The sequence below is a fragment of the Onychomys torridus genome, chromosome 3, assembly GCF_903995425.1.
Source record: "Onychomys torridus chromosome 3, mOncTor1.1, whole genome shotgun sequence".
NCBI lineage: Eukaryota > Metazoa > Chordata > Mammalia > Rodentia > Cricetidae > Onychomys > Onychomys torridus.
The window spans coordinates 53519881-53664059 of NC_050445.1; the positions used below are offsets into that span (position 1 = coordinate 53519881).

General features: G+C 38.7%; 1 protein-coding gene across 3 annotated transcripts; it reads right to left on the reverse strand.

Moving 5' to 3' along the window:
* Positions 1–38493: 38493 nt before the first annotated feature.
* Mdfic (MyoD family inhibitor domain containing) lies at positions 38494–120181 on the reverse strand. Of its 3 annotated transcripts, none has more exons than XM_036181742.1 (5): positions 119942–120181; positions 119500–119685; positions 99537–99659; positions 69148–69426; positions 38494–40285 (listed from the first exon to the last, which is right to left on the reverse strand). In XM_036181742.1, the coding sequence occupies exons 2-5, from the start codon at positions 119591–119593 to the stop codon at positions 40038–40040; spliced, it is 744 nt and encodes a 247-aa protein (XP_036037635.1). In that variant the 5' UTR covers positions 119594–119685; positions 119942–120181; the 3' UTR covers positions 38494–40037. The 3 variants fall into 3 exon arrangements, with proteins under 3 accessions (XP_036037635.1, XP_036037634.1, XP_036037636.1); XM_036181741.1 differs by having other exon boundaries at positions 119500–119688; XM_036181743.1 differs by lacking the exon at positions 119942–120181 and having other exon boundaries at positions 119500–119726.
* Positions 120182–144179: the final 23998 nt, after the last annotated feature.

Here is a 144179-nt window from a genome sequence, read left to right on the forward strand (position 1 = left end):
TCACAGTCCACGAGATAACACATACCAATAAATCAGTAACAGACACTTCAGTTATATATGCTACTCTCTAAAGACATGCCCTACATTTCTTTTATTGTTATAAAATGAGACCAGAATCAACTAGTGTGAAAATAATAACTTCTAAATTAAGGTAACAGCCTTATTGGCAGGGGATACATGCACAGACCACTACTAGGAGTTTGAGACCATGAGTATATAAATATGATGATTTTCTGTATATGTACAAGCTTATAGTAAAATGGTTTTGTTTTGTTTTGTGTGTGTTTTATTAACCAAAGGAGTGGAAATTTCCTGTGGAATTGTGTCTTCTAGAAATATCAGAAGCTAGACCTGCGAAGACTCACCAACATGGCTACCTAACCCTGAATAAAAGTGACAACCAATGAGCATGCTAACATACAAGGGAAGAAGCTCATGAGGCCTCAACACTAGACAAAGAACTACAAGTATCTAAGGAAGGCTGGGAGTAGGAGAAACAGTCTTCCCCGGGGAAGAGGACACCAGTTGGTTAGTCAATACCAATGGTCAGTCATGAACACATGTGCACAAGTAAAGTTTAGTTTATGTATTAGGAACAGAAAGAAGTTAATAACCATAATTAATAGTAAAACATAATTATTCCAACAATATGTTATAATAAACATTACATTAATGTGTTCTCCATCTCATATTATTTTATTGTAATGTATTCACACCTCTGTATTTGAGATGTGATGCAATACAAGGCAGTAAATGTAGAGAAGTGGAAAAACAGGAGAAACCAAAGGTAAGGGGAAATTACTGAACTCTTTTCTACCCACTGTAAGGTTTTTCATGTTGCATCAATTATTTGTCCACAAATTTCTTTTGTCATTTGTAATCTTTTTGTTAACATGTATTCTCTCCTGGCTTTTAATGTTCTTAAATTAGAGCTCATAAATTAAACTTTCAGCTTCAAATTATAGGATTTAAGTTTATACTAAGTGCTGTTGATGTAAAGAATTAACCTAGCTATTTCCATCATGTTGCATTTACAGATGAGGAAATGTGGTTTAGTTATGTTATTTGATGTAGTGGAGACAATGCTTTTGTTTAATGGCAAAAAAAAAAAAAAAGTGAGTACTTAGCCTCCTCACTCTTAGGAGTTGTTACTTCCCTTGTATGACAATTTGATTCTTTTAGTACGTTAAAAATGTGGTTCTCAGCCTTAAGTGCACATTAGCACTACCTGAGAAAAGGTATGAAGCCCCAATACCCAGGTCACATGCTTCATCAATTATTCATAATCAGTCTACTTCGAATTATCTAACATATTCTAAAGTGCACAAAATTGAGAACTTCTGTACGTGTCTGTTCATACATATGTGAAATACAGGTGTGCAAGGGAAGGTCCAGAATTTGTGCCTCAGTTAGGAGTAAGTGAAAAATCAGGCCACATTTTAGAAGGTTGATTTGCAATAGGGTGGTTTTATGCATAGAATGTCAACAGTGGATTGCTTGGTGGCTTGTATAGTTCATGAACTAAGAGAGGATAGAGACCTGGATTCAGGTGGCAGCAGTCACACTATTCGGGGAACATGGAGACTATCTGAGAAGCTTCTGGAAACAGTTCTACAAGACTTGGAAACACTGTATGTGAAGGCTACAGGGGAGAACAGTTCCAGAGCCTTCAGAATTGTGCCTAACCCAAATCTGGGAGTAATTTGTTGCCCACATGTGGTAAATTAACACTTTGAATGACAGTGTACCAATTTGCAAATTACTTCTTTCAGGGCATTAATGACTACAGAGTATAATCACCATGGCATTATTTTATTGGCATTAGCATTAATAAATATTTCATGAACCACCAAAAATTATAGTCCCAACATTTTGAAGAACAGACATTGTTCCAAAATATGAAATCCCAACTTTAGACTCTCACCAGTGACAACACTTTCTTTAAATATTTATAAATAAAATAACAATTCATTTGAGTAGCAGATTAATTGAGATGAGTTTCAATTATACTTAGTGTTAAGTAGTTTTGTTTATGCAATTACGGTTTGAAGGGCTTGAGGAATCAAGCAGCATGATTTTTACAGCAATTTAATTGTAACATTAGGGGTTTCAAAGACTTTCTTGGTCTCAGTTACTTTATCTATAAATCAAATAAAATGCTTTATATATATGACAACAATAGTCTGATGAAGGCATCCCATTTAAGGTTGAGTACTACAAAGTCTTACCTTTGTACATTGTTCAGGTGTGTGTCTCTTTGTTAATTACTACATACTGCAATAAAACGCTTCTCTGATAAGGAATGGGTGATGTAATGAAATATAGGTATAGCAGTGTGTGTGTGTGTGTGTGTGTGTGTGTGTATCTAATTAGGAGTCATTTTGTTGCTATCATCCTTTAGCAGAATAACAACATTAGGTTTTCCCCTAGGCCTATTACCTATCTAGTTTCAGGTTCTTAGTAACCTTGGCAATGTTGTGTATGGTTTCCATCTCACAAAGTGGGCCTTAAATCAAATCAACAAGTGGCTGGTTACCCCCATAACCCCTGTGCCACTATTGCACCAATGTATCTTGCAGGCAGGTCCCTGTTCTTGGTCACAGGTTCTATAGCTCAGTGAAATTGGGATTACTTTTTTCCTCCTACAATGTGCAAAGTACCTTCCAGCTCCATAAATGGTGGTCAATGGGGGTCAAGCTGTGAACTGACTCCAAGGAAAGAGCATTAATGAAAGATACAATAGCATCAATGCATCTCTGAACTCACGGAAACTGACCACACTCACAACACCCAGAGGGCTTCAAAACAGACAAAATCCCAGCACTGAAAAGTGGAAGCGGACACAGTGTCCCACCCACAATCAAGAAGCTATTTGCCACCGATTCCTGCTAGGAACGAGAAAAGCAGTTTTCTCCCATTGACTGTCACTGCTATATTAAGCACACTACAGGGCAGGCCTTATGACCTAGAAGGAGTTAGCTAACATAACTAGTTTGTGTACCTTTTGTGTCATTTTATTTTCACATTTTTTTGTCTTACTGATTTTTTTGTTTTGTTTTGTTTTCTTTGGTTTATCTGTTTTAATCTTTTTATGTGTTTAATTTTGTGGGTTTTTTTTTTGAGAGAGAGAGTGCATGAAAGTAGGTGGGTAGGGAGGTGTAGAAGATCCAGGAGAATTTGGGTTTGGGGAAAAGAATATGATAAAATTATATAAAAAATTAAAAATTAGAAAAAAAGTAGTCTGAATCGATACTTTCCCATATTATGTTTTGTTTTGTTTGTTTGTTTTTTCTGTTCCCTTGCACTGCTGTGATTTTACTTTTTCCTCTTTTTAAAACTGGAAATACATTTTTCCCTCAAACAATATATCTTGATTATGTTTTCCCTCCCTCTACTCCTCCCTCCTTCCCCTCCCATCATATCCACTTCCATTCTGTCTCTCCTTAGAAAGTATGGATTTCTAAGATATAACACCAACATGAAGGACAAAGAAAAACATAATAAGATGAAGCAAAAACTTTTATTTCAAAGTTAAACCCCACAAAGCAAAAGGAAGAAACGAGTCCAGAGAACAGGCAAAGGAGTCAGAGACTCAGGTGTTCTCATAGTCAGGAGTCCAATAAAAATACTAAGCTAGTAGCTATAGCTATACTATATACGCAGAGGACCTGGTACAGACCCCTGTGGGCCCTGTGATTGCTGTATCAATCTCTGTGAGCTCGTATCTGCCTTATTAGTTGATTTAGAAGGCTTTGTTCTCCTGTTCTCCTGGTGTCCTCCATCCCCTCTGATTCTTACAATCATTCTGCATCCTCTTCTGCAAGATTCCCTAAACTCTGAAGGGAGGAATTTGATTGAGACTTCCAATTTAGATCTCTCTCTCTCTCTCTCTCTCTCTCTCTCTCTCTCTATATATATATATATATATATATATATATATATATATATATATATATATCTGGCTGTGGGTCTCTACATCAGTCCCTAGTTGCTTCCAGATGAAGCCCCTCTGATGATGACTTGAGAAAGTGTTGATCTATAAGTAGAGCAGACTATCATTGTGAATCATTTTATTGATTAAAAAAAAAAAAAACAGTTGTGTTTGGTTTTACCCAAGGTCTCTGGGCTACCCAATCTCTGGTTCTTGGTTACCCAAGCACTGTTAGATATGAGTTCCTACTTGTGAAGTGAGCCTCATGTCAAATGAGACATTGATTGGCTATTCCCACAAGTTCTTTATCACCATTGCCCTAGCGTATTTTACAGGCAGGATGGATTTAGGCCGCATGTTTTATGGCTAGGCTGTTATCCACTTTTCTCTTTCAGTAGCATTCAGAGTACCTTCATGCACTGAAGGGATTAGAACATAGTACTGGTGATGGCTCCATGTAGGCACCAGCTTGGCTTCTCCATGTTCAATGAATTGTGTAGACATTGCTGAAATTTTGGGAAGAGCAACCCTTTGTCTTAGCATCAGCCTGGGATGTTTGGGAATTTCCCCTTGGCCAACAACTCAACCAAATGCAATCCAGTTCTGCCACCAGAAGCCTTGCCTGGCTACAAGAAATGGCCAGGTGAGACTACATATCTCCCATTACTAGGAGTCCTCATGGAATATAAAACTTTCAAGAAGGAATATATTACAAGGTATTAGAGAAAATCAACATACTGAATTTCCAGCAAGTTGAGAAGACTGCTGCCTGGGTCTAAGATAAAAGGAAAACAATCATAAAACTACCCTTGAGTTTTCTTCATCCACAGTTGTATAAAAGCCCCTGGCAGGCTGTACTCTTTCCCTAATACTTTTAGAGTATTCTTTAATATATATGATTTTGTTCCCATTTTCTTTTTTTTTCCTGTTTCTTTCTTTCTTTTTTTTGAGAATAGATTCTTCTCTTATATAATATCCCAACCACAGTAGTTACCCCCCACTCTCCACTCCTCCCAGCTCTCCTCTCCCTCCACTAGATCCACTCCCTTCTGTTTGCTTTCAGAAAAGAGCAGGACTCCAAGAGACAACAACTAAACATGATAAACACAAGATATAGTATGACAAGAAGAAAGCCCTGATATGAGGCTGGACAAGGTAACCCAATAGGAAGAAAAGAGACCCAAGAGCAGGCAAAAGAGTCAGAGACACACCTGTTCCCACTGTTAATAGTCCCACCAAAACACCAAGCTAACAGCCATAACATACACACAGAGGCCCTGGTGCAGACCCACACAGGCCTTGTGCTTGCCACTTCAGTCTCTGTGAGCTCATATATCAGCTCTGCTTTTCCATTTTCATATTTAGAGAGCAGACTTTCCTTTGATAGATTATTAAAGAGAATTTACAAAAGAAGTTGGATGCTTCACACAAATGTGAGGCATGCGATACTAAAAGCGGTACTTTCTTTTTGGCATTTTTTTCAGATATCTGTTCCACAGTGGCTATGTATGCATGAGAGTAAAATGAATGAATGATTAGGCAAGATTGGCTTGATGAGGTGCAGCAATAAAGGCCAGCAAGAATGAGAGTGATTCACCCTTTTATCTTAAGCTTCTCTGATGCTATAATACCAGAGAAATAGTCACAGTATGAATAAGCCCACAGCCAGCACCTCTTGCCACTGGAAAAGATTCTGCCAGATTTCTTAAGGAATTATTAAGTGAATCTGACAAAATAAGCCAACCTATCAAACATCAGCAAGACAGGTCTGAGTGGCCGGTGAGCACCATTTCATAGATACCTGCCATTGAGATAAGCAAGTGGAGAGATTGTGTAAGATATAAGTGCAAATAATAAAATCTCTGTGTCATGAGATTTAAGAACACTTTTTAGGGAACAACTAGATAAAAACAAACAAACAAACAAACAAAAACCTAGATTGTTAAAGGTATGATACTGAGGTCTGGTTTTTAAAAAATTGCAAAATTATCAGAAATAGTAAGAATAACTCCAGTCATTTGACTTGTGGGAAATAAATTATTTGAGCCCCAATTTGCTTTGATAGAACTTACATCTTAAAACAAAAAAAGGAAAATACAGTGAACAAAATATATGAGCTACTATGTACTGTGTTGAAAAGGAATACGTGATGGATAATGGAGAAATAAAGAGTCTAAGGTTTTAGGTTTATTGAGAGGATAAAATAGAATAGTCAGGTTAAGCCTCATCTAAATGTGATGTGTGAACCAAGACTGGAGAAATCGGAGGGCATCTGCCCAGGGAACATGAAGAGGCAGAGAGCCAAAGTTGTGCAGTCAGATGAGTGATTCCCTGGGAATGGCAAGGAATGTGGTGTAGAGGAGGGACTAAGAAGCACTGAGTAGAAGAATGTAAGTCAACCATGAAGGTCAGAATATGGCACAGGTGTAAATAAGTCACGTGATCAAATCAGGACTAGAAGCCATCTTGAAGACTTCGCCTTTGCCTCTCATGGTCAAGAAATTACATTATTGCCACAAAGCAGCCCAATCTTCTGTGTTGAAAGCAGTCTACAGTGGCTAGAGAAACACTCATGGATTAAGAGCTTATGTTGCTCTCGTAGAGGAGCGGAGTTGGGTTCCCAGCACGCATGTCAGACAGCTTACAGCTGCTTATTACTGTAGTTCCAGAAATCTGTTGCCCCTCTCTGGGTTCCTCAGGTACCTGCACTCACATCTGCCCATATCCTCCTCCCACATATACATATAATTGAATTAAAACAAATAGACTGGAAATTTAAAAGGCTAACCTTGTAGGAGGCTGTATATACTGCAGAAAGAGAAAGCAGCACCGCTGTGATATAAACACAATTGTCATGGAATGTGCTCTGAGCTTGCTACATCTGAAGTGGGGGAGGGATTCTGGTATGTTTCTTAAACTCCCTCCACCCCAGGTTAATGTGAGTCGTCCAAGAGCACATAAAATATGGTACATCTTTTGGAAGAGGAAAAAAGAGTTATCCAAACTCAGAGGTTCACTTCCACTCTCTTGAAGTATCTCTTTCTTAGAATCACAGTATTTTCAATTATTTTTCTTTAAATTCAGGCTCTTGTTTTTCTCTCTGAATTTAAAGCCATATCAATATTACTTACTCTAACCTGGGATATAATTTCTTGCTTCAAAATACCTGCCAGTTTCCACTTGGTCATATGTTATTTCCTCAAATCAGTGTTTCCTATATTTAACCTGTCAACACCGAATTTAATTGTCTCAGTCAAAGAGTCCACAAGTCTGTTAGCTGCTCTGGTCTGAAATCAGAAGCCTCTTTGAGTCATAGCCCTTTATTTCATCTGCCTTGGCTGTCTTTGAAAGGTTTTAATAATTACTCCAAAGCATCTCTTGTGTGAATTATATCTTCTGTTTTTCGGCATCTATCACCTACAACACATCCCACTCCTGTGCTGCTGAGGGAGCTTCCCAACAGTTACCACACCCATATTGTTCCATCCTAACTAAAGCTAATAAACATTTTTGTTGGCATATAAACGTACACAATATAAGCTGTCATTTAGAGAGAAGAAATCAAAAGTTTGTAAATATTATTTAAAAGTGTCAGAGAAAAATATCAACACTTTTGGTCTGGTGAAAACTGAAATTATGGTTTTTAGAAAATGTAGATGTATAAAAATATTAACAAGCCAGAAGAATGAAAATTACCCAATTTTTATATGGGTCACAAGTTTGAAGTGATTTTCTTCGGGACAAAATTGAAATGATAGTAAGACCACATCCTGTTTTGGACCCACTGAAGGAAGAATATGGTCCTTTTCCGGATCCCTAGGACATCTATACATTTAGCTCATGCATTCCTTCCATCTTCCAAGACAACAATGGACTGTGTAGTCTTCGTAACATTTTCTACCCATGTACTCACCCTTTTGACCCTTTATTCCACATTTAATTGGTCTTTTTATTCCACCAAGAATACAAAGTTATTTCAGGATTCCAGAACAGAAACCTTATTATTTCCAGATTACCTGGAAATAGCAATGGTACCTGTATCCCATTTCCTCTTAGCATGCAATATGTTACTTAGTAACATATATCACAATGTGTTCCTAGGTTTTAGGGATTATGGTATAGATGTATCTAGGCGCCCATCATCTTATCTACCATAATATATTTCAAATTATTTAAACATATACACACTTTTATACATACAAAACTATTCAAAGTATCTAATCCATGGGTTTGAATAAAACATACTTTTTTCATACAATATTTCATATCTTCTGACTCTCAGCATTGACCATAAAGATCAGGAAAGAAGAACTATTTTAGTGACTCTAATTTTGCTGTTATAACCATCTGAACCTCTTTCTATGACTTTTAATGTTAATATTTCCCGAGTTGATAAATCAGATCTTCACTTATGTGTTTTTACTTCTGGTTTTCTCTTGCTGGTTTTCTTTTACATGGCTTTCCTTTCACAGATGCCCAGCCATCCTTCAAAATGAAGAGTTTTAACTTCAAAGCTTCCTTAGATCAGCACAGCATCCCCTCATCTAAAGTTCTATAATAGAGCTTATACCATGAAATTCAACCAAGTGCTAACCATTGAGGTTTGGAATGTAGTATCTGGCCCTACCAATGAGATGGGAAATGTAGATGCTCGGTATTGACAAAATACCCCCAAATTGTTCTCCAAAATGTCACTTGAAACCTGATGGCAATGTAGTGCACACTTAAAAACATTTGTCAAATATGCTTCGAAGGGTTTTTTTGTTTGTTTGTTTGTTTTTTTAGGTTTTTTTATTTGAGTGATGTTTTTGGATTGAAGTCTTTTTGACTCATTTTTAGCCTTTGTTTCATTTTCTCAGTGAATCCCATTTTGTACATGAAAACAAATTCCATTGTCTTTATCTCTTTGCCACTAAATCCTGAAAGTCATCACACTGTCTACCTATCAAATCTCTCTTCCCTGTTTCCTGATCCTCTTTCCTGATCTATAAATGTGATTGTCACCTGAAATTAAATAAAACTTTCTGCAGCTCTATATTCCCTTGCATTGACTTCTTTCTCTTGACCCATTAGCAGGCAAGTCCTTTAAAACCCATGTTCCCTGTTTTAATTCTCAGAGCTGCCTCTCAAATTATCTTTAGATCTCTACCACAACACTGGCACTCCTCTGACAGGTAACCAATAATGTTTGATAGACAATGGACTGCTTGTTTGCCTTTTGCTTTGTTCATTTTGTTTACTTTGTTGTTGACTTTTGATTTTCACAGGGTCTCATAGCCCAAGCTTAAGTGGAACTCTATATAACCAGTGCTTCAAATTGTAACCTTTGTGCCCCATTTTTCCAAAAGCTAGAGTTAAAGATGTGTGATATCAGATTCTTGCAAATGAACTATTTTTATTTATTTATTAAAATTCAATATAAAATTTAGAAGTATTTATTGTATTATTTTATGTGCATGAATGTTTTGGCTTCATGTATGTCTATATGTATGTCTTTGAAACCTGTGTATCTGGTATCCCTGAAGTTCAGGATATCACCTATGACTGGAGTTACAGACAGCTATGAGAAACCTTGTAGGCACTGGGAATCAAATCAGGATCTTTGCAATAGTAACAGATGCTCTTAACCACCGACTGAGCCAAATGTCAAGCCTTGCGAACTAGTTTTAGTTTCTGACTCACTTAGTTACTTAACAGAACTTGATACTGGTGACCATCATCTGCCTCTTGACACTCTTCCTTGACTTCTAAAATTTCCTAAGTGGGCTCAGGTCTTGTTCCTAAATGGTCATCTGATGCATCCTCCATGCTTGCTACTTGAATGGTCAAAAAGAAAATCATTCTTAATGGTACTCTTTTTGATAACGGGAAGGTCTCATATTCTGACAACTAGATCCTTGTAATTTTTAGGAACATATACCATGTCTATTTGAGTGGAGAAAGTGAAGTGTTGACTATATTTAATTTTAACAAATTTCAGCTTAAGCAGCAGTACATGGCAGCAGCTCAGTATTAGCAATCATAGTTCTTAAGTCTTTTTTGGCAAGAACTTCTCAAACAAACCCAAAGAACACCTGATAGTTAAAACTACCAACACCAGGGTTTTATTTTGTGTGTTCATTTAAAATAGCAAGAGCCCACTCAGTTGACAGGCTCTTTATTACAGGCACTGAATGGGCTTGAAGAGATGGTGATATTTCTTCTTTATTCTTACAAAGAGATAGACTCAAAAAGAGGGCACCATGAGACTTGAAGTAGGTTGAGAGGACTGCTCAATGCTCAACATATCTAACTCCCATTGCCAGAAACAATACACTTAAACCAGTTTAGTAGGTCAAATGTTCGGGGGCATGACCGAAGAATGAGAGTTTTGAATTTTAGGTGATTCCCATGGTATCTGTGCTTTAAATTTAAAGCAGAAGTTATTTGGTCATGTTTTAAAAGTTTTTCATGCCATGGTGTTTCCATTTCTTTGGTTTCGTCTTACATATCACTACTTTCCTCTTATCATTATATTTTATCCTTTTAGAGAAGTCACAATAAACTACTTGTATATAGGAATTCCTGTTTATTAATAGTTTATGTGCCAGATACCTGTGATACATGTGTTCTTTTCACTTTTGTATGATTTTTATAAGGTGAAAACATCACTTACTTTTTTACAGACTAAGAATCTGAGCCTTAGTTTAAATAATTTCATTATTTTTGTTTTACCAATAATTAGCATTTCAGTAGGAAATATTAACTGTACAGGTGCAACATCAATAGATCTTCAAAACTTGATCAGATCAGATAAACACATAGGTAATATAGTAGATGATGCCATACATACAAAACTTCATTAGGATTCATTTAGCAGAATTCATGTGAAGATGATTGGTTGGAAAAGGAGGAGAATGGAATGTGTGAATGAAAGAAAATGGATACACAAAATTTAAAATGATTATAATATGGCATAGCTTAGTGATGGGAAAAAAGAGAGATTGAGAGAGAGAGAGAGATAATTCCACTAGCATTAGACTACGTTAATAAGAGCAACTGTGAACACCCCCTCTGTTGTTTTACATACAAAGCTAAACCAGTTTCTGTGAAGAAACAACAGAAACACTAGTTGTCAAAAGTGGGAATAACAGTGGCATCCTTAGTGTTGTCCATAATGTGCTCAGGTTACAGTAAAGGGCAGGGGCAGTAGGGACTTTTGCCAGCTCTATTTTGCTCAGTATTTATGTCTATCTCTCTACTCCATGTTTATTTTCAAGCATTGTTTCCTCATAAAACCAAAATCTATAAAAACAGAAAATAGTTTGTAGTTAATTTTCTTGATATAGTCTTTAATTTGTTCTTGTGACAAAATCCTATCTGTAGCTTTGTCTTTTAAATGTGTATGTCAGAAATTGTGTTCAGTTCTCTAATAAGCATAAACTCTTTCTGATGGGTATGAAGTATATGACTTTCTTAATGTCTGGTTGTTTACCGTCAAAGCTTATCCTGGGTCCTGCTGAATTTAGTCCTGATGTCTAGAACAATCAAATATGTGTTAGCACATATGGATCATTTCAATGATGTTAAATTAAACCACGAATGTTTTCACCAAAGCTCTGGAAGTCAGAAAGTGAAAGAAGAATGATGCTCTCTGCAAGACACTTGATATGTATCAAATTATTTTTCAATATTTTTATCAATATTTTGTTTTTCTTGATGTTTATCTGATTTACATTTCTCACCGAAATGACTGGCCTAAGGACAAAAGTGATATCAAGTGCAAAAAAATTTGAACATTATTTTTCTTTGTTGTTGTTGATTAAATCTGGTTCTAATACTGAGAAGAATTTCAAAATATGACCCTCGAGCAAGGCAGAAAGCAAAAGTCAACATGTTTCCCAAGGTATTAAAGCTATCAGAAGGAAGTTCTAGTATTTCCTTATATACACACAACGTAAAATGAATCAAGATATGATGTCATGCTTTATAGCAATCTTTATTTTCATTACAATTCACATAGTTCGTCAAGGTCAAAATGACATTAGTCTTACAAAAAATGTGGGATTTGAGTTACACCAATCATTTCTCACTCTTTAGAAAACAAACCATGAATTTTCACAAATTTAGGGCAAAATTCTAGGGAACAGATGGTCTCAAAATTCAAACATAAGTGGCAATATTTCTCTTTTTTAAAGCTTCATTGGAAAAAGTTAACTTTTGTAGTTACGTTGAAAAAAAAAAATGCAAAGACCTGGGCAGACAGTCCTTTTTTCTTTAGAAGTTGTAGAAGCCTTTTTTTCAGCAGTGTGATTCCCTGACATCCCCCCACTCTGCCATTCTACTAAATTTCCTCTCACATCTTCTATACAGCCCCCTCCCACATACACAGGACAGAAGCCGAACAAGTGGAGAAGAAAATGATGAGAGTAATGCCGAGGGAAGACAGCGGCGTGGTTAACATCACAAGATCAGAGGGAGCCCAGAAGCAGAACCCAGAAAAATCCTTTCACAGCATGCAATATAGAACAAAAATCCCCAGAAAACTCAAATACTACTATTATCATGTTTCAAAACAAGAAAGCTAAGAAAGGTGACAAAAGGACCCAAGAAAGGATTGGACATACTTTCAGTCACCTGTGTGTCGGGGGGAAGTTTTCATCAGATCCCTTTAATTCTTTCCTTTGATGTATGAGCCCAATCAAGACAATAATATGTCCTTGAACCAAAATGAATCTCCTGGGATAGGCTATCACTCTGCGTGATAAACAAAGCATTTAAAGACATAAACTAGCTCTGTAGGTGGCCTTCACTTACTCCAAGAAAAGCTTTTGATTAAAATAAAAATGTATGTAGGCATAAAGTTGAAGGAAGTCACCCACAAAGTTTTATTTCATTTGGAAGACATAAACACGGGAACGGGACCTCTTTACCATCTCCACAAAGGTGGACAGATTGATCAAACCAGTCAGGGAATAAAAAGGAAAAATTTCCCTTCAAGTGCCTCCGTGTTTTTCAGTTCTAGGAGAGTACCATCAAGTGTCCAAGAGCCTCTGCATAATTCTTTTCTGCAGTGGTCCCAAACTTGTTCCACAGCAAACAGGAGCCTCTCTCTGTTCAATGGGCTTAGTAAGAAAGCTGAAAGGCAAGCTTGACTTGAAGGAAGTCTGTGACTTCTGACCTAAATGCAATCTATTTTGAGGCAGCCTTCTCAGATCAAGAGTTGAATACTGGGGAAAGCCAAGTGAAAGCCACCAAGGAGCAGGCAAGAGAAGGAAGAACAATGGGAAGAGTAGCGAAGAAATTGGGGCCAGATTTCAGCACGAAGAAGAGAAGTTCTGACGGGGAGGAATTTCTTCTCACACATATCTGTAGACAGTGCCCATAAACCCAGAATTGCTTGCTGTCCAGTATGAATGAAAAATATGGAGACGTTACTTACTGCTCAATGTTTAAACAAAGCCAATATAACTGTTGTAGAGGGGACCATCTTAGACAGAGTCCCCTTAGATCTCTGATGGAAAAAAACAAAAAACAAAAAAAAAAAAAACCAAGTCTAAAAACAACTGGAGACAGAGGTACAACCACCAGCAGTATATCACTTCCTGAGATTTCTCAGCCCAGCTCTTTTGGTAAGAGAAATCCAAAACTGAGGGTACTGGTATCAGACTCTCCATTCAATTTATCAGTGTGTCAGAATGATTCGAGGAGGCACAGAACAATGTCCAACAAAAACATTTCCTCAAGATCTTCTTAGACAGCTACAAGTGAGAGGGGAGCACAAAGTTACTGAAATTTCTGTGAGAACGGTCTCTTATTATATATTAATATTATTATATTAATTATATTATATATATATTAATATATTATATCTATATTTTATTATGAGGAAACCTCATAAAAAATGTAAACCATGAACAGATGAACATTTTCAATCTGCCACTTTATTTTGCAGGTGGGTTTGGTGGTATGTAGGGAAAAAATGTTGCAAAAATTTTTTTTATAAAATGCCTTATTTTTTCCTTCAAAACTTATATATTAAAATTTTGAACATCAGAAATTAAAGACACGATGGGTGTAAATTCTGTCCTCCTGCAGAATCTAAAAATTAAATATTACCTTCTCATTTAGTGCATTGCACTGAAATAAAAGTGAACATAATTAGAAAATTGAACTCAAATTCTTCTGTGGTTCTAATTATCAGGCCAATCCTGCCAATTGTGTGCAATCAGAAATTAATAATTCTTTATTTGTCTTAATAATAGAGGACTAGGGTGGCAAGAACAACTTAAATCAATATGAATTACCCAAATCTATTTAAATCAATGCTTTCCATTTTTTCACTTATCAAATAATTCTTATTTTAAAAAATTAAGTTTTGATAAGCACAGACACCTATAAATATGCTAACAGCCATAACTGTGTGTTTCTAAATGTTATATAAAATATATTTGAAGTGTGAAAAAAGTGTTAAGTGCTTGGAGGAAGTATCAAAGACATTTACAGTTAATTTGACCATATCAATTTAAAACTTTAAACATATTTTACCTATAAACATTTTGGCAAGCTTTTCCTGACACAAAATATAGAACCTAGAAATATAGAACAAAGCACTAACAATATCCTAAACTCACCAACTGGATCAAAAATACACTTCAGTATTAACATGTTTTTGGGAAAAAGAGACAAGGAATGAGAGAGCAAGTCAGAGGAGAGAGAGACGGACAGAGAGACAGAGACAGAGAGACAGGGGATGACTATGGAAACAATCTATAGTTAAGAAATATTTTATGAAAATGAATATTAACCTTTTTATATAAAGCAATTATTTCTTATATGAAGGACACATTTTGGCTCATAATACTTATTGTAACATTTTTCCAGTTAGCCACTTTCTCAATAATTTAGTGGGTTTTGTGTGTTTTGCATTCAGCTGTTAAAGTTTCTGAGAACATAAATTACTTTTTCTTAATGATTACTTCCATTGGGTTTAAACCTACAATATCAGTAATGACTTGTATCAAAGGCATCTGTGTAGATGTGATCTTTGAAGTAATAATTCTTAAGTATTTAACTTCAAATTTTCTTTATCCTGTAAAATTATTAAGAACTCCAAAAATCTTAGATTTTTGACACAGCATAGTTTTTAATAAGCTGAAAGATTACAAAAACAATGTTTCTGTGAGTGTCTTATACAACTGCCTTCACAGTTAACTTCTTACATGATGAATTAATCAAAACCAAATAACCAACCTTGGTACGTTGTTGTTCATCACATTCTAGACTCTGGTCGGATTTTGCCAACTTCTCCACTAAAATTTTTCCACTCAAATTAAATTCATGGTATGAATGCCGGCAGCTGAACTAGAAGCACAGCAACTGCTTTTCACCACTGAGACATCTATACTGACATCATCATTTCAAAAGGCTATTATAATGTTCCTTCATTTTCCATAAATAAACACATGAAGCTGCATTTTTTTCCTTCTATACTCCAACTAAAACACCATGTTGCAACAAATTTAAACCATGGGCAGACATTAGACTGACTCCTTTATTGAGCTAGCCAGTTTTTGAAAGTGTAAAACAGTGAAATCTTTCTTTTTTTATTAGGAATTTTTTTTACTCATTTTACATATCAATCACAGATCTCCCTCTCTTCCCTCCTCCTGGCTCCCCAGTCTTGTCCCCCAACCCACTCCACCTTCCCTCCCCCAAAAGGTAAGGCCTCGCATAGGAAGTCAGCAGTCTGGTACATTCAGTTGAGGCAGGTCCAAGCCCCTCCCCCTGCATCAAGGCTGTGCAAGGTGTCCACCATAAGTAATGAGCTCCAAAAAGCCAGCTCACACACCAGGGATGGATCCTGATCCTATTTCCAGGGGGTCCTTTAAGCAGACCAAGCTACATAACTGTCTCATTTATACAGAGAGGCTAGTCCAGTCCCATGGAGGCTCCACAGCTGTTGGTCTAAAGTTCATGAGTTCCCACTAGCTTGGTTCAGTTGTCTCTGTAGGTTTCCCCATCATAATTTTGATGCCCCTTGCTCATAGAATCCATCTTTCCTCTCTTTGACTGGACTCCTGGAACTCAGCCTGGTACACAGCCTTGTCTGTGGGTTTCTTCATCTGCTTCCATCAGTTATTGGATGAAGGCTCTATGATGACATTTAGGGTATTCACCGATCTGATTCCTGGGGTAAGCCAGCTCAGGCACCCTCCCCATTATTCATAGTAGTCTAAGCTGAGATCATCCTTGTGGATTCCTGGGAACTTCCCTAGCAGCCGGTGTCTCACTATCCCCATGATGTCTCCCTCCCTCTGTCAAGGTATCCCTCTCATTGCTCTCCCACTTCATCCCTGTTCCAGCTCAACCATCCTGTTCCATCATGTCCTCATCCGCCACCCCCACTCTCTATTGCTCCTCCTCACAGCCAGTTTATTCATCTATTTCCCATTCCCAGGGTGATTAATGTGTCCCTCTTAGGGTCCACCTTCTCTGGAGCTGTGGGTTGTAGTCTAGCTACCCTTTGCTTTACATCTAGTATCCACTTATGAGTGAGTACACACCATGTTTGTCTATCTGAGTCTGGGTTACTTCACTCAGGATGACATTTTTCTCGTTCTATTCATTTGCCTGCAAATTTTATGATGTCATTGTTTCTAACTGCTGAGTGGTACTTCATTGTGTGTATGTACCATATTTTCTTTATCCATTCTTCAGTGGAGGGGCATCTAGGTTGTTTCCAGGTTCTGACTATTATGAACAATGCTGCTATGAACATAGCTGAGTATGTGTCCTTGTGGTATGATTGAGCATTCCTTGGTTATGTGCCCAAGAGTATTGCTGAGGTAGATTGACTCCCAATTTTCTGAGAAACTGCCATACTGATTTCCACAATGGCTGTACAAGTTTGCAGCCCCACCAACAGTGGATGAGTGTTCCCCTTACTCCACATCCCGTCTAACATAAGCTGTCATCAGTGTTTGTGATTTAGTCATTCTGACAGGTGTAAGATGGTATCTCAGAGTCATTTTTATTTGCAGTGAAAGCTTTCTTGAAGTGTTTTGTTTAGGATATATTGCTTGTGATCAAATAATAAGATTTCTTAGGAATTTGTTCTTGATATTTTAGCATGAGTCAATTAACTAGATTTTCAAATTTTATTGTAAATATCTAATGGGGAAACTATGGAACGTTATAACATCAAAAAATTTTTTTGCCCTGGCTTTGCTGAAGCCATTTAAGGATCTACACTATTTTTGAACCATCTTAACCATTTGTCTGTTTCCAGGCCTTTGCTTTTGCTTTCCCTCTGGAAGGAACATTTAGTAGAATGCATCTTTCCCTCACTTCTTTCAAGTTTACCCCACCAGAAATGCCTTCTTTGACTATTGTGAAAAGAAAGAAAGAAAGAAAGAAAGAAAGAAAGAAAGAAAGAAAGAAAGAAAGGAGAAAGAAAGAAAGAAAGAAAAGAGAAAGAAAGATAATTATAACCCATTCCACTACAACAGTCTTTATTCCATTAAGAAAGAAAGAAAGAAAGAAAGAAAGAGAGAGAGAGAGAGAGAGAGAGAGAGAGAGAAAGAAGAAAGAAAGAAAGAAAGAAAGAAAGAAAGAAAGAAAGAAAGAAAGAAAGAAAGAAAGAAAGAAAGAGGGAGGGCAGAAGGGAAGGGAGGGAGGGAGGGAGGAAGGGAGGAAGAAAAATAAAGACAACCTGTTCCACTATAGCAGTCTTTATTCCATTCATTATGCTTAATTAAAATATTAATTATGTGCATTTATGTGTGCCTGTAGAGGAGTATGTGCATGTCATTGCAAGTGTCCTCAGATGCCAGAACAGGGTGTTGGATCCTCTAGAGCTGGAGTTATAGGTGGCTGTGAACTGTCTGTCTTGAACACTAGGAACTGAACCCCAGGTCTCTACAAGAGTTGTATATGCTTTTAAATCCCTTCAGCCTAGTTCCTTGTTTTGTTGAGTGTGCCCTTTTGTTTTCACCGTTGGGCTGACTTTTGTGGTTGTTGTTATTTTTTTACTTATTTGCCATCACATGCTAATATGTCTACATGTGTATTGTCTCTTTCTCCTACAGTATAATCCTCTAACAACAGAATTTTATTGAAAGTATTTTAACATAACATTATATCTTTTGTAAAATTTTTATGTAGTTATGGTAGAGTATACCTAACTATTGTACCTTTGTTGGGACACGTAAGGATCACAATTCTTCAAACAATTCTTTTTTTGTTATTTGATATTTACTAAAATCAGCAGGATTTTGAAAGCTGTATTTTTTTCCCAAGAAGAAAAATAGACTCAGAATATAAAATATTAGTTTAGGTCACACAATCTCAGAAAGAAAAATGCTGCATGCTCTCTTTTAAATGATGAATCTACCAATAATATATGAATATATGTGAACAATGGCACATGTGGATACAATATAATACATAGAAAATACAAGAAAGGATAACTATTAGGGGATGTGGAAGGACTTATGCAGGCAATGGACATGAGTTGTGAAAGAGTGCATAAAACCAATTGGTTTTGAAGTTGGAACTATCATGGAGTTCTCATTTGGGGTGGTGGATAAGTGCAAACAGAAATATTTAATAGTGTAAGTGTAACAACCAATGTGAACTTCACAGCTTTAAAATGACTATTCTAACTGTATAGAAGTTCACTGAGACTTGTAGAATGTGAATCCGATTAATTTTTGTGTGTGATGTCTATTTCATTTGCAAGGTTTTTAAATAATATAATTTTGCAAAATAGTTTGAAAATACTGTTTATCTTCAAAATTATTGTATGGAGGAGGGTAAAAGTAGGGAAAGTACACAGTATACTTGTTGAAAGTGACAATTTTACATGGCATCCAATTAATAAACACCAATAAAAGTAAATAATTTAAAAATAAAATTTGAAAATGTTTCTAGGACTGCTGGTCGGAGAAATCTAAAAGTAGAATCTTCAATATCTGAACCATAGACAGGTCTAGAAAAATGAATTATTAGAATGGCAATGCCTTTCAAAGATTACAACCACTAATGTGTTTTATTGGAATAAAAGAGCGGCTTGAGTGGTAGGTCTTAAAAAATCTTATATTTCTGTTAATGTTTGTCCAGGATCTCAGGTTGAAAAGAACCTGTCCACTGACCTCATCTTCATAAGGGTGCTGTTTTTATGCACATGATGTACACCACCAGAGAGGTCTGGGAAGAGATTCTTGGCTTTTTCCTTGGGGAAAAGATTTGAAGGATGTATTTTTGATGTTTTTTTAATTTATCCCTAACTTGCTATGTAGGTCTAATATATATAGCTTATTATAATTAACATTACAAATAAGTGACAATTGGGGAGAAAAGCACACAGTATTAGAAAAGAAAGTCCTTCAAGGTCTGATTGCATTGTCCTTCACTAATTGTGCTTAACAATTCATTCAAACTTTGAAACCTTTTTAAAAATTCTGCTTTACATCATTTACAAATAGCAATAGAAAATTAAAGGCTATATGTTATATTTTGAGTTACTGCACTCCTTAAAATAAAATTTTCTTATAATGCTTGCAATGTTATCATCAATAATAAAAGAATGTTTATTGGATTCTAACTGTATTATTTCTTACCTTTAAAAGTACTATATCTTTGATGGCTTTGGTTATCTCAAATAGAAATAATATTTTACTTTTAGTATTGAAAGAGCTGAAGTACTTTAAAACTAAGCTTGCTGACGACCTATGCCTCCTGCCTCTAATATGTCCATCCTCCCTTTCCCTGAACCCCCTCTTGTCTCCTGCTCTAGAGAAGTTTGGATTTTGGGTAATTATGGCCTATATATCAGACAACAATATTTGATACATGGCAAGAATATGTGTTCTAAGTTCACTGAATTATTGGGGCATGAAAGAAAGTTCTGAGGTTGGCTATATAACCAATAGTGTCATAAAATCAATAAATTTGCTATCTTAATAGAAATGAAGATCTCATAATGAATTCTAAAATCTAGGTGTCTTGTATAGCTTTGCAGATGAATCATACTCCATATAATTTCCGTGCTTATATTTAAGTTTGCTTTTATTATGATACCCTTGCATATTCTTAATGTAGTCTTTTAAGCTAATTATTCCTCTACTCCAAACACATAGCAATGTGGAAAACCACATATAGAGGGAGAAGTGGGGTGCAGGAGGAAAAGAACAGAGAGAGAGGGGGAGGAGAGGGGAGGGGAGAGGAGAGGAGAGAAGAGGAGGGAAGGGAAGGGAAGGGAAGGGAAGGGAAGAGAAGAGAAGAGAAGAGAAGAGAAGAGAAGAGAAGAGAAGAGAAGAGAAGAGAAGAGAAGAGAAGAGAAGATGAGGAAAGTCATTTACAAAGCTGGAGTAGGAAGGTTATGAATTTGAGGCCAGCCTGGGTTGCATAGTGAGATCCAAGTCATTAAGACTTTGTCTCAGAAAATCCTAAGCCAAACACCAAAATAACAAGTTAAATCAGAGCAACAGTAACAAACACCAAGCTATGTGACTCTGCAGAAGGAAACTGAATGAGTATACCACACTGAAAACCAATGTAGGTTTACATTCTTCTGATGGAGGCAAGCAGAGCAGAAATATCATTTACATATATGAAAAGAAGATTCCACATAATGTAGAGAACTTACCAGAACATCCTTGTTTCCTAACACACATTTCTGGATTTTTTAAAATATGCTCTGCTCCAACTGTGCACTTGGGACCACGATTGGCTCAAAGACACATACTTTGAGAGGTAGAAGGAAGCCAAGAACAAATCTTATCCAGTTATTGACTTCCCTAGACTTCGTGGTATACAAGAATGTTTACATAATGAGCATTACTGGAGAGAGATGACATCTCCTTCTGGATCACAGATCATGCTTGTTTATTCTCCAATAAGTCAGTTATCTCCAGTCAGCACAGAAGTGAATTGCAGCTGTAGACAACTCATACAGGAATTGATTGTTTGTCTTTGTATGAAATCTGAGGTCAGGGAACTGGTACAAATTCTCATACTCTAGATCAGTGGTTCTCAACCTCCTTAATACTGAAATCCTTTAATATGTTTTCCTCATGTTGTGATGACCCCAACCATAAAATTATTTTTTTTGTTACTTCATAAATGTAATTTTGCTACTGTTTTAGGTGACACCTGTGACAGAGTTGTTGTCCCCCACAGGAGTCAAGAGCCACAGGTTTGAGAACCACTGTTCTAAACACTCCTACTATTGTTAGTAGTAACTCTTTTTGTCCAAAACTCTGAGACTTTTGTCTTCTGCTAGTATCCATGACTAACATTTAATGGAAAATATGCTCCTACATCCTTCACAGTTGACACTGTGAAAACATTGAAGGTGAATGTACAAGAATTATGTGGATAAACCTCTTATAAATATTATTATGAGAAGAAAGACTCAAAACTATGTATGTATGCATGAATAATACACAAGACTCAACATGTTTATATACATTCACGTGTATATTTATGAATATACACAAAGTATAGACCCATTTTGAAGCCAATATATACAAATAAACACATATAGATTCAAAGAAAGCTATGGGAGGTTATACACCAAACAATAATAGAGAATTACTAACCTCTTTGAAAAGAAGGTGATCAATTGGGCTAGTGGCTGGGAAGCAATGAATGTGGAAGGGAAAGAATTCCTGCAGTTGAACTGAGGTTTGTTCAGAATCTGGATGAAACCAACCAGGTAAATATAAGTAAATAGTAAATAAACACAAGTAAGTTGGTCAAATCTCTTTGCCAAATGGATTTCCATATCAATAGACTAATAGTATTTGCTGGGAGAAAGGGACCTTATGCACAGAATTCCCTAAGTGGGATTATTCCCATGTGAAAGGATTCATCATTCTAAACAGAACTGAGATATATGAGTTTGTGAGGAATCATTCTTTGAAGAGTGCAGTGTCAATCACTGCACATTCCTTGGTCTAAGTGGAGATGTGTCACAGTCTAAGCTCTACTTTTGTAAAAGTCACTTTTGAAGTCCTATTTGGGAGCATCTAGCCAACTATTTCATCCTGATTTTTTCTTAAAAGCAGTACAATTTTAATAACTACTTCAATATATCCTGAGTAACTATTAATTAGAATTGTCGTTTGATTCTGTCTACAGTTCTTTTATCTTGGACTCTATTAAGCTGCTGCTTCTTGGGTATGATGTATTTCCCTAACAAATCTTCATTTATTGAGCATTTATTGGCTGATTTGCACATTTCCTATTTTATACTCATGCCATACCACCGTTTGACACTATCTCCTGCTCCCTGCTTCCCCAGTTCATCACAGTATACCTGTCATAACAACTAAATGCAAGTTCTTGTTTAACACTCTTCTTTAATAGCAGCATTATCCAATGCTAAAATAATCTTCAAATATCTCAAATCGGATTTTCTTGCTCTGGCCTTTCACTTACCCCTCACCCCACCACAAGCCCATACTGCATATCAAAGTGGTACTAAAGTGGCCATTCTTGCATTTGTTTAGGATGTTATGTGCCTGTAGTAGCCTGAGGTCAACTTTGGACATCTTCCTCTTTCATTCATTGTCTGTCTTTCCAGATAGGATCTTTCAATGAATGTAGGGCTCACCAGTTGCCCAGGCTGCCTTTTCACAAAGCTCTGGGGATCCACACTGCACCTAGATTTTTTATGGATGCTAGGAATTTCAACTTCGGGCCTCATGCACTTTACCTACTGAACCATCTCTTCCAGTCCTATGCAGCTGGTCATTTTTAGCACTGTTTATTTTACTGATATTCATTATCTTGTCTGATACTATTATCATAAGAGAGATCTCTAAGATAAAAAATAACAAGAAACAAAAATCAACTTGGGTAAACTTTTGACTCTTTCAGTTTTTCTTATGAAATCCCTTCCCTTAGACCTTAGCTTATCTAGGGTTTGTCTCCTCCTACCCATTACTTCTGTCTGTATGACAGTCTTTCCTCTCTTGTTTCATCTCAAATCATTTGAAGACTCACTTAGATGGCATTTCCATCTCAAATTCTTGTTTTATCCAACCCTTAGCTTGCTGCAATCATAAACAGTTTTCAAGTTCCTCCAAGTAATCTCACCAAATCTCTTAAAGGTATATTCATGTGTGCTGGAGAGATGGCTCAGAGGTTAAGAACACTTGCTGTTCTTGCAGAAGACCCACTGAATTCCCAGTACCCACCTGGTGGTTGACAGCCACCCATAACTCTGATTAGAGAATCTGATGTCCTCTTCTGACTTTTTGGGGCACCAAGATCACACATGATCAAAATATGCATGTGAAATAAAATGAGTAAATATAATACAAGCTTCAAAAAGATTTATTCAGCATTTATTTTCTTCAGTCTACAGTGTCTTAAGTGCTAGAGCCAAATGTAGCTTTTCTTGTCTCCCAAATGACTCGAAGGAAACAGCCTCTTAAAAGATGTGTGTCAAACTGAATTAAGGTGTCCTGAGGATGTCCAGGTCGTAGATGCTGGACACAAGTGTAGAAAAGACAGCAATGGAGTGAGGAGACCATATTTAGGTAATTTTGTAGAAGTAAAAAGAGATTTGTGAAAATAGGTTTTTAAGACATAAGAAAAGCCAGAAATTATGAAATAAAAATGTCCATGAACAGAATGCAAAAGAAGAGCCAACCCAGATGACACAGGGGTCCAAGTTCAGGCATGTCACTAGAGTGAAAAGAGAAAATGTCCCATGAGTGAATGGTGCTAAATTTCCCAAGAACCAACATGGTTAGACCTTTGTATTTTCAAAGTTAATTTCACCATTCCAAACTATTCTTTCAGAATTATTGAACACATAAAGGTAACAAGTACCTATGAATGTCAGGTAATTTACATGTCACTCTCTGTTAGAAATGTTTTATGAACTGTCACTTGCTGTGGATATCGCTCTATGTAAATAAAGTTCTTATTGGCCAGTGGCCAGGCAGGAAGTATAGGCGGGACAAGAGAGAAGAGAATTCTGGGAAGTAGAAGGCTGGGGGGAGACTCCGCCAGCTGCCGCCATGAGAAGCAACATGTAAAGACACTGGTAAGCCACAAGCCATGTGACAAAGTATAGATAAGCAGAAATGGGTTAATTTAAGATAGAAAAAAGTAGATAACAAGAAGCCTGCCACAGCCATACAGTTTGTAAACAATGTAAGTTTCTGTGTGCTTTCTTGGTTGGGTCTGAACGACTAGGGGACTGGAGGGTAAGAGAGATTTGTCCTGACTGGGCCAGGCAGGAAAACTCTAACTACAAATGGCGCCCAACGTGGGGCAAGAGTTTCCACCTAAAACCTGAAAAAAAAAAGATTCTAAAACGGAGCTAAAAACGGCTTCCTAGTTGTCTCTCTCAAGTTAGTGGCAGCCTGCCGGTTTGAGCTACTGTGGTGGGTTCCTGGCTTGTGTGTCTGACCTGCAGTGTGGCGGGAATGAGGAGTCTACAAGCAGCACTTTACTCTGCTGCATGGTGGATTTAGCCTTTGCGAGTTAAAAAAAAAGGGGGGGGGGTTTCTGGGCTATGCACTGCTTTGATAGAACTGCTTCTGATAGTTGATGGTACACATGGCTTCAGACCCAGAGCTGGTGGTAAACTGTACCACAGCCACTTTGGGAAGCTGACGTGGGCGGAACCAGCAGCCACAGCGGTGTTTCAGTCTTACAAAGATAGATATTACACAGAGATTCTGGTTTATGCTGTCTTTGGGATTTTTAACTACAAAAAATGATTTGATCGTAAAAGCTGTTGAGTTAAATAAATATATAAATTTTAAAGGTACCTTGACTTCAAAATTTGGATATAAGGATATGTTGCTTTGGAAGAGAGTCTCTGCTTTTGTTTCCACAGAAAGCCAGAGGCTGTGGATTTGTTCCAGACTAAGATACATCAGGTTTGATCAGCCAAGACCACCTAAAAGGTCTCTGATGACACCATGGCCCAGATGATCTGACATCCAGAATGGTTTCAAGGCAACTGGCTCAGAGGTTCACCCTAATGGACTACTCCATAATCCTAAAATTTCTTTGTGTCCCCATAAGATACAGCGCCCCCCTCCAGCAGTAAGTAGTAAGAAAAACTACGCCCACATTCCCCAAATTATCAAGCTGGTTTTGGAGATGGAATTGGCTCACTCCTTCTCTAAACCCAGACATATTGCTAAAAAAAAAAAAGGTTAAGAGATTCTTCTGTCATAAATCAGAAGAGCCCTCTGTTGTGGGACAGAGAAAAACCAATATTTTTATTTAAAGCAGTTTGATTATAAATGAGATCTCTAGCCTTGTGGGCTGAAGACAAATGCCCCAACTTTGCAAAGGAACATTAGGTGACTGTCCAGACTGCCAGCTGTAGAAAAAATAGATAACAAGAAGCCTCCAACAGCCATACAGTTTGTAAACATTGTAAGTTGCTTGCATCCTTCTCCCGGTTCTCAGGTAATATTAGATCCTTCTGAGGTCTTTGATGTGGTTGAAGACTAGATAGTTATAATTTCCTCAGTTATGATAAAAGATAAGTTAGATATAAAACCTTAGACTCACAAATATAAGATAGATAGGATATCTTCTTTAATATTGTAACTGTAATTCTTGCTTGATAATTGTTTTGTTGTATGTAATTGTACTATATAAAAGTTAAAACCTTCCTTAAAAAAAAAAAAAAAGAAAAGGGGAAGTGCTGTGGATATCGCTCTATGTAAATAAAGTTCTGATTGGCCAGTGGCCAGGCAGGAAGTATAGGCGGGACAAGAGAGAAGAGAATTCTGGGAAGTAGAAGGCTGGGGGGAGACTCCACCAGCTGCCGCCATGAGAAGCAACATGTAAAGACACTGGTAAGCCACAAGCCATGTGACAAAGTATAGATAAGCAGAAATGGGTTAATTTAAGATAGAAAAAAGTAGATAACAAGAAGCCTGCCACAGCCATACAGTTTGTAAACAATGTAAGTTTCTGTGTGCTTTCTTGGTTGGGTCTGAAAAACTAGAGGACTGGAGGGTAAGAGAGATTTGTCCTGACTGGGCCAGGCAAGAAAACTCTAACTACAGTCCCTCCTCTTGGAGAACCTTGGTGTTCTGGGTTTGTTACTCAAGAAAGCTGTTGAGCGTTGGGATTTTTAGCTTCTCATATTTTACCTGATTGGAAAGCCAGAATTCAATGAGTAGTGGTATTAAGCTGCCAAAAGTCTTGAAACCTTTCACAAATAAGAAAATCAACATACTCCCTCACTCAGGCTTCTTCAGAGGGAACAGTTTTGATTTAAACCGCTAATTCCTTTTGCCAGACAGTAGTAGGCAAAAGGAGATGATTTGAAATCCTTCCTCATCTTAATAAAGAGGATATGTTGGAGAGATAGCAGACTGTTTTATGAATTCCTAAGAAAAGGGATCTGTCTTAACTCTTATTAATAAAAGCCTGTTTTCCTCCTGAGTGTAGTGTATTTTTGCTGTTGCCTCATAGCACTTGCTAGTATATTGTGCTACAATTTGTTGTTCTGTGGATTTCTTTTCCCCAATACACTACCAATGTCCTCTGACTATGTTTGCTGAGCACAGTATAAACATTTTAAATCTATTTTCTATCTGTCCATGTTCTATGTATAACTGATCTGTTTTAACATAGATTTCATATCTTGAGAAGAAAGAACAAAATTTCTCACACCAATATTATGCTCACATATTTCAGCGGAAATATCAGCAAGCTTTCTTCATATCTGTTATCCAAGGAAGGTCCTGGGTGATACAGGTGATTACAATGAAACAAAGATCTACACATAGATGTGTCACACACACACACACACACACACACACACACACACACACACACACTCTTAGCTTACCTGAGAGTGAGGGAATTTTGCCTAGTTAAATGGAAAAGATTCAGAATTCAAGTTAGTAAATGTTAGAAGCATAACTTTTAAAGTATGTGAATAATATTGACATATTGCAAACATAAACTTGGATAGCATGCTTTTTAGTCTTCTCTCTTGATGAAGTTTAGTGTAAGATATTAATATTTCATATTTACATGTATATGCTCACACATATACAAGTTTCTCCCATTACCTTGTAGGAATTCCTGAACCATAAACTATCCCTGAGAATTGATTCCACACTCCCTCAAATATGACTTTTTATAAGCCAAATCCTTTAAAAATATAACATTTCATATATTTCCCAGACTACCCATCAAATCTGTTGCATGCAAACATAATACTTTTTACTACTTTCTTAACACATGATGTGGAGAGGGAAAATTTTAATATATCTGTGTGATATCTACATTAATGCAATGGTGGAATATTGAAACCACTTTTATCTGCCATGTTTCTCAAATGAAAGTGGCAGCTAATTTTTATGGTAGTTAAACTGTGAACCTGGCTCACAATCTTGCCTCTATGGCTGTGCCCCTATGGTATTATTAAGGGCATCGTCTTTGTTCTTCATCTTAGACTTTCAAAGTTGCTATGGATATAGGAAGCCTATCATGTGGCCATTTCTGTACCAGAAAATGTGTGCAGCAAATTCTTAATAGAATTCACAGGCCTTTCAAGAGATTGCAGTAAAATGTCCTGGCATTTCCAAGGCATGCTTCAGTGAGTTTGCCACTCTACCTGTTGCGTGTCTGGTTTTCTGTCCATCTTATAACTTCATACTTCACACACCCATGTGTGAATTTGCTTGTGGTGAATAAAGGCTGTCATTCAAAATTTGAAGTAAACATGGCAACTGTTAGCAGCAGTAACTTTCTATGAAAAAAGGCTCTGCTGATAAGCAAACTTCTCTTGTGAATGCTTGAGTGGCTTGGAAAGAGATCATGCTCAAATATCCTTATGCTTTGATGTGAAATGAGCATGCCAGATTCCTTGCTGCAATGCTGATAAACTCTTGTAGCACTCCCAGTCAACAATATCTTTTCTTTAGCTATCCTGATTCAATGAGTGACATTCAGTGTTGGTAAATCCCTCTCAGAGTAACTGGAGCTTACATGTGCCATGCCACTATGCCAGTAATGACAAGATCCTGAGGGGATTTGAAACCCTACCTCAACAAATTTATTTCTGTTTTTCAACATATATTCAAAGCAACACTTTGGCATTGTAATGTGATTCTTGACAGGGTAAGGTAAATTCATCATGCTAAACTGAAATGTTTCTGGCAGATGTCTACCCTGTAACAATCAAATTGAGTATACTGTAATATTTGACAACCAGTGTGCTACCTTTAGTTGTAAAACTTACAAGTATAATACTTTATTAATGCAAACCTGGAATACAATTACACAATGCATTATCCCAACATGTTTTTTTCATTTAGAAAACTTTTTGCAGACAGTGTGCCAACTTATAAACAATGGAAAATTTTTAAATGGATATAGGGCAGAAAGAAACTGTAACCTTTACATTTCAAAGATATTCAGGCATTTTGATACATTTCAAAATCACATGCCTACTGAAATTTAAGAAAGCATAAAAGTGAAATGTTTTCTCTTATTAAAAATTAACTTCTGGACTCCATGGGAAAAGTCATTTGTCCCAGATGAATGCTCTTCTTTAGAAAAGAAATGATTAAAATGCCAACACTAAGCAGTGAGCTCTTAAAAGTGGATAGTTTTTGTAATACCCTAAATATGGACACCATCTATAATTTATATACTTCAACATAATAGATTGTATTTTAGCTCCAAGCACCTAAAACATATTTTGTTTGAAAAAAAAAAATGTCATCCAAATGAATGGTACCCTTTTGACTTCCTGATAAATTCAAAAGCTCTGGTGTATGGCATATTTGCTCAAAACAAAAGCACTCACAAGATCAAAACACAAAACCTTTTAAGTGTCTGCCACATGTAGCTTTCTGTGTTACAGTTTTCAGATATCAACAACTCTTGTTGCCTTGCTTCCTATACTTTCCCAAAACATTTCAAAATATGTATTTGCATGAACAGATAAGCTAACAGCTCCCATTTGATGACCCAGGTGCCAGAGATAAATTGAGTTTCTGCCAGGGGGTCTGCATTCTGACCCTCTTTAAGTATCTACCTTTCTTTGTAGAAACAACTCTTGACATGGCCCTTCCTCAGAGACTCCAAGTGGCATTCTCTTGCTCTGGTAGCTCTCTGTCTTCTGCCCTCATTATTTGTGTTCTCCAAAAACTTCCTTAGAAGTTCTTAGATATTTGCAACTCAAATTTATGTATTTACATTTGAAGTTAATTATTAAAAAGAAAGCACAGCGATTCATTCAATGCCTCTTTTATACTTTAGTGTGAAAATTGAATAGTTAAGACAGATTTGGTCATTTTATTAGAATTAGGACAAATAAGATATGACACCTAGAACTCAAGGCAAGTTAGGTAACCTTTCCAGGGCAGTAAACAGTCCCTCAGACCAACACAAAATTGGAACATCTCCAATTGGGAATTTGAGTCAGGTGGTGTAAAAAGACAAAGATTGGCAAGAACGTGGCTTTGGAACCTTTATTCACTAATTTTACTGCTGCTGGAGGCCAAGTAGAGATTTGAGTCATCAAGTCTAAGAGTGGTCCCTGGGACTGGACTTCCTCAATGCACTAGTTACAAAATTATTCACTTAGTCCACTGACCAGTTACCAGTAAATAAATGGTTAGTGATTGGCTAATTTAGTTTCCAAAGGTCAGGCTAGAGGTGTGAATAATGCAGTACATAATAATGTCCTGTTAATATGCATCCCTCTTGTTGTTTAGTCCGTGTCTGATTTTGAACATTTAAGTTTCCACAGTGTACATCTAAACACCAAGAGCAGATCCTTGAGCATCTCTTCTCTGCCAGGCCCTCTGGATGTCTTAGTCCATGTCACCTGCTCCCTTTATGCCTTTCACTTCTCTCACACTCACCCCATCTCGATGCATTTCACCCAGAATTCACCCTATCCCTAAACTCCCCACCCCTGCACTTTGGCTTACAGGGAACGTTACTAGATGAGAGAATTGGGACATTTCATTCCAATTTGTCTCTTAAGATCAACTGCCAGACCACCACATATACAGCCATGGTTACCATTCAAACCTATAGAAATTTTGGTAAAAGTTCCTAATATTGGTGAGGCTGCTTTAAGCAACTTCAAATCCAACATTGTGTTGAGGGAAACATGGCTTTCATGTCTTGAAACATAAATGTTCTTCCAAACTTTGATGAACTTTACTTATTTCATATTCATACAGTTCTTATGAGAATATAGGACATACTTAAATCCATTTACCTAGGTCATGCTTTCAATTATCATGATGTTCAGATGGGCTTAATTAAAGTCCCCATGTCCTGCACACATCAATGCAAAGACTTAGTACTTGTCTGCACCATCATTTGGATAAGTGAAGCAATGCACAATCTTTCCAAGTTGTGCTTTATCACCTCCAGTCCACTGCCCATATTGCTTACTTGATAAAATGCAGCAAAATATGATATAATTATCTCCACTTTGGCAAACGATCTAGGTTATCAGAAGGAGCCTACCACTCTCATCCCTCTGCTCTTGTGGACATTCTGCCCATCTCTATATTAATGTCCATTCACTACCTCTAAACTCAGAACTTGTTGACAAACACCATAATCACAGGGTTGTATGTGCATTTGTGTATGGAGGCAAAGTACAAACTCTGCTATCATTTCTCAGGCCCAATCCACAGTGTTTTTGAGACAGGGTCTCTTATTGGCATAGAACTTTCCAAATAGGTTAGGCTTGATAGGCAATGACTCAGGGAGTCACCTGTCTTTGCCTCCCCAGCACAAATGTTTGGTGCCATTATGTCACTTTCTGCTTCAAAGGGACTTGTGAAGATGATCACACTAACTTTTTTAATAACTGAGATGGCAATCAATCTGTTAAATTTACCTGTCTAGAAGTGAACTGATACCTAAGCCTGTTACTAGACCTATTTAGTTTTTTAGTTCAAAAGTGATATAATCACTGAAGGTAAACACAAATAAATTATTTTATTATCATTGGTAAGTTTATTTAAATGCCCTCAAAAGTACACTTCTGGTATGATTCACTTCTCGACTAGGATTTCTGCTATAAATCTGCTTACATGTGCTGATGCAGAATGATTTCAGGTGGTGAGGGGAAAGTAAAACTCCATTATAGCTTGGGATCTTACAACTTTCTTTGTAAACACAGATGTAAACTGGGACATTCTGAGGATGATGGTCTCCTTTTGCTGTTCCTAACAAATTTATAATAGTATCAAGTGATAGTGTGAAAGATGGATTATGATTAAAACAACATTGTTGAGGGGCTATCTGTCCAATGCCACACTTGTTCTAGAATATTTGAATAGCTGTCCATGATGAAGGACACACAAACACCCAAGGGATTCTCAGTATTTATGTTTTGAAAGAAACTTAGAAATACATGATAAAATGGCTGGATTCAGGCATGTGCTTTTGCATACACACAAACTTACAACCTCATTAGTCAGGACACTGGCAGGAAATAGATGGCTCACTCAGAGGGCTTCAGCAAAGGAAGTTTTGTTAAAAAAAAAAAAATGTTTGCAGAAGAACAATCAGTCATAAGAACATGAGCAAGGGGACCAGATTGTTAGAAACCGACCAATCAGAAATGATTTGGTCCAAGACCTGGAGAGGGAGGATGAGGTATCAGGAGTCCACAGAAGGATATGCCCTGGGCAGAAGGCTTATGTATGGAGGAGGCCAATTCACTGCCTGTTAGAGAGGAGCCAAAGTGCAGGAGGGGAGTTAATGACAATGCCTTTCTGTCCCCTTTCTTCCAGTATCAACCATCCACAGATGCCCACAAAGCACATCAAAGAGGCAGGGGTGTTAAAGAGATACAGATGGGTAAACAGAAGACAAACGACGTGAGCGACACTTGACTAGGATAAAAGGTATCGATAATAAGCACCAGCCAATCATCTCTGTCAGGCTGACTGACTCAGCTAAGGGTTAGTACATGCAATGACAGTTAAGTGCTCGAAGTAGATGATTTTATATGTTGTCGAGCATCTAAGCCAGTTTAACCATTCAAGTCAGGAAAGGTGGGAGATGGGAAACACGACAGGTAAGATTTTGTGTCTCCATTCCAGGTTGAGGCAGAACAGCGGTGCTCAAATCTGTTTATTCTACTAAACAGCGTGTGAGATTGTATAAGACATGGGCTGATATAAAGACACAATCCAAGAGTACAAATCAAGTTTCCTTGGTTTATAAGTAAAGTAAGCATTACTTTGGAAAGGAAAGTCTACTTACATGTCCCAATTTTTTCATCTGTAAAATGGAGGTAAAAATGTATATCCTGGAAGAACTGTAGTGTTGAGAAGATCAAATAAGAAAATGGATTTGGTTTCCTTTTGAAAAGCTTAACAAGCTCTACAAATGTCGGGCCCTATCACTCCTGGATGCTATCTCACAAAGCTGGTCCCTAGGTATGCGCTTGCCAATCATCACGCCCTGTCTTTTGGACTATCTTCGCTGAACACATGGAGTACTTCACTCAACTCCAACTGAAACATCACACACAAAGGAAAGATAATCAGTGAGGAAATCCAAATGTGTTGGCAATACCACTGCATGTTAAAAAGAAAGAATGAGATTCACGTTGAACTTCGCTTCTGCCATGCATAACTCCTCTTTCCATAGGTTCTATTAACTTCAAAGGGAGCTCTGTGCATGTAAATGATTATATTTATTGGATGCGCCAACTCCTTCTTATCCTCTGGGCACAATTAGAAATATCATAGAAAATGAGTGTTAGAGACTTGGATCCATATTTGATATTCTATGGGAAATTTCCCATCGTTACAGATGTTAAAAATCCTGCCCAACAGTCCAGCTATGAATTTGTAGTATTCACCCTTTTATATCCTTGAAGTAATTTTTTCTATGGTTTTAGAATGTTTTTCTTACAATAAAGGAAACTTATTCTCTCTCTCTCTCCATATATATATATATATATATATATATATATATATATATATATATATCAGAATGGAGTGATAGGATTTTGGCTGATGTCTAATAAACTTCAAACTTGTCTAATAATACAAATTTAGACTACATAGGCCCCGTCTCAAGGAACTGTTAGTGACTCCCTAAGATTATCCCATAAACACGGCAAATCTGTTCCTACTTGCATTTCATTCTGGGAACTGTATCAGTCACTGCCCAGGATCTAAATTCTAGGGTGTTCTGTTTAATATTCCATCCACTAGACTACACTGTGATTTCAGGGTTCGTTGCAAATGCAGGCATTATCAATATTCTTGTTAGTGAGTTTTCTCTGGGAGGAATCTCTTGAATCAATGAAAACCCCTTGGTATGTACATAGCCCCATGCCTTTTGTAGCAATTTGCTTTTTATTCACTCTATATTCAGGAGTCTTTCAGCTTATAATGGAAGTATCTCCAAGACCGACTGTGACAAATAACTTAATGTCCTCATTATGTTCTATCAGCAAATATAAAGATCCTATAAATGCTACAGACATCTGGTGTCAGCAATACTGTGAGTGGGTTTGTGTGTTTATAAACTCAGCTAAGACGACAAGTTAATATTCAACTGTACACTCTCTTAAAGTGTCACATAGAGAGAAAAATGAGCCTTTCAAATGAAATATATTAAATCACTATCAGAGAATGTTATAATTGCATGATGAAAATATCTGTCCTGAAACATACCCACATATAATTGGTGAACTGAAAGACACAAATACTCCTATAATGCTTTGATAAGTAACTAGTTATGAATATTCTTTTCAGTCCACCTTGTAGACCAACAAATAAAACTGCATCAAAGTAACTTAGGTCCATCTTGAACTATTTGTAATAAAGAAATAAGAAGAGGCTAACTTTAGTAAATATCTATAAGCAAAATAATCTCAAGTCTATATCGCAATCAGGTTTCTAGTGAAAATATGTGTAAGTGGGTTTATTTTGAAAGGAAAAGTCCTACTCCCAATGTCATAACCAATTAAATTCTCCAGGTAATGACCCCATTTGCATAGTGAGCAGAACCCACAAGTGGGAATTTTAATGGGTACACCACCTAAGTGCAGTAATCGAGAGTGACACATCTTGAACTAGTTTTGTGCTTACCTCACTGAAAATTCTACTCAGATTATTTTGAATGTCAAGCTACAAGTCAAATTCCAAGATGATGGATTTGTTCTTTTTTAAGCACCAAGTTTGAATAAAAGAAATGCATTGCATATCTTTGCTTTAGCTAATCTGTGCTTCTGTTTCTCCCCATTGCTTCATTTTCTTCAGTGATTGGAATTTAATTTTATTCATTAATTTGTGAATAATTAGATAAAAAGAAATAATGTCCACAGCAGCTAAATTGCTTTTGGATTGCAATTTAATGTACTTGTACCAGAATATATATCCTATAGTTAAACTCACATAACAGTTTACTAAAAGGTAATTGTGTAAATATGCCCAATTATTCTTTCTGATGATCTAACAAAATCTAATGTAGTGAGGATTCTGGGATATTCCACTTGTCCCTTATTCTGATGCCAATGAAACACACTTTCTGCAGAGCTGATCAGAGATGACTTGTCACCTGGAAGTGTTACTTCTAAGATATTCTCTGTATCTCTCGGGCACTATTCATGTCCTTGAAAGAACTGTGCACTCTGATTGAGGGATCATACGATGGCTACATTAAATTATATAATAAAGGAGATTTTAAAACTCTAAGAGTCAGATATATGATGAACTGTGCTTTCTAGGTTTTGAGGTGACATTTCAAAACCTCTTTTGTTTCACTCTAAGATTGATTTCAGCACTGTTTGTAGGTGTTTGACACTACTCAGCCACATCTGTAATTGGCACCGCATCCAGCAGACAGGCTCTGTACATCTTTACACTGCAACCTACCAAGTTAAGAAATGTATTGGTTCAATATAAAACAGCAGGCTGTTTTTAGACATAGTTACTAGTGCACAAGCTTTAATATGGCTTGGCTTCATCCTATAATGAGATCTTTTGGTTCCCTGCTCAACAGACTTTTATTCCTTTGGAAAAGGCTATGAACTATGTCAAGTGGCTCAGGTGCCTTTGTCCACCCTCTTTCTTGGCTTTGGAATGTAATTCCTTTGCTTCTAACCCTTTATGCATCAGACAGAACTTAAGAACCGTTTTGATTTTTCAAGTTAAACTTGGAAATTTTTTTTTGTTTGAATTTGGTTTTTGCTGTTTTGCTTTTTTTTTTTTTTTTTTTTTTTTTAAGAATGATTACTTTCTCAACTAAATTTCACCAAAGAGGCTGCCTGGAAGTAAATACCTAACTATAGAGCTATGCTTTGTCTTTGTCTTCAACAGATGTATCTTTAGCTCCAGGTGGCTAATGGATCAAAGGATGAGTTTCCTAAAATGGTTTCTCCACAGCCAGATAAATGATTCTGGATTTGTATTTATCAAATAAAATAAAGGAAGCATCCCAGACAGAAATGATGCACAAACAACAGAAATGCGAGCGAGCTACTTCCCAACTGGGAGACATGGGACTACTTATTTGACAATTGGCTGCTTCTGAGCTTTAGTTGTGGCCTTTGTGGAAAATATGCTCTGTCCCAGTGTGGTCAAAATAGTGCGGGACAGGTCTCTCCCCTGAAGGATTCTGGTTTTTGGCTAGGATCTGCTGGACTTAGCACTTCACCTCCAGATTAGCTGCTGATATCATTAAAATTTGATTTTATAAGTAGTATTTTGAGACATCATCCTTTGTTTTTGTTTTTAAAGATTATTACTTATTTATTCATTTGTTTATATTTTATATGTGTGTATGAGGGAGGCTGCATAAGTTTCCATGCACTATGTACATGCACATACCAAGGGAGGACAGAAAAGAGTGTCATATACCCTGAAACTGGAGTTATAATGGTAATTATAAGTACCCTGATGTGGGTGCCAGTAACCAAACCTAGATCCTTTTGAACATGGGTGTTCTGAAAAAGCAGGAACTGCTGTTAGCATTAAGCCATTTCACCAGTCCCAGAGACATAGATTTTTGAAGTAAAAGGTGCTGACACTGTTCCCTGGGAATTTTGGGATGGGAAGATACATGGTAATTTAATGATCAGGGACTTTTTTTTTCTAAACCAATTTCCATACTAGGGCTGTACCACAATGCCATTGTTTCCGTAACTTTTTTTGTTTTCTATTTTAAACCAAACCTCTAATAATATCTTAAATAGTTAAGCAACAATGGAATCCTCGGTGGTGGAGTTAACAATGTCTTCCTCAGAGATGTCAATCTTCTTCCTTGAGTTGAAACTTCCTGAGCATCATTTCCTTAGGGTACCTAGTATCTCATCAAGCACATAGAAAACACTCACAAAGATGAACACTGTAACTAGTCCCCTGCAATAAGAAACACTTGGTCAAAAACGTAAGTAGATGCAGAAACCCTAGCAATATATTAACATTGTTTCAAAAAAGTTGGTATGCTATCACCTTAGTGTAAGAGGAGGAGAAAAATAGCATTTGATGAAATCTTACTGTTTCTCAGATTAGCTGAAGCAATCCTATGGAACTATAAATCACAAGTAATTGAAAGGGAGGAAGGTTTTGAATAGTGTTAAATTAAAAATAATCTTAACAGTGGGTTTAATAACTGCTAGATATTAATTTTATATTAGTAATATTAGTAAATTATTGATTAGGAATATGGATAAATCTAAGCATTAAACAGCACTGCAGAAGGCAAGCCAGACAGTTCCTTGGCTGGAGCCTTGTTTGTTAGGCAGTGATGTCTGGTGTACAGAACTTAAGAATCTAGAGCTTGGAGGTTTTATAGATAGAGAATGGCAAGTTATTACACAGGATGTCTTGGCTACTCTTTGATCTGTTCAGACAACACCTACTGTTTCCGTGAGGAAAATGGCTATAGTAACCCACTGTGAAGACACAAAGTTATTTTGAGGGAGGGTATTGATAGGAGGAGAGAGAGGGGAGATTGTGGTCCAGATGTATTGTATGAGAGAAGAATAAAAAAATGTAAAAACAAAACAAAACAAGACTTCTCATGAATAGTTCTACTACTGTTTTTGTTAAATCCCAACTCCAAAACATCTCCAAATATTTGTCTTAGCTGTATTAGCTAGAAAGACTTCTGACAATGGAGTTTTATGTAAAATTCATTAAAGGTGATACCCAATTTTACAACTTGGAATACTTGTGCTTGCTATCCAGTGTCAGCACATATAAAATAGTTTCTTTAGATGTGTAAATTAAAACAAATTCCTTGGGTAAATAAACAAAATCAATCTATGGAAAATGTGACTAGTAGTGGATTGTTTATGACTAATTCCAGCACTTGGGAGGCTGAGGAGGGGGACTGGTGTGAGGCTAAAGTTACCATGGGCTTCACAGTGAAGCGCAAGCCAGCCTTGGTTACCATATGAAATCCTACCTTAAAAAAGAAAGAAAGAAGAAGACAGAGAGGGAAGGATGGGAAGAGGAAGAGAGGAAAGGAGTAGCGGCAAAGAAAGAAGGGAGATGATAAGGAAGGGAGAGGGAGGGTGGGAGGATTGAAGGATGGAAGAGCAGGAAACAGGAAGCGTATCTTTTCCATGCTGTGAATATTCAAAAGAACACTGTATTTTCATAACACAGGGCAGCGATGACTTGTAGATGAAATATCCCAAATATTTTTCTGTTCATTAGTAGCCACGAGCCTTGTCATCTACACAGAGAAACTGGGGAAGGGAGACTAGGAAGTTTTTCAGGAAGAGGTATAAAATGGTAAAGAAATCCTTCAGGTTTTACATTACCATCAAAATCATTTAAATACAGAGCAAGTAATATATTAATTAGATATAAAAGGATCTTAAAGCACAATAAAGAGTTCATTTTTTTAATTTTAAAATATCCAGGATAATACAGCTCCAGCTTGAAAATATGCCACATTTAAGAAGAGACTGAATGTCTAACTGTAAACTATAGCAATTAGTCTTGACAGCCATAGGATTCAACAAAACACTACATATCAATATTCTAAAATATATTGAAACTGTTTTCACATTTGCCTATTTTTCTTTTGAATTATACAAGATGCCTTAAGGAATGGCTTGCCTGGAGTACAGAGCTGAAGAAAAGTCCTACATGTACAAGTATAGAAATTAACTTCTGGTATTCACTAATGTTCTCTATTACAGAAAAACATTTCAAATGCATTATCATTTTCATTGCAGATCATAGCGGGATATATTCGAGCATCAGACAAACCTATTGGTTAAACAGTCTTACAGAATATCGAGTCAAATATCCCAACAATCATGAAGAGGCTTATCAAGAAACAGATGCTCTTCTCCACCCTATGACATGAGCACACACTAACGTTGGGTATATGGAAATATTAAGGTTCCCATTACATTTGATATAACAAATGAAGAAGGCAGTTGTACATTAGCATTGTATTTAAGCCAACATTTTAAAGTGTATGCATGCATAAATTGCACTAGAAGGGAGATTCACTTGCTTTCCTTTATCAAACAATATTTAAAATAATAATTTAATTATAAGATAGGCTTACTCTTAAAGGAAAAAAAAACATTGGAGACATTCTCATTCTTCATGTTAAAAAAAAAAAGCTCAGGTCTCCTAAAATCTAGTTTGTCTAAAAGCTTCCTAAAAATGCATTGTTTTTAACAATCTGGAACTATAAAGAACCACTAAATTATCAAATATACTTTCAAGAGTCTGCAAAGAATTAGTCAATGCAACTAAATTTAAAATCTGAAGAGAAAAAAAATCATGTGGGAGGATGTGTAAAACCAAACACTCCCTTTCATAAGAACTGACTTCATGAGAGCTGACCCCATCACTACATAATCTTGTCACAGACATATATTTTTATACTTTTAGTATCTTTATAACCAGGCACATTGACATAATTTAACATACAATTGGAATGCTGTTATTTGATGATGGTGTTAGACATCTGAGCTCCTCCTGTAGTGGATGCAAGATACACATGCTTGTGAAATACAAGACTGTGGCTACAAGCCAACCAAAATAAATAGGGCCCCCCTCCCCCAACAGCCCCACATAAAGAAACAAATCTTTCAAATATAAGTGAGCTTTGGAAAAACCCCAAATCAGAATACTAGGGTTTTTTAAATCTTGGAAAAAAAAACTCATTTAAATGAAAGTTGTTAAAACGTGTTCTACATTTTTGGTAAAATATAGTTATGTTAACAAGGTATTATGTTTTCATTAAAATTTATAACACTTAAATTAAGTGTAGGAAAGTGCATATTTGCATTAGTTCTGATTTTATAGTTTTAAGAAAGATGTGTTGTGAAATGGAGGCACGTTTTTTTCACTTGTTCAGAACACAGACAGTTCAGGCCACCCACCTTAAACTTTTTCCTAAATTTAAGTAGCTCATCCTAAGGCATCCAAAATGCCACATTCTCCTTCAAGTCTTCCTCAATAACCTGTTCTTTGCTTCTGTTTCTACCGATGCCCTCTTTCCTTTTCAGTCCTGACACCAGCATGCCTTGGGATCTGGTTCATTCTCTATAGCTCCCACCCTGCCCTCCTCCACTACATTGCATGCTGCTCTGAATGACAGCAGCATGATCTTTCTCAGTGCCCTCTGGGTAGAACACTGGAGGTGACAGCACACAGAGCAGACCAACATGCAGAGTCCCACATCTGTTTGCGGCTCTGCCCAGTACATGTGCTTACTTAGAATAATGAATGTTCACTTTTAACCTCTAATAGATAAACATCAAAGATAAATGATCTGGTTTAAATACCTATTGAGCAATGTTGTGTTTAAAGCAAAGAGCTGCTGAGAATGATTAGGAAAAACACATATGTCAACAGAAAGAAGACAGACAACATTTGTGTGTGTTTGTGTGTGTGTGTAAATGTCTTCCAATTATTGTCATCTACAAAAAAGCTTCAAAAACTAGTTAGTAAAAACTTCACATATTAAACCATATAGATTTAGTGAAAGAAGAAGAATTTCAGAGATTCCTTAAACATAATGAGTTAACAGTGCAAACACTGAGTTGCTTCATGAGAATTTTACCATGTGCTTTTCTTTCCCCTACAAGAGATATTGTAAAATGTCTCCAGTTTTAATACAAACAAAAGGTAAGTCTTCATGACGGAAAACAGATGCCACAGCATTCCATACAGATTTCTAAACAGTCTGAGGATTCACAACAGGCATCCATGATGCCACAGTCCATGTCACAAGGGCAATTGCAGTCATCGCCCATCTCGTCACCACAGCAGCAGCAGCAGGCTTCAGAGGTGCAGATGCCACATGAAGCTTGTCCCAGGACAATATTGCAGAGGGTCAGGAATTCACAGAACAAGCACGCCAGGATACAGTGGACACAACAGTCTTCATCCACAGGCCAGAGGAGACCACATAGTGGAGAAAAAGGGGACACAAGATACATATGTCATCCAGAGAGTAGGTAAAATCTGGTCCAAGTTACAGCTCAAATGACACCCAGCCCTAGACTTCTGTTGTTGATTGTGGGCCAGATGTCCAACAAGGAACTAAATTCTATATGAGTGACCTCTAGATGTAGAAACTGGACTGGAAAAGCGATCCGTGGTTGTGCGCATGTCTGTGCATGTGTGTTGGATGATCCCTCTAACCCATTGTTTCACAGCTTTTGATCCCAGGTACCAATTTGGGGTGTGTCTTACCCATTGTTCCTACAGCCTACTGCTCTCAGTAACATTGGGCTGAAATAAACTTATTAAATAAAAAGTTTATTCATTTGTTCCACACATAGGCTTCAAAATTGAAAAACAGGAAATATTAAACATATTAATCATTAATTCAAAACTTAAACTGGCATGCATTAAACCGTGATCTATATTTTTTCTTTTCCAATTAACTCACTTTCATTTTTCTTTTTCTTTTTTGTTGTTGTTGCAAAAACATCTTAAGAGAAACAGTGAGACTTTCTAGTTGAGTCCAACTATAATTACTAGTTTATGTCCTTCTGACAAAAAAGATAGCAAACACGAAAAATGACGAAGTGGCGTTACCACTTTCTCTGGTGGCAAAGTAGCTCAGTCTCTACCCTTTCTTGATGCCTTCCTAAATAACACTGTGTTTCACAAACTGACAGAAAAAAAAAAAAAAACCAAAAAACTAGCCATCTAATATATTTATTATACATACTGCAAAATGCTGCTTTCTTTAAAAGTTTGGGACAAACGGGAAGGTTAACTAGTGGAAATGCTTATTTATCTATTATTTAACACACATAGTAGAACAGCATGATGAATATTTAAGACATCTGCCCCAAATCAGGGATATTTATAGTTTTTACATACACATTTTGGGTTATATTATGAATTTTCAGCTTGTTAGTTAGTGTACATATTTTACACAACAAGGTAAGTTGTACTGTACTGGGTTCAAACCCACAACTTCATGATTGCTGGGTAAGTGCTCCACCACTGAGCTACACCAAAAACCTTCTGTAGCATGTCAGCACATCATATGAAAACCCAAGGAGAGAGGGAATCTCCAGATACAAAGAGGTTGCTGAACATTTGGTCTTGTTGTCTTAGATAAAAGCTCTGCTTGCTCTGCAATGGTGTTATTCTGCAGGTAGATGTGAGCTGACAGAACCTTCCCATCGTTAGTGTCATAGGTGTTTCTGCTGACAAAGAGCAAACAGGAACATTTCACTTCCCAAACCTATCACTCTCATCCCATCACCAGTTTCCCAGACCCTGGAACATGTCAATTTTTCTGCAGTGGAGAACTTGAAGGACACCTGAAATAAAGGTTGAAACACAAAGTCCTTTTCCATGCACCAAAAATCATAAAGGAGAAGGGGTCAGAACACTCAGAAGTTCAACTCCAGAGCTGTCTATGGAACTAAAGACTAACAACACATCTCTTTCCTTTTTCAACTCTTAAAATGCCAAACCCACTCACACACAATGCTCATGCAGAAACTGAAAATAGACTACAGTTGTAAGAATTTAGATCTCCTCTATCTTTCCATAACATGCTGATTTTTTTTTGTAATATCCAAACATTTCAAAAAAAAATTTGTTAGTACAAAACCTAGGAAGAAAAACACTCAATGTGAGTGATTCAACTATGTGAGTCTGAAGTTCCTGGCCTTATAAAGCTCCTGGTGTATAGAACGTCTTTGAGTAGGTTCTTCTGCCAATTCTTCTTCTACATCTTCATCCTGTTTTCCATTTCATAGTTCTTTGTCCATCTGAATTTTTCTCAGGAAGATATTATCATCACAATGAGAAAGGAAATGTATAAACAGTATACATTTCACTGAGTATCTGTAAATACCAGAACACTGCTTGGGCATGTAGATTCCTTATATATGAATCATAAACTATGTCACACATAGAGCTATTTGTGTGTGATAAATCTATCAAATATAAGGAGGGAAAGAATTTTTGTCCCATTTGTAGTTAGAGTTTTTCTGACTGGCCCACAGTCAGGACAAATCTCTCTTACCTGCCAGTCCCATAGTCGCTCAGACCCAACCAAAAAAAAAAAAAAAACACACACACAGAAACTTATATTGCTTACAAACTGTATGGCCATGGCAGGCATCTTGTTATCTACTTTTTCTATCTTAAATTAACCCATTTCTGTTAGTCTATACTTTGCCACGTGGCTTGTGGCTTACCGGTGTCTTTACATGTTGTTTCTCATGGCAGCGGCTGGCGGTGTCTCTCCCCATCCAGCCTTCCACCTCCCAGAATTCTCTTCTCTCTTGTCCCACCTATACTTCCTGCCTAGCCACTGGCCAATCAGAACTTTATTTACACAGAGTGATATCGACAGCACCCATTGAACATTATAACTAGCGGGTTATGTCAAGCATGATGGAGCTCATACCCGCAATCCTAGTAGTTAGAAGACTGAAGCAGGCAGGTGGCAATGAATTCCAGGCCAGCATGGGCTACAGAATGAGGCCCATTCTCAAATAGAAGGCAAAATGAAATAAAGGAAAACCACGGACCCCTGAAACAATCAAAGGCCATAATATCAACCTGGGCACATTCTATCAGAATTGATGTCATCCTGTATGATCTCCAAAGAGCAGCCTGTTTTTCTCAGAGCACTGGAAACTTATCCACCTTGACCCATACGACTCCTTTTCCTGTTGCACAGCATCTTCTACTATGAAAACACATCTGATTTACCTTTGCAAATCTGTAACTATTTTCTTTGCTCCTGTAGCTCGACTAAACATTGCTTTTGGAGAAAACTGCATGCAAGTTCCTCAAAACACACATACTGAATAAGTAGTTGGAGGATATTGGGGCTATGGAATTGTGTATATTCAGTAATATTGGGAAATGAAATTGAAATTTTTTCCTCTAAGCAACTGCTCCATTGTTTAAGCAAGAGATCATCCACATTTTCATCAATTGTTAAAACTGTCTCAGTTTATCATATGACAAGTGGTTGAGTTTGATATAGCTCCCCCAAAGAGAATTATTTTGTGTTTGCTAAGTAATATAGACGGTTTTCATTTCTGTTGGCTATTCAAGTTTCTTCTTCATGGAAATGCATTTTCAACAGGTCCATGCTATTCCTCATTTTTGTACTTTTTTTCTTATTGGTGAGTATACATGTTTTATACATTCAGTCTACAAGTCCACTGTGAAATGGTATTGACCTCTCAGTGTATGACATGCTTTGTTTAAAATAAAGCAACGAAATGGAGAGCTGACCTAATCTCTAGACTGTGAGAGTTTGAGGTGCTGAGAGCAAATGTCAGTCAAATCCCAAGTAACCAGAGATACAGAATTATACGGTCAAGATGGTGAAATGCATCAGGCGAAGTGAGATAATAAAGAATGAACGGATAAATAGGAATCATTGCCAAGATGTGTCAGAAGAATGAGATGATAAGTTTCAGTGTTTCTGCTTTACGAAAGAAAGCCCCAGTGAGTATATGGGCAACATAAAACGGACTTTTGTTTTTGTTTTTTTGTTTTCTCCTTCTTTTGTGGAGATCACAAGGGTGGGGACAGACCTGGGAGGACTGTGAAGTGAGTATGATCAGGGTGAATGATGGGAAATTCCTAAATAATCAAAAACATTATGTTGAAAAAAAAAAAAAAGAGTTGACAGTCTAGGTGAACCTTCAAGTCACAGTGCGCTGGAGGACTGATAAACTGCTAGCCACATCACTGAAGCAAATGTAAGAGTGGGTATCCTAGAGATAATGCCTCACTTAAACGAATCTGCAAATCCATAAGCATTGAAACTCATGTCCACTTCCATAAAGAAGTGCAGAGGCATTAGGAAAGAACTGACAAAGACAGGCACCTCAGAAGATGAAGTTCTTTACAGGAAAATTCAAATGCACAAGAACTCATCATCATCTGAAAGACATGGATCCTACATAGTTTATGACAGCCATCAGAACTAAGAAAACAAACTAAAACCCAAATATCCCCAAGTACTTTGAATACCTCTAAAGCACAAAGAAAACCAGTGTACTAACAAGCACCTAAGGAAGCTACAAACCAAAACTTGTAATGATTGCAGTGATATCAGATAAGACACCTACATAAGTGCATTCATCTTCTACTTTCATAGAGAAATAAAAAGAATGAATCCCTAAATTCCATCACATCAACTGCAGAGTCATATTTATTACTTAACAAAAGAGTTTTTGTTTTCCAGAATTATGTTTCAGCATAATGACAAAACTCACAGAAACTGAGCACAAACAGTTGTTTCAGTTTTTATGACTGTCTAGAGGAATCAAAAGTCACACAAGACATTAACATGGTGGGGATTGATGAAGCAAAAACGGGTGGTGAGAATCATCATTCCAGTGTTGTAGAGCATGCCAGAAACCACCATGCTTGGGAGGTAGAAGCAGAAAGATCCAGAGTTCCAGAGCAACCTTGGCTTGAGGAGAACAGTGCTTCAAAACAACAAACAAAATCCACAGCAAAAGAAGAAAGTGTCAGGTGAGGTAGCATACATTATAATGCCAAGGTAGGAGTATCATGAATTTGAGGCCCCGCTGAGCTACATAGAGAGACTCTACCTATAAATAAATAAATAAATAAATAAATAAATAAATAAATAAATAAATAAATAAATCGATCAAATTCGGGAATATGAGTAGAGAAACAAAGTTTTAAAAAGATGAGGTTTCTGCCTACACTGTCCAAAAAAAAAAAAAAAATCCTTTTTTCTGGGTCCTTGAGGTTTTCAGTTTTTATGGTTTTATTCAGTCATGATTTGCAGTTTTTGCCAAAAAACTGTTTAACCTTTGAGAAGCCAAGTGGGTTCTGGGAAGTTTGCCTATCTGGAACTGGGCCAAGCAAGAATTGCGCAATTCAGTGTTCTGAGAGGAGGACTCAGCACATGACTGACAGCTACTGTCAACTTAGCAAAAACAAAGGAGCCCAGCAGCAGCCAAGGCGCCAAGAAGAAAACGTAAAAGGAGATCTTTAGCAGGACTTTTGACTTAAAAAGCATCAGCAAATAAAACAAAAATACACTGTTACGAATTACTGCTCTGACAGTCCCAAGCCAAGGTCACTACTGGTAAGCCTGTGCAGCTGCCCATCTGCAGGGCTTCCAGCCTCACACCACCCATAAGGTAACAACCATAACCATAAACAGCCCTTTCGCTACTGGGGGAAATTGTCTGTGACTGATCTCCGGAGTTCTGTTTTGTTGAAAAGGAAACTGAAGACTCTGTTTGGGGGAACAGCCGTTTATAATGAAAGTATTGCAGATTGATTTATCTGACTATATTTGGCCACTAGGAAATATGGATATCAGGGAGGCAGTTTGTTAGAACAAACAGTTGATCAAGAGCCATCAAAAATCAATTTGGATGAGGATGGAAAACTCGGATCTACTATACACAAGTCTTTTTCTTTCTTTCTTTCTTTCTTTCTTTCTTTCTTTCTTTCTTTCTTTCTTTCTTTCTTTCTTTCTTCTCTCTCTCTCTCTCTCTCTCTCTCTTTCTTTCTTTCTTTCTCCCTTTCTCATTTCTTCTACATAAGATATGGTGTGACAGGTACTCTTAATTTCTTGGAACAAAGACACCCAGCAGCGGAAGTGGAATACAGGAGCTAGCAGAAAGCTGAGAATTCTCAGAATCACCCACAACCCATTTTTGAGCAAAGGAAGATTTGTAGGTGTCTTATCTTGATTAATCTGTAATAAAGTTTCCTATGACTTAAAGTGCTTGAAAGTACTTTCCTTTCTGGGTAACTGACACTTAAGCCAGATGCCCAGAAACAAGAGGTGGATCAGCATTCTGCAAGCCAAGGGGGCAATGCTGGATCAGAACCTTCAGAGTGATACGTCATTAGTGATTGAGAAAACTGCCTGTTTGAGATCAGGCCTGACCCTAGTTTTGCCATCTAAGGAAAAGATCACCCTGAGTTGTTCCCCATCTGTCTGCTGAGTGGTGGTACAGACTACACAGGGGCCTGACTGGCTGAGGGCATTCCTGGCCCCAGATATTGTGTCACCATTGCTGGATATTACGTCACTCTTCCCAGATATCACATCCCCATGTTTGTTGTTTCTTTATAGAGAATGAAAAAGCAGGCTGGAAATAGGCTTGAATTATCCCATGTCATAGCCACGATGGCTGAGTGTCTAGCCTTTGCAAAATTCCAGCTGGTAGAGCACAGACACGAACATCTTCAGGGGGTTCTGTTTTTCAAGTGTGTGTGGTATGTGTGGGTGGGGCATATTTACCAGTTCTGCACAGTAGCTCAGCTGTAAGCAAACGCTTGACTCAAGACCAGGGCTGGGCAGTATACCTGGCCCCCAGCCCTAGGCTGACCACCTGCCTGAGCAAACAGGCCTCGAGTGTACCGCCTACACAGAGCCCTCTGGCACATGGCGGTCCCTAGGGCTCTGGGCCATGGCTAGAACACAGAGGCAACATTTTCCTAATGGAGAGGAAAGTGAGCTAGGTCAGGAGGCTTTTCAAAAGAAAGTCAGGGAACAGTTATATTTTCCATGCAGAGTCGACTTTGGGGAAATGAACAATGGTCTTTATTATCATCTTTCTCCTAATCAAATTCGGAGGAATATTAGAGAAAACCCAGCCTGTCCTCTGTGCCCCACCAGGGGACTCCTCAAAAGCTTCCCTATCCCACATCCAAACACCGGAATGCACCCAGTCTAAGGGAGAGGTTACCATGGGGTACAGGCAGATAGCCTGGCTCTGTAGTTTTTTATCTTTCTGTCCTCTATTCTCTTGCCAGCATCGTGCACAGCTAAAGCACTAAGCATTCCAAACTCTCTGAGATTGGATCCAGACCTCGTCTCAACTACAGCACTAGTCCAAGAAATCTGTCTAAAGCGTTGTTTTACAGTCTAGGGAGATAATATTCGTATTGGAGGAATTATTGTTTCACAGAAGTTTAACACAGAACTCTGAAGAGGAATGGAGCTTTGGGTATTAGACATGTGTACTTAAGAATTATTACATTTTTGCCAGGCAGTGGTGGTACACGCCTTTAATCCCAGCACTCAGGAGGCAGAGGAGGCATATCTCTGTGAAGTTGAGGCCAGCCTGGGCTATAAAGTGAGTTTCAGGACAGCCAGAGCTATTACACAGAGAAACCCTGTCTCAAAAAAAAAAAAAAAAAAAAAAAATTACATCTTTGTTATTCATTTAGTGTGTGTGTGTGTGTGTGTGTGTGTGTATGAGTCTATGTGAGGGAAGGCTCTTATTTAGCAGATGATGTATGGAGGTCAGAGGACAACTTACTGGAATCATTCTCTCCTTTTACCATGAGGTTCCTGGGCGATTAAACTCGGGTCACCCACCAGGCTTGGAGGCAACCACCTTTACCCTCTGAGCCGTCTTGCTGGGTCAGAGGTCCTTGTCTAGCACATTTCACATGTAAAGTTAAGCCAGTATCTGAGTGCAGCGTGGTTAAAAGATGGAAATGATAGCACGTGTTTTCTGTATTACCAGGCGGGCGCTTGGGAAGAACTAGCAGTGTGACGCAGCGATGGCGGTGGCGGCCGTGGTGACAGAACACTGACTCCAGGAAGACCACAACTCTCCTCCTGTGTCCAGCCAGCCTCAGCACTACACCAACATGGGGCCATTCTCCTGAAATCCAAGAAGGCTTAGGGAAAACTTTGCTCACAGTTTAGACACAAAAGCGAGAGAAAGCACCGAAAAGTAATTCTAAGAGACAGACACCGCAGAAGAGTGAAACAGAAACCTAGCCAAAAAATTAGTAATCTCTGTCTGGCTACAGCAGAAGATTTAAAAATAATAGTCTAGTTTTCCATATTTCAATCATTATCTATTTTCTTCAGAAGCTAGGAAGCAGGGAGAAAAAGGGTAATAGTATGCTGTGCTTGAATGCATTCAGTGCTATTTTTAAGTTGGCCAGTTGAAATAAATCTAATGGAAGACTGAGTATAATTTTTGGATAAGAAAATCTGTAATACTTTCTTTAATCCCAAAAAGCAGTTTGAAGGCTGGCTAAATGGTTCTGAAGGTAAAAGGTCCTTGCCACCAAGGTGGTTGACCTAAGTGTGACTCCCAGGACCCATGTGGTAGGAGAGGACTGATTCTCCTAAGTTGCCCTCTAACCTACACTCTGCATGTCATAATAGGAGCATGCACATGCGGGGGCACACACACACACACACACACACACACACACACACACACACACACGTATAGTAATTATTAAGAAAGCACTGCTTTTCTTGAAGGAGCAGTGTCCAGCAGTCTACGCAAGGTGGTAATAATTAATGCCTTTTATGGATAGGACAAAACAAATGAAAGTGAGTCCTCTAGCTTTCATGAAAATAAGTATTTGAATAAAAAGGATGGAAAAGTTCTTTCCAGATGCATATTTTTCCCAATTTTATTTTCCAAACTGTATTTATTTCATAGCTAAAATTTTAGCTTGCTTCTTGTCACTTACATCTTTGCTTTAAGAATTCTGCAAAGCATATTTTGAAAGAAACCAGTTTTTTTTTTTTTTTTTTTTTTTTTAAATGGCAAAAGGCCTATGACCATGTGCCCATTACACCATAACTGTGAAGCAATGATGAGAATAAGTAAATTAACACCAGGTGGTGAAATCAGTCTACTACAGAGACCCACGGGTTTGGCCAGGTTGCCTATGTCCAAACTCTCCATGGCAGAGAGAAGTGCACAAACAGAATAAGAGAAGGCTCGAGTCACTTAGACTAAGGATTTCACAGGGCAGGGATCAGGCACACTTCTCCAGGCACTTGCCTGCCCTGGGCTCAGCAGGAATACAAAGGGCACCTTTGCCATCCACATTGCATGAATGTCCCAAACAAGGCTGTTGCTGCAGCCTGGCCCTCTCTTACAGAGGCAGGACAGGTTGTCCAGCAGGAGGCACTATGTCCTACAGGCAGGTGATGTCTAGTCTAGGGAGGGCCCATCATGTGTTCCCTAGCCTTGGCAGAAGGGACAAGTCCGAACCAAAGAGTCACAGCAGTCTAACACACACACCAGGCAAGATGAAGAGACAGGCAGAGTGAGAAGTTACCATGGGAAAAGACACCAAAGCATGATTCAAAGCGGTGCACAGGAGGTAAATCCTATTATTTATGGAATTAATTTGTGAATCAAGCATGGTTGCTAGTCTTTCCGCACCATTCTGTCTCATCTATTAATGTGATGTGATGTTTTTTCAAAGGCACGATCACCAGCTTCTGATGAACAAGACAGCATGACACAAAAATTATAAGGTATAAGTATCTCCATCAGAATTTAGTGCCCTGAGAATTCTGAAGCCAAAATAACCTACAGACGTGTTTGCAAGTGTCCTAAATGTGGCAGAAGCCCTGGGACCTGGCCTCCTAAACAAGACATATTGTAGGCATGTCGATTACTTTAAATTGTGGATGAGAAGATGAAAATAAAAATGCTCTCAGTGAGCTGCTTCCCAGTCCCCTCCCCACTCCCCCCCCCCCCCCAACAGAGCTTTCCCTCAGTCACAGCTCATTACTTGTTACTGCCATTCACACAACAAAAGGAAACGCTGTAAGTTTCCAGGTGGTGAGGGCTGTTTGTGTTTGTTTGAATAAGGCTTTTAGCATTACAGGAAAAAAAAGAAGTACATGGGGGCACACAGACAAAAGGATGTCAGTGAGTAATCATCCTTCTGCCCTCCCCAAGTAGCACAGTTAGGAAATGTCAGGCTACTTAGGAGGACTGTGACGTTAGGGAGCTAAGACTGGCTTTCCAGTCTAGCTTTCTCACTAATGGTTAAGACCTCTTGAGCATGTCGCTTGACTCTATCCGTAGGCATCCAGCGGAGGGTGACAACTGCCAAGCTCTTCTGAAGTTCTGAGATCCCAGCACCACGCTATCTACAAGAACAGGTTTGTAAATGGAGCTTAGGGTCTTTAGCGATATGATTATGCTGACTGCAATATTCAATTCTCTTTTGAAAAAGGATTTATTTTTATTTATGGGAGACAGAGAGAATATGCCACAAGTGTGTAAGTACTCAAGAAGTCCACAAAAGTGCCAGATTCCCCAGGGCTAGACTTACAGATGGTTGGGAGGCCCCTGATGGGGGTGCTCAGAACTAAACTCAGTTCCTCTGGAGGAGCAAGTATTCTTAACCTCTGAGCTGTGCCTCCATCCAGTCCCCAATATTCTGTGTGTGTGTACACAAATGTGTAGCTGTAGGTGTCCTGTGTGTATGTATACAAATGTGTATCTGTGGGTGCCCATGAGTGCATGCAGAAGCCAGAGTGGGACATCAGGTGTCCTGTTATGCTGCTCTCCACTTTATACCCTCAAGACAGAATCTCTCACTGAACTTGAGCTGGTCTGGCTGGTCAGAAAGTGCTGGTGAGCCTCTTATCCCAACACCTAAAGTGCTTGTGTTACAGGTATATGCATTCACCACATTCCGATTTTATATAGGTGCTAGTGACTCAAGCTCAAGCCGCATGTTTGTTCAGCAAGCACTGATCCATGTTCCCAGACTCTTACCCACCAATCTCTGTCCCTGCTCTTACTAACATAGGTAAAGCTCAATGGAAAGTTAGCTAATGCTGAAAAGCAGACTAAACTCCGAATGAGCCTATGGACTGGATAGCCACAATGTGCATGAATCGTGACATACCAGAGGATGTAGGCTTCGTAAAAATGTTGGGCAATGGTCAACATACAAACTATATTTTCTTGTCCATAGAAGACATACACATCGGGTAATATTAGCCAGAGAAGATTTCTGAAACTGGCAAGATAGTAGGAAATGGGGTGGGGGGGGGCATGAATGACAAAATGTTGTCATAATTCTTTCTCAACAGAGGAACCCAGAAACAAGGCCTTAAGGTTAAATTCAACAAAAACCTACTGAGCGCTAGATTATGAGACAGATGCTGCTCTAAGTACACAGAACACAGACACACCTCAGCAACATGATGTTAAAGAGAGCATAGTAGCAATGTAGTATGACAACTGTTAATTCCAGATAGAGCCATCATGCTATGGAAGTATTGACAAAGCAGGCTGCCAAGCTGCCGACACACCATGCTTCATATTTTCCAGGTACTGCGAGAAGGGGTTTACAAATGCATCTTCATTAAACACAAAATTGTATAAGATAGTTGTTATGATTATCCTTAAAAGAGAAATGAATAGGAGATTCACTGTCAATTCAGATTTGTAAGACAGAGCTGTGAAGGATGAGAGCAGAGAGTACGGGGTTGACGGGGGAAATTGGAGGGATGCATGAGCTATGCTTTGAAGAAGGACATGCTAGTTGAGACAAAAATAAGGAAAGGTTCCATCTAGTGGGAAAGTGATTCAAAGGAATACAATGGCATGCTGTTTTCAAATAACATGATAGCTCAATTTGGTTCGAGCTGGGTTAATCAGGAAGAGACCCTTCAATTTTCTATGTCAGAAGCAAGGACTCACAGAGGACACACAGTCACAATCATAGGAGCAGTGGGGTCCAACAGATGACTTTAAAGAGATATAAGGGAGTCTTGGCCCTGGAGGAGATGGGAATGGAGGGGAGGAACTGGTGGAAAGGTGGGGGCGGGGACAGAAGGGGGAGGACAGGGGAACCCATGGCTGATGTGTAAAATTAAAACACAAATATAATAAATAAAAAAAAGGAGAAAAAAAGAGATATAAGGCATTAGAATGACAGAACTTGCCATGACACTGGTTGAGGAAACAATGAAAAGAGAATAGTCATATGTCATTTTCTGGCCTCTGGAGCCATTCACCAAGGAAGAAATCTAGATTTGTTATAAAATTGATTTGCAGTATGACATGTCATAGACATGAGACACGTTAAGTCTGAAGATACTCAAGAGGAGTTGATGCCTGACCTCGAGCCTGGGGAGCTGAAAGATCTGTGGAGAGTGGAAGGTGCTATGATTTTACAGTGAATGGCTTTGCACAGATTCCCAGGAAAAAGTACAGGGCGACAAGAGAAGAGATGGAAGACAGCAGAGGTGTTGGAGAGGAGAGCAGAGGAAGAGCTGAGCTAGCAGAGATGTGGAGCAGCTGTGAAATGCTGTCCACTTAACTTGGCATGGCTGTTCATGTCTTAAAATCAGAACAGTCATGGTTATCCATATGAAACCCTCACAAGACTAAGCCCACTGACATTCCCTTGCTGAAAGGAGCTGTATGAGCAGCTCTGGCGGGGCCTCAAACAGTTAATGTTTGGGAGAGGGATCTTCCTATATGTAGCCACCTATAAGCTGCTCATAATCCTCCCTGGTGGTCCTGTAAGCAGCCCCAATGAAACTCACTGTTCACCAAGGTAACTTGAATGGAATCATGCCTTTGATCTGTCATGGTGCCCTATCTGCAATGAACAGACATTTGTTTAAGACTCCCCAGGAAAACTCACACAATAGGAGTTAACAAAGAATGAAAACCCAGGGAAGGGAGGAACCATGAAAGGAAGAGAAAGAAAAAAATGTTTGAAGAGGTATGTCAGGTACTCTGGCTGGAGAAATTCCAGGGATATGGTAGGAACGCAGGTGAATAGCTGAGAGCTAGGAAGTGACTGAAAAGGGACAAAGAAAGGCCACAAAGGTAAGAAATCTATCTACCTAGAGAACCAGAATGAGAAATGCACAAGAATGAGCAGCCCAGAAAAGATCATAAACACACCCACGCTCATATGCATGCACACACATATAACATACAACACACATGCCCAAAAGCGTGTGTGCACGCAAACACACACACACACACACACACACACACACACACACACACACACACACACACTTTTAGGCAAAGACGTGTACAGAAACCCTGCACTGACAAGAAGTATGCTGCCACAGGAAGCCAGGCAACTCCTCCTTTGAAGTAGAGATAACAGGCTGAGGCTGAGGTTTAGGTGAGCCTGAAGGGCATGGGAGTAGAAAGACCTTGAGGAAAAGCTGGTGGCCTTGTCTCTCCTTATAAAGTGACAGAATGAGAAAGCCATTGTGCAAAATGGGAGCAGACAGATCTGTTTGTCTTCCTAGCTCACTGTTAGGAACACTGGATTCCAAAGAACAAGTACTGAAAAATGATGTGTTAGATGAGTTTGGGGCACACACCCTCTACCAAGAGACTAAAAATCCTGTTCAGACTGAAGACCACATGAGTATAATGGGAGCAATTTTAAGGTCGTCAAGATTTCTTCAGTAGTGTTATATCCTGGAAGAGTCAGAAGTTGAAGGTACAATATGGATTTCTGGTTCAGAAAGTAGGTATACCAGGTAATGTCAGGGTCCCACCTAAGACTGGAGTTACACTAAGACAGACAATGTGAACAAGGAAGACAAAGCATTTAGGAGAACAGTGTTAGGTAGGTAGGTGGGCAGGTCAGTGTATGATTGATAGGTAGGTGAGAGATGACAGAAATGATGATGATAGACAGACAGGATGACAGGCATATGGATGATGAATGATATTAGATACCCAGATAATGATGCTAGATGCTGGATAAATAGGTGATAGATTTTTATTTTCATAGATAATTGGGCTTCAAGAGCCAAGCTTCAGATTTATATGTTTAGGATTTAGTTCTTACTTTATTTTTATTTAAGAGTGTATGTGTGTCTTTGTACTAGTGCATGTAGGTATGCAAGGATGCCCTTGGAAACTGGAAGGTGTCAGATACTCTTGAGCTGGAGTTACAGATGGCTGAATACTAAACTAAACTCCCAATATGAGAACTGGCATTTGAACTCCTGTCCTCTGCAAGAACAAGGAGTGTAGGAGTGTCCTTTTTTTTGTTTGTTTGTTTTGTTTGAGACAGTTTATAACGTAACAGTCCTGGCTGTCCTGGAACTGGCTTTGTAGACCAGGCTGGCGTCAAACTCAGAAAGATCTGCCTGCATCGGCTTCCTGAGTGTTGGAATTAAAGATGTGTGCCACTACCACCCAGCTAGGAAGTGTTCTTAATCACTGAACCATTCCTCCTACCCTCAGATGTATTTCTAAAAGCTTCTGTTTCTTTTTCTTTTTTAAGCGACATAAAAGAAGAAGCACTTGATTAAAAAATAGATTGGGGACTTTCCCTCTAGAGTCTAGCACACAGCCTGACCTTTGGTAAGTACTGGTGACTCAATCCCAGTCACCTGAGTGGCCTACAGTGAGGTTGGTTTGCAGTGTCAGTGGAACAACTCTTGACAATTCACAAACACCTGCCCCCAGGGGTTATCTACCTCAGATAGTGACATGTTCTTTCTAAAATCACCACTCTTTTGTCACTCCAAAATGCAATTTCCGCATCACTCACTGAGCATAATTATTAGAAAAAAAAATAAACTTCAACTTCTTGTGTCAAGTTTAAATGATGCTATGCTATGGGGATATTATTCCCCAGGAGGTCCACTTGCTCTAGATTGATTTCCCCAGAGAAGTCACAAAAGAAACTTAGGCAGGCTTAATATGTCTCTGGAAAACTGTGTATTAATCCATGTTATTCTTTTCTTTCAATTATCTTCAGATTTCCCCAAACTCTTGAGTTTTCAGTCTTCTAAAAAGCAACTACTATTTACTTGTCTCTTTTTCTTCTCCTTCCAAATGGGGAGCAGGATTAACTCCACCAAGCACAGGGTTTTCTAATTATTCTAGCTTTCTCCTCTGATTTTCTCCCGTGCCCACTTGTTTGGCTGCTGCTGATCATCTTCTCAATGTCCCTTCAGTGAACTCTAGGAGAGGAAAGGACGCCAATACCAACTCCTCCATGCTCTGCAGGGAGCTGAGGCCACACTCATTATACTTCAGTTGGAAATCACATGTGAAGATTTGCCTAAAAGGCCCAAAATAAATGCGTTGCCAGGTTGTGGTTGACTAGAAGTTTTTCTTCTGTTTTCTCTTGTACTGATCTAGAGATTTAAATAATAATAACTCAAAACATATCATATAGGGGTTGGGGATTTAGCTCAATGGTAGAGCACTTGCCTAGCAAGCTCAAGGCCCTGGGTTCGATCCTCAGTTCCAAAAAGAAAGAAAAAGAAAAAGAAAAACATATCATATAAAAGTCTCATACTCGCTGGGTGGTGGTGCACGCCTTTAATCCCAGCACTCAGGAGGCAGAGCCAGGTGGATCTCTGTGAGTTCGAGACTGGCCTGGGCTACAGAGTGAATTCCAGGAAAGGCGCAAAGCTACACAGAGAAACCCTGTCTCAAAAAAAAAAAAAAGTCTAATACTCAGTTTCTCCATTCTGCTACAATATGTCATTGCTAAGTATGTGTTAGTAAAAATATGGCTTGGAATAAGCATTAAAATAACAGAACTGTAGAGGGTGTGTGTGTGTGTGTGTGTGTGTGTGTTTACAGGGTTTTTCTGTGGTGTGGCCCAGGCTGGCCTGGAACTTGCTGTGTTGACAAGGCTGGCCTTAGATATTCATCTGCCTCTGCTTCCCAAGTGCTGGGATTAAAGGCATCTGCCACCACTGCCCACTACTACAGATAAATGACCATCTGCATATGCCCTTTAGTAACATTTCAATTTACTGGGAATCCCCTCAAAAGCTATTTAAAAAGTCTTTTTTTTCCCCTGCAGTATAAAAAATAAAGTTCATACAAATTTACAATACATGCATGTTATAACAAATTATTTCATTACAAGGAATGGTTAGGCCATTAAGGGGGCAAGAGCAAGTATCTCCATATTGTTTCTTGGTTTGCTTTTTGTTTTTAATTTGCCATGGGTAAAACTTTAAATATGTGAGTTAAAATACACAGAATTTTAGAGACATTCAATGATGTCAAATCACTTATACTTTTAAAAGTTAAGGTAAAATAAATATGTGTGTAGTTAGAGTTTTCCTGCCTGGCCCAGTCAGGACAAATCTCTCTTACCCGCCAGTTCCACAGTCGCTCAGACCCAACCAAGAAAGCACACAGAAACTTACATTGTTTAGAAACTGTATGGCTGTGGCAGGCTTCTTGTTATCTACTTCTTCTATCTTAAATTAACCCATTTCTGTTAGTCTATACTTTGCCACATGACTCGTGGCTTACCAGTGTCTTTACATGTTGCTTCTCATGGAGGCGGCTGGCGGTGTCTCCCCAGCCTTCTACTTCCCAGAATTCTCTTCTCTCTTGTCCCGCCTATACTTCCTGTCTGGCCACTGGCCAATCAGAACTTTATTTACACAGAGCGATATCCACAGCATATGTGTTTCTTTGCACATATACTAGGAAGATATGATGGCAATCAGCTGTAATTCTGGAGTAATTAAAATAAGCATCATTTATGATTTCTACAACTGTAGTCCAAAATGAAAACTTGAGTGCATCTACAATCGTTGAGAAAACACACTACTGATTGTGCCTAGAAGGATGTTTCCGGAAAGGTTTGACTGAAGAGAAAAGACTGACAGTGAATGGAGACAGTGGGCTGAATACAAAAAGAAGCCTAGCTGAACACCAGCGTGAATCCCTTCACTTGCAGACGGAAGATGCATTGTGCCCACTGCCACAGATTCCTGTCATCATACTTCTGTCTAAAAAATAACCATTCTATTGTAATGATCCAAAATCTGATATGTATTCATACACACACACACACACACACACACACACACGTGCACATGCACTAACAACACAATACTGTGTCATGCATTCCCTCCCCTCTCACTCACCCAGCCTCATCATTATGCATCATCATAGACCCTACACTGTTCCTAGAACTGTGAGCCAAAATAAACCCTTCCTTAATTGCTTTCATCATGTATTTTGTCTTAGCAATAAGAAGAGCAACTGCCCATTAAAGACCTCTATGAATAAACCTCATTCATCTTATTGAACTTTTAGTTGCAAGTGACCTGTAAACACTCACTCTATTTTAAAACACTTTCTTCATTTGGTTTCCCAGATGGCTCTCTATTCCTTTTTAATGAATGTCTATCAACCTGTACATTTCCCCAGTTTTTCCATTTGTTGTCTTCTACACAACAAAGTAGTAGTTCAGGGCTTCATTCTTGAGACATTTCTGCACTTTCTTGGCCATAGTTCTTAACCCTGAATCTATATTAGAATTATATGGAAAGTATCCAAAGGATGTCGGCTCCTTGGACACACTCTATTCCCAATGAATCATAGCAAAACCCACACTTAGACTTTATTTCCTGTTCCCCTCGTCCTAGACTATGATGATTCAGCCATTACATACACTACACTCTGGTGTCCCATAGAAAATATCTCAGACTGCAGGTTCCAGCTCCCCATCCTTCTACACACTGCAAACCAACAGTCATATAAACACCATATCCAACAAAGTCAAATGTGCCTTTACCCCAAGGACCAAGTTTCTTCTATCTCTAGTGTCATATAGTAGTTAGTGGCAACTCCATTCTTCCACTGGCCAAAATGTTGGGAGTCATCCTCCATCCTTCTATCTCTTCTGCTGAAGGCATGTTCTTTACCAAAGTGTCTTCCACAATGAGTGTATATCCATAGTAACAATATTTCATGGCCTTGAGCAATGCCACACTGATGCTAACCCACCACTTACTGCTGAATCAAAGCAAGGGTTCTTACAAAGAACCTTTCTTTGGCTGTTATGTACTGGTAACCTATTCTCAGCAAATATGGTAATGTTTAAAATCAGTAAATCAGATCATGTCAGCACAGTTTGCTCAATACCTGCAGCAGGGATTCTGTCTCAAAATTAAAATCTGCCACCATGGTTCATTAAGTCCCATCATCAGTTCAGTTCTTAGAAACATTCAATTTTTAAATAAGATATCTGCATATATATAAAATCTCTTTATTTAGCTCAAGAATACCACAAGCGCTAACAAGATTTTATTACCTGTCTTTAACTCTTAGAAGAAAAAGAATAAATTTTATCAGATACTCAAATTAATCCATTAAACAGAACATGGTCAGTTACTATGTGAGACACAATCACAATCACAGTTCACAACTATAGTTTAAATATCAATTGTTTCACGTCTCTGCTATGATACTAATTTAATGAAGAGTAGACCATACTAAAGTACACCTTACTTTTATTGTTTAACTGTCTCTCCAAACGTAAAATACCCACACTTCAAGGAAGATTCTAAAACTCAGGAAATACACAACTCAATAGCAGCAGGAAGTCTCTGAAACTGACCAGATTCACTAGGGTCCTCCTTCCCAAATATATCTAAGCTATATGGATTGCTGAGAAACACTTCATTCAAGCTGAACTGTTGCTTCTTCCCCATCTTTGCAGTGTGGAAGAAGCTGGGCTAAGTGGAAAAGACAAAGACCAAACTGAGCTGCCTAGAAAGGACACTCTAACCTGTTGAGCTGTTTGTGCATTATGAAATAGTCTCTAAGCTTCCATCTTTTGTGAGCTGTCACCCTTACTGGGATGGGCTTTGGTGATACAGCTGCTTTTGAAGTATTTGTCTAACCCTTCATACATATACCTATTATAAGTAACCTCAATGAAACTTACTGGTTCACTAAGTTGGACTTTGGTAGTATGCATACTTTGGTTTGTCATTGATTTCTAATCTGGTATGAGTAACATTTGTTTACATCCCCCCAGGCATAGTGTCATACAACATCTTTAAACATATGTTACCATCAGCATATTGTCTTCTATTTGTCTGAATTGCCAGTGGTTCCCTGACTCATTTTTCCTACACACATGTTCTAATGCTGCAAACATTTGTTCACCACTTTGTGTTTTGTTTTATTTCTAACTGTTCTTTGTGTAAAAACTGATTAAATTCAACTCAGGGCCTTGTGAACATCAGTAATAAAAAGCTATCAAGTCTCATGAAGCTGTGGACCAAGACACAAAAGTTAGAAACGTGAGATTCGCGATCATGACTCTTTTAATTCCTTCCATTCAAATGGGATTGGTACTTTAACAATAGAATCAGAATGGGGCCTTGAGAAGAGGGACCTTTAAATCAGCAAACCTTCATACCATGTCATTCCATAGGAGTTACTCAGAGTCTTCTAAGATTAACCAAGCATACATTACACACAGAGCAGAGCTCCCGAGGTCAGTGACTCATCAAATGCTTCTCTAGTTGCTTAATTCTCTTGCTTTGATACATTTATTTGGTCTAGTATACTGAACTCAAGATCTAAACTCCAAGGAAACTATGTGCTGGCTTGTGAAAAAGACATGCTAATTACCTTCTTGTACCTTTCATCTTTTTCTCTCTCATGGATCTTTTCTATTCAAATGTAAACATATTCAAATCTTTACTATCTTGAATGGTAAACAACACAAACCTGAGAAAACCAGTTCCCTGGTTCAGGCCACTGTTTATTTTTTTTATTTATTTTAATTTTTTTTACAAGGATTCTACTGATGTGTTTCCTCATACCATTGATCCACATCATTCTGGCTGCTACATGAAAACAGTTCTTAGATGACCATCAAATAATATACAAGCTATTAAACCCAATTGGATTATTTCAGAGCTAATTTTACTTCACCTCCCAACAAAACTTGGCATAATTGGGTATGGTCCCCTTCATATTCTTAGAGCCTTTGTTCCCTGTGCTCCTGATAATAGGCTATCTAGTCTGTCTGTCTTCTCACCTTTCTGATTTCCCCCAACCAAGTGGTCCTACAAATCGTTCCAGGGTTACACTGTCAGTATGGCGATACTCAGACTTGCTTTCCATCTGATTTTTGTTTCTAGAGAAAAGTATTATGTTGCTGTGTGTTTGTCTCCACGGCTCCAGCACTCCAGTGCACCAAACCGGCTAGGCTCCAGGGATCTGACACATTCTAATCTCAGGCACCTGACCTTCACTTGGAAATCTCTACTTAAGAACAGACTTCTCACAGTTTCAAATATCTGCTCTATGAGAACAAATATCAATGATAAGCATTCTAAACTTTCTCTCAAGCCTCATGAGTGTGTTTCCAAATGTGCTTTGGAACTTTCCACTTGAATTATTTCAGATTGACCAGATATAAGACCAGCCACAATCAGTTGCCAACTACATTCAGCTATTCCTCTTGATTTTGTAATTTCTAGTCATTTCCCTCAATGATTGGAACTAGGAAGGTAATGGCAGTCCTGCTTAGAATGAGCATGTGACTTCTGTTCCTTTTCTACTTAGAATTATCCCTGCAACAAGATCAGTCCATCTATCTGGAACCCATGGGATGACCTCCAGGGCTTCTATTGTCCACAAGACACAACTTGGGTCTGAGAACAAATCTTCCCCTACACTTGCCTACTGTGCTTGCAGAGTATAAATTAGTCTCAAAACAAAAGAAAGCAAAAAGTAAAACAGATCACACCAAAAACCTAGATTTTTTACAGTGTACTAAAAATTATACTAAAAAGTGTGGTGTGCAAATGAGGCAATAGGTTTCCTCAGCTCATTCCATTTCACTTGGCTCTGAATGCTCTACACTCCCAAACACCCCACCCCCTAAAGCTTCCTGGCCGATGATCTATCTGTATCTCCATTGTTTGATTTCCTCCCCACCCATCTCCTGAGTGGATGCTGAGCTAATTTCAATGGTTAGATCAGCTGAGAGAAATTGACTACAAAACCAAAAGCCAGAAATTCCAGTGATGGCGTTCATACACAGCTGGCAGCTTTTAATACTATTCCAGATAGCCTGCAAAGATGTTGATTATTATAACAAAGGATGGGGGTGGGAGTGACTCTGAGAATTGAGGCATATTTTCAATATCGTTTTTTTTTTCTTTTTGTTTTTATGAGACAGGGTTTCTGTATGTAGTTTTGGCACCTTTCCTGGGACTCATTCTGCAGCTTAGGATGGCCTAGAACTCACAGTAATCCACCTGTCTCTGATTCCTGAGTGCTGGGATTAAAGGCATGCACCAATACCACCTGGCCTATTTTCAATATCTTTGTGTTGGTGTGCATGTGTGTGTGTGTGTGTGTGTGTGTGGTGTGGTGTGCTTTGAAGTTTCAGAACATTGTAAAATCTTTTCTATTTTTCCTAAACTCTAAATAAAGTTATTTTGATATTTATTTTGGCTGTACTTTCTCATAAAGTTTCTGATAAATGTTATAATTTCTTAAACATTTAAATATTTCAAGTAAATAAAAAATAATGACTTGCCTTACACACACACACACACACACAGAGACAGAGAGAGACAGAGAGAGAGAGAGAGAGAGAGAGAGAGAGAGAACTTGTTGTTCCACTTAGTGTACTGAATGAGCAGTGAAACTGGTTCAACTCCTATTCTCCAAAGTGCCAGCAAATACTGCACTGGAAAGCACACTCCTAAACCATTCACCCTGAGTGTCATTCTGCCATGCACTGGAAAACACGGTGCCTCAGAAAACAGAACAAAACAAACAAAACATCATCCAGGCAAATTAAGTACTTTGAGGATGCCATGACATATCTTTTCCAAGTCATAGCAGTCCTTGCTCTGGACACTCTGACTATAGCACTGTGCTGATATCATAAAACCTTTATTATTATTCATCCACACTAAAATACTGGTCTGCTACTTCTACAGTTATAGGTAATGCCTTTTGTATGGGGAAAAGCAAATATTTTAAAGTGTTACAAAACTCTGAATAAGTAACTTAACCGAAATTTTGACACTTTCCTCCAGGTTTTAAAACTTTGGAAGGTGTAAGTTGTGTAAAACTATGTGGACTAAAATAATAATAATAATAATAATAATAATAATAATAATAATAATAATAATAACTGAGGAGGTTGGCAGCAGTTTCCTGGAGGACTTGATTTCGACAAGAGGATGCCCAACATTCTAGTATATTATGAAAACCTGTGACAATATGAATGCCCAGAGAAATGCACAAAGTAGAAGAAAGAGGAGCCTAAAAAGAAGCAAAAACAAGATTCTAGAGTCAGGACCTCAGAGAAAAGTGTAAAGAAGGGCAGAAGAAGCCAAAACCACAGATATTGGGCTTCAATCCACCCACCGGTCCAGACACCTCCACTGGAACATGTTAGCTTCTGAAATTCCATAAGTCTCAAACCTCGTATTATTTGACTTACAGTAATGTGTCATCACTAAAGCACAGGAGGGCTGTAAGAGAATCAAAGTGAAGACCACCACACATACTGCAGTGTGTGCTCCAGACCTATACAAGTATAACCAAGGGAGTTCTAAATGATGGAATGAAAATACAACATGAAACAATGTAGCCTACACAATGATGCCTTTCAGCAAGTCATACAGCATGGGGATACATCTTCAGAACAGACATCTTGGCTGCCAGTGAAGGGACCCTTTCCTACTCACTACAGCATCATCTCTGCTGCATCAGCTTATCCACAAGATCAAATTGTTTAATATGACCACAATACCAATTCATAAACTTCTTGCACCTTTGGATCCTTCTATTGATGGATAGTTTTAATTATTAGCTTGACACAGTATAAAATCACCTGAGAGGAGAGTCTTAATGAGGAAATGTTTAGATCAGATTGGCCAATAAGGGCATTTGTGGAAGATAGTCTTGATTATATTAGTAGATGTAATCATGGCAACCACATACACTTGATTTGCATTCTAAATCATACAGTTGTAGAGAAAGCGGACTGAGTAGTAAGCATGTGTGCATGCATGCTTACATTCATTTCTCTTTGGCACTGACTGTTGATGGGATGGGACTTTTTTAAAGTTCTGGTTGCCTTGACTTCCTTGCTATGATAGACTCGCATTGAAATTGTGAGCTAAACTAAAGCCTTTTCCCCCTATATTGCATTTTGTCAGGGTATTTTATCACATCAACAGAAAAAGAAAGTAGGACAGTCTACCATCAACTCTCTAACTCAACTCTACCTTATCTTTCAAGTCCCTATCTAGCACCCTTGCCAGGAAGCATACCTTCCTGCCTCCCACCCCCATATACCTAAGTAATCATGACCACAAAGCAGCTAAGATTCATTAAGTACTTATAACAATCCTATGACATAGGTATGTATAACATACGAATTTTCAGTACATATCTAAACAAAGAAATACCAACAGAAGAATCTCAAATGGCCGAAATACACTTAAAGAATTGTTCAACATCCTTAGTCATCAAGGAAATGCAAATCAAAATGACTCCAAGATACTATCTTACACCTGTCAGAATGATTAAGTTCAAAAACACTGATGACAGCTTATGCTGGAAAGGATGTAAAGGCAACACTCCTCCACTGTTGGTGCAAGTGCAAATTTGTATAGCCACTTTGGAAATCAATATGGTGATTTCTCAGAAAAATTGGAATTAATCTACCTCAAGACTCAACTATACCCAAACTTAGACATATACTGAAAGAATGCTCAATCATACTACAAGGACACTTGTTCAACTTTGTTCATAGCAGTACTATTTGTAAAATTAAGAAACTGGAAACAACTTAGATGCCCCTCAACAGAAGAATGGATAAGGAAAAGGTGGTACATTTATACAGTATTACTCAGCTGTTAAAAAAAAATAGCCTCATGAAATTTGCAGGAAAATGGATGGAACCATAAAAAAAATTATTCTGAGTGAGGTAACCCAGAGCCATAAAGGCAAACATGGTATATACTCACTCGTAAGTGGATATTAGGAGTAAAATACAGGATAACCAACCTACAACCCACAGCCCCAGTAAGGCTAGATAACAAAGAGGGTCCAAAGAGGGATGCATGGATTTCTCTGGGAAGGGGAAACAGAAGACATCTCCTGGGTAAACTGGGGACAGGAGGGGGAGTATGGAGTGTGGGGAAGCAGGCTGAGCAAGCTGGGCACCAGAGATGGTTTGAAGGTGGGAGGAGGGGGAGAGTTAAAAAAAAAAAGAGGTGTGATGATGTTGGGGGGGCATTTCAGGGAGAGGGAGAAACCTGATTTCTAGGGAAACTCCCAGGAATCCACAAGGATGACCCCAGCTAAGACCTGCACTGGCCATCTACTAAAATTTTATTGTCAGCAAAGAGCCTTTACTCAGTAACTGATGGAAGCAGATGCAGAGATCCACAGACAAGTACTGGGCCTGGGCCGAGCTCTGGAAGTCTGCCTGAAGAAGGAGAGGAGGGATTGTACCAGCAAGGAAGGTCAAGGTCATGATGGAGAAACCCACACAGACAGCTGGCCTGAGCTTTGTGGGAGCACATGGACTCTGGACCAACAGTTACCGAGCCTGCACGGGACCTACCTAAGCCCTCTGCATGTGTGTGTGACAGTTGTGTAGCTTGGTCTGTTTGAAAGGCTCCTGGCAGTGAGATCAAGACATGTCACTGGGGCTTAGCTGGCTTTTGCAACCTGTTCCCCGTGCTGGATTACCTTGCCCAGGCTTAATGCAGGGGAGGAGCTATGTCCTACCTCAGCTTGATGTGCCATGCTCTGTTCAAGCCCATGGGGAGCCTGTCCCTTTCTGAGTGGAGAATGGGGAGGAGTCTATGGGAAGAGGGGTAGATGGGAGTCTGGGGTGGGAGGAGAGAACAGGAGGAGAAGAAATAGGGGAAACTGTGATGAGTATGTAAAATAAATGAAAAAAAAATGTTAATTAAGTAAAATAAAATTTAAACAGCCAGCTCATACACTAAGGACAGGTCCTAGTCCCACAGCCTGAGTGCCTCCTAAACAGATCAAGCTATTCAATTGTCTCACTTATCCAGAGGACCTGCCTGTACTGAATCCACCAGGTTTAAATGAATCCCCAGGAGTGTCTTGGTCCTGGAGGACATGGGAATGGAGGGGAGGGGCTGGGGGGGAAGGTGGGGGTGGGGGAGGGAGGGGGGAGGACAGGGGAACCCATGGCTGATGTATAAAATTAAAACACATAATAATAATAAAAAAAATTAAATGTTAAAATGAAAGAGAAATAAACAAAACAAAACAAACACAAAAATAACATGCATTTTTCAGAAAAGATACTGCAACACAAACAGGCTAATAACTATTCACCCCCAGACAGACACATCACTGTCAAATCAAGGGTAGAGCTGATGAGCAAACCCAGGTAGAGGAGTTCCATAACCTGTGTTTGAAACATTGGGCCACACCACCCCTATATGATTAAAACTGAGAAGCACCCAGTTACTGCTCTATATCCAATGCTTTAACACTGTCTTTCCGAGAAGCCATTGTTCAATGAGATGCTGAAATTCAATGTGTACCTCTTACAAATACTGACTCTATACTATCAAGTGTGGAATACAAATAAATTATCAAACATCCCCGAAAAGAAAAGAAAAACCTCTTTAACAATATTTTTGTTGAAACCTAATTTTTATTAAAAAATATAGCTATAACTGGCACACCTAAGACATATTAGCATTTACCATCCCTACGTTAAGAAAAGTGCCTTCAAAACTAATGAAAACCCTTGGCAATTTGAATATTAGATGATACTAAATTACACTATAATTATTTCAAAGGTCAAGAATCTTACACATTTAGTCTTAAAACTCTCCACCTGGGTGATGCAATCAGAAAATTTAAGTATGTATGAAAATATTTAATTATACAAAACAGGAAGAAATCTACTAATTTAATAACCTTTAAGTAAAAAGTGCTATCTTTCCACGTAAGTATTTTTCCCTGTGCTGCAAAAACGAATATTTTAGAAGAATATATGAGCTGTGTTAGTCTCAAGGAAGAGTGAGACATCATGGTATGAAACAAATCAACACATCATGTATGCATAAGGCTGTACTGTAAGGCTACAGGGCACTGTTGAAAACACCCAATGCTCTTAACTATTGAACCACCTCTCCTGCCCCTTGATTAGATCATTTAAAAAGCAGATTTGCCTTTAAGATTTGGATTCCCTTTAACAGCCAAGCTACCTCACACTCAGGACAGTCCTCTCTTCGTGAAACTCGGAGAAAACTAAGGCATTCCCAAAGGATAGGGCCACAGCGGAAATGGTTCTGCTCTGCTACAATTGCCGCTGTAAGGCCTATATTACATGCTGGACCAGTGGGTCTTGAATTGATTTGGTGTGTTGTGTGAATAAACATGGATGGAATTTGTTTTTTTAAGCAATTGCAATGGAATGTTTTAATGGATAGACTTTAAAAAAAACCTGCTTCTTTGTTTGGGGATTTTGGGGGGGGGGGGGACAGACAGGGCCTTATTACCATGTAGCCCTGGCTCATCCAAAATTGCCTTAGTGGATCCAGTTGACATCAGATTTATGATGCTTGCGTACATTGCATACATTACAGGTGTCCAAACTTTTGTTTCTGTTCCTTTTTTTTCTTAAGCCTTCATCATGTATGATTATTTTACATGCAGCAAACTAATAAAGAGTACATGATAGTATTATCTGAAGCCTTCAAAAACAGCTATCCATGCACATGTGCTCTCTTTTTGGGTGTGATTTTTATATTGAACCTTGAAGATAAATAATATTGACAACTTGAGAGACATCTTTCTGGCTCAACTGAAAAACTAATCTTTAGTTAAGTCACAGTGATTCATCATGAAGATGAAGGGCCTCCACTGACCAAATATGGGAAAAACTTTATAGAGTTGGGAGGCATTGTCTGTATTCAGGAGAGGACTGGACTTCAGCAGGGCTGGGTGTTTGGAATGCTGAGACAAGGCTGACTGGCAATGGAAGCCATTTCATCAGACTAGGCTGGTTGTCTTGTCTAGGTAACGAGTACCTCCTATGTACCAGAAACTGTCTATATGCTTTGTTCATGGGAGCTCCTATTTTGCCCAGCCACACTACTGTCCTGTGAATTGCATGCAATTATCAAAATATAAATGAGGAAACAGGTACATAGGGGTTCAGAGAAGCCACCACAGTCAACAGGTTCAAGGTAAAACTGAACTTCCAAAACAGCTGTTCTGTATCCACAGCTTGACTACTATATGCTATTTGCCTTTTTAAAGTTCTTGGAGGTCAAAGGAGGAGGTGCATGTCTGTAATCTGGAGGCAAACTTTAAAAGAACAACCTCAAACAAGAGTGAATTTCATTGAAGATATGTAACTTTGAGAATGTCTGAAATAGGACAACGAAATTTTAATCTAGAATCCAAATAAAGATCATAAAGTATGCAACCGTCTTAATTCTAGAAGCTAAAAGTGAAGATATGCACAGGACTCCACAATGTGTTTTGATATTTTCTTCGTGTTTCACACTCTTCATGCACCCAAGTTGATCTTAAGTGCTATTTTGTGATAACTGTAGCCTACAGGGGACTCCCTGTATCCAAATATCTGTGGTCAGTCCTAGCAGAGATTGGAGGGCAGAGAAGAAGATGAAGACAAAATAAAGAAATGGAAGAGAAAAGGATAGGAGAGAGGGAATATGTTTCCTTTATACACTGCTTCATTTTCTCCTCCATGTTACTTCCAAAGCTGCATCCTTGAATTACAAATATATTCAAACACAATTAAAAGCAAGAACTATTGAAAAACTCCATAAGCTATTTCAAGTTAGGCCGATATGCCAGTGTTATCACTGTTTAGTATTAAAATAAGTAAATATCAAATGGAAAACAAGAGCTGAAGAACATAATAAGTAAATTTATCTGTATAAAACAAGTAGATTTCAATTGCATTCAATTATTTCAGCCAATCACCTCGAACAGAAGATCCTCTAAAGAAAATTGCATTGCCTTCCAACTCCTTGGAGAGCCAGTTTAGTTAACAGCCTACCTACACTTCAGAGATGACCATGCAGCTTACATGTCAAACTCATTTTCAAATGTCAATCATGTCCTTTTCAATCTAATTAGTTTGGAAAGTAGTGTCACTGACCTGGAACTATGCAGACCATTTATTATCATATCATTTGATCAACCTAACACTTTGCCTCAGTTGAGTTTAAGACACCTGTAGCCAAAATGTAATATCCTTTCTCCTACTCATTACTGGTAACTCTCAATACAATTCCCTATTTACAGCTCAATTTATCACAGTGAGTATGCATGACCAGCTTTACAGAGGCATTCCACAGAATCTTCCTGAAGATTTCAGGGCAGTTAAAGCAAAAAGGAGGAAGAACAAAGGCCATGCACAGGCTGGGAGGAATTTACAACATTAACTATAGAGATTGGTTTTTTGTTTCCTTTAAACGTACCATATAAGGAGACTCTTCAGGTTATTATCACATTGAGTTTATTTTGTAATAAAGAAAAACTGCCCTGGGTTCATAGTATCTAACCCGACTTTAACTTGGCAAGGTGCAGATGAGGTAGCACTAAAAAGGAAATAATAACTAGCTGCCCAGAGGTCAGAGAGCATTGGTAAGTGTATCAGAGAGGAGCAAAAGGCCTGGGTGGGGCTAGAGTGGATGTGTGCTACATGCTGGCAGCAAGGGAGCTGGAAGATGGCTCACAGAGGAGACACCCCTTGCCTGGTCCATTCTCCAGCAAGACCAGGGAAATTACATGATCTTTTTTCCTATTTCAGCTTTGCATATTAAGAATGAATTTGCAAGACAAAAATGCAAGCAGGTAATCTTATCTCGACTGCACAGCATAACACATTGCACCAAGGAGGGAAAGAATACAGGCACTCTAATATGCCCCCAAATGGTATATTCATATTTTTAACTGTGGCATTTTTTTAAAAAGTGCACCTGTTATATTTAAAGTAATGACTAGTCACTCTAGGATGGTAATCTAAAAGCAGAATGCTGGCTGCCGGATCTTCCTTTTTTATCTTGGACTTTTATTGGAGGAAGTTAAGTGGATTTTACCAAAATTTATGATTGTCTGATGGAAAGGCGAGAATGTTACTCATGTTTTCTGGATCAATTTACTACTACTGAATAATTTTACATGAGGTTAAAAAAAAAATGCACATCTGTCTCACACTTACCTTCTGGTGAGGAAGCAGGCTTTTGGGAAAAGACAGCGTGTACTTTACTCTTCTTATGGATATCACTGTTGACAGACAAGCTGGACTGAATTTTTCTATGCATTTTCTGGGAAACAGGAGCTGAAATTTTGTGATTATCTGTGGGTGCCTGTTTAGCTCCATGAGGAATTCCATTCCCATTGCTCAGACTCTTGTGGCCTCCATTCTTTATCTTGCCTGTTTCCTCCTGGCTGGGCTCCTGTGTTGATGTCTGCAGCCGAGGCAGGCGCTGAGGTTGGGCTGAGTTAAAAAACAAACAAACAAAGAAGTTCATCTAGGTAAGCAAGAGAAGCTATTATTTTACAATTATAAAAAGATGTATTCAAAAACACAAATTCAAAAATAGAGACTGGAGGTCTAACCCATGATAATAAAACTGAAGAGACGGGGAGTTATAGAAGAAAGGAAGAAGAAAAAGGTAAAAAGGGAAGAAAGAGAATATTCTAGAAGAAAGGAAGGGAGGGAGGAAAGGAGGAAGAAATAGAGGGAGGGTCTATAGAGTAAAATGAAAGTGGGCTCAAAACATCACTATACAAAGACATAAAATTAGAGGTTTTTTGTTAATTTTAAAATAATACTTAAATTAAAAAGTCTGTTTAAAGAAAAGGTAATTCAACACTGGTTCAGTGAAGGATGTTCTGGTTTGTTGGTCTCCTAAGTGCTACACACACAATACCATGATCTCAATACTAAACTCACCAATTATATTTTGGAATGAAAGAAATAATGAATTCAGACATTCAAAGTTGGACAATAGCCAAACATAGTTTTCTTCCAAGTAATTCTAAATCTGGATGGAAATCTCTTCTGTGCTTATTCCTTTAACTTCATTTTAAAGAAAAAAAAAAAAAAAAAAAAAGTTCAGTCTGGTACAGTGCAGTTGCCAAAAGCAAATGGAAGCACTTCAGCAGAACTAACATTGCGTCTGGACCAAGCAAAGGAGCCACCTCATTCCTGTTAGTGAACACTACACCAAAGACATGAGAGAGGAAAAGAGTTTTAGAAAGGAGAACACAAACTTGTGGAGTGGTGCACAATTACGAATGAATGAATAATCTAAGTTCGGGAAGGTTAAGAATTAAGAAAAATAGATTTAGAATAAACTGTACAAAACAAATAGTATCCCAATATGCAATGCTAGTGGTAACCAATTCACAAGTGGACAAGAGAAGAATTAGCTTTTCATCACAGGGAGAAAAACAAAATCCCAAACCCACCCTTTGAAAACACTAATAAAGATCCAGAGCTAAAGCAACAGGAATGGGTAGACACAGTTACAGGGGTCAACAAAATGACCAAACATTATTGAAAAGCATGGAGGTGTCCAAATAGTGGGCATAAGAATGTTCTTTCTATTAGTTTGATAATTCTTTCATATTTTAGTTAGTGTAGTTCCCACTAACATTTCTTTTGGGCTTTTTAAAAATGATGCATAGAAGCTGATTCCAAAATAAGGAAGAGGAACACATACTACCAAAGAAATTTTGGGGAAGAAAATAGAGAGTTGGTAGAACTTTAATTAGACATGAAATTGCACAACCAAATTCCAATAGCTCTAGCACTGTCATTTGGCCATACATAGACAAAAACCAGTAGAACATCAGACTCCTAGATATGTAGACGCATGCACAGACATACACATATCTATGACATACAAATAAGACCATCCACATGTATGAAAAAAAAAAACCTCTTTTTTAGTTTAAAGTAGAAAGAGAGACTATTTTAATGACATGATACTGAGAAGGCTAATGAATTTAATTCTTTGGATACTGCATCATTGAACAACTGAGTGAATCATGACAATTTGTGTTGACCAGCATTACCCAACAGCTCCTTGTGACCTCAGGACAAATATCTACAACCCAGCATCTTATGCAGTAGATCAGTTTCTTAGGACCATGCAATCATATGATTTAGAGAGCAACCAGAATGACATCCTAATGACTGCCACTGAACCCACAGCATATGCATTTCAAAAGATGACGAAGAGGACAGTTCAGCCCAATTTAGTGTTCTTTACAGAGCACTTTCTAGCAATCTCTCCAAATAAATGGAATGTTTGAGCAACTTCCTCTCTAAACTAATAATTCGAGCAATCTGAGGGCTTGGTTAAGTTGAAATGTCATTGACCAATGCAGGGCAACTCCTCATCAATCAGTCAAAAATGACTTCTTATACTCCAAGGTAACCCAAGTATTACTATGTAATAGTTAAACAGTCTCATTAAATAAAAAAATGCAAGTGGTAAAAGACAAGTGTGTCCTGTCTCCAAATTCTAAACAATGATAGATTTGACATTTTTTCCTTTCTTTCTACTAACAGAACTGAATCTACAACTCATGAGCTGGAGCTTTAGTTTAATACATCCTTAATGATTTATCTATATTTCAATCTTCAGACCATATCTTTTTCTGGGACAGTTAAATGATAGCACTTTTATATTTTATTTCACTGTCACCTAATTATTTTTCTGAGGTTTTTGAATTACAGTTAAGCAACCAAATATTGCCTCTGCACTTCAGTTTTGTTTAAAACACTAAAACATTTTCTAGTTGAATGATTTTGCCGTATGTGCGCAGTACATCAAATCAAAATTGGATAAGCTTTATCTTAGTCATCTCAATAGACAGGAAATGTAGCTTCATTGATCATTTCTCAAGGGTATGATTTTAATCTTATGGTCAAGTTGCAATTAAAACTAAACAGGAAACATGATTTTATTTTCAAATGAAGAACAAAACCGCCTGCCTGATTAAACCACATCTATTTGGTTTCAAATAGATTTCTTCTTATTGTGTACAAATCACGGAAAGCTCTAAAAAAGCATGCTAATATGGGGGGTGACACAATGCTTCTTAAAACACAGGCAACGCCTGGGGACCCTCACTCCTGCTTTAATGATGCACTGTTCTCATTCAGCTGTCTTTCTTTTTTCCAATCTTTACATATGTGACAGCTCTCAAAAGTAGACCATAGACCATCTGGCATTTTCCGAGGTATAACTTGTGCAAGTTCAGCTCTATTGGGAGTGCACTGCTATCTTCTGCCTGTGTTATAAAGGGACAATAGAATGTAGAACTTAAGGGTTGTTTTGAATTATTCATTTTTTTGCCTGTATATTCAAGAAATTTTTACAAACTCTGCATTTTGTACTACATAATCACATGCGTTAAAGGTACAAAGAAACTTTTTGACACCTCTTTTCTACAGGAGGCTGGCATTTTGCTTGATATGTGAACATTCAGCATCTGCTATATCACTCCAAACAGGATGGGGGCTGCTACAAAAGACCCCATTTTAAATCTACTCTCTATGAGTGAAAAATGTATTCTCAATATTCAAGAATGAATGCAATACTTTTCAAAATTTCAAATACCAGATATTAGGACATTCAGCTTCTTCAAACCTGGATAGCGTTGGTCACCTGATCAGCATATGTGTAGAGATTTTTTTTAAAAAACCACAGCTCACACAATGCAGCATGATTGTAATTTTAATATCCATGATGAATAGTTACAAATGTCTTAAGAAATACCGTTCTTTCTAGGTTCAAATGTTTTCAATCAGGGAGGATTAGGTCTAACAGTTTTCAATGGGAATAATAAACATGGGAACAAATAGTCAATGGCATGAACTTCTTTTGATAATTAAAAAAAAAACAGGTGATATTGTAACTAGTAATAAGTATATGTGAAACTGTAGCTGCTGGCATAGCAATAGAAAGCCACGTTTTACTCCAGCATACAATCTATTAGTGGAGCAGATCATCTTCATGGCTGGTGTCCACACAAGTCATATTCAATAAAATTACAAGAATTCTCATGCACGTAGTTAATTTAAATGACTGATGTACACATAAAAATCACACTAATTCCTGTTACTTTTCACAGGGATAATTATAAGGATCTTTTTAAAAATTAATTATAAGGTTCTCACTGGGTATGCAGTACCACATGGTCACTATAGGATACACACACACACACACACACACACACACACACACACACACACGGTAATGGTAGAGATGCTATATATGCAATACTGCATATGAAAATATGAACAATTTAGCATATTAAATGTTATTAAAAGATACCTGTGATCTTGACACTTTATATACAATAGTGTCCTAAAATGGGAGATGAGATGTTTTTCAATATGACTCATGATAAATGTATACTTTTTTATTGGCAGCATAATGCGAATTTAGGTAAAATCATTTAGAATCAAGGTGACAGTCTTCTCTTTTTTATCATCCAGTGCCAAGACTTTCTCTATGTACTAATCCTGCCCAGCTGGACACTCCTGGTATACTCCATACTGTTTTCGTCATCCTCCTCCAAAGGCTTTTGGAAATGTCTTATTTACTTCTTGAGTTTCTGGACTCTTTTGGTCACATATCTTCTTTTCTATCTTCATTGAATCTAACGTACATATTTAACATATGAAATTGTATATTGAAATTCCTATGGGTTTTTTTTTTTTTTTTGAACATTCATGAATTTGCGATCCCAGTCAGCCACTGTGGTTCCTCCAATGTGAGTTCACAACATGAAGACCATTCTGGCACATTGTGTTTTATTTTAAAAAATTAATTCAATTGTAATTATTGTGAAATAAATCATTAGATGACAATGGGAAGTACTACTATTCAAAATACAAAAAGACAAAATGTTAAAAATTGTTTGAGAAAGCAACTGATCTATTGCTATTGCATTTTATAACGAACATTTAGAATATAATTCAACATATTTAACCACCAGAGGAGGAGACTGATAGCTTCCTGAAAATCTATTTCTGTGTTGTCCAAGGCAGATATTTACTCCTGTGTTCCAACCTTCCCTTGCAGGTAGATTCAGTATTCTCAGAGATGGGCTTGTTTCTGCATGTTCCTTCCAAGCTTGGCACTGAAGGGCTGGGTATGCCCACTCCTTAATGTGGCTGGCATCCACCAAGCTTGATCACAGCTGAGGAGCACACTTCTGGGAATCTTCATGGAAACAGGGAAGACCGACTTTCCAGTCTCTGCCTGCATTTGTTCCTTCCCGTTACCTTACCTACACAGTTTCCCCACATTTTAAAACTGTTCTGTTTGCCTTCATTTTTAAATTCTGTGAAAGTGCTGATAATTATTTCTTTTCCTAACAACCATTGAAAAACCTGTATCAAATAACTATGTAAGTATGATCTTGTGTTTTCTATATAAAAATGCAATAAAATAAATTCAAAATAAGAATTTTAAGGAACATAAAGCATATCTTCACTTACGTTGACCATATTTGGTCCTCAAACCATAACTCAATGAAGAACAAATTCCCACTACTTTTTTCTCTCTTTGCATAGTTTCATATCTACTATTTGATTTCCTACTCAAATGAATGGAAGTTTGGCCTTTTATCTTATTATGCCTCATAGTTTCTAGTTAACTTGTCTGTGGAAAGAGTCTCCCATTTGTGAATTTGAAAAGTTTAAATTGCCAAGTTTGGCTATAGAGTGTCAATTACAAGCTTTATGTATGTGTTTAAATTACTCTTCTTCTTGGATAATCTCATAGCATTATGGTATTTGCTATGGTTTCTCTCTTGCTTCCTAACTCAATAGATACTTCTGTCACTGAGTCAACTGATAAGATTAACTGCTACCTATAATTATTATATGTTATTAATAATTATATTGTGGATATACCTAAGAAAATAAATGGACATGTATTTATTCATAACCTGCAGAAAAGGAATTATACAAATACTGCTTTATATTGTCAAAACAACAAGACAATAAAATAATTACCTTAGAGATATGAACTTTCTAAAAGCCATTTTTAAATACTGAAAGTTGTATAAGATGACAGACAGCTTTATGAGGAGCAATGTATTCACTTCTTTGAAGGAGTCATCCCTGAGTTTTCTAAGAGGCAATAATGGGCACATTTGGGATCAATATACCTGTGATGTTCTTAAGATGTAAGACACATTTCTTTTATGTATAAAAAAGAATCCATTAATGGGCGGCTAGAAGTGTGAAAAGCCCAACTCTTCCTTGTGTTCTGTTTCACCAGACAGAAGCTTAACTAAGAAATCTCAAAACAACAGCAAGGTAGTAACTACAAGAAAGCTACTACTTAGCACTTTGACCACGATTATAAATCAAGCATTTCTTTACTTTTGTTCATCTCTCTCTACAAAGGGTTCAGAGAAATGTTTTTAAAATTATTATTTGAAGGGTTTTTTTTTTTTAAATATGATCATTTGAAAGGCACCTTGTGGTCTCTACAAGGTGCCTTGTTTAGACCTTGTACATAGTTTCTATATAAGACATAGAACGAGAAATAGAAAATTTTTCAATATATTCTTCTTAAATTAACACTTTGGAACCACATCACTTAGCCAAGTTTCGAATCTACAAACATGTAATGCATGCTACAGTGAAATTAGAGTGAATGATGCTGATAATTAGTGGGTGATCATAAGGCACAAGCCCAAATAACTAAAACCTCAGAATTCACCTAGAGTCTCTCCACACTAATGAAAACAGCCAGGGACCACAAAGCATAGAAAAGAAGCCTAAAGCACTCCAGGCTTCATCCTAACAGACACACCAAGATTTGGCAGATGTAGAACTAATCTGTCTTACAGGCCCTAGACCCAAGCTCTGTCTCTGGGTCATTTAGCCTTCTTTGTGTCTTACGGACATGTAGAGGAGGTGTGAACAAAAATCAAAAATCTTTAAACTAAGAGTTCTGTTCCAGAGTAAACACCTGCATGAGGGGTCAGATTGACTTGTTGACAGATAAAGCTAGCTAAGTAGAGGTAAGCCTGGGAAAAGGTACCATAATCAAGGAAAAGAAAAGAAAGAGGGGGGAGAGAGAGAAGGAGGGAGGAGAGAGAGAGAGAGAGAGAGAGAGAGAGAGAGAGAGAGAGAGAGATGGAGAGAAAGAGAAAGAGAAAATTATTATACTGCTACAAAAAAAAAAAATCCCTTGGGACTTTCCAGCTCTGAGGTAATCCCTGAATCTAAATATTTGTTAGCAACTGGAGAAGGACTTCGAAGCCTCCTCCAAGAGAATCTTCTCTGAAATGACTATGACAGACACCAAACAAGGAAATCTTAGCAGAGTTTTCCAGTAAACAAACTCACTGCACACAGAACACAGGCCCCAGTCAGGGAAGAAACTACAGCAGAATGTTGGTTATAGCTCTGTTCAGAATACCCTGCATTCCATAGACTGCCCTGTTCTTTAACTGTACAAACGGGCTCCCTCTTATCACTTTCACCATGTCTTAATCCATATACAGGATGAAAACAAGTTCTATCAACTTTGATCTAGGGTGGGCTTCCAAATCATTTCAGAAGAGGGATACACATCATCCAGAGGGCTAAAAAAGACTATGCATTAGGTCTAGATGTACCATCTACAGGACTAACTTATCATGAGGAAAGATGAAGTGTGTGGACATTTAGGAGAAAGGGCAATTGGGTCTCATTAAGTAAAAACAATATGAAATTATATGAACAGAAACAAAAAGGATCTGCCTGTAGACCCAAGCCCAACTGTAGGCTGCTGAGCTAAGGTCACCATAGCAGTCATCTATGCTTGTCTGTTCAGCATCACCACTGGTGTCCTGGTGACAATATAGATAATAATGAGAATGGGACCTAAATTTACTGACAGTAACTTCTGTAGCCGTGCAGTGTTTTTAGTTCCAGGCGTCCGTACACAGAACTTGACAATCCTGGGTCTTCACTGATTCGCACTGACAGCAGAGCGTTCCTTAAGGACAAGATCCCATATTCCTTGAATTCCATCAACCTTATCAGGCACATATATGCTGACAAAGAGCCTTGTATGATGTTCAGCACCCAGTGGACACCCAGTGAAAATTAACTGATGATGATGAATTAGACTAGCTTTTAAGCTGTCACTTGATCCCGGAATATAATAACCTTCCTGAATAAATCAAGCAACAGTTTTGTATTCAGTACCATTATAAACTTCATCCTTCACCTTCCTGAGCCTAGGGAATTTCTGTAAAAGCATAATATAAGGATGGTAGAACTGTAGCAAAAATTCAAGAAACTCTCTCTATTATAACAAGGGAATTAAAGATTCCGTTACAGATATCACAGGGTGTGTGGAGAAATGCATCAAAAATGCTCACAAAGTAACATTTCTGAAAAGTAGCATAAGAAAAGTCACTGCCAAATTATAAATCTGAAAGATCCTTTCCATAATAAAAGCAAACTCAACTTAGTCTGCAAGTAAAGCACAGAGCGATGGATGTACAAATGAAGTCACAGCTAGGAGATACGGAGTCAGGAAGAAGAACGAAAGATGCTAAGCAATTCAATATTTAAGAAGAAAAACAAATTCCTTAATGGTTTACATGAAAAAAAAAAAAAAACAAAAGAAAAACAAATCCGAAAAGAAACACCAGCTTTAATGAAGTCCATGATCCCCAAGTTCATTGGTGAACAATGGCAAGAACATTAAGGATTCCCTTAAAATGTGGTCTGAGACTAGGAATCCTCTGTGCTTTAGCACTTGTTGGGAATGATGCTTCTGCTGAAATAATTTGAAAATTCAAGACTGAGAGCAAAGTTCTAAGAATTGGCTCAAAGATCAACCAGGTCCTAATGATCATGTCAGACTCCTACAGAGGACCCTGGCAACATTCCTCTATAAGAAACTACTGCATAACCTGCTACCCTACAGAACTGCCAATGATATTCAAAATAATGATACAAAGAAGTTTTTCTAAGTTGCACAAGTCCATTCTCATATGCACAATTAAGTATGTGTAGGTATAGAGCAGATTCTAGCAGATACATAATAGGAAAATAATTATGCAAATGAGTAAGGAAACAAAATACTGTTTTCTCATTCTCATCCCCAAGGATAAAATCTTAATTTCTCTATTATAAGGTTGCTTTCACTTTTTGAATCCTGATTTAGATTACTGTATCCATCAAATTGCAATATTACTGGATAGAATAAAATATTACTTAAAACATAAGCATCAACAAGTGGGACATCAACGTATAGAGGAACAAAACCATTAACCATGCTTGAGGAGTCACAGATTGAGACCATTTACATAAATTGTTCCTCTCCTAATTTCTCCATTAAAATATACTAAATCTGTCAAGGTCACTTTGGCTGCAAAATGGCTGAAATAAGTCATTATAAAATATTTGTTATGTACTATTCTAGGGACAAGGGACCTTACAGGGAACAAATTTACAAAGAACTCTTTCACTGTAGAGCTTATGGATATTTATGACCTCAAGTAACAATAAATTCAGAGGACATCCCTAGTAGTGTTAATTTCACATCTTAATGTCATTAGAGGCAAGTATTCGAATGTAAGGAAAATAACGAACAAAATGACATCACAGCTTTCCCATCTGCCAGACATCAGGGTGAACAATGGGCGGTACCCTCTAGCTAACTGCAATTTGTCCAATGGTCACGTTACCCACACTTCTGCTGTCCTGTGCTCAAGGACACACTAGCTTCACTTGTATAGCGAGTTGAGTTTGCTTTTGTTATGGGAAGGAAACAAAAATCAAAAGAACACTTTCAGATATACAATTGGGCACATTCTCCTGGGAGACAGCATCCTCTGCAAGTGTGTGTATAAACACACTTCAGAAGCACACTGCGCCAGACACGTATTATTTTATTTGCATGTAATATGTTTAAATCACGGTGTTCTTGAAAGGGAAAAACAAAGAAGAAACTGTGATACAATGTCAGAAAACAAGGATAAAATTGTAGAAAGCGAAATAATAAAGGACAATACAAGAGGATGAGAGAGAGAGAAAAAAAACATAGAGTGAAGAAAGTGAGCTTGAGGGATGAGACCAGCATGTCTGCAAGGCATCACAATCACACAAACAGGCTTCCCTGAGGATCTGGACCACTTGTCCCCTGGAGGTGAGTATTGCATACAACAACTGTGCTTAGCACTCCTCCTGCCTTGGCAACAGCAGTTAAAACTGTTGTCATTTCTAACCTAAGTCATCAAAGCCTCCTAATCAGAGCTCTCTAGCTCTGGCCCACTTTCATGTCACCAGAACCAACCCAGAATCTGTTTGCCTTACTGTCCTGATGAGAAATTCCATGTTTATTGATCTTTAGGATAAAATAAGTACTTTACCAAAAACCTTCCCAATAATGCCTCCTTCTCCTACCATGCCATTTTCCTGGGCCCCAGCTCTATAGAACTTGTCCTGCTTCTCAAAGAAATGCACCAGTCTTTGCAGGCCACTATGTGATTCTTTTCTATCCACTGTCTTGGGACACTCCACTGTCTCTTACTTCAAACCTACATCACATGCCATCTACTTGCCATCTTTGTTAAATAGTCTTCTGAGATATAAGTGAGTCCTTCCTTTTGGAATCAAGAGAAAACTTTATTTGAATGTCCACCAAAATCCTGTGTTCCTCCACAACAAACATCATGTCATTTGTGATTTCATAGTGTCACTCAGCAAGCCTCTGCTACAAAGCTGTGCAGAGTATCTGATCCAGCACCTAGAACAAGGGACACCAGAAAAAAAAAATGACACAAATGACAAGGCAGAAGAAATGGCATTCTTCTGCAGTCCCCATTTTAATTCTTTACATAAAGCCCTAATAAGTACATAGTGCTCTCATGGTAGGTAAGTCTGGGGAAAATTGCCTTTCCCTATACTCCCTAACAGAATCTGGCTGCTTTTCCTATTCCTTGGTGAAGTTCAGAACGTATCTGAATCCTCTAAATCCCCAACCACCCAGCATAGTCTGTGATTTATTAGGTCCATCATTATTTCTCATTCAAATTAATTTGGGGAAAAACTGTCAAAATTCTGTATTTCCATGAACTTCACATTAATTTCACATTAGAATAATATTATCATGTAGTCCAACAGTGGACAAGAAATCAAAAATAATTCGAGATAATAAAAAATACTGGAACAAAAAAAAAATTTAGCACTCCAGTTAAACAGTTGATAGAAATGGCTATTTATAGAGAACTGGAATTTGGGGAATTGTTTCTGTTTGTTTTGTTTTTGATTCTCTGAACACCTGAAAACCATGGTACCTATTACAAAGTAAAAAATACTACTGAGACAGTATTCGATAACAAGAAGAAGAATTTTATTTTGGAAAGCTACCAAGGGCATCTCAACAAAAGCATCTCAACAAAAAGCTGAAAGGAAAAGGGGCCTCATAGAGAGGAGGCCCAGGAATCTGGCCAGGCCTAGAGGCACAAAGGACTTCAGGGCTTTTGCTGACCTGAGAGGGAGCCAAGGTGGTTAGGGAATTCACATGCTGCCCTTTGGACAGTCTATTTATCACCTAATTATAACTATTAACAATAGTGAATATGCAGGGGGAAAAAAAACACAGGCTGTGCCTCCATAACTGTTCCTGGCATTATTTTTCCAGAAAGTGTTCTTCTTTACCATAAGTCCATTACTACAATAAATTATTCATTTACAAGACCATTCAATTTCCACTGACCAGAAGTTGGCATAAATATTTTGATTTGATTCAAGACACTCCCAACAAAAGGGCTCCTAGGAAGTTACCTAACACAGTCATCAACTATATACAAATGTAACATGAAGCCACAACTTGGATTATTAGGGAACATTTACAGAAATCTTACACTTTAATTACCTTCCAAGAACAAAAGACATACATCCATGCCTCTGAAATGGATTAATCAATTTATGCTTCAATTTGGGGAAATTTGATCTCAAGCTCCATAGAAGAGCATGAATGGTATGATACTTTTTCAACAGTAAAAAGGTTTAAGAGAATTAAACTGCTGGGTTTGTTTGTTTATATTGTATTGTTTTGTTTTTCTCAGATTTTAGGAGTGAGACTATTATTCTTGTTTGATTTTATCTTCTATTTTCCTAAACCAAGTTCCTTTATCAGTTAGGAGGCACAAGTCTCTGGCAATTGTTCTCAAACTTTGTCCAACTCCAGAGAGCTGAACAACATATTCACCTCATGTTATCCCTTCTCAGGAACTATCTCATCTCCTCCAGTATACTGTGCTCCAGAAGGACAAATAGAAGACAAGACCATAGAGAGTTAGACTGCTAACCATGAGCACTTCCTCAAAAAGTCAAACTCCCAGAAAATATATAGGCAATTTGATAGTGATCCAAATAAATTTGTCTATGTGGGGCTTCATAAATTTCCTATTTGCCTCTAATAATTGTTTCCTATTGATCTAGCTTTTAAAATCCCGCATGTGGATTTCAAATTGCAAATGGTTAGTACATATTCTTATCCATAAACAAAGCTCATCATCAAAAATTACATACAGGCCCCCATTCCAGGCATCCTTGTGAAATTCTTAACCTCTTTCATTCAACCTCAACTTGTCAACTGGAAAACACACGTTAAACATATCAATTCCAATGGCATCACCCTGTTCCATAATATTCCAAAAGCATAGGTCTGAAGTTCATTGTCAATTGGTAAGCACATAATGTGCATATACCTTAATATCCAGAAATCTAGTTTTTTTTTAAAAAAAAAAAAAAAGAAGAAGAAGAAACAGTGTAAAGATTCATTTCTCTAGAGACTTGTAATTTTGAAAACTATGCCATCCAAATAATATCTATCTTGTTGGGAGAGTTGGCTCAGCAGTTTAAACACTTGTTGCTTTTGCCAAGAACCAGGGTTTGATTCCCAGCACACACATGGCAGCTCCCAACAATCTATAATTCCAGTCCCAGGGGATCCAATGCCCTCTTCTGACCTCCTGGGATAGCAGGCAGGATGTGGTACACACATAAATGCAAGCAAAACACTCATACATGTAAAAAAAATAAATAAAGGTAAAATAATACCTGTCAATGACATCGTATAGCTTTTCCTAGAGAAACAAGTGCAAAAGGGTGGAAGGCGTAATAATCTGTCTAGAAAAAAAGTGTTTGGAAGCAAAATCAATCTGCAGGAGTAATAGAAGCTATTGGGTATTTTTCTAAAATCTTACAACAACACATATTAACTGGACCAGTGTTGTGCCCCTTGTTCTCAAGGCTGCTACAATGATAATAGCCATTAGCAGGAGGTAAGATTACATCTCTGCACTTCTTATTGTTTTTGTTCTTCCAAATGGAAAAAAATGAAAAAGCACTGAAAAAAAGGAATATGAAAATAAACGTTTTCTGTATCTGATTCACACCATCTGGTCCATGAGAATAAATGGGTAAGAAAGAGAGTGAGAGGTAAAACAGCATATGTGTCAGAGAGGACAAGGGAGGGGGCTTCCTCCTTCCTTCCTTCCTTCCTTCCCTCCCTCCCTCCCTCCTTCCTTCCTTCCTTCCTTCCCTCCCTCCCTCCCTCCTTCCTTCCTTCCCTCCCTCCCTCCCTCCCTCCTTCCTCCCTTCCTTCCTCCCTCCCTCCCTCCCTCCTTCCTTCCTTCTTTTCTTTTCTTTTCTTTTTTTTAACAGCGTCACACTATCTATTCTTGCCTGTCTGGCTACGCAGATACAGCTAAAGATATCAGGCTGGCTTTGAAACTTATAGAGCTCTTCCTGGTTTCATCTCCCAAGTGCTAGAATTAAACATGACTTCATATCCAGCTGCTTAGTTTGTTGGTTTGGTTTGATTTGGTTTGGTTTTTCAAGACAGGGTTTCTCTGTGTAGTTCTGACTGTCCTAGAACTTGCTCTGTAGATTAGGCTGCCCTCAAACTTAGAGATCAACCTGCCTCTGCCTCCCGAGTGCTGGGATTCGAGGAATGAGCCGCCACCACCACCTGGCTAAGTTTTTGTTGTTGGTGTTTGTTTTTTTAAGTTCATGCAATATTATGAAATACTAACCCATATTAAACATGAGTGGCAATACATAATACATTGGTGCTTGTGTCTCCTTCCCCCTTTTCCATCTGATAAAAGTATGTCATGATTGAAAACTCAAAGTTAACATCAAGTAGGCTCTGCTCAATGCAATGACTTCTGGCCCCACACCAGGCAGGTAATCTGCTCAGAAACATTATGGAGTATTTTAGGATCATGTAATAGAAGCTGCACTAGATCTTCTGGTCACTTCTTCCAGAGTGCTGAGTAACCAGTGAGATGTGGAGTCATGCTCTGCTTTTCTCCCTTGAGTCCACCCCAAATCTCCACGTAGGCCAGAGAAGGCAGTATTGCTATAATGGCGTAGCTTACACCATGCCACACTTCTTCCTCTAGCCCCATTATAGAACACCCCATCACTGAGGGTTGGGATAGTAAAGAGAGTATCTAGATTTTCTTTACCAGATGTATGATGGGGAGAGAATATATACCATCCAAGTATATATCAAAGTTGGCAGAATTTAAGGGTGAAAGATAGAGTGACTTGTCCACTGTCCCATAATAAGGGAACCTCATTTAGAAATAGAATCTAAGTCACATGACCCTACCCCTCCCTAAGCCCCACCTCCTCTATGTACATAAAAAAATCTCTCTCTGCATCTTGCTGTTGTACACTACCTGCACTCTGCTGTGTCTAAATCCTGTCAAAAATAGAGCTTGTTATTAGCAAATTCAATTTCAGGCCATTACTTCATTTTCAAGCTAATTGGCTAATGGCATGGGTATTTTCTCTTTTTGTATAAATACTATGCTGCACTTATCTATGATGGCTCCTACAGTTCTTTGAAAAGTCTTCATACATTATTCTTAGAGTATAGGTACTTTCAGCACACTCATCCGGTGGACTGTAGCAGCCTGGATAGATGGGAACTACCTGAGGCGAAGCAGCTTTCCTCTCCAGGGAGATTTACAAGAGTAGGGCCTATGAATAAGGAGCCATCAATGTGACACTTTCCAAAGGACTGAGTTTTAATGTGCTGGGCCAAAAGGCTATCACAGAGATGTGATTAGGGTGGGGATACATATGGTCACAAGCTGATCTTCTCTTCCAAAAAGACTGTCCACACATAGTGTCACTTTTCTTACTCATATGCAAAGAAGCAAAATTGACAGTGTCATTTAAGAGGGAGGGGAAGAAAGCTGTCCCTAAAGGATGCCCCCGACCCCAAGGAATGCTATTCTAAAACTACAAACTGCCCATTTTTCAATTCACTGTAATTTAGTGTTTCGCACACTGAAATGGACACTAAAATCTGTCATTATTACTGACCAGCCTGTAATCATTCCCATTCAGTCCTGCCAAAGCTCTAGATTCTAACTCTGAGAGTTTAGATATTTAGGCTCAAAATGTGGTGTGGTTAGCCTTGGTTTTAGTTTAGTTTTGTTTTGTTTTTAAATAACTACAGAAATGAGCACTCTCACGTGGGCTTTGCTTATTAAATATATGCTCTGGGAACTGTACCATTCAAATGTTTTTACCTTAACACAGTAGATGTTACAAAGAAAACAAGTTATAAAAGACTTCTTCCAAGGCTATGCTATACTACGCCCCTGTTTTCTTTAAGCTTAATGAGGAGAAAGAAATGATCATGACCTCAAGGCTTACCAAAACAAGTAAACCTGAGAAAAATGAAAACTAAGGACTGATGAGCAGAGCAACGTCATGGACTCCACTTTTCAAGAAGAAAGGCTGTGATTTAATAAATGATCTTTAAATATGTGGCTATTCATGACAATGTTATATATTACTTATTTCTTTGCTACATGATATTTATTGTTGTATACTAGTCATGACTATGTCATGATTTATTTATCCAATATTCCCTAATGTGCTTTTGAGTCACTTTAATTTTTAGTCAGTTATTAAGGGTGCTACTTTGAATGCATATAGTGACAGCTGTAGCAAAGGTGAGAAGATATGATATTTTGTTTGGGACCCTTAAGAGGGACAGCAAATGAAAAACGATGCATGCATGTAGTCCTCTGTGTTATATACGCTGTATCCTCATTGGCTACAGTGAATGTGCAATGTTCACAGACTCTTCTCCACATGAAAGTGACTGGAAATCCTACCAGACAAGCAAATTCTACCTGAGCATATGTATTTCCTGCAGCAAAACAGTTCCTTCCAGAGAAGCCCTTCCTTCCCTTTCGCTTAAGACACTCAGCATATCACAACCTCTATTCTTCCCTTTATTCCCCACTGTTCATTCCACGATTCTCAGTTTTCTTATTCTCTGAATGCTGACCTTTCCACACTAATCCATTGTTCATTATCATAAAAGAGCCTATCATAATGTAAATAGCCAATCTCTATTTAGTGCTAAATAATTGTTATACCATAACTCACATACAAGCAAATGATTATTGGTTCACTAACTAGAAACAATGGCACCGGACATTGAATAGAAGAAGTGTTTTCCCAGATGCTCTACAAACACTGCCTACAATCCTTGTTTTAGTCACTGTCTGAAATAAGTAAACTATGAACCTTTATATCATAAGAATGGTTGAAAATTGTGCCTAATAAATCTTCTCAGTCACCCACTGTATTTCCATACCATTGAAAGAAATAGCTGATATTGCACAAAGTTTTGAAATACACTGTTCTCCAAAGTATATGCTTCATCAGCAATTTGTTTTAACATCCACATCTCCCTCTCAAAGGGAATTGAAACTAATTATGTATTGTCCCAAATGCCTAGATACCACTGATACCATATGGATTCATATATTATTCAAAAAGCTGATTTTTCTCTTATTAATATGACTCTTAGGTAAACTGTATCTCTATTACGAAAGACCTCACTCTCCTCTGAGAACAAGCTCTAGATGTAATAGTTAAGAAGATATTCTTTCCAATTTATCTACAAACACTTGATTAGAGAGTGCGTGTTCCAGGCGTTTTTAACTGAAAGAGAACGCTTACTCCAATTTAAGACACAGAATCAAAGGAAGATGAAAGAGGCAGGTGTGTGTAATTCTTCAGGAAATTAGACAAAATGATTTTCATCTTCAAAATTTCACTCATATATAAGGTAAACTTTGATTTTTATTTAATGTATCAAGGATACTAAGACAATCAAATAATTCCTTTAGATTACATCTAAAAGACTCTGAAGTCCTTTCATTGTGCCATTTAACAAGGCTACATGTGCAAATTAAATAGTTCTTTTTCAATATGATAAGACTGGCAAGCCATGCACAGTGAAACTAAAAGTAAGAAACAAGTCTGAACAATGTTCGAGAAAACAACTTCCCCAAAGGACTATGGGGTTTAAAGAAAAGAAGCCAGTACCGTCTCTACCCAACAGCCATGCATGCGGGTGAGGTCTTAGTGGTTTTATCAATAACAAGAAACTGCTTTTTTTATTTTTTAAGGCAAATGTTGACACTGATAACTAATGCTCAGATTATTCTTCAAATGTATCTGTTCTGGGGCAGCATGTTCAAGTGCATACCTTTGCAGGTTGGAATTATCCTGGGAACTCAGGGATGGCTGAGTTCCACTCCCACATGATTCCAAGTTAATTGGTATGGGAGGGACCTGGAAAGCTGTCTGTTAAGCTATCGTGCAGAGTGGGAGCCACTGTTCCCCACAGAGGGATGTGACCACAGAATCTTGTCCCTGCCCCACCCATGCCTTCAGCTTCAGTCTTCCACGATGTCTTCTTACTGAAAATGGAAAGTCATTTTAAAAAAGAATGACACAAGCCGAGGTTCTTATCTCTCCCTTGAAATGAAACCAAGCTCTACATTTTGAAAACCAAAGCACTTTCTTTTCTCAGATGTCAAGTTTACATTAAACCCAGAAATTGTCTTGAATTTATTAGAACAAATGTGAAATATGGAAGGTGTATAATATATCACAATTGTTCCAACTTTTCCTCCAAACCAACACAAAGGCAGGCTACAGATTCATGGGTAATGATGGTAAAGCAGCAGGAACTTTCAACTAAGGACGAAGACTCAAATTTGGGCTTGAAATACTTACACTTTAGAAAAACTGCCTCCCTCACCCTGATGGTTTTAAGGTGAGCTCTCGAGGACCCTAAACATCACAGACTCCCTCCCCACCCCTTTCTCTGACAACAAGAAAAAAAACTTTCATTTATTCAGCAATCAACACAGACATGATAACACAAACTCAGCATGGCCCTGCCCTGTACAACACAATTCCTTGAGATGTCAACTACATGCTAAGGAATCCTCAGCCTCCCAGTGGATAAGAGTGTCACACACAAGTGGACTGCAACTTCAAAACCAGTGAGCTCTTCTGGATAGAGGCAGATAAGCCCTATCCTGAGTGAGAGAAAAAGGCCCTTGCTGGCTGGCTGAACATATGGAAGAAATGCAAAGGAAGCCCAGCGCTGAAGGAGGAGCCTGTCACATGTGCATGAAAGGATGTGGTGAGACCAAAGGCAGGACTGGATTTAGTCCTAGATTCAATCATCCAGAATCATTCCCTGGAAGGTTCCTGTGCTTCTGGAATTGCGATAATTCCCATGACTTAGAGCTAGGAGACAGTAAGCACGGACTTGACCAAAGTCACAAATTATGGTAATGGCTAAAAAAGAAAAGAACACAGAGTGAAGCAGCATGGGACTATCTGGAGAGGCTTCAGAACTGACAGTGGAAAAGGCATGGTATGTAAAGCCTCACATCAGTTAAGGCACTCACATGCACCCGAGACAAGGGAAAGCCAGGCTCACTATAGAAGCAGACTGCAGAACTAGAGGCAGAGAGGGAGGAAATGTCCTTCAGGATTTGTGTCCCATCAAATTCTACAGAAAGGACAAGGAAGTAAATTAGTCTACTGGAAAAGGATCATCAAGCACAAAGGAACTTTGCGTAGTCACTCTTTAACCCTTGTAGGACAAAGACCAAAATGGGTTAAGCCATCAGCCATATGGTACAGAAATGGGATTGAATGCCAGTAGCTGGTACTTAGCTAAAACCTGAAGTATCCCAGTGATGAGCATTATCATCTGAGTCCTTTAAGAACAGTAGGTGTTACAAAGGAAAAGGGCTGGAATAAAAAGTGAACTGGGAACTGAGAAGCAGGGGTATACTGATTGACATAGAGAGCATATTTTTACAAGCACCAATTTTTCCACGCTACAATATTCTTCTTCTGTCATCACAGCCCTGAAAGCCTCATGTGAGAAGACTGAAGGCATGGTGGTTGCTGGGTGTCTGTGTGAGTCTGGCAGCTGGGGCGTGGGCCTGGGGAATTTATGGGCACTACAAGATATCACAAGTTCCATCGGGGCATGAAAACAAATCAGGTAAAACTATAGAAGAGAAGAGGAAAAAGGAAAGGAGAAGAACACACAACACATAAGGTACATTTACTTCTAGGGCCAAGTTCTGGAAGAAAGAAGAAAGCGAATTTCAGATTTCCAATGTTAGGTGGCACAGATTTTGATGCTAAGGAAGACCAAGGTCACATTTGCAAGACAGCAGAAGAGAAGGAAACATCTCACAGAAGCAAAGATCTATGTCATTTCAGTGACATTAAAAGAAGCCTCGGGTCAGCCAAACCCTGTGGAGTCATGATTCAGAAGTCAAGATGCTAGTCAAGAGTTCATATGTGATGTACAGGTTAAGCCAGCAGTATGCATACTGAGCAAAAAGTCATGGTCACAGCACATTCTGACTCTCTAAGCTTTGGCTGTCTGGCTTCTACTGTTACCTGGAAATCTCTCACATTAAATGTACAGGGCCTAGATACACAACCAATATCACATTTAAAAGCTTTCAAAAATAAGATTTTACTCAAACAGTCTTTAATAATTTCAAACAAACTTAGGACTTAGAGAAAAGTCAGTCTTATACAAGTCATCTTTTAAAAGGACATTTTTAGTGATTATACATATTTTTGTTTCATTGTGTCAGAAGCCTTAAAACTTAAGGCATTTAAAAATTAGCCAAGTTATTTAACATGTCAGTTGTATGAATGTAAGTAAAGACTATAAATCTTTAAAAGAAACTGAACAAACATCAGCCACCTTAGCTTAAGTATTGAAAACTTGAATATAGAGGAAAATTGATTGACCTTGGATTCCAATAATAGATTATTGTGTACTGAATGATTTCACCTCATAGAAAAGTGAGATGTGTTATTGCTCTCCACCCTCTCCGTGACTACGGCAGCAGCTCTGTAACATCGAAGGAATGGTGAGAGGCTAGCCTGCAAAGGTGGGATGACACTAAGTGGGGCTGCAGACAAGGAATGGCAAGCAGCAAGCATCCAGAGACGAGCTGAATGGCCATTTTCTGGTTACACTGGCATGAATCAATTATTCATGATGATTTGAGATGGTGGGAATCTCCATTTCTTAAATTTTCCAGGACAAGTTCTCACAAGTTCTCAAGAGCCATGGCAAATGTATTTAATTAAATAATGTTCCAAAGCAGAACACATTTCTGTATCCGCTCCCGTCTATGTTTCACTTAATGTAATTTTCACTCCCTAATAGTGCCATTTGACTGCTTTAAAGGCGAGTCCCCCTGGTTTTTGTGTATCTTGCTGCTGAACCTAAGGAACTTGGGAAGAGTTCGGCTTTTAGCGGAGAACTGTGTAGTAAAGATTTGCTACTGACTCCTGAGGACTAGTTGAAAGAAAGAGGACAAGTTATAGCATTGATTCTTCACTCTGCTGGGGCAAAAAGGCAACAGAGCTTCTGAAAAGGATTAAAAGAGGTTTCCACAACCTCTTGCATTCTCTACACCCTCACCATCTGTTCTGAGCCATGGACTGAACTGAATGCAAGTCTCACCCTGCTGTAGGCTATGGCTGGTGCAGGTGGAGAAGCATGGATGTGCAAAGATTGTCATGGTCTCCTCTCCCTCCGCCAGAGCAGCTCCCCTCCCTGTTCTGACTGAACCCAGAAAAAATCCTTCTTCCTCAATTGCAAGAACTCAATGAGAAGTAAATTGTAAAATTAGGATACAGTGGTGTTTCACACTTAGCAAAATGAGATCTCTGCTCCTTTGTGCCTACCACCCCATCTACACACAGCTTTACTGACCTCTGACCTCTGTGGATATCTTCAGAAAGCCTAGCTCTTAAAACGGCCCGACTCTGGGTTTAGTGCTCTGTCTCTGAATTCAGTTTTTTTTTTTTAAATAAGAGTCAGTCCCACCTTTACCCCCAGCCCCCCCCCCACCCCAGCTCCACCCCATTTTGTACTTGTTCTCCATCCTCCAGATTGTGTTAGAGTTCCTGCCTTTTAAAGACCCTGAAAGAATTTAAATTCCCTGCCTACTTACAAACTTAAGACTGGCCTGCACATGTTTGGGTAGGCTCTCTGATGTCTCAGGAAGCTTGTTTTTACCCTATTTTTATGTGGAATAACTTTCTTTTTTTTAAATATAATTACATTGTGTTTAATGTAGTAAGAATTCACTTAAGGAGGCAGAAATGCAGACTAAGGTACACAGACTATGAAGTGGATACCCTCTTCACCTATATGTCTCCAGTCAATTTCCCAGTATTCTCTGTCGGAACTACTTAAAATGGTAACCACACACCTTCTAGTAAGGAAATAGATCTGTAATGTTATATATACAGATACAGGTAGACATAAATATCTAAATCACGGAGGTAATACTCACCATGATATTTTTTTTTTCCATTTCCAATTGTGTGTTAACTATACTAGAAGGAAACACCTCCTTAGAGTCTTATGATAATGAAGGCCAACAGCTGCAAATAATCTGTATCATTTCCCACCGTTTCAGAGGCTGTATTTTAGGGAATCCCGAGCTAGTGTCTACACACAGGCAGATACAAGCACAAAGCAGCAAACACCAGATATGATCTGTTGAGTATGTGCACTACTGCAGGAATGTTCAATAGGGAACCCAGGTGGAATGTACAGGCAGCTAAAGCCCAGCTTTGCCCTTTCCTGGGTGCGTTGACAGGAACAAACACCTGTGTCTCTGCTTCCCCACTAGGTAACATGGCAATTTGTAAAAAGCCTCCAAAGCCTTTCTTCAAGCCATCCCTCTGAGTTTGACATGAACCATTTCATTTGTTCATCTTCATGGCCATTCTCAGGCTCTGATCTCAGCTAAGATGGCTCTACCTACACAGCTTAAACCCATATTTTCCATTATATTCAACCTTTCCTTCCCCCATTTCCTATTCAATGACAACAGCTAGTCCTCACTTGATTCTTCAAGAGTAGAAGACTTTCTGGAATATTAGCCTTTGTTCCTCTAGTTGAATCTCTTTGTGTCTTCTTTCCCCTATACCCATAGCTCATCACTTTAAACTCTGTGGACAGGTCCTTAAATATTTAGTCCCATTGTCCTTGCATAACAACTGACTTTTGCTCAAACCCAAACCCTTGGCATCATTCCCAGCACTAGTTTCATCCCATTCATCTGGCTGATTGCACCTCACAAAATAAATCTAGTGGATAATGTCAAGTGGTTCCCATCTGCAATCTTAGAACTCAAGAGGCTGAGACAGGAGGGTTGCTATGAGTTTGAAGCTAGCCTGGGCTACATACTGAGTTCCAAACCAGTCTTCCCTAGAGTGAAACCTTATTGAGAGGAGGGAGAGGGAGAGGGAGAGAAATCCACTTCCTCCTTCTTCCTTTCTACAATCCTGCTCCACATAATCTGGACCAAACACCATGCTTTCTTGTCTTGCTTAACACAGCAGTCTTATCATTAGTCTGTTAGGACTTCAGTCCTTTCCATTTCTATTTATTTTACAAAGTATTAAAAAACAATCAATCCAAAATAAATCCATATTAAAAAGGCATAAACCTGATCAGGTCACAACTCCAACCTTGTCAGCCTTCCCTCAACAGACTCTTTCTCTCTCTCTCATCTCTCTCTACTCTGAATTAAACACTTTATATCCTAGTTTATGCAAAACTTCAACTCCATTCAACCATTCCCTCTCTTATTTCTAGGTCCAAAGATGTGCTATGCTTTGGGCTTCTCTCTCTCTCTCTCTCTCTCTCTCTCTCTCTCTCTCTCTCTCTCTCTCTCTCTCTAGCACACACACACACACACACACACACACACACACACACACACACACACACACACAGCAGGAGGAACAAAGAGAGAGAGAGACATCCTGCTTCAGTTTTGGTAGAATCACACACATGGCTTCCTCTGGAAAGCTCTCTCAGATATCCTCTCCACGTAAGGACTTGGGTTTCTCCCGTGTGAACATACAGCCGCCCTGCACTTTCTCCCGGGGCACTGCAAATACAAGCAATCATCTCAGGAGAAACTGTCTGCCTCTCCCATAAGACCATAACTTTCACCTGCAGAAGTCATACCTGTGTTGATCACAACTTAATCCCCAATATAACCCAGTAGTAAACTAAACACTCAGTCATAATTCATTCTTCGCTCAGTTTTCTAAATTTTATTTTATTGCAAAAGTCTAATATAAAAACACAGGCTACAAAAAAAAAAAAAACTAAATAATTTCTGTACAAGTTCTCAGAATGTTCAGATCCAGGAAGTTTGAGGTTGGGGAACTAAAATTATCTAGACCACAGTATCTGTGGTCTAGATAATTAAATGTTACTTATTTCTTCAGAGGTCAACATTTTTGAGATGATCTCTATGATAATTCCCAAGCCTCAGTTCTCTTAGAGGCTTGAAAAATGTACAAATGAGAAGGAACAAAATCTAGTGCCCTTGGTAAACCCTTATACCTTACCTGCCCTCCAGCTCAATCTCATCTAGAGCCAAAAGGATCAAAAGACTTTAGGAATATCAGTAAGAACTTGAAAACTTTGACTGACCAAAGTATTATGTGTCTGTCAAACTAGAGAGATTGGCAGAATTTTAACTTTTAAGGAAAATCAAGAATTTTATATTTCTTAATAGAATGTATATTAGGCAGAAAGAACATGACCACAAATTGGATTTAACCAAAGAGGTTCCAGTTTGTTGCTATACTTCACCCTCTCACATGGTTGATGTCAAACTTTATCCACAGCAACATCCAAGGAGAACATTCAATGTTCGTAACAAGAATCTTCAAACATTCTTTTCATTCTGATAACCAGGACCCCCGTGATGGTCAGTTTTGACTATATCTTGACATGATCTAGGATCACCTGGGAAGGTAGTCTCAATGAGAGATTGTCTATAATAGGTTGGCCTGTGGATGAGTCTGGATTGGGAATGTCTTGATCACTTTAATTGAGATGGTAAGACCTACCCACTATGGGCAGCATCGTTCTCTAGGCACAGTATCTTGGGTTGTGTAAGAGTAGGGAAAGTGATTGAAGAACTAGGACACAGACATTAGTTCATGTTGTCTGCTCCTGACTATGTATGTGGCCAGCTGCTCCAATTTCCTGCCATCTTGGCTTCTCCACAATGCTGTACTCTAACCTGAAACTGAGAGTCAAATAAACTCTCCCTACCCCCCCCAAGTATGATGTGGATTAAAAGCCAAGTGCCTTACTATATGATGATGAACATATATAAATAAATTAAACCAAAAGTAACAGCATGAGAGCAATGGCATTTGTTGTATTTTGCATAATACAAGGAACTTTAAAGTATAGCCAGACAGTCTTCACAGAAACAACCATGAGTTCTTATTCTGGAATTACCTAAAGCAGTGGTTCTCAATCTTCCTAATTCTGCAACCCTTTAATACAGTTCTTCATGCGGTGTTGACCCCCAACCGTAAAATTATTTAGTTGAGATGTCATAATTGTAATTTTACTACTGTTATGAATTATCATATAATATCTAATGTGCAAGATATCTGATATTAGATTCCAGTGAAAGGCTTAAGACCACAAATGGGTGTGACCCCCCCCAGGTTGAGAACCACTGGTCTAGAAAAAGAAAAAAATAATGTGGTTTGGGGAAAGATAAAGAGGCATATACACAAACATCTATTTCCATAAGTGCAACACAATCTTTTTTACACTCTGTGTAATGGTTTATAAACACCTCATCATTATATAACACATGAAAACCCATAACCAAATGAATGCAGCCAACGGTGGCCATTGATATCAGGGTTCTCAGAAAGTTAGTCTCTTGTGCCTTAGCACTTTCAAGCATTTAGCCCAATGGGATGATGACAAATAAGAGAGCTATCTTAAACTTCATAGCTTAGTTCAAGGACAGATAAAATTGAGGCACACTGATGACTCACACCATCAGCTCCTCACTTAGCTGTATGCTAATTAACCCTGCAAGGGAATGTATATGTTCTCTGATCTAATCCAAAATGACACAGTGAGGGTCCCAGTATTAGCAGCTACATTTGGGAAAGGAAAAATGAGAGTCTACAGGTGTTACACACCTCCTCAGCGTGATTCTCAACCACACGATCATGACCCTGTCCCTAGCAGGTTCATTGCTACTGGCCTCCCCACACCTAATATTAAGACGATCAACAGAAAAGGTGGAAAATATCTCGCTCTAGTTCAAAGGAAGAACCCAGGGTTGAGAATGGAACAGCCCACCATGAATGTGAATTATCAGGAAACGTCAGCTCTGCTCTAGAACAGTAGTCTAGATGACTGCTATTAACCGAAGGGGGAAATATAGTAGAACATTTAAAAAAAAAAATCATCACCATTACACACCCAACCTGGAAACCAAACCACCAGCGTGATTTTGTAAAAGTTGACTAAATGTTTTGCTCTAGGACAATAGGAGAAGCAGCTGTGCTAACTGTTGCAAACACTTGGTCAGCATAGTGGAAAACAAAGAATTTGCCTGCTGAGAGCTGAATGGAGGGAAAGGGACAAGGAGCAATTCAGAAGTCAGAATGACTTGAGCCTAGTACTTCTCTTTCTTTCTTTCTTTCTTTTTTTTTTTTGGTATGTGGAGCTGAGGATGGAACCCAGGGCCTTGTGCTTGCTAGGCAAGCGCTCTACCACTGAGCGAAATCCCCAACCCGAGCTTAGTACTTCTCAAAGACAGAGCATGAAGTGCTAGGCAATGCCTGAGAATGCTAAGGAGCATAATTTTTTTATTATTTTTAAAAAGTTTAATTATTTATTTATTGTACATCCTGGCCAAAGTTTCCCCTCCCTCCTCTCCTCCCAACCCCTTCCTTCAACCCCCATCCCGCTCTGTTCCCATACCCCCCTATCCATTCCTCCTCTGTTTCTGTTTAGGAAAGGGCAGGTTTCCCATGCATATCAACAAAACAAAACTTTTAGAAAGCTACATCTACCAGTGCTAGGTACTGGTACATTGGTTGCTAGGTGCTACATTAATGAGGGATAATTTTTAGTTTCATATAAACTGAACTCTAAAGAAAGCCAAATAATAGTTGTTGAAATGTGCATTCAAACAAGAGAGCTGCGGAAAACACTTGAATCAAAACCTCTTCATGCTCTCTCTTTACCATGGAAATAAGAAGTGTTCTAAGTATGTGACAGTATGCCCGAGTACCTGCCTTTCTTGTGGTGTTTTACACACAGGCAGAATCCCCTGGAGTGATGGAATGGTGTTCATTAAGGGTGATCAGCTCTAAGCTGGCAGAGGCTCAGAAAAGAAATAATAGAGTTCCTAACAGCAGAGCCTGTTGATATGGAGAGGAGATTCGGATGATGCCAAGAGGAAGGCTTTAAGTAGGAGGGTGAGTGGAAGGCAGGAGCTGTGCAGCAGCTCGGTAAGGCTGGTGAGTGTGAATTAGAGAGCAACTTGCATTCTCCTGCCAATTAAGTGCTTACTATTATGAGAGCAGAAAAACTCTTCAAAATGAATAAATGGGTTAAACAGAATGGGGATTACCATTTAAGTAGAGCATTCTAACTTTGCTTCAGATCATGGGAATTCTACAAAATCACAAAGGAGAGAATTAGCTGAACCAAACAGTTTAATTTAATGGGAAATTTATTTTAGAAGAGAAGCTGAGAAAAATTTCTAGAGTTAAGTAATGACATTTAGTATTAGAGGCATTTGTGTACAGAGCAATGTCCATGGATAAAGTTAAGTAATAGGAATGTTCAGAAAGACCTAGAAAAATCTGCAATAGAGACCTCAGGCACTTGATAAAGAGGAACAAAGAAAAATGTAAGCTCTTCATAGGAAATAACTAGGATAGTAGAATTTGACCTAAATTAAACCAAAACATTACATACACATGCTACCTGCCTGTTATTAGAATACAAGTGTATACATTTATATTCATATATAAGTGCATATACACATGTATATACAAGTGTACACATGCACACACAAGGGCATCTACATATACACACACCTACACACTCCTTCCTACCTTAAAAATCACCCCCAAGATCATTCCTCTTTTAGGATAATTAAAACATATATTGTTGCCCGTTATCTGTTATGGATTTGTGTGTAGTATGGATTGAATAGAAAAATTAATATTAACTGACATGTCACTTCACTGCAATGTGTATTTCATGAAGTCAGAAAAGGAGTGATTATTAAAACAAAGCACTGTTAAAATGTAGAGCTCCAAATTATACCCCACACCAAACATGCTCTTCTAAGAGGAAAAGCCAAATTCTCAGCCTGTGCTCTCAAAAATTAAAAAAAAATTGCTATAAAGTCTGAAATTTAAAATATATTCCAGAAATTAAATTATATACCAAAATATTTTCTCAGAATATAAATGCTTTTTAAGCATTTTAAAGGATCTCTTAAAAAATAAAATAGAAATTTCCAATTATAAAATTTCCTCAGAAAACCTCTATTGTGCTTTTAATTATTTGCTAATTTGATTTAAGATTTTTTTAAACAAATGTAAGTGAGCTGTCTTTTTTTTTTTTTCATTTAAATTTCATAAGAAAGAGATTCACAAGGCACATTCCCTCACTAGACTCTGTGTGGCCTATTTATTCGAAATGCTTCATTCCATATGGGTTTCTTCTCTTTTATTTATTACTTCCAGAAAGGATTTTCTCTAATAAGTTAGCAACTCAGGGGCAACAGATTTGAATTGCAAGCCTTCAAATCACAGTCCCACATCTGCCACCTGCCACATGTCTTCTAGAAGTACAAGAACAGCTCAAACTTCCATGTGGCACAGGAGCCAATGCATGTGAGCCACAAGCAGGTGGTCCACAGAGGTCAAGGTTAAAGTTCATGGAATAACTTAGAAAGGGTTCTCAGCTTGGATCTCATTTATGAAGCTTGAGAATACACCCTCTAATTGGAATGCAATTTCCAAAGCAGCCACTCCCTTGACTCTCCAGGACTACGTTTCATTCTCAGCAAAAAAAAAGTAAAAAACAGTCTCTTCACATTGTCAGATAATAGTCCATTATAAATTATGCCTTAAATATCTAATAAAGAAGGCATCAGGCATCCTGGGCAGCAAAGACAACATGTGAGCCTTCAGCTTTCAGAAACTCCCCTCAAGAACAGATAAAGAAAACTCAGTCAGATTCAACAGCTACTCTCTGCACTTTGGACTTTTGTAGCTGAGCTCTCCCATGGAAGGTTGGAAAAACGAGTGGGTTGTGGTTGGAAACAGTTCCCACACTCCAATTGTCCTCTTTATTTTTTCTGATGACCTCTCCATCCAGCCACCCCAGCACTGTAGTGGGATGTCTCACATCAGTTCTGTGGGATCCAGCTGTACTGTTCTTCCACGGTGCTCAGGGAGCCACACAGGACTCCTGGAACAGGACTGAGCCAGGGCTGACTCACTGCAGATGTTCCCTTCCAACCTCATGGAGTTCTGAGGCACAGTATGCCTTTCCAAGGCCTATTGTTATTACAAAATATCTGCTGAGCCTCCAAAATGTGCTGAACAGTAAAGCAAGAAGAAAACAGCCTTTTCACCTAATATGGGAGGCAAATTTTGAATTAGGCAGAAGTGGCTGAGGACTCTGTTGGGAAAGGCCAAGATGAAAAGGCAGACAGACAGCTACATGGAGTTCAAAATCAGCATGGGGACTAGCAGATGCTACCACAGTCACAAACTTCTCCATGCTGTCCAGAATGGAGTCATGTTTAAAATGCTATACATTGTTACACTTTAAATGTTTCCTATTCATCCAAGAAGGCAGCCATTGACTGGGAAAATCACAGCAATAAGAGGTTCTGGAATTTTTAATCCTCCTTCAGAGTCAGATGTTCACCCCCAGTATTTGGAAATGCTTGCCGGCACAGGTTTCCAGCAGCATTGCAGGCTATAGTCATATTTTCACATATCTATTGATCTGCCAAAGGTCTCAGCAGCACTCTCGTAGGAGGTGATAGATCTCCAGATCTCTACAGACTTTCTGGGGACATTAGTAGCAACCTATACATTTGTTCCAAGATCTTCCAGTGTCCCATGGCACACACTGCATCATTATCTCAGTAAGGAAACTATTTCCTGCAACATGTCCACTTAACACATAAAGACAATGGAAAGAGTAACTCACTTTAAACCCTGCCTTCTTAACAGTATGAATTCTGTGTCTAAAATGAGCTCTACCAAGTTGCAAACAACTTTAACACAGTAATTCAATTCTCCAAATCCTTATGCAACACAGTATTTGGGATTTTGTCTTAAGTGATCTTATTTACCTTTTGCTGTGTGGGCTTTGGAAAAGAGGATTAGAGAAATAAATCAATTACATGGAACACTCACAATTCTGTTTTCTACACAAAGAAACGTTGGCAGGAGGTGGGGAGGAGGGGGTGGGGAGGAAGGAACTATGCATGACCCCAATAAGTGGAGTTTAAATTCTTTCCTATGTATCTTAGTGTTAAGTCTAGTGGCTAGGAAATGACAGGCAAAATGCGACAGCATCTCACCAAACCTTATGTTTTCCAGTTGTAGAGTCAATATTTTGATAAAAGATGGCCAATATGTGTTGAGGGATAACTGTTTACTTGAAATACTGTTTATTTGATTTTTTGGAAAAGGCCATATTAATCCTGTTCGTCATTAATTTCTGAGTTACATTTCCTTCCTTCCTATTGCCTCGCCAAGACGAAAGTATCTCAAATCTAAAGTTAAAGAACAAAAACTCATTTTAAGAGCTTTTATAAAAGAGAAAACTATAAATTTCCTTCAACGATATTTTTACTATTATTGTTAATTTACTGCTAAGTTGGTCTTTTTCTAGTATTCATTGAGGGCTGGGAACTGAGCATTCTAGAGAAGAAAGGAATGTTGAGTCTTGAAAAAAAAAAGTAAAACAAGAAGGAATCTACATTATGAATTGTCTGGAATGATGTATTAAATTTAAATTAGATAGGACAACACTTGAATCTGAGAAATGTATTCTCTGTCCACTATAACATACTAATACTGAGATGCAATAAACCATGAGCAAGAATTCAAAAGTTTCTTCTATGTTTTTTTGGGTGTGTACCTTTACATTCACTCCTTTACTAAATTCTTTTCATGGCAAATTCAGTTTGAACAGTCTAGGAGGACTCAGGGACTGGACATAAGTTCCAGAGGATCTAAGGGAAGGTAACTGAAGGTATAATGTCAAAGTCATATCCCTGAATCACTCAAATTTTCTTTTAAAAAATACTTACTTCTGACTAGTTCACCATCTGGAGGATTTCCCCAAATGCACTGGTCCCTCATCAGTCCATACATGGAGTGGCAACTGGTAGCTTGACTTATATCTTTCTCAGGATTGTCCTCATTGCATTTCTCTGAAAAAGATTAAACACTTATTACCAATTGATGAATGCTACATGTATTTTTTGTTTTCAGTTTTGTTTGTTTGTTTGAGACAGTATCTCATAGAACACAGGCCTGGAACTCATGATGTAGTTGATGATAACTTAAAATTCCTGACATTCCTATCACTACCCACCAACTGCTAGAATCATGAGTGTGTAGCAGCAAATATAGCTGAATTTTTTGTACTAATTCCAAGTCTGCAATAGCTTAAGAAAATAGAATTATACCATTATTGAATGTTGCATATGTTTTTGGCTCTATAACATTTGTTGAACATCTACTATCTTTTCATCATTAAAGAAACAAGTTCACAATAAAATATAATCTGTCAAGATTGTAGTAAATAAATTTTAGCATGGTAAGTAATCTGTCATCATAGAGAAATGTAGAAAGGTTACATCAAGGATGAGGGTGAGTGAGTCCATACAGATAGGGAGCAGGTGAGACAGAAAAAGCATCAAAGAAGAGACTACAAATGATTGATGGAGATAAAAGCCAGACCACAGCTGAATGAGGAGTGACTGGGCAGTCAGGATATTGGAAATAAGTACAGAGTTCTCTCTGTAGAAACTGAAGGAAAAAGTCAAAGAGCGTACAATGCGTCCTCAGAGATGGAAGTATTTAGGATGAGAGGTTGATATGTGGGATCATGAGTTCTCAGGTGGAAAGATAACATGTAAGGAAATGGAATGTCTTGTTGGGAGCATAAGTCAAGCAACACACAACCTATAACACAAGGCAGAATGCATGCTATGAAAGGTCCAGAGTACTAAAAAGGTTCAAAAGAAAGGGGAAAAAAAATCTCATCGGGATTCAGAGATCAAGAAAGACACTTTAGAGACAGGAGCACATTGGATGGCTTCTGAAAGATGAGAAGAACTTCAAAAGTCACATGGGAGAAAGGTGGAAGAACAGCATGGGAAAACTCCAAAGCAGACACTTGGCCAAAGGTCCCAAATCCAGGCTATGAAGTGCTTTCAGAGGTTCAGGAGGCAAGACTGTAAAGTTTTCATGAAGCCATAATGTGGATATTTGAATGCCAACATGGGAAATTTAGACTTAATTAAAAAACAAGATAAATAAATCACAGTAAGCATTGAGGGTTTGTGAAATGCTTAAGCAAAGCTACGTATTAAGGAGAGTAAAAAACAGGTACATCTGTGCTTCTCAATCCTAATTGGCTTGAGAACATTTTTGAAAAAGCAAATTCCTAGGCCACAATGATTAATTCTATTTCATTTGAGGAATACGGAGCTATTCTCAGGGTGATCCACTGTCCCTATGTCCTTTAAATGTTCTCTTGATATCTGATGTGTGCGATAAAAAGAGGATGAAGAAGAGGAGAGAGAGAAAAACGTTTGGGGAGACAGACAGACAGAGACAGAGACTGAGACTGTTGAATTTGAATGCTAACTGCCCACATAGGTTCACATGTATGAAAATTTGAGCTGATGGAGCTACTTGAAAAGGCTCTGGAAACCTTATGAAATGTTCTCAGATCTAGTCTCAATGGAGGAAATGGGTAACTTGGGGTAGGCCTTGAGGCTTTATAGCATCCCCTCTGCTTCCTGAGCACGGATGAAACTTAACTAGGCAGCTTCCAGTTTCTGCCACAGTCTCTGCCTGCTACCATGTCTTCTATGCCATGTGGGACTGTATTTCTCCAAAATAAACCTTTCCTCCCTTAAGATGATTTTATCAGGGTATTTTATCATAGCTACAGAAAAGCATGCAGGCACTGAAAGGGAGTCTTAACGAAGTTCAAATAGACACTGATAAGAGTTTAACTGAACAGCCAGCTCATGCACTGAGGACAGGTCCCAGTCCCACAGCCTGGATGCCTCCCAAACAGTTCAAGCTATTCAACTGTCTCACTTATATAGAGGGCCTGATCCAGCTGGGGGCTCCACAGCCTTTGGTTCATAATTCATTTGGCTATTTGTCCCTGTGCTTTTTCCAATCTTGGTCTCAACAATTCATGCTCTTATAGTCCCTCCTCTTTCTCAACAACTGGACTCCTGGAGCTCCACCTGGGGCCTGGCTGAGGATCTCTGCATCCACTTCCATCAGTTATTGGATGAAAGTTCCAGCATGAACGTTAGGGTGTTTGGAACGTTGGGCTTACACAGGGACACATTCTCAGCCTGGAAGGAGGGGACTGGACCTGCCTGTACTGAATCCATCAGGTTTAAATGAATCCCCAGGAGAGTCTTGGCCCTGGAGAAGAGGGGAATGGAGGGGAGGGGCTGGGGGGAAAGTGGGGGCGGGAGTGGGGAGGGCAGGGGAACCCATGGCTGATGTGTAAAATTAAAACACAAATATATTAATAATAATAATAATAATAATAATAATAATAAAATTAAAATAAAAAAGAGTTTAACTGAATGGCATAATAGAAAAGGAGACAAATGTAAAAATAAGGAAGGTTTGCACAGATAAATAAACAGGGTTTTTTGGCTTTTTTTTTTTTTTTTTTTTGGTTTTTCAAGACAGGGTAGAATGATCAACTTTTTTAGGCCAGATTTGATGATAAAAGATTGGAAGAATGGGAGAGTAACTTATTCACTATGTACATAGAATACATGTGGTGGATTCAAATGTTCGTTCATTTCATTGGGTGATGTTCATACCTTTAAAGATAACACATTACCCAGCCTTCATGTAGTTCATAGTCTAGGTGATGAGTTCAAAACTGACTATCTGAATGTGAAAACTAGAAAGAAAGGTAATAGTTAGTCTGTAGGAAGTAGGTGAAGTCCTGAATAAATGCGTATTGCGGGACATGAGCCAGCCATGCCAAGAACCAAAGCCTCAGACCCATGAGGAATTGGCACATTCCACATCTCCACACCGGATGAGGCTCAGAGAGATTGCAAAGCCCTCCTCTGGCCCAAGAGTGAATGTTCACAGTGTCTGCAGAAATATGTGCCATATCCTCCCCCTTTACAAGCTGAAGACTTCTCTCCTATAAACACTGCTTCTAGTGAGGTTAGCTAAATCTGACTCCTTGATTCAACTGTATCCATAAATTCCACCTCCATGCTCGACAATATATAATAAATGGGAGCATCGGGGTGCTGTGGCTTCTCCATCAGAGAGCCCAGCGCACTTGATCCCAGCTGTTCTGTGTGCACATGTGTTTTGACTTTATTTCGTTCCCTTGCTGCCCACTCGGTCAATCTCTGGAGCCTGCTGGACACACACTAGGCATCTTCTTAAAGTTCCACTGTTGAAGCATTCCCAATCACTGAGCTCGTCAGAAGAAAAAATCTATTTAACACTGTCAGTAGCGTTAGGAAACAGTCAGAGAAACTACATGATGTGGAACTATGGAGGCAAAGACAGAAAGGGACTCAGCAGAAGTTGTCAGCCAGTCTTTTTAACATTTCCAGTAGAAGGGAAAAATTTCTGCCCATGCAAAAAAAAAAAAAAAAAAAAAAAAAAATTCTCATGTATCATAGAAATTTCACAACAAATTAACAATTCTGCCACAAAAGCACATTTCAACATATGAAATATTGATGGGTATAAACTTAGGACTAAAGCCAGAGGCCAAGATTGCTACAAAAAAATGGGGGGGGCTTCAATGGTAAGCATTTTTAGACTGCAAAACCATATTCAAACACCAGTAAAATATAAATTAAAAGCATGTTAAACCAATATGTTCTAGATTTATGTAACATTTACTCAGCATTATCACTGGGAAAATGTAATCTTCACAAGATGCGTTACTTTCAATTAAAATCTTAACTTTCTTAAACAACTCCAGAATTCTTTACCACTGTAGTCAATTCAGGCCTTTGTTAGATTATCAGTCAAAAAGGTTTCTGCAGTCCCACTAGTACACATGAACTGGCTTATTGGCAGTCCCACATACTCATACTGTTACGTAGCTGGCTGCCGCCAGGTGTCATGCTAGCAGGCTTGATTCAATTAGTAACTTTAATTGAAGCTGAATGAAATTAATTATATAATTTTGAGCTGTTCAAGTTTAATTCCATTAAAATTAATTCATGAAACCAAGGCATTATGAAGCATTGCTGACTAAAAGAAAATAGGTATGAATAAAGCCTCTAGACACACTTGACGCATATTTGAATCATGTCCAATATTCAAGTGCTAAGCACAGACCCTCTCGACTCCTCACTGAATAAATGACAATGCCACGTGGTCCATATACACATGGATTTACAATGATGTAACCTACTCTGGAGTTGGGGCAGGAGGGAAGGGGAGACAGAGGTCTTCCTACCCCAAATTCTTATTAAGAGACAGTTTATCTTTTTTTTTTTTTTTTTTTTTAAGCTGTTTTCTTATCTGGAAAGTCTAGAATCAGATGATCCCTAATGTCCTGAAATCAAAAAAGGAAAAGAAGAATTACTACTCTGTGTCTAATGATACAGGTAATAAATTCTGAGCAGTTCCTATGACATCACAGTCACCAGCATATATATCCAACTTTGCCTCCTTTGACTAAAGTCTTGGAATCGAGCTGGTTCCTAGTGAGTACTTGATGACCCATTGCACCCAGCCCAAGGCAAGGCCTAGTAAAGGTTCCCAGTAAAAACTTACATTGTCTTCAGCTAATTTTTTACTTGGTTAAACTAAACTTCAGTGATCACTTGTCTGCTCTCGGCCCACCTAATGCATGCACACCATTTACCTGTATTATTTTATATTTCCTAAGCTTAGTGGAATACTAGATATTGACCTCATAAATAGTGGATATTTACAGGTATCACTGAAGCAATGGAATGATGAGAGAATGAGGGATTCTCTGTTGGGAGAACAACATTTAAACAGACTCAACCTTCAAACACTTTTCAACTGGCTGTGTCAACCACTCCTCCTCAAGATGGAAAAAAATATCTACCAACAGATGACTATTATCAGTGACGGAGTGCTGTGTCACTTCTGCACTGGAAAGCCAAGGGTTCAATCCATTGTATCCTGGACATACAAAGATCTGTGGTTGCAGTTCAGCTACTATGTGTGGGCCTAGTATGTAGACCATGAGCACCAAGTGATTTCTCTAGCATAGAACATCAGTTTGTACATAGCTGTAAGATTTAACAAGTATAGTAATGGACTCTTCTCCTCTGTGTAGTGGATTATTCTTCTAAGCCATGGTTCTCAGTTTTGGTACTAAGTCAGAACCATGTGGTACTAAGTCAGAACTCTGGCCACATGATGCACAGACCCCCAAACTTAAAGGATTTAGTTGAGGTGATTTTGGTGGATGGAAGAGTGATATCAAAATGAAATGCGCCCAAGCTGGGCAGGTAAGAAGATGCACATCTTACTACTCATCTCCTCATCACAGGATTCCAAGGAATCAAAAAAAATCAAAGTTTATCTAATCATCTAATTGTATTGATTGGTTATATTTAGTTATACTTCCTTATCAGGTCAAGTATGAAAATATGAAATTCGAATGACTTACAATATTAATCAGTTCTATTGATATATGGAATAAAATAAATACATTTTAGATAACATAAATTGAAAGCCTTTTAAAACTACCATGAGCCAAAGGACTACAGTATACTTGTGGGTGTGCCCAACTTTTTAGTGTGCCTTCCCTGCACAGAGAAATGAAAAACAATCTTTGGATAAGCAAGGAAACCATGTCCTGACAACAAATCTCTCAGCCAGGAGACCAAACACACTCACTCACATGAAACAATCAAGCCCCAACAAAACAGAAGGTGATGGAAAGTGTCCAGGGTCAGACGTCGGGCTGCAAGGCTGACAGCTGGGTGAGCAGGGCAAGCCTCCTCTGTGTGGGGAAATGTTGGTGCTGTGCTGCCAAGGCCTGCTCACACTCAGACTGTTATGACTCTGACTCTGTATAAGGGTGAACAATAGAGCCCAAATATCCCATCCATGCTAATGGATGGTCAACTGGAACAAAGGACAAAGAAGACTTTGTAGACACTGGATTTGAGTTCATTCTTAGAGAAAGTGACAAGCATGAAAAAGTTAAAGAAAGGGTCAAAAAGGAGACATAAAAGTTCTAAGTGACCAATTTAAATACACTATTTCTTCCTCCAAAATAACTATCTATCTAACATGATCGATGCCTTTTCATGTTTTTGTTTCTTTTCTAAAGTTCAGCATGAATAGTGATAGGCAGCCTCTTCCAACCTTGATTATTTCTGCTGAGGGAGAATGGGAAAAATTCAAGTAAATAGAATTTCTATTGAATTTAAAATTGCATAATATTTTACCTAGTTGGCATTATCCAAATTTCAAATCTTGATAGTGTTATTTATCTCAGACAGTTGTGGAAATCAAGTGATTATTTAGTAATGAGAAAGAAAAGTTAATAACAAGAAAGAAAAATCTAAGGACGTTGAATGAATTGGATAATAATTCAGGTAAATTTTATGTATGTCATAAAACAGCCATTTACTTGATTTGTGGTTTGTGGTTGTCCGGCATATTTTTGTTTGTTTGTTTGTTTGTTTGTTTTGTTTTTCGAGACAGGGTTTCTCTGTGTAGCTTTGAAGCCTGTCCTGGACTAGCTCTGTAGACAAGGCTGGCCTTGAACTCACAGAGATCCTCCTGCCTCTGCCTCCCGAGTGCTGGGATTACAGGCGTGTGCCACCAATGCCCAGCTGTCTGGCATTTTTTTTTTTTTTTAAGAAAGATAAAAACGTTTTGCTTTATTGAAAGAAAAAAGTTAATGAATTTTTGCAATTACAGTTCTGTCCTGGGAATCCAACAGACTTTAATATATAATGGTTAGTTGATTTTCAGGACCATCACTGGTATAAATAGGAAGAAAACATCAGTTTAGTTTTTCTAATGCGAGAACAGCTTGTCTTGGAATCAGATATTGAAGTCAAACAGGACGATGATGACAGAGGTGGAGAGGATCTCCTAGTCAGCTGATTCAGTCAAAGAAAGCTCATTGCTCACTCAGTCCTTCTCCCAGAATGGATGGAGTGACAGCACATAGGGCCCAGTCTGTTCGCAGTCTGGGGTATCAGTTAGCTGCTCTTTATTTTGAATACGAATCTGGCATCAGGTAATCTTTATCTAGTTTTAGTTCTGTCCTTTGTAGACAGAACTAGCGAGCTCAATCCCCTTCTATTAGACAATTACCTAAACTACTAAACAGGGATGTTTCCACCAGTTTATATGCAAGCAAATATATTATTGCAGTAACTGATCTTTTCCGCGTGTGTGTGTGTGTGTGTGTGTGTGTGTGTGTGTGTGTGTACTTGAATGTGTGGGGTGGACACCCATGTGTATGGATGTGGACACAGAAAGATGACATTTTTCCTATATCATATCATTCCACCACTATTCATTCATTCACTCACTCACTCACTCACTCACTCACTCACTCACTCACTCATTTATTTATTTATTTATTTATTTATTTATTTATTTATTTATTTATTTATTTGAGACAGGGTTCCTCACTGAATCTGAAAGCTCACTATAGCTAGTAATACCAGGAACCATCTTGTGTCCAGGATTCACAAATGTGTCCCCATGTCTAGCTTTAATGTAGGTTCTGAGCAGCAAAACTCGAGTCCTCATGCTTGTACAGCAACCAAGCCATCTCTCCAGCCCTAATAACTAAATGTTTTCAACAAAAAATAATAACAAAAGAATACAGAATGTTGCTTCACAATGAACTAGGCTTAGCAAAGTTATTGTACAGGGGTGTTTGATTAAACTTTATGACACTCTGAAGTTCTGAACATACACAGCCTTCTAAGAAGTAAGAGTAACTCCATCATTTTCAATCCTAGATGTGTGCATCCTTCCCTGTTAAGCACAAAGATTAATTTTAGGGTCTCTGGGATAGACATAATAACCCTAATTTGTACTCTGCACTAGAAAAATACTCAGGAGCACAGGCTTGAAGTCAGTGTGCTATGTCCCTGGGACCACCACTAAGGTGTGAATTCTATGGAAGTTATTCTTTGTTAATACTCTTCATCTTTAGAATGAGAACAATAATGGTACCTAGAACATGAGGTAATATCAAACTAAACAAAATCATGTCTAGAAAGCAGAGTCTTGTTTATAATAAGGGCTCATTCTCAGTAGCTATTACTGGTTTTTGTTTTGTTTTTATTTTTTTCTTTTTTCTTTTTATATAACCATCTTTCAAAGTCCTGCTATGAAAATATTATAGGGAAGCTGGTGAGTACAATATCCACTTTGTAATCCCTTTCTGAAATACCATAAGCTCCTTGTCTGTAGATTGAATCAGGAAAAGTGCTGTCCCGTGAGAAGTGTTATTTTCCCCCTTTTGTGGACCAGGCAGTTCTAAGAGGAGGGAAAATTTTTCAAGTCAATTTCATGGACAAATTTAGATACGTGTATCAGACTTAGCAGTCTGTAGCCACATAGTTGGATCTTTCTCAGCCTTTTCTATTATCCTGTTTTAATCTTTTCTTCAATTCTACTATCATATCATCTCTACTATTCTGCTGAACTAGGCAAAGGTATGTGTAAACTCACAAAGCAACCATCCAGTACGTTTTCCTCCTGTTATTTGTATGCTATTTGCTTACTTAGTGAAAGTCTGAATGATGAAAGAGCTTGGAAACTATCTTTACAAACCCCTCTAGACCTTAATAAGTATTCAACGTACTTATACTTTTACAGAAAGGGGAATACAAACCCCTGTGCTTAAATTTAGGGACTTTTACATGTTAGGCCTCATATATTTCAATTAAGTATTCGATAATCTATACCAGATACAATTTCCAAAATATCTATATTATCATAATTTACAAACCTATATCCATATGTTCTTTATAGCACTTTCATGTACAACTCCATTTTATTTTTCATTCAAAATTCAGATAATTTATGTATATTTTAGTGGACAAAATCATAAGAAATCTGATACAAAAATCCCTAAGAAAAGTGAAAAATTCTGTGGCTGTATTTTTCCAAGAGGCATGTAACCTTTAAAAAACAAAACAAAACAAAGATAAGGCAGTTCTCAGGAAGACCTGGGGCCTGGAATTTCACTTCTTCACTGATCCAAAAGAAAAAAAAAAAAAGCAACCCTCAAATCTAAGGACGTTTACAGAACAATGCAAATCCAACTTCCTTTGTCCGGTTTTCTCAATGGATTACAATCTCCTTATCCAAAAACCACGTTAAGATCACATACACATCTTTACACACAAACAAGCATATACATATACTTCCATTATTTTGTAAACACAAAGAAACATGTAATCTCAGATAAATTATGAGTATTTATGGACTGAATTGAATTGAATACTTAAGTCAATTCAAGGAATTCATCATTACCATTGTTTCAGCAAGATCTAAAATGCATTCCTTCAAAAGGCTTCTTAGGGATTCAGAAGCTTAACATGTGATTATAATCAAAATGGAAAAAACAAAACAAAGCAAAAAAAAAAATAAAAAATAAAAAATGAAACAACTTTAAATGACATCAACCCACACCAGCTTACCTGCTGGTGTAGCCAAAGGAGGATATGCACAAGTGAAATGGAAAATATTTACACAAAAAATAGGAAGAGTGATTGAATATGAACATTAAAAGAAGGTTAAAAAAAAATGTGTCTCAGTAAATAAGGGGCAGAGGGAGGGATACCATACTGTCCAATCTTAAACTTTTCACACATCTGACCCTGAGGCACAGAATCTCCTACTTTCCCAAATTCTCAAGTTTAAAGATGTTTACTCGACCAAGAACACTCACACCATAGCCAAACATTCAAAGGTTCATGGAATGTAGCATTACTGTCTTAGAGATCTCCAGAATGACTCATAGCACAAATTCAGATGAAAACATCCAATGCCCAACATCCCCAAGAACCGGCAAAGGATGCAGACATCGGTCTTTCAGGAGAAAGCAACTAGCCAAAGCAGAAGCAGCACTCTACAGCTGAGAACCATTTTCCTCAAAGACCTCCTCCATGTCCGGTTAATGTCACCTCCCTTATAGCGTTCGCTGGTTTGCTATACTGTGTTGTTCACAAAATTGACCAATAAATAAAACTAAGTGAATTTTTATCTTGGCCTTATGTGACTGCTGTATTTTTAAAATTGTGTCCTGCTCTCTCTCCTATGATAAATACCCCAGTTCATTCACCAGCTTTACGTTCAAGTTGTTTTTATGGACACAGCAGGATTAACCTTACCTAGAAGACCTCCTGTTAGGGAGACATACCGAATAACTGACTGGTGAAGCCCACAGACATGCCGCTCCTTACTTAGCAATCTATGAACACCATGTAGCATGGTATCAAACTCTGCCATCCTTCCCTGTGTCTGTCAACGTGATGATACACACACATCTTTAATCTTGGCAAGATCACCTTTCTTTTCTTTGTTTCTCCTCTTCAAATTACTATTACTGTGGACTACTTGTACAAAGTGATGGGTTTCACTGTGACATTTTTACTCCTGCACACAGCATACTTTAGAATCACTCTTTCAGTGGTCTCGGTTTTAAACACTCTCCCTTACCTCCAGGTTATTTGATCAGGGCCACATTCCTTTTCTGGCTTTTGGTCAAGCAATGAACCCTTATTTGGCACTTTCACAAGAATGAAGGCCACTGGAACTCAACAATGAGCCAAAGGGGTTGTTTAATCTGTGACAGCATTTCAAAGCTAAGGAGTCTGACTTGGAAGTAAACAGGTAAGAAAAGACAGAGTGACAGAGTGGGCCATTTACAGTGTGGTAGAGACACAAATAAAATGATGCATGAATTAAAAGTATATTGAAATTGATTTCTTACACTTCAGAATAATCGATCGGGATTTTACTTAAACTCAGGAGGTACAGCCTCAGCTAATTCTCATAAACATCTAAACCAGAAGCATCTCAAATAGTTCACTAACCCCCTTTTGGGACCCTCTTAGCCCTAACTCTGGGATGCTACATTTGTTGAATTCTCCATTAAGGCCAACAACCCATTTTTATCTGGCTCTGCAATCCTTATCCTTTCTCTACCTTTCCCACCTTCAGCAGCTACAGGATGGCACTGTGTGGTTCTCTTATCCTAGATACCTGTGGGCCTATCATCCTTAGCAATGGAAATTTTTCTAAATTCCTCGGCACCTTTCAGCTCTTCCTGCCTGTTTGTCTACTGAAGTCTGCAATCTTGGGCAATGACAGGAACAGAATCATCAGCCACATTTTACTTTCCAGTTTTATTTATGCCTTAAGCATTGATCAGTTGCCATTCCTGCTAGATATAATTCCGCAACTTCTCACAAATCTGCATGCACTGCCAGGGCATCTTTATCTTTCATTTCCTCTCAGAAAAACTTGACACACTGTTCCTTAATCAAGAATTATACAGAAATTGTATTTTCTGTTCTCAAATTATGGCATTTGTTTTTATATGTCTTATATAAAAATTATCTGAAGCATTTGTTTGCTAAACAAACAAACAACAACAACCACAACAAAAAGAACTGCTTTCCACACTTCATATTGACTAGGACCAGAGAGTTAAAACATCTTGCCTACTTCAATGTCGTCAAATCCTATGCTGCTTTCTCATTCTTGATAACTTATCTTACTTCTTATTGGGAAATAATGGGAAACCTTTCAGAACAAAACTTACAACTTGGATAATAAAACAAGATGTGGGTCTATGTTCATAAATGCTCTAAAGGTCAGACATTGCTCCATCATGAGAAGGAACAGGAAAGCTATGCTTTGGGTAGAGAATGTAGAGGCAAGCTGGCTCCTGAACACTTCATCACCTGGCCTCAGAGTGCCTGGCACCTGTTTCACCACAAGTTGCCTTATTTTGAGTGTCAGATCTTCACAATTTAAACCAAAATAAATGAGTAAGTAAATAAATCCCAAGATCTGTGTTATACATTCTCCAACTGAGGTCACTAGCAACACTACCGCAATAAAAAACCAACAAACCCTTCTTGTTATCCCGAGAGTCTCTCCCAATTGCAAAAAGATAACTTCCAAAATTAAACCACCCATGTGACCACTAATCTGTCATGTGTTCTTGTTGTAATATTTAAATTATATGTAAATGATGACTATAGTTCCTTTCAGCAGACTTATCACACTCCTTCACCAGTTTGCATATGTCTTATGGGTACAGCTATGCTCATACGCATTCTTAATCTTTGTGGGACCTTGTACATAGCAGGCACATAAGACACTTGGGGATAGGGTTTCCCCTTTCAAATGTCAATGCTAAAATGTAAGTGCTAGCACAAAACTCATTTCCAACTTCATTCCTGAGACTACAAAAAGACTGAGCAGAAAGACACATGTATGTGAATCATCTTTCTTCAGATCATGTGGGCGTGAATCTGAAAAACAGAAGTAGATTGCAAGTAGAAACCACAAGCAAAATTAAAATAGGGTGAAAATAACTCTTTTCATAGTAGTTCCTGCCTACTGGATTTTGAGTGGTAGGAAAGAGAATCTATAAACTAGAACTCACAACTACTTCAGAAACTTCAGGTTGAAGAGCTTTTCTCCTTCAGGATGTACATGCTAAGGTGAAAAGAAGAGCTGGCTCTTTAAATCCCTTCCTGTAACAGGCAAGAAGGACAGAGAGGGAAGGAAAACAGAGAAAGACAGATCTAAAATTCTGCTTCATATGTCCAGTATCTGAAGCAGGGCTACATCCTCTTCAGTCTGTCCCCAATGAATCACCAACTTTTAAAAATATCCCAAAGTCTAGAACCAGGCAGTCCACAAACAGTGGTCTTTTAACAAAAGCTGAACACAAAAATATTTGGGGAAAGAAACAGAACTCACTTGATTTAGTTTCTGCCTTCATACAAGAGAATAGTGACATTATCTCATGCAGTTAGATGGAATTTCCCCCCCTGTTGTTTGTTATTGTTCTAAACAACTTTCCATTTTCAAATGGCATAACTTTAGACTATGTCAATTTATGTTTCCTTACTTTTTTAACCCAGCCTTTTATTACTATAAAAATATAATACTGGTAAAGTGCACTGTTATTTGGCTTTCTTTCCATGAAATCATCTCAACCAGATCCAGGAAATAAGGTTGAAAGAAACAGGAAAAGTCCTAACACGCCCCAAAATTCCACAGCTTCCCTCACATCTCTGTAAAGGTCACTGGATCATATATATCAAATCCGTGAATGCAGACTGACCAAACAAAGCAGCCGTCACTCAGCTGGCATCTCTACCTGCCTTTGACAATTTTTGCTAGCTCTGGAGCTCTCTATGGCTGTCTTTCTCTCCTCCTCTCTTTATGCTTCTCCTCTACCAGCCTGGAATAGAGATCAATGAGCACAAACATACTCCCCGCACATTTATTTTAGAGAAATTTGTCCTTTGTCCCTCTTTCTCCCATTGCTTATGAAACCCTGACGACGTCTGACCCTATGCCAATTCCCAAAACCATTCTCTCTGCTTCTGTTCCCAAGCCCCCACATGTTTCTTTCTGAGAAGAGCAACCAACCATGCTGATCCATGTTCAGGAGAACTCATGCCAATCATTCTTAGCTAAGCCCTAGGCCTAACAGAGCAGCCTGGGCTTTGCATCAGGCTGATTCCCTCTTGAATACTTTCCTCTTTCAAAATTTCCCACAAATCTCAAATGTCTTGACTCATCCTCCTCGCCCTTGCTCTTTACAAGTAGCATCGTCTACTTAATGAGAAGACCTAGGCCTTCCATAGTCTCTTTATAACAAATTTTCTCCAGATTATAGATTAATCCTTTTTTCCCCCCACACCATTTCAAAGGAAAACATTTCCAACTCTCTAAAGCCTTTCCAGAATTTGACTCTTTCAGCTCCAAGTGCTCACCACAACACATAAAAAAACCCAAACCAACCCATGTTGATCCCTCTGTCCTGAGCTTTCTTCCCAGTAAGGTGTCATGCCATCCACTACCTCCCTGACAGGGAATTCTTCATCTGTGACTCTGACAGTCACCTCCGCCTAGTTACAAAGCCGGTTTCCAGCTACTTATTGGTGACTAAGACTAATGCCAAGTTCCCTGGACCTAACATAATCAAAACAAGACTTCAGGGCTCCTACATGCTGCCATGCTAGTGACAGAGCAAAGCTATAGACTGCCTTAAATTCCTACCTTTTCAACAGCTTCCATACTACATATAACACAAACACAATAATAATACCCATTTATTTCATTAACATGTGTGAAAAATGCACTTGAGTGCAAAATAATCAAAGGTAAGTAAAAGCCAAGGAGCTCCGGAAGGTAGGCAAGTGTCATCCTGTTGACACTGCTGTTCTTAAATCTGTTTCTTCCCTGTCTCCCTCACTGGTGCTGTCCTAGGTCTTCTACTCTTTTCCAGGCTATCACAGTGACCTTCTAGACAGTTGCCACCTCTACTCTTGGCCCTATCTCCAAAATCACCCTTTCAACTGTCATCTGGCTTGTTCTAAAAACGTGAATTAGGTCTCCTACTTTCCTCTTCTAAAGAACCTTCAATGGCTCACTAATACTAACAAGGAAAATGTGCATATTCCTCAACAGAACAATCAAGTCTCCTGACAGAGAGTGTACACAGTCTTTGTTGTTGTTTGCACTGTCATTTTCTGCCCCTTCACAAAGCCCATGTAATTACCTGTCTGGAGCATCCAGCATTCTGTGATCAACCCTCCTGAGTGAGGCATGTATCCTATCTTCTCAGCACTGAGTCCTACTACCATGCTTCCAAGCCCAAGTTACATTAAACTTTCTTGAAGATTTTGCCAAATCCCCAACTAGAGATGCTTTGTGTCTTCCAATTTCTGTTGTTAAACATTCTTTGTGCCTCTGTAATGGTAACTTTTTTTTTTTAGCATGCTAGCCATTTGCCCAGTTTGTACCAGCCTAAACCATAAAATATGGTTTTTTTCCTACTGTTCAATTTGGACAATTCAAACTCTTCAAATACTTTACGCAACACATAGGTATATCACTGTAAACTCACTCCTTCCTTCTTCTTTCCTTCCTTCCCTTTTCTCTGACCCTTTGTTCTTGGAATTTTTTCTACTTTGCATTTTTTGACTCATTTAGTAAAGGGGAAGACAATGAAATGCTGTCAAGCTGTGCCCTCCTAGAGCTGAAGTTATAAAATCAACATTGCTCCCTTCATACATATGAAAGAATAAGGACTTTGGCTTTCAAGGTGCTTAAAAATGTCCCTACATCCCCCTTTAAATCCAGACAAGTCCCCATCTATTTTCCTCCTTTTCTCTGTCCTTCTTCAAGCATATACATGAGAAGTGTTGTAAGAGATAATGGGTTTACTTTTATTCTTCATTATTTGTCTGTGGTTGCCAGTGTTGTAATACTATGTTGTCAGGGATTTATCATAAAAAGCATGAAAGTTTTAATAAAATTTATTGCCAACAATTTTTGGAGATTTATTAGGGAGCTAATTATAATTTATCACTGTTTCTAGGAGAAAAAACATAATCCAGGTTCTAAGAGTCCAGCATATAAATGAACAGGACTCATGTGAAAGCTGAGGGCTATCTTCTGTGACTTGTTACAGAGTAGTTTCTCCAAGAAGCTAGGAAGGGATGCAGGACAAGGATATCTACCCAGGTGGCAAAGGGAGTATCAGGATCCTGTTCATTGTGGAATGCTTTCAATTTTCCTCTTCTATCTCTTTTTATAATACTTAAGACTTCCTTTATTTTAGAATATATGATTTTGAAGCTCAGGAGTACTTTGAGAGTGAACTGAGGTATAGAACCAAAATTTGGGAGAACATCAGTAGAGAGTTTGCATAGAGTAACAAAATTCAAATTTTGGACTTGTTTTTATAGCTTTATGAAGAGTCTCTGTTCTACCCACCTCCCCCAACCCGTTCACCCCCTGATTATAAAAGAAAAGACTTCTTTTTTTGTTTGTTTGTTTGTTTGTTTATTTTGTTTTGTTTTTGAGACAGAGTTTCTCTGTGTAGCTTTGGAGCCTTTCCTGGAACTCACTCTGTAGCCCAGGTTGACCTTGAACTCACAGAGATCCACCTGCCTCTGCTTCCCAAAAAAAGTGCTGGGATTAAAGGCGTGTGCCACCACTGCCCGGCCTAAGAAAAGACTTCTTAAAAATCAATATAATGTGTCTTTTTGTAGATAAAGCTCTAAATTAATAAGCCTTAGCCTTAGACAGAATCAAGTAGCACCTAGAACGTGTGTGTAGGTGCAGATCCATTGGTTTTCTGCCTACAGAATCTGATTATGCACCAGAGTCAAGACAGAATTCCTGCTGGAGCCCAAGGAATAAGGACAGAAGATTTTCTGTCTAAGCCATTACTGACCTTGAGCCAGGTCATTCATTATTGTTGGAACGTGATTTCTAGTGCCCTGTAGGATGCTGAGCAGGATCCTACCCCTGGCCTTTCTGCTCACCAGATGTTGATAACATCCATGGCCATATTAGGATCACCTAACATTGCCTCCAGATATAGTCAAATGTCTCCCTGGGGGCAAAATCATCTCCCTGGTTGACAGCAATGACAGAAGCTGTCCAAAGGAAACACATTTTTGAGAAATACCATTTGTAATAGAGATAAAATAACATGAAAGAAGTAGAGAGATTCAGATATATACAAGCTTCCATTATATAAATTGAAATAAACAGGCTTCCTCCAAAGGAAATCTGATTAGCTTTATAAACTCCTGACAACTCAGCTAAGCTTCTAAGTCAGAGCTCTCCTTATGCAGTTTCAACTTGAAGAGCCTCTCCCTCGCTTCTATTTTAGATTATTTTTAATTAACTTCACTGGCATTTTGCATCCTGCTATGAAAAGTCCGCCTAATAGTCTCAGAGGACTCTCCCTAGAGAGGAGAGTACATTAAATCACACATTATCACATTAAAGTATATACCAGCATTGAGTCCAATGGTCTACATCTTGGCAAGTGCAGTAGGGTGGGGGTTGGGGTGGAAGCAGACTCAAGTGATTCACAATATCCAGAGCCTATTAACTTCCCTGCATCTGCCCCATGTGAAAAGGTTGTATTGATTCTCAACTTCAACCACATTTATCACAATGGCAGACATTTTACAATGTGTGCTCCACCCGATTTCTTGTTCATCTCTGTGTGTGGGACAACCGCTGCATGGCGCAAGCCCCTTAGATGCTTTGGGAGACCTTTCCCTCACCTATAAATAAACAGACTGGAATAAAGTATTCCTAAAGATTCTGTTAGGTATAAATCACAAACTTCTGAATGAAGCACTTCAAGTTAAAAGGTTCTTTCAGTTACAAGACTGCGTGATAACAGAAAGCATTTAGATGCTTAATCAAAAAGAAATGAAATGGTAGTGTGAGGAATCATACATACAAACCCATTTTCTCTTAAAACAAGATGTTCGGCCCAAATGGCCTTTCACCTACTAAGGCATTTATATAGGAATTTTGCATGGGAACACAACTCAAGATTTCAGAAGCTAGCCATAAACAGGAAAATCATTTCAAAACACATTAACTTTCTGTTTTCAAAATCAGAGGCCAGATCTAGTCTCCAGGTATGGTTGTTACTTTATCAAAACCAAATAAAATAAACCACTCAATTAGTTCCTATAAAATGTTGAAACAATACACATGAGCATCTAGATTTCCAGTAGCACTGGGGACATCAGAAGATAGGTACCCACATAGCAGTCCTTAGTTGGAACTAAGCAGCCCACCAGCTCTCCTAGTTCCTGAATCTCACTGCCACCTGGTCTGCCACCTGTCCTGGTTCCCACTTACAGCATGCAAGTCCCTTACTCTGTACCACCTTTTAGCACATTCCAGGAAGAGTTCTGGTATCTATAATGCTTTCAAAGCAATAAAAAAGCTCCCAGAAGAACAGCAGAAAAGTAAAAGTTAGGATCTGTTCTCTCAGTAAAGACAACCTTTCTAGCTCTATGTTGAAAAGTACAGTGGGTTACTCTGTTAAATTTCTAAACACCATCTTAAAGGGCATAAAACTGATTCCAAATATGATTGGATATTTAAGCCAGATTAAAAAGCCCTAAAATTACTTCCAACTTTTAAGAGTTATTCCTTGGGTTAACTTAATGGATAGTTCATTGCAACACACTGGTGTTCCATATATGACCACAGTGCATATAATATGTATGCTTAACTCTGCAGAAAACATGTTGGTATTTTTTTTCAAAATTACTTTCTGTGTATGTCCCTAAAGTATTATATTTTTCTCACTAAATTCAATGTACAGAATTTGAAAACAAGGTTTCAATTAACTAAACAATATTCCTACTACACTTAGACACCATGTTTTGTTCTTCAGAAAGGATAACAAAGAATCCAATGATGGGGAAGAAGGTAGGAAAATTGGGAGAAGGTTCATTTTCAGATACAACAGGACACTGATTTTCCATAGAGAGAGTGTGCGTGTTGTATATAGTCAGCATTTAACCTCAGGCCCTTTTAGATGCCTTGCTTCTTGTACTCAGATCATGTGATGCTGGGCAGCTTTGTACTGCACAGGTGTACCAGGTTATCATGGCAAGTTCTTCTAGCTGGTTCAAGAAATCCATTAACATTGAAAACTGTGTGTATTAACTATTTCCAAATGAAATTGTTTTCTTTGGGTGTTTCATGTTGATTTTCGGTCTGAGCATTGTTTAATACTAGTGATTAATGGCTCAAGTGGGAGTATAAACAGGCTATCAATGAGTCCTGATGACTACTGAGGACATGCCTAATGACAGTAAAATGACTTGTTGACAATTCAGTGTGTGTAAAATGGGCTGCTTCTGAGAAAACGTATGTTTATCATTTTTAGTTCCTTGCTTTTCTGCAGCTAATCATTGGAATTCTCTCTGTTTAGGAAAAGAAATGAGTCATTCTTCTAAAACAAAATGATGAACATAACTCAATTTAACAGCCCCAGATGCCAGAACACTTCAATTTAAGAATGGAGGTTTTCTGCTTTTATCTACTAGGGTTAGAACAGCATATTCTTTTCCACTCTTTTAATTTTCTGAAAAACAAAAAGCTTAAGACAACATATATTGGAGTCCTTGGGGGAGGGGCAGATTTTAAATATGCTTAAAATCCAGAGGACACAGTTTTGGAGACCTGGGAAGTTAACTGGTGCATGCCAGTCAGAGCTCTCCTCATTCGAATTGTCCTTACAGGAAGAGGTAAGAGAAATGAAAGTCTGGCTCTGCCAACAAGGAGCACCTGAACTATATAACCTTCAAAGAAGACACAGAGTTTTAAAATGTGTGGAGGTTCCCCAGGAGCAAAAGTATTGTTTTCCCTTTGCAAGAACACAGAAGAGCTAATGCATCCCTGGAACTCGATTCTTTTGAAACATGTTTATTTCAAAACAAAAGTTATTGAAAACATATGCAAGAGCCATTCCAAAAGCAAGTGGTCCCAGAAACCTGGATGGTTAATCTGGTGGCAGAGTATACCCCACAAGAACCAGAAAGATGAGAGAGCCCATGCTTGTTCAGAGAGCAGAGACAACCCTGCATGAGGAAATGGCATAAGAACTTAAAAGAACTAAACAAGGGAGGGTTCGAGACCTCACCCCTACTCCCACCTCCCTACCCCCACCCCAAGACGCAGGCTAAGAAACACAGAGGCAGAAGGTAGAAGTCATCTAGTCATCTTGTTTCTCACAAGGAAGGGGGAGTGGAGGGACCAGGGACCCCGCCCTCCTATCCGGTTGTTGATCTGGGGCAGGGATCCTTGGGCAAACTTGTTGAAGTAACATGAAGTGTGCAAAAGTTCACAACTACGAGGCTGGACCCCATCCTCAGAGCACCACCACTACTGCCACCACCCCGTCCGTAGGTGTGCAACCACAGCCCAGAAGCTCGCAATTTGCGAGCGCTCACTCACCGAGGGCCGGGGAGCCCAGCCGGCCGCCGCCCGCCTCGGCCGCGCACTGCTGCCCCGCGGGCCCCGGAGCGAGGGCTTCGCCCGCCCCGGACATGGGCTCCGAGCCCGCGCCGCGCCGCCTTCTGCAGCCGCCCGCGGGGCGCCCGGACCCCGGCTGCTTAGGTGTTGGGTGCAGGAAACTGACTGCTTCTGGCGGGAAAAGCGAAAGGGACAGCAGGACGAACTGTTTTTAGAGAGCAGCACGCTGCCGCGCCGGGCCATTCCCTCCCCCTCCGTGTCCCTCCTCCAACTCCACCCCGGGGAAGTTAGGATTTGAAAGCAACTAAGAGGAAGGTGCGAGCGGGACGCGCGGGGCGGGAGGGGACGCGCGGGGACCTGGGAGGCAGAGCGACCCGAGGGAGGGGACCCGAACCCCCTCCCCCGACGCGCAACCTCCACCTACCTCAGCATCGCCCCCACTCCAGGCCGATCCGAGCCCCTTCCTCTCGTTGCCAGCAGTCAGCGAGGCTAGGGCAGCGGCCCCATCGCGTCCGGGCGGCCTGACGACTTCCCGCCGCCCCGGGCTCAAGCCAGACGTCCCAGTGGCCGCGACAGTGGCAGCCGCCGGCGCTGACTCTGCGCACTCCGCCCCCTCCCTCCAGCCAGCTCACTCGGGCCAGCCCCGCGCTGGGAGGACTTCAGGATCCACTTGTGCCTCTCTTTCACCCTCAAGCTGCCACTCCTACAATCTTCAAACACTTCTCTCTCTGTGGCTCCCTTTCATCATATCCGGATTGGGGTGGCCTCGAACTCTTGGCAGACAGCCCCGCGGCTGGGGGCGGCTCGACCTGGGTTTGGCCCTGCTCTCCCTTGTGGAAGGAGCTGTCTGGGTCAGGAGGCCAAAGCTGGACAGGCCTGATGCAGACTCTCCACTTCAGGCCCATAGTGGTTTGGGAAAACGGGGTGGGGGGTGGCCTTGGCAGTTCTGATGCCCCCAGACAATGCCGAAGAGTTGCCCCATTTTCAACCCTGCCCTCCAAAGAACTACTAAATGTAAAGGAATAAGCCGGGTGGTAGTGGCGTACGCCTTTAATCCCAGCATGCGGGAGGCAGAGCCAGGCAGATCTTTGTGAGTTCGAGGCCAGCCTGGGCTACAGAGTGAGTACCAGGAAAGGTGCAAAGCTACACAGAGAAACCCTGTCTCGAAAAACAAACAAACAAACTAAACAAAATGAATGCTCCAGGGAAACAACCTTTAAAACCAAGGGAGGGTGTGTGTGTGTGGTGTGGTGTGCTTGCACACATGCTCTGACGTTCCTGATAATATGATAACACATGTATTTAAAACCTTGTTCCCAGGGACTTGTTTAATCTCTTCATCTTCACCTTATTTTGGGCTTCTTTATTTCCGTCGAACAGGATTCCTGATCTGGTAAAACCAGTTTCAGTTACACACACACACAGACAGCCACTGACAGCACTCAGGTCTGCAAGGTTAACATACTTGAGGACTTGCCTGTCAGACTACTTACTGGCTGAATGCTTCCTTGAACCTGCATCCTCAGTGAAAAGTTAAACTGTGGTCACAAGCAAAGAGCTCATCAGCTGTGGGTTCATAAATGAAATGTTCTGACTGCAGCAGATTCTAAAGGGCCAAGAACAAGGGTAATTAAAGTACTTTAATAAATCTGGCTAATGTTTGTTTTTTCAATGAGAGAAATGCAGAGTGTAGTTGAGGAACTCTCAAAAGAGCACACCTATGGATGGACTACCGGCTAGGACAAGAGAAGTCCTCAGTGTTACCAAAACTGAAGGCACTTCACCTTCTCTCTAGCACTGCCGTTACTAATACACTGGGAATGTTGTCTTCAAAAAAAATGACAGCTTAAGGACTTTTCTTTTTTTGTTTTTTGTTTTGTTTGTTTTGTTTTGTTTTTTGAGCTGAAGATCAAACCCAGGGCCTTGTGCTTGCTAGGCAAGTGCTCTACCACTGAGCTAAATTCCCAACCCCCGCTTAAGGACTTTTCAACAGACTGCAAAGATCTATTTCTCACCTGCAAAGAGCCAGTGTGTTCAAAGTTGCATTCAATTACCCTGAGAAATCAACCTTCAGAGGTTCTGAAGACACATATTTGGATTATGCTCCCAGAAAGATAAATGGCATTTTATTCAATGACCTATAGCTAACAGGAATGCCCCCCTCTTTTAATTCAATTTGGAGATTCATAGATGGTACTGTAAAAGGTGCCTTAACTCTCTTGAGAGTGTGCCAAGGGTCTAGACTATGCGGAATCTATTGGTTGGGAGCAGGTCAGTTGTGAGCAAGAGAACACCAGCATTAAAGAACATACGGGAAACTTGAACTCTCCACAGTATAATCTTTAATTACTAGAGTTAAAAAGTTCTAGAAAGTTCTTCTTTATCCCCTTACTGTCTGTCTCCTTGTTCAGTTTTGGAGAAGTTACTACTTGCTTATATAAAGTTATGATTTCTTTCTTTTTGTCTTTGGTTGAGCAGTCCTGTGTGCCATGGTGCCCCTGTGGAGGGCAGAGGATGGCCTAGGGTTTCTGATCTTTTCTTCCACCTTGTTTGAAACTGGCTGCACACAACAAGCTAGCAGACTCTTAAACTCCCAGCTATTTTGATGTCTTTAACGCCCTTCTTCCTGCAGGAAGGCCAGAATTGCAGGCTGCACACCTCAGTCTCCATCCTCAGCCCTTCTCACGTGCACACAAGCCCTTCTCCCACAGAACCATCTATGCAACAAATATTTGTTCATTGACTTGCACACCGCATTTCATGTTTACACACAGCATGAATAGGAACAAATGGATGACTGTTTTAGTGTCATCAAGTTGGTCAAAGGCTGCATCTTGGTCTTGTGTGACTTTGAGTGTGTCAGTCATATACTCTGTGCTCTGGTTGCCTCATAAAGAGGGAAAATAAGAGAAAGTAGTTTAAGTTTCTTCATGAAGACTCATTAAGGTGGATTATATCCCTATCCCAGTTGGGAAAATGCCTGGTATATGGCAAATGATTAAAATGATTAACTATTACTATCATAGAAGAGAGTAGAATAATCAGTAGCAGAAGGTGAGTGAGGAAGGAAATGGAGAAAGAGTAGCTAGTGGGTATAGGAATACATCTATAGGGGTAAACACTTTAAAAACTATATATCACACTAAATAGGGTTGACAACATTTACTTGTATACTTAAAATAACTCATACAGAGGATTTTACAAAATAAAGGTATGATAAATGCACAACTACTATGCATTAATTAAAAACAAACAGTTTTAATATTAATGCACCTCTGTAGTGCAGCAAAAACATTCATTTTCCTGAAAAAATGGAACGTGAAGCATTGACTATCACCAAGGCCACAACAAAATAATGGATGATAGTCTGAGGCTCGGTTGGTGAGTTCAATCACCAGAATTCAAGTTAAAAAGCCAGTCGTGATGGCATGCACTTGTAATCCCAGAGCTATGGAAAGGGGAGATCAGACATCACAGCCTAATTACAGGAGGTCCAGGCCAGGGAGCAACCCTGGCTCAAAACCAGGGGTAAAAATAACAGATGGGGCTTCTGGACTCTGTTTTCCACACACCTACACCCTCAGTGCAATTATGTCATGTACTTTACACAAATTATATCAACGAATTCTTACACTAGCCTCGCTGGGGTCCAAGCTCAGGTTTGTGAACTCCAGGCTTCTCTCTGAGCCTCATGCCACGAACCCAGTGTCTGCTGTCTCGGGAATTGAGTGCATGTTTCTGACCATTCCCCAAGTTTCCCTCTCCTCTCTTCTTGGTGCATTAGCTGATTCTAACCACTTTGCTTGGCTCCTGGTGAGCAAGCCAATGCCCATGTCTCAGTCTCTCATTCCATGTCTCAGTCTCTCATTCCATGTCTCAGGGTGTTTGTTTCTCTTCCAATTCATATGTTGACATCCTAATTCCCAGTGTAACAGTATTAGCAGAAGTAATTAGGTCATGACATTAGTAGCTTTACAAAATGACACTGCAGTTTGTTTTCTCATAGCAGTACATAAGCACGTCCAGAGCCTCTCTTTCTAGTGCCTTGATGACTAGCATTCAGCAGAAGAAACTGGGGAGAACACAGCATGGGCTTGCACTATGGAAATTATGATTTTAATACATGTGGGGAGGAGTGTAGGGGGTATGCATTCACATGGCAGAAAAGCATGGTGGAGGTCAGAGACCTCCTTCTACCCTGTAGGATCACAGAATGACATTCAGGTGTCAGGCTGGGTGGCAAGACCTTTTAGCTCCTGAGCCATCTCACTGGCCTTAAATTGTTTTAAAAACCACCCAGGTGTGCTGTATAAAATAATTTGGAAGCACTGGGATGCTCAATTATGAGATCAGAAATAATACCAGTGATAAGAATGGAGCCAAAGAATCAGAGGTAAAGATGAAGACCAGAAGGATAAAGGTTTCTGTGTCTAAGGGGTTGTAAGCAGCACAACACCTACAGTGATAAAACCATCCAGAGAAACAGACTTTGTTAACTATGTGAATGACATTGGCCCTACAAGGCATTCAGGGAGAACCTTGCACCAGGCTGCTGGATGTGCATCTGGAATACTAGCACACTGCTGGTGCTTCACTAGCTGGGTGGTTACAAGAGTGCCCATGGTTAGTGTGCAGACTCATACCAGAGGGCCTGCATAGCTATGCTCTCAATTCAAATGTGTCCCTACCAGCTTGTCTGCTTCACCACCCCTTCATATTTCCTGGCTTAGAAAATTACAAGTAGCTGGGCACCACTGGTGCCAGTACCCCACTTGCTATTCTAAATATCTCCGGTTGGTCCTCATGCCTGAGTCTTCCATGTTGTACCGCACAGTAATCTAAATGGGGAGAAATATTCTGTGAAGGCCGGCCTTCCAGTAGAAATGAACAGCTTAATCTTAGATCAAAGCCCCCTGCCATAGACATTAACCATTCTTCATGAGCAATGCAAAAATTATCACGCTATAAGTACATATGTGAAAAGACATTCTTGGGTTAGGACAATGACATTATGAAGCATCCTGTGGACTACTTAACCCTCCTCATTTATTCATTATGTATTCATGAGGCATTTCTAAAGCACCTTATATGTTAGGGTTTGAAAATAAATTTGATGTTTGAAAATCATCTTTTGCCTGTGCTGAGTTTTGTCTGCCCACCTAACATCAAAGTTAACTCCCTCACATAGCTGTCTAAACCAGAGTTCTATAAATAGGGTATTTTACTTGTGTATGTATGCCAAGGGAGTGCAATACAAGCAGAAAATGTTAAAATGAGCATGTATGCTTGTTTTCAGATAATTACATATTTAGTATTATAGGATACAAGACATACTATAAGCCCTTGTGTATAATTTATAAATGAAGATACACTGAAGGTTCATACTCAAATATTTCATCAGTTGCTTTTTAAAAGCAAGTGGATTTGGACCAGTAAGATGGCTCAGCAAGTCAAAACATCTACCAGGAAGTCCTAATGACCTAAGTCTAGGACTCAAAGTGGAGGGAGAGAATTGATTCCTGAAAGATATATCTTACCTCTACATGGCATGTGTGTGGAGCCTGCTCTTTTTTATAATAATAACCATTATTATTATTATTATTATTATTATTATTATTATTATTATTATTTATTATAGATATGTTTTCAGGAGCATTCAGTGGGTTATTTCCAGATTAAACCATGTGGTTTTCCTAGAGAACATACATATCAGGTTTATGTAGGGCCATGACTTGAGACACCTCCAATCCCAAGGAACTAGAAGTGAATCCTAATACTTTTCGCTTCCTTCATGAAATACCAGCCCGAGCCACATACATTCTCAAGTTGTACTTGTTCTTTGGTGAGGACAGACCAACCGAACACACTGTTTTCTGCCGTTCTCACTCCTGGTATCTTGGAGGAGGGGAACTGGGTTCAGGGGCCTTTGAGGAGGAGGTAGGAGAAGCAAAGGGAGGTATTAGGTCAGTAAAATGACAGCTGGAGAAATGGCAGCTGACTGACAGGAAAGACGGGGAAATAAACATGTCATAATGCCTTTGTGGATTCAGCACAGTGGAGGCAGTGTTCCTAATGAGGGCCAGAGTCATTAAGAAGGGAGTCTCGCTGATGTGAGTGTTCTGTTCTGTTTTTCAGGGAAGCAGGACAGTGTTTTTACGTTTGAAGAAATATTCCATTAAAAAATAAAAAAAAAAAAAGTTTAAATGAAAAAAAAAAGTGTTTTTACTGACAGCTGTGAAATCCATTTGTTGATGATTTTGTAGTGGCAAGGGAAATTAACCACCTTGATTTGGGGCCACATTGTTTTCACTGTGTTGCTCTGACTGGCAGTGTCCTGATCTCAGAAGTAAAGTTCAATAACAGGTGTTTGGCATTCCATTCTACAGATAAAGTCCTGTATTCTTACTCTCTGTAATGTGTTGGTCTTCTAGGTTTTTGACTAATGGGACTAGAAAGACAGCTCAGTGGATAAAGTGCTTGGTGCACAATCCTGAGGACCTATGTTCAGATTCCATAAGAAGGCAGGCCCAGGCATATCTGTAACTGCAAGACTGCAGGAAGCAGGCAGAGACATGCTAATCATGGGGAATAGCTGGCCAACAGATCTAGCTGAAATGTAACTCCTAGGTTCATTGAGAGACTCTCTCTCAAAAAATACAGTGTAAGAGACCCCTGGTCTCTGTATGCTCTCTCTCTCTCTCTCTCTCTCTCTCTCTCTCTCACACACACACACACACACACACACACACACACACACACACACACACACGGGGGTGGGAGAGAGAGAGAGAGAGAGAGAGAGAGAGAGAGAGAGAGAGAGAGAGACTTTTTTTTAAACCAGCTTTCCCAGATTTTAAGATTGAAACCACCAATGCTGACAATTCCTTCTCCTCCCATGTGGAGAAATAATAGAAGTACACTTTTTCCTTTCAGTTCAACAAGCAAAGCACATGGCAGATGCAAATGTGTAGAGGAAATACATTTAAAAAAATATTTCTGGCAACCTCTAGGCAGAGGAGGGGCACAAAAAGGCAACAGAGCAGGAGAATACATTCATATCACTAGGATACTCCAGGAAGACACAGAGAGTGGCATGTAAATGCTCATACGTGGGTGTGGAGGACTCAGGCGATGTTTCTGAGGGGAAAAGACACCAAACCTGGTGCTTCTGATGAGTAAAATGAGCCTATCGAAGAGGTCAGGGAATTCCAGAGAGAAGTCAGCTGCGGAAGCACAGACATGTGGAAACCCCAGAGAAGTTAAATGACTTAGCAGAGGCATTTAGACACCAAAGCTAGTACTAGAGGTCCAGTTTCTCTCCATGTGGGCTCCCTCCAGTTGTCACAGAATACATGCAAATGAATCCATCATTTCCAAATAATAGTGAAGCAAGGACTCATTGATGTTTTAGTGAGGAGTTCCAAAGGTTTTGTTGTTGTTGAGAATATGTGGACAGAGACAATGTATAAAATCTTCCACATTTTAGTTAGCTAGACTTGTCCTTCACCTGGAAGCTCTCAGGTAGAATCTCTTTTGACTGGCTGACTTCTCTGGCCTGGGGCACTGGCCTCCATGGTCTTTTCTTGCTTCACATTCTCACTTGTGTTCCACGTGGAGAGATAGGAAGCAGTACTTGTCACATAAGGACAGCATGACTGAAGATCAAATGGTAACGGGCTTCACTGATGCAGTAAACAGATCTTTGATTCATACATAGAAAGTGAACCAGAGATCCGAGGGGGAGACTGGTGGGTACGTGGGTAAGCTGAGAATCCCTGAAAATGACAGCTAGGCAGCTAGCCTACTGAGTCTACTGTGATAACCTTAGCATGATGTTCCTGACAACATATTGTAAATGACATAGGAGATGGAGAACCTGGAACTTAGATTCTCAAGGAAAGAGAAAACTTTTCATGCCTGATGTTTAAACTACTCCTAATATTTCTCAAAATTCTAAATTAAGAAATAGACAGTAGCCGGGCAGTGGTGGCACACGCCTTTAATACCAGCACTCGGGAGGCAGAGGCAGGCAGATTTTTGTGAGTTGGAGGCCAGCCTGGGCTACAAAGCAAGTTCCAGGAAAGGCGCAAAGCTACACAGAAAAACCCTGTCTCGAAAAACAAACAAACAAAAAGAAAAAAAAAGAAAAGAAAAGAAATAGGCAGTAAATAAAATTCATAGGCTTATAGCTAAACTATATGGTTCACCTTCTTCTGAGACTGGTTTTGCTTATGGCCCAGATGCTTGAAGACTATTTATAGGCCTGAAATCTCCTCCAAAGACTCATGTGTTGGAAGTTTGGGCCCAGGTACAATGTTCAGAAGTAGGACTTTGGGAAAATGAGTGGATCAAGAAGGACCTAAATGATCAGTGGGTGACTTGGTTGATAGATGTGTGATGTGGTAGCACTCTCAGGAAGAAGTAGAAACGAGGAAATGAAGCATAGCTGGGGGAAGCAGATCTTTGGAGACATGCCTTTGGCTTTGATCTCTGTGGTGGTCTGAATGAGAATGGCCCCACAGCTCCATATGTCTGAACACTTGGTCCCCAGTTGAGGGAGTAGTTTGGAAAAGATTAGGAGGTGTGGCCTTGGTGGAGGAGGTGTGTCACTGGGGGTGGGGTTTGAAGTTTCCAAAGATTTGTGTGATTCTCAGTGCTCACTTTCTGACTAATGTTTGCAGATCAGGAAGTGAGCTCTCAGCTCTTCCTTCCTCTTTACTACTCCAGAGGCAGTGGAACACAACCGATAAATGAGGCTGGCTACAGTCTCCTGCAATAGCTGATTTTATTCAGAGCACTGAACAGTTTAGACACTGAGGGTTAAAAGGAGTCACCTGAGTCAAGCGTACAGTCACAAGGGCAGGACTTACTTGTCAGGCAAGCTGCACGTGGCAACAACATTGGTTTCCCATAGGGGCATGTAAACAAACAACAATGGCCAGACGTAATGAATAATCTGAAGTAAATTCGCTCCTATCTGAGACATCCGAGGGGGCACAAAAGCATAATTCAAGAATAATTCTGTGTTTGTTAAGAAATTGAGGTCACAAGACTCTAGTCTTGTTTTTTTTTTGTTGTTGTTTTTGTTTTGTTTTGTTTTGTTTTGTTTTGTGTTTTCTCACAAGCACTTAGAATTCTTCTTACAGGACAGCATTCTTAGATCACATTGCAACACCTTCTTTCCACACTTCCTTCTAGCACTCTGAAATCAAAGCTAAATTAAACACTTACTTTCATAAATTGCCTCTATCATGGTGACATATTACGAAAATATAAAAGTAACCAAGAAAATCCCTTTCTCTCTGCTTCCTGACCACGATGAGGTGAGCAGTGTTGCTCTGCCATGCTTTCTTACCCTTTGAGGCATTACCTCATGGCTCAAATTTAAGGAGTCAGAAAACCCTGGACAGACTAGCTCTTACACTTAAACTCAGCCCATTTCTGTTAATCTATATGTCGCCACGTGTTCCATGGCTTTACCTGTGTGCCATTACATGCAGCTTCCTGGACTGAGAGCTGGTGTCTCCTGACTCAGCTTTCCTCTTCCTAGAATTCTCCTTGTCTGCTTATCCCACCTATACTTCCTGCCTGGCTACTGGTCAATCACTGTTTTATTAAACCAGTATACAATTCAGTTTTACCAGGATAACAACCCATTTGAAATATGCCCAAAGATTCTAGTAGCCATTTGATGTCAGAAAAAGCCTATCTTACCCTCAACATGAGGAAAAGAAGGGAGAAAAGAAGGACATGGAGTGGAAGGGAAGCAGCTTAGGCCACTCTCATAAATACCACATGCACTGTACCATCAATATCACAGAAATAAGGCCTTGTTCCATAGGCCCTACAGTTTGGGCAGAGTACAACAAGGGTTGGTGTCATGTCTCTTTTCATTCTATATCCTTCACTTTGTTGGTTCTGAAGAGCAGAAAATGGACTTCTGGGTTGCTATATCATCAATAGAAAGGTATTTGGAAACCTAGTTGATGAATGAAAGATATAATCTGTAAGCAAAAGAATATGTCTGGGGCCTGTAAAGATTCAATTATTGAACAATGGAAAAATAAAATACTGAAGCCAGGTGAAATGTGGCCATCGTTACCAAAGATTATAAGAAAAAGGTAAGGTTGAAATGAACCATTGCAAAGTTTTTTGTTTTTTTTTAAATTAATTAATTAATTAATTTTTAAAGTGTTGCCTTTTCTCTTTTTCTGACTTTCTGGGACATTGTTTTGGTATAATCCAGATGGTTTTGAACTCCTTATAGCCAAGACTAACCTCCTATTAGTGGTCCTCCTGTCCTAGCCTTCCAAGTGCTGGCATCGAGGAGGTGTATCACCACGCCCAACTGTAAAGTCTCTTTTGAAGATTCTGTTTGGTTTGACTGAAGACCTTCTCTTATACAGTGAATGAGAACTTCATATATGATCTCTCAGCGATGAAGACACCAAGCATTCATACAAATATGAATACCTTCAAAACTACACAGAAGCAACTTCTTAGGACTCAGCTAATATTTTGTTTCCTGATAGATTCATGTTATAGGGTAGCTGAGATTTGATTTACTTTTATTGTTTTTAATTCATGTGTGCATGTCTGTATGAATGAAGGCTAGATGTGTTCAGGCACTCACAGGGACTGGAAATCGATATTGAATGCCTTGAAGCTGAAGTTACAGGTGATTGTAAGATACTAGACAGGGGTGCAGGAAAACACACAGGCTCTCTGGGAGGATTATTATTTTTTAATACTTTTATGTGATTTTGTTCACTGAAGATCCAGCCAATAAGTAATGGATTGTTCCTATAGTCACATTACATGTACATATTATAAACTATTAATATACAGCACGCACAGATTTCTATTTCTGAAAATAACTCAGCCATCTAATTTTTTAAATTAACCTTATATGTTCTATGTTGTATTCTCTTTGGAATTCAATTTTACAAAATACAATGCAAAATTAATCATTTAAGTAAAGATGTTTAAGTGGCTTTTTTTTTTTGGAGGGGGGAGTTATTTACTGCAAGGTGATTTCAAAGAAAAACCATAGCAAAATTAGGTTATTTTGTTTCACTTGCAATCTTTGTTTATGTCATATACCTTCTGTTATGAAGGCATACATAAAATTTGCTATATTTCTCTGTAGCATCATGAAATGTTTTCAACAGTATTAGGACAAAAATATTCTTAAGCACCTCCATTCCCTTGGGGCTTGGCCACCACTCACAGTACAAACCCTGGATTCCTCTGATTCTTCCTCTTCCAGCCTTCTCCTCAGGCATTCTACCCCACCCATTTCCTTCTTACAGACTCCAGACCTGTGACACCACAGCCACCACACTCAGCAGAATCCCAAGTAGGCTATCAGACCTCTCCTTGCTCTCCTTCATTCTGGTCTCTAGGGTACCCTGAGTCCTGCCCCTGCTGCCCACTTCAGCACCTGCTCTAGTAGATCAACCGTGAATCCATATTGGGAAATATTATCAACTTGACAAACAACATAAGAAACAATTAGAGTGAAGTGCCTTGTTATGGTCTAAAATAGTGCCAAGAAAATGTTTCAAAATTTTATAGGCCTTATCTGAGAAATACATTGAGATGCATAAGTCTTTTTAACAAAATTCAAGAACAAGTATTTCTTGACATAGCAACACTAAACCTATTTAAAAATGTATTAATTATTTATCATCGTCCATAAAATCTAGCAAATATAATATAAATGGGAAGTTAATAATTTCAGACATTGTGTCAGTGGTGACGAGTAAGAAACCCTTTTTTTGCTGTAATTAGATGGTATGAGAAGTACTACAGAACTGATAACACAGTAACTTCCATCATGGTTATGTGGAGGGGCAGAAGATTTTTTTTTTTAATATGCATCTTATTTCTGTATTGGCAATAACACCCTAGAAATGAAAACGAGAATGTGTCGATTCCTTTCTGTGGCAACTCCTGACCACAGCACCTTAGAGAAGAAAATGTTTTTGGGTTGTGGCTTAGGAAGGGATAGAGTCCATGACAAGGAGAGGGCATGGCAGTGAGAGTGGGAGTATTCCTTCACATGGAATCCTCCCCCAGGAAGCAGAGTCAGGTGCTGATAGATAAACAGATGATGTCTTCCTTTTCTTCTTTTTATTCAGTCAAAGATGCCTGCCTAGGGAACTGTGCCACTAGAATTCAAGGTGAGTTTTCCCTTCTCACTCAAACATCTCTGGAAACACCCTCAGAGATACATCCAGAGGTCTATCTCCTGCATGTTCTAAGTCCAGTCATGTTGAAAATGAAGGTTAGCTATCACAAAGAGCTTTGCGCCTTCCTCTATAGTGGCCAAGGTTTTTCCGTTGCAAGAAATAAACTCAAGAAGATAGGTGACCTGTGAAGAAGTTTTGTTTAAAATTTACAAGACAGTCTGGACAGTGGGTTTATGACCTTAGATGAGAAGTTGTACTGTGATAATATATTTTCTCTTAAAAGTAATTAATACATAACATATTATAACAGTTACAATTTTAATTTCTTTCTTTTTTTTTTTGCATTTTCTCTATTTTGGGGTAAAATCTTTAAATTAATGTTTAGGAGGAAATGCTGAAGTAAAGCTGCATTTGTTTACCCCTGCCTCATCCCTCCCTCCAAAAAATGTAAGATAAAGAGAACAATAGTGTTAATTGATGTTGACTCGCCTTATCAGTTAGCAAAATGTTTCTCTACAGTTATAGTAATCAAATCAACATAACATTGACTGGGAAATGAACCAAAAAACTAAGAAATTATATGTGTACAAAAGTACATATGTATTTTCAAGTATTTTATGCCTTTATGTTTCAATATGGAAGAATTATTTGCACAATAAATGATCCTGATGCCGTGAACTATTGTGATGATTAATCTCAGTTGTCAAGTTGGTAAAGTTTGGAATCAACTGCAATGAGGAATTGTCTCATTTGTTGAGGTGAGAGAAACTGCCTTAAAAGTGTGTAGTGAGCCAGTGAAAGACAGGTGGCTCAATTGGATAAGGCACCTGCCACCAAGCCCCAAGACCTGAGTTCAATCCCCGGACACATGCTGTACAGACAGAGGACTGACTCCCAAAAGTCGTCCTCTGAATAATCGCAGGCTGTGTCATGTGTGCCCCACTCCTACACATAGTAATACAAAATGAAAATGTAGATTGTCTTTACGAATAAATACAAATGTGATTGTGTGTGTGTGTGTGTGTGTGTGTGTGTTCCAGCAAAATATTGTGCAGACTAATAAACTTACCTGGTGTCAGAGAACAGGACGGCCACAATATTAAACATGAGGATAGGCAGTGGTAGCACACGCCTTTAATCCTAGCATTCCAGAGATAGAAATACCTCTGGATCTCTGAGTTCACGGTCACATTAGAAACTGCCAGGCATGGTGACACACGCCTTTAATCCCAGAAATCCAGCCTTTAATCCCAGAGAGTAATGGTAGGAAGTAGAAAGATATATAAGGTGTGACTACCAGAAACTAGAAGCATTTGCCTGGTTAAGCATTTGGCTGGTTAAGCTGTTAGGCTTTTGAGCAGCACAGTTTATCTGAGACCCATTGGAATGAGGACACAGAAGTTTCCAGTCTGAGGAAACAAGACCAGCTGAGGAATGGGCGAGGGGAGGTAGCTGTGGCTTGTTCTGTCTCTCTAATCTTCCAGCATTCACCCCAATAACTGGCCTCAGGTTTGTTCTTATTAATAAGACCTGTTAAGATTCCTGCTACATGTGTGTGTGTGTTATTTAACTATCAGCAATTAAGGAAAAAGAGGCCGAAAATTTAAGAGCTTTAAAGAGTACGTGGGAGGGGTTGGAGGGAGGAAAAAGAGTAAAGAAAATGATGTAATTATATAATGATTTCAAAAAAATATTTTTTCAAAGACCCTAGACATACACACACACACACACACACACACACACACACACACACACACACACACTCATATGTATATATGTATGTATAAGATATGTCTAGGATCTTTAAAATGCAATAAAAAATTAAGAAAATTAAGAGTTAGTGGCTCCATTCCCTGAGTTCAAGTTCTAGACTGCATAAAGAGGGGAAAGCAAACAGAGTGAATAATTCTCCTTCCCTGCTTCACGATTTCAGATGCACCATACCAGCTTCCTCAAGTCCCAGTCAGTAGTATTTGTCAGCTAAAACAAAGTCTTTCTCCCCTAAGTTGCTTTATTCAAGATACTTTTTCACAGTGATAAGAAAAGTAGCTAAGACAATTTTCTACCTTGAAAACAGTAAAGTTACAATTCTTTAAACAGTAGACATGGTGTTGACTTTTTATGCCAACTTGACATAAGCTAGAGTTATTTGGAAGAGGAACCACAACTGAGAAAATGCTCCCATTAGGTTGGCCTGTGGGGAAACCTGTAGGGAATTCACTTCTTTAGTGATTGATGTGGGGGCGGCTCAAACCGATGTGACCATGCCACCCATGGGCTCGCAGTCTCGAGTAGTATAAGCAAGCAGGCTGAGCAAGTCTCCAGGAGCAATCTAATAAGCAGCATTTTTCCATCAGCTCCCACCTCCATGTTCCTACCTTGAGTTTCTGCTCTGACTTGCTCAATGATGGCCTTCATTTTTAATGCAAAAATAAACATTTAAAATGCAAAATAAGACAACATAAATTACTTTAATCATAAGAAAAATAAATACACATCTTACTACATTAGAAAGTGAGAATATTTTCATTTATACCTTTCTTCCTACTGTAACTTCTTACAGGAATACAATTCCTATGGATAAGTGAGTTTGCATGTATCATGTTGTTTATGGCAGTGTTGTTCTTAGAGAAAATAAATGAAAGTAATTTGGTTTATAATTCAATTAAATTTATTATGCCATGGTCTGCATTACATATTAGTATGCAGTCACTAAAGAAAAAAGAATTAAAGTTCAGTTGAACAATTCCCACTGATGCTGTTAAGCTACGAAAACAAAATGCAAAGACATGTATCTAGCATAGCTTTACAAAGCATAAACCAAAACAAGCAAGAGAACATTAGGTACAGATGTGAATAAACAACAGGCTTGTGCCTTATATAGCTCCAGGGGTTCCATTTACACACAGGCAACAGTTACAACAGGCTAGTAATGTACGCTTGTACAATTGTTTGCAGCATGGCTGTAGCACGATTTCAGGTGTCAATTCAGATATAAATAGGCACAAAGATAAAGGTGCATTTAAATATGACTATTTGTACGTAAACATACAGATGTGTGAAGTCCAGGCTGGTAGGTAGCATGGGTTACTCTGGGCAGAAAGAAACACATGCAAGAAGACACTTTTGTGAAAGAATATGGAAGGAGAGAAAAAAGAAAAAGACTCGAACTTAACTAAGATGAATACTACACCTATCTATGCATATATTAACTCATATTTCTATGATATATAAATATTTTTTTTAAAAATACACACTAGCCATTTCTAAAGCAAAATACTACTAACTACAGGGCTGTTTTCTTTCCTGCCTGATATTTCCTTAGCACTTTACCAGAATCAACTCATGGGGATAATTCTGACTGTCTACGCAAATTTAATTCATAAGTTTATTTTTTTCTCAGTCTTTTCAACTTCTCTATTAAAAATTTAAATGAAAGTTTGTTTATTGTTTATTTATTTACTTGTTTTTGTATGAGTGACATTCATTCCTTGTTTATTGTAGTGTAGTCTATATGCTTTTCTATATACCCTTCAATTTTTAACATGGACTGAAGTGTGATCCCCACTGCTTTATGAGAAATTGCTCTAAATTTGATGGCTTAAGAACATTAATATTTACAAGGATCGTGTTTGTAGGTCAGGAAACTGGGTCTCTCGAAAGACAACATTCAGCAGTTAATGCTAAGATCAGTGGAAAGAACCCATTTCCTAACTAACTCACAATATTATAAGAGAATTCAGTCCTTTGTTGGTGATTGGACAGAGGACCTCTCTGTAACCTGTGTCATAATATGGTACCCAACCAAAAGGCTGCAAGAGGACAAGAGAGGATTCTGGGAGGATGGAGCACAAGCTGGCACTCTCTTGGAACCTAATTAGGACAGTACAATCAGTCACTGTGGCTGTGCTCTGTAGAACACCACGTTACTGGATCAAACCCACACTGGACACCATGAGTTACCCCAGGGAGTGAACATCAGGAGCCCACTGGGAGGCTCCTCAGAAGTCTGCAGTGTGCTTAAGCAGTGTGACATCCTTGTGGTACTCTCTACTGTTTGCCTGTGGTAGTTGTTGCAGGACTTTAAAGCTCTGTTTGTAGAAAACAACAAATTCTTTCCCAAATCTGTACCTTTAATAACTTTATTAGGGTGGAATTGCTTTTGTGTATATTCTTTTGAAGAAATCTTTGCTCAAACCCAGATCAAAGGCTTTCTGTTTTGTCTTCCTTAATTTTAGTAAATTGTATTTTACATAATTGAACATTTTTCACATGCAATAATTTTAAAAATTCTTTTGTTATTTTAAATGTCTGGAAGATATGCTTTGACAATCCATCGCATTTCTATCTTGCTTGTCTTTATCTATATAGCTAAGAACATACCAGATTTTTTTTCAAGGAATCTTCCATTAAAAATATCCTTACTGCATGTCTAAATCTTTTCTAGTCTATTTTTTTTCTTTTACTATGTATAATGGGCTTATTTTGTCCTATTTTTCCTAAGTTTCTAGGTTGCATCATTGACTCGAAGCTTCTTTTTTGTTATTGTATGTTCATTCTTTCAATTCTCTCCCTCTTTCTCTCTCTCTCCCTTCCTCCCTCCTTCCCCCCACTTTCTCTCTGACACTCATCATGACCTGTCTTCTTACTTGCTGTGTAGACAAAGTCAACCTTGAATTCCGGCTCCTTCTTCTACCTCTCAAGTACTCTTATTTTACATATAAAGACTCAAAACAATTGCTTTTCCTCTAAACAGAGCTTTAGCTCTCTATCACTGAGTTGATATATTACATTATTCAGTTAATTTTTCCATTGCAATTTCTTATAAATTGCTTGCCAGTGACCTGTTAGATTACTATTGTTTATTGTCCCCTGGATATGCTATTTTTATAAGCTTATAATAATTTTGCATAATTCCATTTCCTTTAAACACATTGAATATTGGTTAAATGTCTTTCATATACTCTGTCTTAGTAAAAATATATTCATTTTTAAATATACTGTTCTAAAAATATCAGTTGCTTAAACTTGCACTATTCTTTCAATGTGTTTATTGGTATTATGTTAAGTTTTTCTGTATCATTAACAAGCTCATCAGTGATGCAATTCTCCTCTTTCCCTATATTTAACTGGAAAGGGCACAACTCTGAAGTTTATTTAACAAACGTTAGTCATCTCTTGTGATTCTCAGTGCCACTGCTAACCTTTTGAAGTAAAGTACTGGCCCTAGACTCCAGAAAGTCAGCACATTTGTGCTCACTTCTTATTACAGAAACAAAGCACTTTTCAGCATCAATATTCTGATATTTTGCCCACCCTTCAGGGTCCATCTATGAGACTTGGGGCAAAGTGAAATAATTTAAGAATACAAAGCCCTGTGGGTTTTGCTCTAAAACCTAAAATCCTTTTGATCTGACCCAAGGATCCTCTATTTTCAACTATCATGTAGGACACAATAGACAAGTAATTTAAAGTTTTATAAGTGGGAAAAGTCAAATTTCAGGCACTATATTCTTCTATAGTGATAGAATTCTTTGTTTCTTATCTTAATTCTGTCAATTCTGGATAAAATAAGAAGCTATATTGGAGACCACGTGGAAGGACAGACAGGTGGCCTCTAGAAGATACTGGAAGACATTGTGAGCTCCATGCTCTGACTTCCCAAATCAGAAAGAGTACATGTGATCTCTTGGAGTTTTGCCTTTTTACCTGTAGTTGAACTATAATCACAGCTCAGAGGACCTGACACCCTTCATTGACCTCCACAGGCACCCACATACATATTTACATGCATACACTCACTATAAACAAAATCCCAATGCTCCTATGACAAAATATTAATATTCAAAAGGTTACTAGATTTGTAGTATACATTTAAACTGAGTATTCAGACTTATACCATAACATATCCTTTTTTCTTTCTTTGGTTGGTCTTATATAGGAATTTAAACAAACCATGTATTCTGGTTTATTTTTTGGATGGTTATTACATAGTTAAGTCATAACATATATCTTATTTAATACATATTAAGAACACCTGTTACAACAATTCCTTTGGAGCCAGTATCCAGCTATAACATTTTTAACAGAATAATATATTTATGTATTATGAGTGCATCATACTAAACTATTTTATCATTCATTAAATGCTGTTCCTAGATTTTATAGTAAAAATTAACAGAAATCCCATATTTCCAGGATATTACATTATCATTACAAAACAACACATTCTAAGCAAGTAAAAAACTTAGTAAATTCCATTGCAATGAACATATTCTCATTATGAACTAATTTAAACCATTTATTCTTTAAAGCTCTGTAGTAGATGTCAATGTTGGAATAAATTTCCCCAAATTCCCACATTCTGCAAGATATAAATGAATTTTTAGACATTTAACCAAGTGGATAGCTTCAGAGTTTCATGAACTATAAGAAACCAAAATGACCTAAACTCCCAAGGTGAACCCAACATAGTGTATAGTTTCCTGAGAACATTTTGGAGATCAATTGCTTATTAAGAAAATCATAAGAAGAGGTATTTGTGTTATTTCATGTGTCTTGGATATTATTGCAGAGCAGTTAACAAAATGTGAGTGATAGTAGGAAATGCAACAGAGTCTCTTACTCTGAGAGCAGCACCAGTACGGTAGAGGTCTAAGCCAGTCAGGTTCCCATCTCTGAGAAGAAGAAGTGGACACAGCGACTGAAGCCTTATCAAGAAGCTATCTGCAATTGATAGCCCTTTGCTGGCAGAAGAAAAACATCAATTTTCTCCAATAGACTGTCACTGATACATCAATCACTGTCCAGGCCAAGCTCCATGCCAAGAGTAGTTGGCCAACACAAATGACCTCAATGGTATTTTTGTGTATGCTTTATCTCATTTTGCTTTGTTTTGGCTTTGTTTGGTGTTTGTTTTGTCTTACTTGTCTTTTGTCTGTTTGTTTTGATTTTCATTTTTGTGGTTTTGTGGTATTTTAAAAAAGAGAGAAGCTCTCTAGAAAAGCAAAGTATTTATGGCCCATAGGCACAATGAAATAAAATTTCACAACAGGGTTAAATGAAAAGGACAGATCTAAACTTGAGACTGAGTGTTAACGTGATCAGGAAGTCAAAAACATCTACTCCATTGTGTAGAGTCCTCATTGCCCCATCCTCCTCTCCACCTCCTTCTCCTGTTCCTACTCCATTGAGTACACTTCTCATTGTCCCTCTTTCTCTTCCTCCACTTTCTTTTCCTGTTTCTACATTTTAAAAAAACCTCCTCTTCCTCCTTCTTCTTCTTTTTCTTCTCATTCTTCTCCTTCTTTCCTTGTGCTGGTGACTGAACTCAGGGCACCAACTATACTATGCATATGCTCTACTGTTGCGTTCTAAAGTTGTTTCACAACTAAGATAACATTACTCTTGCCAGTTGTCACTTGTACTACTTGTGTGGTTAGTGAAAATAGAAGTATCATGTATTTAATCCTGATGCAAATGTAAGACAGTGTCAATGTGAAATAAAACTATGATATCATCCTAGGAGAAAAAACTCTTATTCTGTTACATGCAAAGCATTTACATCTGAAGACAGGGGTACTTTCTTCAACAAGCTATCTGACTAGCAGTAAAACTATTAAAAGCTCTTGTGGGGATGAGTGTTGAAAATAAACATAGAGAGAGACTAAGAAGAGTTTTGACATTGAATTTGTCTTTTGAAGAAATGTGTTCATAATTATGGATGGTTGGTTACATGTTTATCTTTTAACAAAAATTCAGTAACTCTATATACAACTCAATTTTATTTGACCACATCTAGACTTTTTCTCTTTAAATAAAATACTTGCCAAGACCAACTGGAAATTATAAATAAAGAGTGAGTTCTTTTGACATTTCTTACTCGTTTGTGGAAAATGTCAGTTTTTCACTTTGTTCATTTATGAAGTTGGAGGGCTTAAAGAAGCACTCTGAGATACAAGGTGCAGGTCAGTCAGCTTTTATAAGTTAGGAGCCATATATGTCTTATACTTGGAGTTCCTTCTGTTCCTTGAAAGGATCCTGGTCAGTAATGGGAAAACTAAGTAGTTTTGATATAAGGAAATAAGTGAATGTCATCAACTGTTCTTTGTGTTACCTAATATAATGTTGTGTAGACAATCTCACATATTAGGGAAGCTGGACAATCAAGAGACATGTTCAATATGAATTTGTTTGTTTTTAAAAATGGTATCAAACAAAGATTCCCATCTAAATGAAAGAAACAATTTTAGAATCTATTCAAAATCCTCACTTTACCTTGAAATGTTGACATCACTGGGTCTTATGCCAGCATTACATAATCTAAAAACCTCCCCAAACAGAATCCTTCAACTCTGAAGTTTTTGTTTTTGTTTTTCTAACAATGAAATTCGTATAGTGGCAAACCTTAAATGTTATGAAGTGTTTCTTGGTTGATGGCAAAATATATACCCCAAACTATCTTTTCTGTCACACAGTGTTGACATATGTTGGCCATATAAATAGACCCAGAAAACAAATGTTCCAGTTACACCCTCCATAGCTTCCCCTGAATTCATTGTTCTCTTGCCATCTTGGTATTTAAATATATCATTTAATCTCATCTTTCTTTGTAACAGAAATGGAATGACAAAGCTGAGGATGAGAGTAGAAATGACAGAGGTATACATTAAAACTCATACAAAAACTGTCAGCTTGCCCTCTCAATAAAGAATGAGGAAACTCTGAAAAACTACAAAGAGACAAATGTTGGAAAGTAGAAACTAGGCAAATGAGAAGTGAGATCAAGTTGGCATTGTGTGACATGAAAGTTAATTCTTGGGAGTTACTAGGATTTTTACATTTCTTTTAGTAATTTCTTTAATTTTCTAAAAGTTATCTGAGTGTTGAGCTAATTTTTTCAAATAATGATTAAAGTAATGAAAAATCAGACATTTTTATAATAATAATAATTATTATTATTATTATCTTTTATTTATTTATTTTGGTTTTTCAAGACAGGGTTTCTCTGTGTAGCTTTGCGCCTTTCCTGGAACTCACTTGGTAGCCCAGGCTGGCCTCGAACTCACAAAGATCCGCCTGCCCATATTTCATGTAAAATTTATTTATACATGTTTGTCTGGAAATTCCAGCTCGCTCCTATGAAAGCCCTCATTTCTCTATCTCTCCCCCAAACTCTGCTCTCTCAGAGACTCTCCAACAGAGACGGCCAAAATCCCCAGTTCTGAATTCTTGCTGGCTGGGTGGCTGCTCCCCTGAAGTTGCCAGAGGCCTAAGACCCCACCTAAAAGCATACCATAATTGGGCACAAACCATGCTTGTGGTGGACACGTCGTCACCCCTGCACTTACTAAGCTCCCTACCTTAGATTGGCCATGTGGTTTCTCTCCTGCCACCTTTTCACGCCTGGGTTTCTGGGGGCTGAAGTGTCACTCAGGAGAGGCTTTGCCCAAATAAACTGGTCTTTTACTTCTTAGTTCGGCTTGATCAGGCTTACTGAGTCAGGGGTGAAACCTATCTGGGTTATCAGAAAACCTATTAATGCACAGCATTAATTCCTATAGTTCAATTCATCAAACATTTAAGAAATAGATACTATAATTTGGGAAATGAGTTAAACAGTAGGAAAAAATTCAAAACAAGGTGATTCTATCTTAAATAGCTTAACAATAAATTAAAGCCACTGTCAGAGATGTAAAGGTGGTAGCATCATATAACACGCTGAGATATCTCAGTTACAACCGTAAGTAGACAGAAATGGGCACCCGCCATGCTGGGAGAACCTTTCCATTATCTCTTGGATCAATCATTCCTTTCATAGGAAATGAGGTTTACTTTGTCATCAGCTTCACACCTGGTAAACTGCTTTATGTTCCTCCAGGAAGGATCTTCTTATGCTGGTTATGGCAAATAGGAGCAAAAAGATAGATATAGCATAATACATTCATAATTCTTACCCTTGGAAGGCTGAGGCAGGGGGCTGTCATCATGAGTTCAAGAACTTATAGACTACATAGTGAGATTTGTTCGAGTACCCCAAAATGAAACAAAATACTGACTTACTGTTTTTTTTTTTTTTTACTTTTTTTAATTGTATTTTTTTAATTTTATAATTTAATTTAATTTTACATATTAGCCACAGATTACCTTGTCCTCCCTCCTCCCTCCCCCCACCCTCTCCCCTGCCCACCCCCCCCATTCCCATCTCCTCCAGGGCAAGGACTCCCCTGGGAATTCAGCTCAACCTGGTAGATTCAGGTGAGTCCCCTCCTCCCAGGCTAAGCAAAGTGTCCCTGCATAGGCCCCAGGTTCCAAACAGCCAGCTCATGCACTAAGGACAGGTCCCAGTCCCACTGCCTAGGGGCCTCCCAAACAGTTCAAGCTAATCAATTGTCTCAATTATCCAGAGGGCCTGATCCAGTTGGGGGATCCTTAGCTGTTGGTTCATAGTTCATGTGCTTCTACTAGTTTGGCTGTTTGTCCCTGTGATTTTTCCAGTCATGGTCTCAACAATTCTCAATCATACACTCCTTTCTCTTTCTCACCAATCAGACTCCTGGAGCTCCACCTGGGGCCTGGTCTTGGATCTCTGCATCTGCTTCCATCAGTCACTGGATGAGGGTTCTAGCACAACAGTAAGGGTATTTGACCATCCAGATCACCAGAGTAGGTCATTCAGGCTTTCTCTCGACCATTGGCCGTAGTCTATTGTGGAGATATCTTTATGGATTTCTCGGGACCACTCTAGGACTTTGCTTCTTCCTATTCTCATGTGGTTTTCATTTATCTTGGTGTGTTATTCCTTGTTCTTGATCCTCTCTGTTCTTGATCCAGCAGGGATCTCCCACTCCCCTAAGCTCTCTTTCCCTCAATCCTTGCCCTTCATTAACCCCCCTCACGTCCATTTTGCTCATGTAGATCTCATCCATTTCTCTGTCATTGGGCAATCCCTGTGTCTTTCTTAGCGTCCTGTTTTCTAGGTATCCTCCCTGGAGTTGTGAGTAGCAGTCTAGTCATCCTTTGTTTTACATCTAGTATCTTCCTATGAGTGAGTACATACCATGTTTGTCTTTCTGAGTCTGGGTTACCTCACTCTGGATGATTCTTTCTAGATCCATCCATTTGGCTGCAAACCTCATGATGTCATTGTTTTTCTCTGCTGAGTAGTAATCCATTGTGCATATGTACCACATTTTCTTTATCTATTCTTCAGTTGAAGGGCTTCTGGGTTGTTTCTATGTTCTGGCTATTACAAGTAATGCTGCTATGAAAATAGGTGAGCATGTGCCCTTGTGGTATGATTGAGCATTCCTTGGGTATATGCCCAAGAGTGGTATAGCTGGGTCTTGGGGGAGATTGATTCCAATTTTCTAAGAAAGTGCCATATTGATTTCCAAAGTGGCTGTACAAGCTTGCATTCCCACCAGCAGTGGAGGAGACTTCCTCTTGCTCCACATCCTCTTCAGCCTCTAAAATGATATAATGATAATATATCCTTTCTCCTACATACCAGTACCTTTTATCTTTGTCTTTTGTCTTCTAATCTATCTCCTTCTAAAAACAGAATTTGAGAAGCTGTCATAACATCTGTATTCCAGGTATTTGTCTTCTTTCTGAAGACTCAAAACTCAATGGGAGAAATATTAATTGGGAATAATTTGAAATAAAACCACAGCAAAATGTAGGGAAATCTTCAATAAAGAAATAACATCAGAAAATAATTGAGGAAAGCTATTCCTTCTGCTAGGGAGAGTGAAGGTGGTCCAAGTACACATGGACACTGTACCTTTCCAAGGTAGATGCTACCTGCACACTGATTCTTCACCTCATAGGATTAACCATCTTGGGCATACTCACATGATCTGTGTCACCTTACAATGATTTTTCTCTGTTTCTTGTCCTCCCACCAAACAGCCATAGGAGAGCACAAATGTTATAAAAGCCCAGAAGGAAGCAACCCACAATCCTCAGTTAGCGTATAAGACTGGACAGCAATGATGGTGTAACTGCAAACCTGGACAGAGTCACATCTTCTCGCTAGGGAAATTCTATACCACAGAGTAAGATGTGATGCCATGAGCAAGAAATTACACAAACTTCTACAGTCCTTAGCTTTCATTAGTTAAGTGAAAAGAAATTTACTTCAAAGGAGCACACAGGTTTAACCAATAACAATGAATGTGAGTCATGGTCTTCCCTAATGGTCTTGACTAATCTATGACTCATCTGTTGTTTGAATCTTAGATGGTCCTTTAATTAAAAAAAAAAAAAATCAAAGCCAGATATCAGGGTGGAAGCTGAAAGATCACAGAAGCAGAATAACCAGTCACTATCTCTTACCTCTATGAAATCCTTAGCCTAAAGAGAGTGAGTTCCTGTTTCCTCAATCCTTATATATCTTTTTCTGCCCTGCCATCATTTCCTAGGATTAAAGGTGTGTGTGTTTCCCAGTACTGGGATTAAAGGTGT

Coding starts and splice junctions, on each gene's coding strand:
- Mdfic (XM_036181742.1), bottom strand. CDS start 119,593: ATGTCCGGGGCGGGCGAAGCCCTCGCTCCGGGGCCCGCGGGGCAGCAG. Junction 99,660..119,499: donor GCTGGGCTCCCCGGCCCTCG/GTGAGTGAGCGC, acceptor AATCTTTTTCAG/AGAAATGCAATGAGGACAAT. Junction 40,286..69,147: donor GCCTGCTTCCTCACCAGAAG/GTAAGTGTGAGA, acceptor CTGTGGATGAAG/ACTGTTGTGTCCACTGTATC.